Source organism: Bidens hawaiensis, unplaced genomic scaffold (genome assembly GCF_021521415.1).
Source record: "Bidens hawaiensis isolate Kalapana, Puna unplaced genomic scaffold, B.hawaiensis_p1.1 tig00032923_1, whole genome shotgun sequence".
Taxonomy (NCBI): domain Eukaryota; kingdom Viridiplantae; phylum Streptophyta; class Magnoliopsida; order Asterales; family Asteraceae; genus Bidens; species Bidens hawaiensis.
The window spans coordinates 13,589-152,450 of NW_027505270.1; the positions used below are offsets into that span (position 1 = coordinate 13,589).

General features: G+C 34.1%; 12 protein-coding genes, 1 long non-coding RNA gene and 2 pseudogenes across 15 annotated transcripts; 11 read left to right on the forward strand and 4 right to left on the reverse strand.

Moving 5' to 3' along the window:
- The first annotated feature begins 5,821 nt into the window (after nt 1-5,821).
- Nucleotides 5,822-7,318, forward strand: LOC143612007 (transcription factor WER-like). Its single transcript, XM_077086093.1, has 3 exons — nt 5,822-6,386; nt 6,474-6,603; nt 6,722-7,318. Exons 1-3 carry the CDS (start codon nt 6,266-6,268, stop codon nt 7,161-7,163), a joined length of 693 nt encoding a protein of 230 aa, XP_076942208.1. The 5' UTR covers nt 5,822-6,265; the 3' UTR covers nt 7,164-7,318.
- A 16,934-nt stretch (nt 7,319-24,252) lies between these two features.
- Nucleotides 24,253-29,525, forward strand: LOC143612019 (histone-lysine N-methyltransferase family member SUVH9-like). The gene is made up of 2 exons (XM_077086102.1): nt 24,253-26,400; nt 29,158-29,525. The coding sequence occupies exon 1, from the start codon at nt 24,367-24,369 to the stop codon at nt 26,314-26,316; it is 1,950 nt and encodes a 649-aa protein (XP_076942217.1). The 5' UTR covers nt 24,253-24,366; the 3' UTR covers nt 26,317-26,400; nt 29,158-29,525.
- Nucleotides 29,526-29,674: 149 nt separating this feature from the next.
- LOC143612020 (uncharacterized) lies at nt 29,675-30,674 on the reverse strand. Of its 2 annotated transcripts, none has more exons than XM_077086103.1 (5): nt 30,432-30,674; nt 30,260-30,340; nt 30,123-30,182; nt 29,952-30,032; nt 29,675-29,865 (listed from the first exon to the last, which is right to left on the reverse strand). In XM_077086103.1, coding segments are annotated over exons 1-5 (375 nt in total). In that variant the 5' UTR covers nt 30,433-30,674; the 3' UTR covers nt 29,675-29,713. The 2 variants fall into 2 exon arrangements, with proteins under 2 accessions (XP_076942218.1, XP_076942219.1); XM_077086104.1 differs by having other exon boundaries at nt 29,675-29,886.
- A 1,935-nt stretch (nt 30,675-32,609) lies between these two features.
- Nucleotides 32,610-36,423, reverse strand: LOC143612006 (plasmodesmata-located protein 2-like). The gene is made up of 4 exons (XM_077086091.1): nt 36,419-36,423; nt 32,888-33,645; nt 32,697-32,804; nt 32,610-32,617 (listed from the first exon to the last, which is right to left on the reverse strand). The coding sequence occupies exons 1-4, from the start codon at nt 36,421-36,423 to the stop codon at nt 32,610-32,612; spliced, it is 879 nt and encodes a 292-aa protein (XP_076942206.1).
- Nucleotides 36,424-56,598: 20,175 nt separating this feature from the next.
- LOC143612012 (uncharacterized) lies at nt 56,599-58,875 on the forward strand. Its single transcript, XR_013149882.1, has 4 exons — nt 56,599-56,708; nt 57,469-57,639; nt 57,722-57,778; nt 58,159-58,875. It is a non-coding gene; the product is annotated as an uncharacterized LOC143612012 (long non-coding RNA).
- A 2,670-nt stretch (nt 58,876-61,545) lies between these two features.
- Nucleotides 61,546-63,047, forward strand: LOC143612008 (uncharacterized). The gene is made up of 3 exons (XM_077086094.1): nt 61,546-62,167; nt 62,272-62,406; nt 62,551-63,047. The coding sequence occupies exons 1-3, from the start codon at nt 61,571-61,573 to the stop codon at nt 62,656-62,658; spliced, it is 840 nt and encodes a 279-aa protein (XP_076942209.1). The 5' UTR covers nt 61,546-61,570; the 3' UTR covers nt 62,659-63,047.
- Nucleotides 63,048-70,215: 7,168 nt separating this feature from the next.
- Nucleotides 70,216-72,550, forward strand: LOC143612011 (uncharacterized). The gene is made up of 2 exons (XM_077086097.1): nt 70,216-71,695; nt 71,791-72,550. Exons 1-2 carry the CDS (start codon nt 70,229-70,231, stop codon nt 71,944-71,946), a joined length of 1,623 nt encoding a protein of 540 aa, XP_076942212.1. The 5' UTR covers nt 70,216-70,228; the 3' UTR covers nt 71,947-72,550.
- Nucleotides 72,551-73,452: 902 nt separating this feature from the next.
- Nucleotides 73,453-74,833, forward strand: LOC143612013 (large ribosomal subunit protein uL14x/uL14z/uL14y-like; annotated as a pseudogene).
- Nucleotides 74,834-75,141: 308 nt separating this feature from the next.
- Nucleotides 75,142-76,345, forward strand: LOC143612010 (acid phosphatase 1-like). The gene is made up of 3 exons (XM_077086096.1): nt 75,142-75,745; nt 75,831-76,040; nt 76,151-76,345. Exons 1-3 carry the CDS (start codon nt 75,360-75,362, stop codon nt 76,326-76,328), a joined length of 774 nt encoding a protein of 257 aa, XP_076942211.1. The 5' UTR covers nt 75,142-75,359; the 3' UTR covers nt 76,329-76,345.
- A 713-nt stretch (nt 76,346-77,058) lies between these two features.
- On the forward strand, nt 77,059-79,772 carry LOC143612017 (eukaryotic translation initiation factor-like). The gene is made up of 6 exons (XM_077086100.1): nt 77,059-77,064; nt 78,667-78,797; nt 79,109-79,256; nt 79,341-79,466; nt 79,571-79,636; nt 79,728-79,772. Exons 1-6 carry the CDS (start codon nt 77,059-77,061, stop codon nt 79,770-79,772), a joined length of 522 nt encoding a protein of 173 aa, XP_076942215.1.
- Nucleotides 79,773-80,044: 272 nt separating this feature from the next.
- On the reverse strand, nt 80,045-80,911 carry LOC143612009 (protein PROTON GRADIENT REGULATION 5, chloroplastic-like). The gene is made up of 2 exons (XM_077086095.1): nt 80,262-80,911; nt 80,045-80,181 (listed from the first exon to the last, which is right to left on the reverse strand). The coding sequence occupies exons 1-2, from the start codon at nt 80,538-80,540 to the stop codon at nt 80,077-80,079; spliced, it is 384 nt and encodes a 127-aa protein (XP_076942210.1). The 5' UTR covers nt 80,541-80,911; the 3' UTR covers nt 80,045-80,076.
- A 1,969-nt stretch (nt 80,912-82,880) lies between these two features.
- LOC143612016 (heterogeneous nuclear ribonucleoprotein 1-like) lies at nt 82,881-85,410 on the forward strand. 2 transcript variants are annotated; one of them, XR_013149883.1, is made up of 3 exons: nt 82,881-83,196; nt 83,540-84,771; nt 85,189-85,410. XR_013149883.1 is itself a non-coding variant. In XM_077086099.1 (2 exons), the coding sequence occupies exons 1-2, from the start codon at nt 82,975-82,977 to the stop codon at nt 84,668-84,670; spliced, it is 1,353 nt and encodes a 450-aa protein (XP_076942214.1). In that variant the 5' UTR covers nt 82,881-82,974; the 3' UTR covers nt 84,671-84,959. The 2 variants fall into 2 exon arrangements, 1 of the variants encoding a protein (XP_076942214.1); XM_077086099.1 differs by lacking the exon at nt 85,189-85,410 and having other exon boundaries at nt 83,540-84,959.
- Nucleotides 85,411-86,388: 978 nt separating this feature from the next.
- On the reverse strand, nt 86,389-91,570 carry LOC143612004 (uncharacterized). The gene is made up of 24 exons (XM_077086090.1): nt 91,274-91,570; nt 91,008-91,182; nt 90,568-90,785; nt 90,387-90,492; nt 90,205-90,306; nt 90,052-90,111; nt 89,887-89,965; nt 89,649-89,796; nt 89,400-89,523; nt 89,135-89,318; nt 89,020-89,048; nt 88,788-88,936; nt 88,614-88,716; nt 88,430-88,525; nt 88,296-88,348; nt 88,074-88,200; nt 87,926-87,988; nt 87,795-87,854; nt 87,491-87,726; nt 87,302-87,395; nt 87,098-87,234; nt 86,945-87,025; nt 86,759-86,864; nt 86,389-86,672 (listed from the first exon to the last, which is right to left on the reverse strand). Exons 2-24 carry the CDS (start codon nt 91,179-91,181, stop codon nt 86,601-86,603), a joined length of 2,601 nt encoding a protein of 866 aa, XP_076942205.1. The 5' UTR covers nt 91,182; nt 91,274-91,570; the 3' UTR covers nt 86,389-86,600.
- A 10,947-nt stretch (nt 91,571-102,517) lies between these two features.
- LOC143612014 (beta-amylase 1, chloroplastic-like) lies at nt 102,518-105,670 on the forward strand. The gene is made up of 4 exons (XM_077086098.1): nt 102,518-103,086; nt 104,217-104,427; nt 104,510-104,620; nt 104,709-105,670. The coding sequence occupies exons 1-4, from the start codon at nt 102,518-102,520 to the stop codon at nt 105,495-105,497; spliced, it is 1,680 nt and encodes a 559-aa protein (XP_076942213.1). The 3' UTR covers nt 105,498-105,670.
- An 8,846-nt stretch (nt 105,671-114,516) lies between these two features.
- Nucleotides 114,517-116,240, forward strand: LOC143612018 (putative indole-3-pyruvate monooxygenase YUCCA3 pseudogene; annotated as a pseudogene).
- The last annotated feature ends 22,622 nt before the right edge of the window (nt 116,241-138,862 follow it).

The following is a 138,862-nucleotide window of genomic DNA, read 5'->3' on the forward strand; positions in this document are numbered from 1 at the left end:
CTCTAAACTTTATTAAGGGGAAAACCCCTATAACAAAAAGTAGATTCCAAGGGGGCAAGACCGCTTGGTCGGGGTCCAAGTTGCAAAGCCCCAATCACCGTGAAAAAGTTTATAGTGCCTCTATGAAAATGCATCAGATCTGTATGGTTGAATAAAAGTGATTATAGCAAGTTTGATCTTTGTGGTTAGTATGTAGATTGCTTGGATTTCTAACAATCCGGCGTCATGATTTTTGAGTTGAGTCTGGTCACATATTAAAAGGCAATATCATAATAAATGTATATTGTCATTAAAAAAACGCAATAAAAATATAGCGTAACTTAAAATACAAAAAAATGCATTTAATTGAACACCTTATGGAATGCTAAAAACGTCAGAGAATTTTAATACTCAATAGTAAAAGGAGTTTCGATCTTTATGATTGTACAACTTATCAAAGAAGAGTCATAATAGATCAAAAGGCAGAAACTTAGATTGGATAATATGGTATCACTTCTCACATGAGTTGTAATTTGTAAAGTTATAAACTTCTATGCTTCTTTTCTTTGTTTAATATTAAAATAATGTACATCCAAGTTATTTGTTTTATCACTATATATACACAAAATCAAAAAACATAACTGACCAGTGACAAGTGGGTCTAGTGGTGTCCTTCTCACAAATTATAAATATGAGACTGAGTTTAAATTCTTACATGTATAAAGTAAAAAATGGAATTTTACTATTAAAAAGAAATAAAAAAACATAACTATAATGATGATTTTCAAGACAAGGAGATGCTATTGTTATTAATGATAACAATCAGAGTTTTAATAAGAACTATATATTGTTGTCATAGAACTGAATTTTCAACCCATAACCTGGTACGTGTTTGACCTTTCAAAAGTGCAATGGTGAGTTCAAATCTTTATAAATGCTTAAAAAGATTTTAAATGGATAAATTTGCTCTTAACAAGAAATAAAACTGAATTTTCAAGGTAAATGAAAACTTGAGTGCAATTAGTTTACTCCTTTAAACCTTGTGTAGTAGAGAGGCTTTAATTTACAAAAAGTACTGTCATATCACTATCACGTAGGCGGAGTGACATTCACTAACTAAACCATCAAACGTGTGTGTATAGTAGTTTAACTAAGTTATTTAATTCCTTTTATATTAAAATATAAAAATACTAGTGTGATTGGTTGAAAAAAAATATGACCTCATCCACTTAGCCCCTTTGCCCGTTATTGCATTAGCGCCTAAAGGGGTGTTTTCACCTTTGGGCTACCTCATGAAATTTGGGTGAAACGGTTTAACGCCCAAAAAGGTGTTGAGGTGGCGGGGAGTGGCGCTTCCCAACTCTCCAGTCTTCAGTATGCATAGTCTTAGATATCGTTAATCATTTTAAAAATTCAAACAGTATCTTACTTTGTATCTTTGTATGTCAACTAAGATCTTTCTAACGCTTTCAAAATTCACTTTTTGGGGTAAATAAATAAATCCCAGACAGAAGTAATAAGTGATAAGATTAAGGTATGAATGAAATCATATAAAACCTTAATTAACAATGGTATTGTTAGTCTACGTCACAAATCACAACACTATTTTATATTATCCCTGGCCCCTTTGTGCTACATAAGTTTAAATCATTTGCACGTAACTTATGTCAATCAAAGTTAAAGCACCTATTTATGTAAATATCCGAACTAAATGTTCTTTGATGATATACATGGGTATTATATAAATTATTTGGTTCTTACATTTTCATAACCATCAAAATTCAAAAACTAAATAAGAAATATGGACATGTTACAGCATTTCAATTATTAAAAACTAGTGTGTAACGCGTCGGGTACATTGGTAAAATCCGGGTGTTTCCAAGAGTTGAGACGGTAAGTCGACACGAATTTTTTCGGTTTCGATTATGTGTTTTATATACGCGAACTAAAACAAAAAAAAAGTATAAAAAATTGAGGTTGACCAATGGGGTGACGATGGTTGGTAAAACTCGGGCATTGGTAAAACCTGAGCGTTGTCAATCTCGGGGGTTGAGGTGGTGAGTCTACGCAAATTTTGTTGGTCTTTGTCGCGATTTTTACGGTAATTGGAACTAAATAAGAAACAAACTTGGCAATTGGTCGTTTTCGTTACGTTCGTTACAGCCCTGGAACTAAAACAAATACGGTGAATCTACAAAAATTCGGTGAGCAACCGTCACGTTTGTTAAGATAGCGGAACTAAAACAAAAAAGAAAAATCAAATTGGCATTCGGTCTATTTACGTTATTTTACCGAAACTAAAAACACAAACAATAAAAAAGACTAAAATGATCACTAAGATGCTGTTAAATAACCCAATCAGGCACTTGTGATACCAAAGTTCTCTTCTATATATGTTAGTAATAGACTAATAGTAATATGAATTTCCATCTCTAAAAAGCTGATGCCTTGGCTGCTATCAACTCTTTATACCGCACCAAAGTTATCACTTTTCACTACAAATCCCTTTGAATGTGAAGGACTCCAGCTGGTAAAAAAATTAATTCAAACACGTTTTTCTATAAACAAAAATCTAAAACATTGTTTTAACACTTAGACCGTAAGCATCTATATTGAGGTGATGGGGTACAAATATCTAAGGGCCATGGGCCGCGTAGGCATAACGCCTGCCCATTCCATATGATTATGCATTTATACCCATAACGATCGGCTTTAAAATCTCGCCCTTTTGTATTTGTACTTGAAATTTGTTCTTGGTCTCCTATATTGTTTCTGCCGGCCTGCAGATGGCCTATGCGTTGGCCTTGTCTTATACAATATTAATAATTATTGTTTTCCTAAAACAACATTCTCAACAGAATTCACTAATATTACTTCTTACAAAATCTAAAATCAGATTGTTAAGATGATATAAAGAAAATCCTAAAGTATTACAAATGTATGATAAAAAGTCATTAAAGGTCGATATATTATGAAATGGATTAAATCTATAACTAACAGATTAAAAAAATAGTAACACGAAAGTGATTTAAAGATTTTACATAAAACAATCTTGATATAAAAAATTAAAATAATATATATGATAACCATTACTCAAAGTAACTGTACATATTTATAGCATTACATATTTGGGTTATACATACGACAAAAATGATGGCTCTATAAGGTGTATCTTTAGCCTGTAGCTGGTGTTTTTGTATTTGTTTTTGGTTGTTTAGTTTTGTTGCATAGCATTTTATAGTTTTTTTTTATTATATGAAATTCGGCCTCCAATTATTATTAAAAATAAAACTATAAAAGTAAAAGAGATTGGACTAGGTGACATGGAATATACACGGTCAACAGTCAACAAGCGTATAGCTTCCACTAAAACTTATGTCGACCATCATATACTAATAATATATGAATAAAGAGACATATTTCGTTATTAGGATAGTTATTACCATCTATCTGCATGTCATAAATAATTATAACATATTTTGTATTTTGATAAACAATATATATACGTTTGAACGTTTACGGTCCAATCAGCCATTGATGTTCAAACCTTTAATTTTAATAGATAGATTAATATCCAGTTAATAGGTTATTAACATTAGTTTCAAATTTTTGGTTTGATTACCTCAATTCTCAAAGCAAGGCTCAATAGCAAATAAAGCAAATGCGTTGTTGGTTGTAAAAACAAAGAGAAACCTTGAAATGTTTAAGAAGGTTGATTTATACCTAATAGCAGACAATATTGAAATGACTCGTCGCAAGAACTATAATATGTTTCTTAAAGCCACGTTCAACTCCAGTGCTTTAAGAGCTAGGGGCATTTTTTTAATCGTACGTGAATAACGAACCCAAAATAGAGAATACTCAAAAAAAAAACCCGAACCCGACCAACCCAGCCTTAGATAGGTCGGTTATCAAGTTATTTTTTCTCAACAAAAAACTCGAACAATCTGATCCAAAAAACCCAAAACCCCAAAACAACCCGAACATTTATTGTCTTTTCTTTATAGACGTGTTTTGGTTTAGGGTATTCGGTATAAGAAATATTGTGTTAGTTTGTTTTGAGACTTTTGAAAATTATCATATGATGTTTTAATTATTATGATATTTTATATAGTAGCATGATGATATATTGTGAATAAAACATTTATTTTTCATTTTACATTAAGCCCGAAACCAAACAACCCAACCTGAGAGTCACTTTTTCCTGGCCAAAAAGCTGAACAACCAGACATGAAAATTTTGAAACCCAAAAAATTAACCAGAAGAACACCCCTATTAAGAGCTCGCTTGAGAAAAAACATTTGTTGTTTAATTCTTTGTTTTGATAATGACTTAGATTAAACTTACTTATAATGTTACATGTTCATCATTGATGATTATATTACATATGCATGTTCCTAAACATTAATGAAATATCTTAAGTCATAACAAGATACATCTTCCAAGTTCCAATACATCTAAATAGTGAAGATATGTAGATGTGAGGATGCGTTACAGAAAGAGGAATAGCAAGAACATAACAAGATGGAAATACAACACCAGATAATGTTGTGATCTTAATAAAGTGATTAATAACTAAACTAAAACAAAAGTGCTTCAACATAACTACATAAGTATAAATAAGATTAATCAAAATACAAAATAATTATGAAATATCTTGCCCAAAAAGTTGAATGATAAGAAGACAATGTAAAAATAGAGATTTTAGAAGAATAAAAACATCTCTCTTAGAAAGAGAGACAGATTTTACAAAAAATGATATGAACACGCTTAACTATCCAACATAAAAAATTGTAGAGACTATACCCATCAAAATGAGTAAATATCTTTTGAAAGAGACATTGGTTGATGTAGTTACTTTGATGCTCAAGAACAAGTTTCAAGTTTACATTCATTCAAACTTGTATTATTGAATGGGCTTTACTAGCTTGATACTAGTGATATGTTTTTGAATGTTCATCATTTGTTTATGATTTGAAAGGGGAAACAATATCTTGATATAGTGTTGTTTCGTTAAGGGTTAACAACATTATCTTAGTATATAGTTGTCTTTGCCGTGAGAGTTTAACACTGCCTTAATATAGCGTTGTAATGTTTCACTATCTTGATATAGTGAATGTTTGAAGACTTATAAATATACACTATCTTGACAATTTGACTTAGTGTACTGAAGATTGTGATCACTAATTGTATCTAGTGAGACATTTACATTGATAATGTTTAAGGAAACGACTAATGAATAAAACACCCGAACAAAGGATTTGGGAGAGAACTAAAATATATTAGTTAAAATCATTTGAATCTCTATAACTCGTATCTCTAAATCTTAAACTTTACACTTGCTTACATACTTTATTACTTGAGTTATAGAAAGAGTTTTACATATAAGATTAGTAATCTTAAACAAAGTTAAAAAAAGCTAAAAGTACTTAAAAACCTATTGCATGCTGAATGAGTAAATCGTCGATTTATTTATTTATTTTGTTTGAAATCTGAAAAGCTAAAGGAGCAATGATGGGGGGCGATATTTCAATACTTATTAGGTTAATTTATTTATATTGTTAAAATGGGTGAGTTAAATGGTTGTTTAATGTTTAAAATTGTTATCGGGTATAAATGTTTAATGTTTCAATACTTATTAGGTTAATTTATGTATATAGGACTTCAACAGATAAACAGCTTACACGATCTATGGTACATAAAAATCGAAGTCGAAGTATATAGTTGTTGATTACAAGTCTTATTTTGGTTTTTATTTATCACATGTATTTTCATTAAATGAACAGATGGTGTTCATGTGGAAGACTATTTGTTGAGGTAGTGGCACTTGAACTACTAACCCAATTTAGCATTAATAAATTGTAGTTTATTAGATACGATTGTGATTTATGACCGTAACAAGTAAGTTTGTAAACACCTGCACTAATCTCATTAGCCACGACTAATTTAAAATTAGCCTAATTAATAAACAAATCTTGTGCTTTTTTAGTGACGCCTTTGGCTCCATGTTATACGTGGCCCAAATGTCGTAATCAACTATTATACTCTTGTGATATGCTCAAGATTGAAGATGTCACCTTAATCCATAACAACATGTAAATTCCCATAACACCCTTCAATAATTCTTAAAGCGAATGCACAAAGGGTAATTTGGTAAATTTAGTGGTTTGGGAATAGTGTTGGTGAGATCTAATATGAGAGATGGTTTGTGGTGGTATAAATACATGGCTAATCAAGATGATTAGAGTCACATATAGATAAGTTAATTAGTGATTTGGTAAGTACGATGTTTTGGGGAGCAGAAAAGTGGCGAAAGGGGCCATGGACTGCTGAAGAAGATCGTTTGCTTATTCATCATGTCAACTTGCATGGTGAAGGTAGATGGAATTCTGTCGCTACCATATCTGGTACGGAACATAATATTGATGTTTACTTTTTATATATATAGCGTGCTATAGATCATATGTCTATAATATATACCAGCTTAATTGCAGGTCTAAACCGAAATGGGAAAAGTTGTAGACTGAGATGGGTGAACTACTTGAGACCGGACCTTAAGAGAGGTAGGATTACTCCTCACGAAGAAACCATCATTCTTGATCTACATGCTCGATGGGGAAACAGGTACTCTTTATATACCATTTCAAAATAAATAAAAACGTAATACTAGCTAGATGTTATGGAGTATATTATATGGTTCTTTTAGTAACTCAATTTGTATATACATGGGTGGTCAATTTAGATGGTCGACAATTGCAAGAAGCCTGCCCGGAAGAACAGATAACGAGATCAAGAACTATTGGCGAACCCATTTCAAGAAAAAATGTGAAGTGATTGACGAACCAACAAAGCTTAGAACACGGCTATTAAAGAGGCAGAAGTTTCAACAAGAACAACGACAACTACAGTTACAACAACTTCATATGCAACAAAATGAAGCCGCAATAGAAAAGATAATATCTTTGCTGGAAGAAAGTGAGAACAAAGTGGGATACATGTCTCCAACAATGGTTGTGAGACAGCCAGACAAAACTTATGATCAACAACAAATTAGTTTGTTGTTCAACAGTGGTGGTTTTTATGTGCCTGAGACCCCCACGAACGAAGACTTTGGTCTATGGGATGGCTTGTGGAACTTGGATGATATTCATGCTCCTAGCTTTTTTGCTGCCAAAGCTAGCTAGCTACCAAGTCATCTTGTGACTTTTTCTTAATTAGTATGTTGTGGCTAAAGAGTCACGTGTGTGTGTCACTTCATAAATTGGATTCTAATAATCCAAAGTATCACCCTTTTTGACTATTGCACTTCTAGCTTTTATTTTCATTGCAAGGAACAATCCAAATACCACAGTTTGGTATATAATTTGGGCTTGTACGTTGATAGCTTTAGTTAGCCATGCACGCTAAATTTGATAACAACCCTACTGGGCTACTACAATGATAGTTTACAAGTTACCAGCAACTAATTGCAAGAGAAGTGAAAGTTAATGGTGTCACTAATATTCATATTGATACTATGAATCATATTGACCAAAGAAGTGAAGAACTATAATTTAGATTATTAATATCTATGTGTCTATAGTTAAAAATTACAAAATTATAACCATTTGGAAACGGAAACACCTATCATCCATCAAACAAAAAGGCAATGATATCACATATGTTTTTTTTTCCAAAAAAGTTGCTGATTAGTTTTGCAAGCATAATATATAAAAGAGAGAGACTATATATACACACACCACTCACGTTACTAATCAATTTGTATGGATTTGATGTTAAATGGTCATATAAGGAAGGGTGTACGTATGATTTATGGTATACTTCTACTAAAAGCGTGTTTTATTCATGCTATTTTTATATATGATGTTCTTTTCTTTATATTATTTGTAATTAAACATCTTATCATTTAAAATTTGGTATTCGATTAAGAAAAATATAATTGGAGCCTATAAAATAAGTAGATGTACCTTTGTCGTCTTTATGAAAAAATATATTGTGAGAATATACCACGTATTCATATGAATATTCCATTATAAAAATATAATTTGAACTTATAAAATCATTTAATTTGATAATGTGTGTGTATATATATTAATTTAATAATTTAATTTTTATTGTTTAATTGTATTTCTTTTAAGCATCTCGTGTATCACACTCTTTTTAATTCTATGATTCATTACTTAAATGAATATAATAATGAAAACTAAATATATATATATACATGCTTGTAAGTATTATATTATAGTTATTATACGTAGAATCAATCATTTATTACTAATACTTTTTTCAATTTTTTATCCTATACCAGCAAAGTCCTATATATACCCTTCACAGAAGTTTTGAAGGAAATACCAAAAATTGATTAAAGAAGACTAGAAAATGGCATGTTCTAGATTTATTACTCTTCTGCTTATACTAACAGTAGTATCACCAGTTTCAAATCATGCTACTGCTATTGGTACGTTACTATTTCAGATTTCATGTATTACATAAAATGCTGTTTGATTATAATAACTCATTGTTTTTTTTTCAGGCCCAAGGCTAAGTCATTGTGATATATGTTGCAAAGATGTGGATTGTCGTGAATATTGCAAACAGTATATGGGTCATGGACTTTGTATGATACCAGATCCATATCGTGTTTGTGGTGATGAAGGATTGGGTCATGGACTTTTGATACACTTGGCTCCTTGGCATCGGAAGCTATCCGTTTCCTAACCAGGGTCCAACAGGTTGTGCATAGCAATGTGTCGACTCCAAATGGGCAGGGGTATGTCTTTAGCAGGTTAGGGTTTGCAATTCAGAAAGGGGTGGCGGCGCAGCTTGTTGCCCGCCTACCTGCTATATTGATGTAATATCTATGTTTCTATATATTGTAGTAGGTTTCCCTATTAAATTATGAATAAATATTCAGCCTTAATTGTTAAGCAACATTACTGAACTTACTACCAAAAAAGTTGCCAATCGCGGCGACGCCACCACTATTAGCGGCGACATATCAGGATCCGTGCAAAGACATAACAGGGTCGTCGATCTAAAACAAATCCAACGGGGTAGGGTTTCATCGTACTCTCCACTTGTTTTTCCTTCTCCCCCATCTTCTTTCTTTTTCATTTACCCTACATTTTTTTCACACACCATTCACTCTACGAGCCACCACCTTTCCCTCCATCTCCATCTCACCGATCACCGTCGTCGGTTGTCAAACACCGTCGGAGCCCAATCAAACCCCGTCTTTGTCACCGGAATCTGGTTAGTATGTACGTATATGTATTTGTGTAGGTATATATATTCACTTGGTTGTGCTAGTTAGGTTAAATTATAGTTGAGTTATCTTTATCACGTGGTTGTGGAAAGGAAGAAAGAATTAGTGGGTTCGATTATCTTTATCATTTGGTGGAATATTTGGAGGCTGAGAAAACAACATCATCTTCAAATTAAAAGGAAGTAAGGAACGTCTTTTTGATGACATCGTTCAATTATCTTTTTTTTTGTATAGTGGTCGGTCAAGCAAGTATCACGCTTCTTGGACAAAGTGGTTGTTAAACCCTCTAATGTATGTATAACGCTTTCCTTGTTTCCCCCGTCTAGTTTTTTGCTAGTCGTGGTTTTGTTTTTTTTTATATATATTTCTGACGCCTTTAAAAAAAAACATAGTTGAGTTATGTTGCTGATATGTGTTTAAATGCTTGATCTTAAGCTGATTTGTGTGGATTCTTAACTATTAGGGATGAACTAGCTCTTTAAAATATACATTTTTTAAACCTACTACAATTCAATTAAATAAATTAAATATAATATAATAAACCCTTAACTTTATTTATATTCAAGATTAATCCCTCATATATCACCTTTAATAGTTTCGAAGTCACACTCCACCATTGTGACTGTTCCCATTTAAAAATGGTATGCACTCGCATGTAGTATCACTGATGAATTGATATTTGTAATGCCCACATTTTTTTAAAGTTTATTTGATGAAAATTTTCATAGAATAAAACTATGTTCACAAAAATGGTTCCAACCTTTTCCATTTAACAACACGTTTGACAAAAAGGGTGCTTAACAAAGACTATACTTTTTATTACATTAAAAAATATGTAAGAGTGGGTTTTTAATTAGATTGGTACACCATAACCGTAAGAATATCATAATTCATGATAACTAAAAGGGTTATTCCATACATTTACATATCTCCGACCCGGGACTCATTTCAAATACCATTCATGTGTATCCTTTTACTTGAAAACATATAACTTTAAAAGAATCAGCATATATAAAGCCAGGTGTGAGAACATACAATGCCAAATAACCTATTCATTAAAATAAAATTTAAAATGAAGTTTGCCATTTCTTTTGGGCATACTCGTACATACCAGGTACACCACTCACAAACGTTAGGTTTCAGCGTGTTAAGGTCGTACGGCAGGTAGTTCTTTTAGATGCCTGAAACACCTAACAATGCCAGCGTATTGGTATGCCCCCGAAATTCACCGTCCCTTTGATTAATATGTACATATACAATGATTTTATGTGCTTGTAAAAGATATGAACATGTCAAGTAGCAATTCTAACGCGTCAAAGCTTATATAGATCATGATCGTATCAATATAATGAGATTCATAAATCTCAACCTAACAAGACAAATTTCAAATCAATATACATGAAATTTTAATCACATTCAAGGGGCATTTCTTCCAGTGGCATTCAATGATATTAAGTTAATAGCTTAATTAATGATCACCATCACCTACGATAGTGACAATACAAGTGGGGTCAATTGACAACTTGAATTCAACCTATGTGAAACTAATAGTCTTAGTAATCTTCATACCCTCCAAGTTAAGTGCTATTCACTAATACAACTAGATTACGAAGTTTAATCACTATCACAATAACATAATTTATACAATATATATAAAGGGCCGAGATAATGTACAATAATGCCTTAACGTACGATACGTACGCGAGACGCTCAAATGCAAAAATACTAAAACGCTCAACCAAAAACCCAAAACGCTCAGCCAAAAAAAAAAACTAAAACGCTCAAAAATGGTTTTGGTGAAGAAAAGTAAAAAACTGATCGATTAACGATCCAAAACTGTTTATTTCGGTGAACCAATGATTAATTGGATATATATTGACGATTTCGAGATCTTGTGATGTGATTTCATGGATCGGTTTCATGAAATATAAGTATTTTTGTATTCTTGTGCGTTAAGCAATTATTGTATTGGATATTTTCTCTATATATAAATATATAATTCAAATGTTTTTTTCTCACAATAGTTGGTACTAGTATACTATAAGTCTTACCACATAACGTACAGTGCGATCCTTCTTTATTTCAAACCAAATGGACAAATTTACATTTGGTGAGACTCATAGTCTCAATGAGCCATCATATCCAATTATCCTCTCATCTTAGTGATGTTCAATTGTTCATTGATATCAAACAAAATAACCTGTCACATCGGTTCATCATTGTAAGTATTTACACAAAATTATTAGAGCTAGAAATTGCTTTATAGAAGTTTCCTCATTATTTAAATACTTAAATATGGCTTAATTCGGTGTCTTCTTTCCCCCTTTTATTGAGCTCGATACATGCAAACGACAACAAAGAAGTTTTTGGCTTTTTTTATTAATGGAAAAAATTTGTGACTAGCTAGCAATATATTGGAAAATCACCTTAGATTTTAATCAATTAAATAATAGATAGTCATTTGTTGACATGTCAAAAGGGATTCATACACCATTCACATTTTCAATAGCTCTTTAAATGGAGCATTAAATAAATGAAAAAAATAAAAATTCTAGACATGATGGATAATATATCGTGAAATCATCCTAATAACCTTTTCAGCACAAAAATGAGTTTAATTTTAATTTTTCACAATTTCAACCAATAAAAACTTGTCATGTGTTACACTTGCACGTCAAGTGACATAAAAAAATCCATATTTGTGTGTCATGTGACCCACAAAATTAATTAATATTCATCAAATGGAGTGACGAATCAGTTATTGTATGCCAAACATACTCTTTTCTTACGAAAATGAGCCCATATATTCGAGCATGTAACCACGTGTCTATAGTTTACTTAAGTTTGTTTGGTTTATTATTTTTATGTGTTAATTAATGATTAAAAAAGTTATACATGCATAACAAATGAACAAATATTTATAAACAAACATTTCTTTTTTGTTTTGTGAAAATATTTATCTTTTTTTTTAACTTTTATTGCTTTAAATAACTTCATCCAATGAAAATGTGTCTCACTTGTATGTCAAGTGACACACATAATCAATTATTATTCATCATGTGACGTGAAGAATCAGTTATATATTGTGTACCAACTGTCGGCCATTTCTTGAGGACATGGCCCCCACGTGTTCGAGTATGTAACCCCCTTTCTCTATCTTATATTTGTTTTATTTATTTATTTATTATTATTATTATTATTATTATTATTAAGCAATCTATGATATAGTTTACACTTTACAACTTACCAACAACTAAAGCAAGTCGTGATATAGTTGTTTACAACTACACCTAGTAACGTGGAATTGAATGGTAAACCACTAAATTACCTTTCATTGTTGCAACTGATACATCCAGTATGATATTCTCAAATTTACCTATATTCCACATCTTCAAGAAATTTTTCATGTATGTAAACAAAATTCAAAACACGCATGAAAAAATTTTGGAGTAATTATGTCATTTATCACAAAAGTGAAAGTTAATGATGTCATTAATCATGTTGATACTATGAATCATATTGACCAAAGAAGTGAAGAACTAAAATTTAGATTATTAAAATCTGTCTATAGTTAAAAAATTACAAAATTATAACTATTTTGGAAACGGAAACATTAATCACCTATCATCCATCAAATGAAAAGGCAATGACATCACATATGTTTTTTTTTTAAATGTTACTGATTAATTTTGCAAACATAATATTTAAACGAGATAGACTATACACACACCACTGATCACGTTACTAATCAATTTGTATGGATTTGATGTTAAATGGTCATATAAGGGTGTGTATGACTTTATGGTCGGTATACTCCTATTATAGAGCAGCTAATGGTATGCTACTCGCCTTGTAAGCTAGTCAATGTTGTGGTATATATAATACCCACATTTTAATACTTCATTATCAAAAATTAGACATCGAAATTATGTCCCAGATATTTCAAGAAAAATAATTTATGTTATACACCCAATACACATATAATGTAGTTTACCGTTACATGTTGATGCCATTTTAAACGTAATTAGTCTTCATATTTCATGCCCTATGACATGACACTATTAGCCCGCCAATAGTGTCTTACTTGAGAGTATATGTTCTAAACTTTTAGCGAAGCTAAGTGAGCACACATATAATCTAACAAAGAGTTACAACCAAATACCCAACATCACCGTCTTTTGAACGGCACCACACTACTTCACGCCGCTTACAACATCTTTCGGTCAAATTTTCCTCTTAATTATGATTTTGTTGTTATACAACATATATCACCTTTATCGTTTCCTAGTCACACTCCACCATTGTGACTGTTCCCATTTAAAAATGCAATTAATACACGCGCATGCAGTATGACTGATTAATTGATATTTGTAACGCCCACATTTTCTTAAAGTTTATTTAATGATAATTTTTATAGCATAAAACTATGTTCACAAAAATGGTTCCAACCTTTTCCAATTAACAACACGTTTAAATAAATTGGTTGTCGCTCAATAGTAGAGTACTCACTTTACTAGTGAGAGGTAGGGGTTCAAACTTCACTACCACCAATTTATATGGGAGATATGAGGGATGGCCCTGGCTTGCCAGGGTTCGAGTCCTGATCTCACCCGGTTTTACCGGCTCCTCGCTGTCGTGCCGTTTGGCGGGCGTGGGGGTCGGGTTTTATCAGGTGAATCCCTCAATAGGTGGACCGCTAGGGGTTCCGTCCGTCCGGACTAGTGGCCGGCTCGGACTAGTGGCCGGCTCGGGCTACCTTTAGCCAATGGGAGCCGCGTACGGAGTACCTGGCGTTACTTAGTTGGCCGTTCAAAAAAAAAACAACACGTTTGACAAAAAAACGTTGTTTAACAAAGACTATACCTTTTTATATATTACATTAAAACATATGTAAGTGTGTTTTTAAATGAGAAAATTCCCAAAATAGCCCTTTTCTGGAGAGAGAAACACCAAAATAGCTCGTGAGATTTAGAATTTTCAAAATAGCCCATTTAATCTCATGTATACGTCAGTTTAGGAGATTCCCAGTTAATTTTCGTGGTTGAATCAGATTTTGACAAGTGTCCACCAATCCCACCTACCACGATTTTTTTCAACCCGGATCTGTCTGATACGTTATATTTGAAATCAAATATAACCTCAAAAAAATCAACTGTGACGTGATGTTTCAAGCTGTTTTTATCGACAACGTGAGTTTTCTAATTTATGGTTTTGAAAGGTTTTTTGAAATTCATCTCCTTGGATGAATTTCAAATGAATTTCAACGTTGGAGACGATTTTCAATCAAATTTATGTAATACGTTAAAAGATGGTTCAAAAATATGTTCAACGTGAAAATGTATCCGGATTATATGTTTTACGTTAAAGTTTCCCAAAAATATGTTTCATGTCAATTATTGGTGGGCCCGATATAATAAGAACCAAAATTTATGTAATACGTTAAAAAATGGATGAAAAATATGTTAAACGTTATAATGTATCCTTAATATATGTTTTACGTTAAAGTTTCCCAAAAAGATGTTGCTAGTCAATTATTGGTGGGCCCGATAAAATAAGAACCAAATTTATGTACTACGTTAAAAGATGTTTCAAAAATATGTTCAACGTGAAAATGTATCCTTAATATATGTTTTACGTTAAAGTTTCCCAAAAATATGTTGCTAGTCAATAATTGGTGGGCTTGATAAAATAAGAACCAAATTTATGTACTACGTTAAAAGATGAAACAAAAATATGTTACACGTTAAAATGTATCCTTAATATATGTTTTACGTTAAGGTTTCCCAAAAATATGTTGCTAATCAATTATTGGTGGGCCCGATAAAATATGAACCAAATTTATGTAATACGGTAAAAGATGGTTCAAAAATATGTTCAACGTTTAATTATACCCGGTTTATATGTGCTACGTTAAAGTGTGTTCCAAAAATAATTAAACTTACCACATCTACCATCCACAACGGAGGAAATCGCAGATCCTCCGCCGTTAACAAGATCCTCGACATTAGTTCAACCTAAATCTAAGTGGCACTTTAACCCGGCCATTGGTTGGCGGCACTTTAACCCAGCCATTGGTTGGAAATCGCAAATCGCAGATCCTCGACATTGGTTGCCGACAATTTAACCCAGCCATCTAAAAACAAATATCAAGAAATAAACACATCATTGACAACTAATTGAAAATAATCAGAAACTAATTTTTAATTATCAAGGTTGAGAAATAAACACATCATATTCAGATTTACGCAAGGTTGAGAAGGCCACCGAATTCACGACCAACAAGTAGATGAACAACCCAATCGGAACAGCTTCATACGGGAGTGGGAGAAGAAGAAGATGGTTGTGATGATATGAAAAGTTTTGAAAGAGGTTTACAAAAGAAGATAATAAACTTTGATTGAAAATCGTCTCCGACGTTGAAATTCATTTGAAATTCATCCAAGGAGATGAATTTCAAAAAACCTTTCAAAACCATAAATTAGAAAACTCACGTTGCCGATAAAAACAGCTTGAAACATCACGTCACAGTTGGTTTTTTTGAGGTTATATTTGATTTCAAATATAACGTATCAGACAGATCCGGGTTGAAAAAAATCGTGGTAGGTGGGATTGGTGGACACTTGTCAAAATCTGATTCAACCACGAAAATTAACTGGGAATCTCCTAAACTGACGTATACATGAGATTAAATGAGCTATTTTGAAAATTCTAAATCTCACGAGCTATTTTGGTGTTTCTCTCTCCATAAAAGGACTATTTTGAGAATTTGCTCTTTTTAAATTGGTACACCATAACCTAAGAATATCATAATTCATTAATTCATTATAACTAAAGGTGTTTATTCCATAAATTTGCATCTCTCCGATCCGGGACTCATTTACCATTCATGTGAATCCTTTTACTTGAAAATAATCTTATTTATGTTCAATTATCCTCTCATCTTAGTGATGTTCAATTGTTCATTTATATCAAACAAAAGAATCTATCACATCCATTCGTCATTGTAAGTATTTACACAAAATTATTAGAGCTAGAAATTGCTTTCCAGAAGTTTCCTCATTATTCAGATACCTAAATATGGCTTAATTTGGTGTGTTATTTCCCCCTTTAAGTGAGCTCGATACATGCAAACGACTAGGCCCGGTTCAGAGAAAACAAAAATAACTTTGGGCCGAGGCGAAATTTTATGTGAGCCTTATTTAAAAAGGAGTATTTTGTTGGTTTAAACAATTAAATTTTTATATAAGTTTACTTGGTTATAATTTAGGTTGTATAAAATTTTTTTGTATAAAAATAGAATTAAACATGTCTCAAATGAAACTTGAACCCATAACCTTTTGGTTGAGAATAGTACCTATTTGTCACTAGACCAAGCTAGTGGTCATGTAATTAAGTTTAAACATTAAATATAAATATTGATTTTAATAAAAATAAATATTTTTTATAAAAAGATATTTCGACCCTAACGGGGTATCGAGCCTATGACCGTCAACCACCCCGCCACCCCTATGGGCCGGCCCTGCAAACGACAACAAAGAAGTTTTTGGCTTTTCTTAATGGAGAATATGTGACTAGCTAGCAATATATTGGAAACTCACCTAGAATTTAATAAATGAAATAATAGCTAGTCATTTGTTGACATGTCAAAAGGGATTCATACACCATTCAAATTTTCAGTAGCTCTTTAAATGAAACATTAAATAAATGAACAAAATAAAAATTCAAGACATGATGGGGTAATATATTATGAAAATCATCATAATAACTTTTTCAGCACAAAAATGAGTTTAATTTTAATTTTTCACAATTTCAACGGATAAAAACTTGTCACGTGTTTCACTTGCACGTCAAGTGACATAAAGAATACATATTTATGTGTCATGTGACGCACAAAATTAATTAATATTCATCAAATGGAGTGAGGAATTACTTATTGTGTGCCAATGATAGTCTTTTCTTGCGAAAATGACTACATATTTGTGCAGGTAATCACGTGTCTCGAGTTTACTTAAACTTAAGTTTTGTTTATTATTCTAATGTATTTAAGGATTAGAAAGGTTATACATGCATCACAAACGACTAACAAATATTTGTAAACAAACATTTCTTTTTTGGTTTGTGAAAATATAAAATTATTCTTTTTTATTTTTATCTTTTTCCAAAATATGAGTTTAATTTTTATTGTTTTGAACCTCGTTCTCAACCAATGAAAAATTGTCATGTGTCTCGTGACACATGGAATCCATGCTTGTGCGTCAACCGACACACATAATCAATTATTATTCACCACGTGACATGAAAAATCAATTATATATTGTGTACCAACTACCAACCATTTCTTGAGGACATGGCCCCCGCATGTTCGAGTTAGAGATGGTCAAAAAAACCGGTTGGGGAACCGGTTTGCCGGTTTAAACCGGAAACCGGTTTTACGAAAACCGGTTTTTTAAAAACCGGTTTGACCGGTTTACAAACCGCCGGTTCGTATTTCGGTTACAAGTTTTAGAGCCAAACCGGTTAATGAAAAAACCGGTTTTTTTTAATAACCGGTTATGGAAAAACCGGTTAACCGGTTTTTTTATAAACCGGTTTTTGACCGTTGTGGAAAAACCGGTTAACCGGTTTCTCCATAACCGGTTAACCGGTTAAAAACCGGTTTTTGACCGTTGTATAACGGCTATATGGCCGTTTTTTTTTTGACCGTTTTTTTTTTACCATTTTACCCCCACAAACATCTATATATAGTTTAGGTTGGGTATTGGTTAGATCACACTCGATTATACAACTCCAAACGCTCTAAACGTTTATTTCATACGCGATTATTTTGTTATCTCACGCTCAATTATACCATATTACCACTCCATACGCTCTTATTTCGTAGTCGATTATCATGGCCTCCCAAAGTGCTGCTTCATCCGTCAACATGGGTGCCTCGAACACGGGAGAAACGGTCGTTCGGGTCATCCCCACGAAACGAAACCAAGATGTTTGGCAACATTTCGACCTATGCGAAATGTCTAACGGTAGCCAAAAAGCTCGATGCAAACATTGTTTAAAGTTTTATGGCAAAGATGCAAACTCCACTTTAAAAGCGCATGTACAAAGGCTCTTTTGCAAGGCCTTGAAGGACGAATCGGGAAGTAGTTCGCAGCCGGAGATGACGAATCAAGGAGCGGTGTTTACGTACGACCTTGAAGCGGTACGTCAAAAGTTTTCAAACTTTGTGATTCAACAAACACTTCCTTTCAACCACTTCGACAACCCTCAATTCACGGAGATGATGCAAAAGTATGTTCAACCACGCTACCAACACGTAAGTCGTTCGACCCTTAGAAGAGATTGTCTTAAAGCATGGAAAAACGCTAAATCCGAACTAATTTCATACTTTTCAAACTTACAAACTGGTGTAACTTAACAACGGATGTGTGGTCGGTACCTCATGGTTCGCCCGACTCATACATTTGTGTGACGGCTCATTGGGTTGACCTCGAGTCGTGGCAAATGATGAAACGAACCGTTGCGTTTCAATTGTTTGATTACCCGCACACGGGTATAAATATTTTTAAACTCTTGGATAAAGTCATTCGACAATACAAGATTGAACATAAAATCTTTTCAATTTCGTTTGATAACGCGTCCAACAATACGGCCGCGGTTGGCCATTTAAAATTAAAGTATAAACCTATTTGTGATGGAGCGTTTTTTCATAGCCGATGCATTGCACATATTATCAACTTGGCCGTGCAAGATGGGTTAAACGTGATCGAAACGCAAAGAAACAATTTTAAAAGAATGTTACGTGATGTTTTTAGCAACAATAAAACATTTTCAAGATACAAAAAATTTTGTGTAGAAGCTAATTGTCAATGGTTGGGGCCAAATTGGGATTGTCCAACAAGATGGAACTCGACTTGTGATATGTTTGAGAAAGCCATCCAACAAAAAGAATCATTAATTGCGTTTCATCAAATTTTGCAAGTAGGGGTAAATGTGCACCGTACGATCCTAGAAACTGGTTATTGATTGAGATCGTTACGGAGGTCCTTCAAATTTTTAAATCTTGCACAACTAGTTTATCCGGGGTTTACTATCCAACAAGCCCCATTGCTTTACCAAAAATTGCTGTCATGTGCACAAAGTTGAGTGAACTTCATTGTAGGGGTGCACCTTATTTTGATATGGGTGTAAAAATGAAAGAAAAATTTAGAAAATATTTTCAAGAACTACCCGCTGTTTTGACATGTGCTGCTGCGTTAAACTCTTGCATCAATGTTGGTGGTGTTGAAGCTTTAATAGAAAAAATTTGTGATGAGCTAGAGTTAAACGACGATCAAAACCCCTATTATAGCCAAACTTTAAAGAATGCTTTCAACACCACCTTGTCAAACATGTATGATGTTTACCTTACAAAATACGGGTCGTCTTTCCAAATTCATGACTCGTTAAGAGCTGTTGCCCAATCCCAATCCCAAACCGACCTTGAAATGGGGATGTACTACATGATTTGGGAAGACGCCGGTAAACGTCAAAAGGTAAACACCCCAAGCAGTGAACTTGGAAGGTATGGTGGTACCAACTTTGTGAAACACATGACTCCGGATGAATTTAGAAGTCTTGATTTGCTGGCTTGGTGGAGAGGTAAGGAGGATGAGTTTCCGATCCTCGCCGCCATGGCCAAAGATTTACTAACGGTCCAAGCTTCCACGGTAGCTTCGGAGTCTGCTTTTTCTGTTTCTGGCAGGGTTATATCGATTAGGAGGACTCGACTCACTCCACCAGCTATAGAGATGTCGATTTGCTACAAGGATTACTTGGACTCTTTAGATAGGGCACAACATCAACGCTCACTCGAGGGGGAAATGGAGTATGAGGCGGGCTTGTATGAAGACGAGGTCAATAAAGGACACACTCAACCAATGACCGATGAAGAAGCCGCGTACGACGATTACCTAAGGAATAGCTCGGGATCGGGTAGCGAAGAAAATTAGTTAAAGAAACAGCAAACATGGAGGCAAATAATGAGTAAGAAACAGCAAGTTGTTCACGTAATCGTGTCTAAGCATTCTTTAATGTTTGTATTTTTGAGTTACGAATATGCGATAACGATTTAATGTTTGTATTTTTAATGTAAAAACTATAAATGAAAGTTATGTGTTTTTAATCTTCCAAGCAAAGAACCCTAACAACGAAAGCAAAGAATGGCTTCGGTCAGTCCGTTTTGCCTTGTAGTTACCGGTTTGCCTTGTAGTTACCGGTTTGTTTATACTGTGAAAAAATAATGGTTATTTAAAAAAAAAAAAAAAAAAACCGGTTAACCTAAAAACCGGTTATTAAAAAACCGGTTAATAAAAAAACCGGTTTATTAACCGGTCCTAACCGGTTAGACCGGTTAGGGTTTTGACATACAAAAACCGGTTATTAACCGGTCCGGTTATTAACCGAACCGGTTTTTTTCCGGGCCAAAAAAAACCGGTCCGGTTAATAACCGAACCGGTTTTTTAAAAAAAACCGATTTGTGCACCTCTAATTCGAGTATGTAACCCCTTTTTCTATTATATATTAATTGTATTTATTTATTTATTTATATATATTATTATTGTTATTATTATTATAAAGATATTAAAAGTTATACATGCATAACGAATGAATACATATTTGTAAAAAAATCATTTCTTTTTTATTTGTGAAGATAAAAAAATCACTTATTTTACTAAAATTTGAGCTTGATTTTTATTTTTACAAATATTTTCATCCAATGAAAAACAATCATGCATCTCATTTGCACGCCAAGAGACATAATCGTATAAAAAATCCTTGTGCGTCAAGTGATGCACAAAATCAATTATTATTCATCAAGTTGCGTGAAAATCAACTATTTTATGCCACCCATAGTCTTATCAGGTTGAAATGACCCCCATATGTTTAAGTATATAACACTTGTCTCTATTTTATATTAGTTTTATGTATTATAAGGATTTCAAAAGTTATAAACGTGTAAGGATTTCAAAAGTTATAAATGTGTAACGAATGGATACATATTTATAAAATAAAATCATATATTTTTGAAAAGATATAATCATTCTTTATTACAAAAGATAATCATTTTATATATATATAAAAGAAAAGTATCCCGTTTATCTTAAAAAAAAAAGTCATCAGTGTTTTTTTTACCTTGCATTCTTCGTTTACCATTTTAGTATTTATTATATATTTTACTTAACCTTTGTGTACTTTTATTAATCTTTTATTTTGTTTTATCATTTTCATTACATGTTCTGATTGCCAAATAATTTTTTTTAAATGTTCATAATACTAACATTATTAATTATGATATAAACTTAACTTTTCTAAGTATTTATTTTATCTAAAAAGTCATTAGTTTTTATATAAAATCACTCGTACTTATTTACCATTTTAATTGTCATATGTAATTTTGCTTAACTTTTATATCCCGTATGAGTATGTTTATTGTTTTTTATTTCTTTCACATTGTTTGTTTTAGTACCATTACAATACTTTTAAAGTATGATTTTATCTTTATTTTTATAACAACCAACAAAAGAAATTTATTAACACATGAAAACCAGGTTTAGCAAGATGCTAACCATACCCAAAGACAATGACATTACATAATCGACCGGACACTAATGCAAACAAAAATATACCCATAAGTCCATAACCACCCCCATACCACCTTTGTTACAAGTTAAACGACTTCCATCTATCCCATCTCAGAGCCAACTCTCTAGATCTATTTCGGACTATAAAACCCCTTATGTCTCTCATCACGCTATTTTACTTTATTGAGCCAATTTTCTATCGAATACCTTATCATTCATGGCCTTTCAAATACACCAAATCGTATAAAGAAGACGGCATGAAACACATTTGTTTCCGCTTTGATAACAAGGAATACTTATTTAGATCTAACAAATTACGGGTATGTACTAGATGTCTAAAAGCTAAAAAAAGTTCAATAGCTTACACCATTAGACGATAGTTTGCCAAACTGCTTGAGCAAGTATAGAAGATACGAAGATGTGATTCACGAAATCCAATTCGTCACAGCAAACGGGGCAAAGTATTAACAATACAAACACTAATAAAAAAAGTTAGATTTTATTAGTACTAATATTTAAGGTAGATGAGTCAAGGACACAAATTTTCATACCATAAGAATGCAAGGATAGCCGGATAGGTGCCATTTGGCGCAAGCGTATCTCATGTGACAACAATAAATTTTTTGTGTTAAAAATAATTTTTTAAATATGTGTAAAGAAATACTAAAATTTATTAGTGGTGGCCTTTAAGAATAAAAAGAGAAAAGTTTAGTGATTACTCTAGTATACTATATTTGAAAATTTGTAGGTGAAGTGAGGTCGTTGTGATAGTGTCTAAATCATTCACAATGCCTCTAAAACTTATTATTATAACTTTATTTGGCTTTCGAGCAACTCAATTGAACGGATCATTTACACAAATAAATTGATAGAATAACCAATAAAACCTTTTTTAAAATTGGTGTTTTCAACTATTGATTTTAGAGTAGTTGTAGAGCAGCATTTTGGACGTTTATGGGTGGGATGCGATACAAACGAGAAAGATTACTAGTATAATAGTATATGACAAAGTCGTGAAGAATAGGTTTGTTGGTACCTTTGAAAACTATTATTTTAAAAAAATCTTAATAATCTAGTTATAAAAATATGTAAAAAAAGTATAAAGGGAAAAGTAAAAGGGAGTTAAATATTGTTTAGATAACTTACAGAAATCTTGAGGTATTGCTATAGATACACCAGTGATACTATACATACATGATGCATCAAGTATTATCAACTTATCATCATACGAGCTGCAAGATAAAACAAAATTGTTATATGGCTCGTATAACTTTGTTAACGATAACTTTAGTCATTTTTGTGTTAAGTGTACCACATCATTAGGGTCATACAATTTGGACACACCAAAATATCGTTTTTAACTAATCTTATTAAATAATAAACTTTCAGGCTTTCATGTCATGTGAGAGACATGAATATAAAATGAACACAAAATGATGTCAAGAAGTATGATTCTGTTTAGTAAATATAAATTGATTTTTTTCAAATGTAAGTTAAAAAAAAGTTACTACTAGAACGACGTGTCAAAAGTATTTACTTACAAACAAATTCTATTATTAAAAAAGAATGAGTAAACCTTTCCATCAACATCCTCAGTTAAGGCTAAATTCTATTATTAAAGAAGAATGAGTGATAAAGAAGAAGAAACTTGGTGTTTTATATGACACATGTTTGATTCAGAGCCGGTCATGAACCTGACATTCTGTAGGTCCGAATTTTTTTTTTTATAAATTATATGTATTTTTATTAAAACAAAATGTATATTTATTGTTTAAATTAAATTAAATAACTATTAGCTTTGTCTAGTGGCAAAGGGGTACTACTCCCAAGTCCCAACCCAAAGGTTATGGGTTCTACTCTCATTTGAGCCATGTTTAATCCTAATTTTATACAAAAACTTTTTACACAACTCAATTATAAACAAGTAAACCAATATAAAAATTAAATTTTTTAAACCAAACAAAATACTCATTTTACTTAAGCCCAAAAAAATTTCCGCCTACGGCCTAATTTTTTTTTTTTGCTTTCTCGGAGTCGGCCCTTGTTTGATTATTACACTTTCGTTTAGTTTCAACGATATCAGGTGATTACGGGAGACTAGACGAGTATGTGACGTTCACTAGCTGGATCCTTGAATTGAACGAGTTTTACCTTATCGCACTGTCGTGCATTCAGGCGAGTGTTAACGGCGTTATCCTTATGTAAAGGTTTGTCTATATCAAAAGACGAGCATATCTCAAATTCCGATAGAATGAATTTAACCAATAATACATTTAAAAAGTTTGTTGCTAACTTAAAAAAGTACCCGGTTAAAAAGAAAAAGAAGAAAAGAAAGTAAAAAAAAGCAAAGTAAATCCAAGAAAAGAAATGTTAATGTTAATAATAATAATAATGTGGTGTGTCATCTGTATTGTACTACGTGCTCCCTCACACTACACACCACACTCCCATCTTCTTCATCATCAGTTTCTTCTCGAAATCAATTCAATTCAATTCAATTGAATGGGTTCTTTAATTGACCTCAACCTCTGTCCTGATCCTCCTACCACCACCTTAATCACCCCCAAAATCGAACCCAAATTAGAACCCCTTGACGTCATACCACCGCCTTCTTCAAACCCCCCAAACCCTAACCCTAATCAATTAATTACACACCCACAACCGAGCAACGACGAGACCAATGTCTACTCAGAATTCAACCGGATATCCGAGATGTTCCGTACAGCATTCGCCCAACAAATCGATACGGATACGGATAATAAATTCCAAGACTTTCCCACCGTTACGGATCCTGACGCACAGGCAATCGTACCCGTACCCGACCCGGATGAAACCCATATTTCCAGTTCCACCGCCGTTGCTTCCTCTCGCCGGAAAGACCCACCTCGCTCGTCTGAACTGGTTAGGGTTACGAACCTCGGTATCGAAGACGAGAGGTATTTTCGAGAGGTTATGCGTAAAACCCGAATGATTTACGATTCTCTTAGGGTGTTGGTTGTCGCCGAGGACGAAAAGCGAAGGACTTTCGAGATTGTGCGCAGTCCGCGGTCTCGGGGCGATTTGAAAGCCGCTTCGGTTATGAAAGAACGCGGGCTTTGGTTGAATCGGGATAAGCGGATTGTCGGGGCGATCCCCGGGGTTAATGTGGGTGATGTGTTCTTTTTTCGGATGGAGTTGTGTGTTGTGGGAATGCACGGGCAGGCGCAGGCGGGGATTGATTACTTGACGTCGACGCAGAGTTCGAATGGGGAGCCGATTGCCACTAGTGTGATTGTTTCGGGTGGGTATGAGGATGATGAAGACGCGGGTGATGTGATTGTGTACACTGGGCATGGTGGGCAAGATAAGCATTCGAGGCAAGTGGTTCATCAGAAGCTCGAAGGCGGGAATCTTGCTATGGAAAGAAGTATGCATTACGGGATTGAGGTACGCGTGATACGAGGGTTTAGGTATGAAGGGAGTGCGAGTGGGAAAGTGTATGTTTACGATGGGTTGTATAAAATAGTTGAAGCGTGGTTTGACGTTGGGAAATCGGGGTTTGGGGTGTTTAAGTTTAAGCTTGTTAGAATCGAGAATCAAGTGGAAATGGGTAGTTCGGTTCTTAAGTTCGCGGAGAATTTAAGAACCAAACCTTTAGAGGTTAGACCTACGGGATACGCCTCGTTTGATATTTCGATGAAGAAGGAGAACGTGCCCGTGTTTCTGTTTAATGATATTGATAGTAATCACGAGCCGATGTATTATGATTATTTAGTGACGTCTGTTTTCCCACCTTTCGTGTATCACGTAAAGGGTGGCGGGTGTAATTGTGTAGGTGGATGTTCACAAGATTGTTTTTGTGCTAAGAAAAACGGAGGCGGGTTTGCTTATGATTCGAATGGTCTTTTGGTGAGAGGAAAACCGGTGATATTTGAATGTGGACCTCACTGTCATTGTCCTCCCAGTTGTCAAAACCGTGTTAGCCAAAAGGGCGTGAGGAATAGGTTTGAAGTGTTTAGATCGAGGGAAACGGGTTGGGGAGTTAGATCGTTGGATTTGATACAAGCGGGTTCTTTTATTTGTGAATATACTGGAGTTGTGCTCACGAGGGAGCAAGCGCAACTGTTCGCAATGAATGGGGATACTTTAGTTTATCCGAATCGGTTTGGTGAGAGATGGGCCGAATGGGGTGATTTGACTCAGATATTCTCTGACTATGTACGTCCGTCATACCCGAGTGTACCGCCTTTGGATTTTGGTATGGATGTTTCTAGAATGAGGAATCTTGCATGCTATATGAGCCATGGTTCTTGTCCAAATGTTTTAGTTCAGTTGGTGCTTTATGATCACTCAAATGTTGCGTTTCCTCACCTTATGCTTTTTGCTATGGAGAATATTCCTCCCATGCGGGAACTTAGTCTTGATTATGGAGCTGCAGATGAGTGGATGGGGAAGCTATCCATTTGTAACTGAATCATTTCCTGAATGTGGTTTGTTTGTTTTGTTTTATGTCTGTCAAATTGTCAATGCAGATTCCGGGATACATGATGCACTGAGGTAACTACAGTTCCATATTTTCACAAATCATCTTAAAATTATATTGGCATTTGTGTTTTCTTTTCTTGTCTTACTATGTCTAATGAATTGCTTGAATACCATACAGTTTAATCATACTGGTTAGGCTATTTCCTGTTTCTAAAATTGAAATCTCGCATCTAAACTGAACCTAGTAATTAGGAAAAAATTGAATCAGTATTTGGATGCCTAAGTTCTATTAAGTGGCAGATATAAAGTTGTTACTTATTATATTTGTTAATCATTGATAGGCATTTCAACTATAAATCTTGTTATATATGTTAAGTGTATATAGTCTATTAGTTATATGCTTTATTAGTTTATGGCTCGCGGGCAAACCCAGGTTTTATTAGGATTATCTTCTTTATGTACTAGCATGTCACTCAATATGGTACAGACCACCCTAGCCGCCGCCCAAACTTGAATCGACATTGCCGCCACTTTCCTTGTTCAATAAGTGGTTCTCAACTGTATCCGTTTCAATGGGAGTTGAAAATACGCTGATCTAGAAACTAGATCGTCTCATTATAACTGACTTAGCTTCCACCAAACGCATCCTCGTGAAACTAGACTCTTGTAATTGGAGCTCGTAGAGTCTATTTGTTCATAAAGGCCTTGCAAGCTTGGATAAGGAACCTCCTGGTTTGATTACAGGGGAGTGGCGTGATGGCTTTGTGAAATGGTAGGGAGACACAAATGCTTAACATTGCCCTAGCCTTTCATATTGTGAAAGGATTGTGGGACGTCTTTCTTTATCCTTCTCGGTGAAGGAATCCTTGTCTCATGCTTATTCTGTGGTTCATGCCTACACGACAACCAAGCAAGGTGATTCTACATTCACCGATTACTTTACACGGTTCTTGAGACATGAGGAGGAATCACATGCCTTATTCCCACCGACTACTTATTTGAAGATCCAGGAGGAGCAATGCCAAAATGGACGTCATGTTCGACTTGTAATGGTTTTTTATACCTTGTTCATGACACTGGAACAGCAATACGAGTACATGACAAACCAAAACCTGTCTTTTGTTCCGTTAGTTTCAAAATTTCTTTATAGCCTTTGTCATGTTAGTCAAATTATGTTGTTTGCATTGCCTAAGCATGGCTTGGTTGATTTTGTTGTGTTATGGACTATGGGAGAGTTTGGGATGGTTCGTAGTGCATATTCTCACTTTTGTATTCTTCACACACGGCTGAAGGGTGGTTGTGGTTGTTTATGTTGAGATTAGGGAGCCCAAACAGTTCCATTACGCTGTGTTCCCGAGGTCCACTTAAGGGGAGAAAGGAAAGGAAATAGAAGGAAAGATAGATGTGAGTGTGTTCCCAAGTTTTTTTTATGAAAAGAAAGGAATGGAAAGTTAAAAACTTGTGTTCCCAAGTTTCATTTAAGGGGAGAAAGGAAAGGAAAAGTAGGGAAAATGTGAGGTTTTGAAGGGTTAAAGGTTTCTTTCCAAAATGGAAAGAATTGAATGGAAAGGAAAGGAAAAGAGATTGGATGTGTGAAAAGAAAGGAAAATAAAGTTTTCCTTTCATTTCCTTTCTTTTGTTAAGTTATCTCGGGAACACAGCGTTAGTCTCAGTTCCATATTAGTATGTTGCAAGCCAACTTCAATACTTTCTTGGCATACATTACTATGTTGCAAGCCAGTTGATAGCCCATATTTCTTACTTCGAACTATCGAAGCTCTTTCAAGTCCTAGGTGATGAGGGCTCAATGAAGGATCTATAATAAGACAAACGACTTACTGGGAAATATAGCTACTTGACAGCTACTCAACCATATACTTTTATTATAAGTGATCCGAGTCAGTTTTTGGTCACAACATACAGCGGAAACTAGGATGCTGCTCATCGTGTATTGCGGTATATGTTGAGGGGTTTCATGTTTGTATAATGCATTTATTGAGGAGGGAGATGGAAGGACTTCGAGATTCTAAGATAGGATGTATGTCTTGTTTTATTGATTGTATACGACTGTATATTGTGTTTGTTGGAGGAAATCTTAGTGTTCCGGAAGAGTAAGTAGAGTGTTGAGTCAGAGTATACAGCCATGGTTGGTGTCACATTAGAGATGATATGGGATTATGGGTTTGTCGCCTTCTTAGAGAACTCAGGGTTGCATTTTTAAGGACTTGTTGCGGTTGTATTTTGATAGCTGATATTCTATAATTAAGCCAAAAATAAAGTATTTTAAGAGGACGAAACATATAGGGTCGACAGTCATCTAATTAGGGACCAGGTAGTAGGCGCACTGAAACAGACCCTCTACCTAATCAGCCTATTCATGTCAAGACAAGATTTCAACTTGTCAATAATCTCACCAAATCTCTTCAAAACACATAGATTTATAGACATAATTAACATATATATCACGTTCAAGGTTCCCCTTAGTATGTATTTGGATAGTTCCATTAACTTTACGATATATCACATTGAATTTCTTATCATTTGGTTGGTTTGACACTTAATGAACAAGCATGCCCCTCATTTTTGAACATTTTTTTATGTCTATGTTTCTTGCATTGTTAATACCACAACATAAATAGCTAATTGGCATGTTATTTCATCTTAAGAGTAAACTTGTAAGTTTGAATCCAACAAGAATCATTTGTTTTTAATACAAGCAATCTCAGACTGGTTACTGAAAACTTTTTTCCCTAAAATAAGCGGTAACGGTAAACAATTGATTTTGGTTTCGTCTTCTAAGTTTTGCTTGAATTTTGTTGGATTTTGTAGACAGGTACTCAGTGATTGGTTGGCAACTCTTTGACAAGGTTTTCTGCTGGTTGTCAATCCGTGGCTTTTTCCCAACTTCTGGTGGGGAATGTTAAATTAAGGGATTTTAGAGCGAAAGTAGGTTGTTATTTAGCTACAGCGGATCATCGTTTTAGGATTATTAAAATGCTGGTGAATTTTGTTGTAGACTTTTATGTGTTAGGATCAGAAATGATACTTATTAACATGTATGTATATATAAAGTTCAAACTTCCTACAATGTTTGTTAGCAAACCAAATGTTTAAATAAGTTGATTCTGGTCTTAAGTCTTATGTTTCTTCATTTTTAGAGACTTGCCCATTTGATATTTGTATTGACATTATCAATCCATTTCTAGTGCTAGTTCCTTTTTTCATTTATTACTTATCAAAACATGACTAAAATGTTTGAAGTCTGTGTGGACTATCTAAGAAAAAGCTGAACTTATGAAATATCAAACCACCAAGTCCTAAAATATGTATATTTTCTGCTCTGTAATTGTACATATATCATCAATCAACCACAGTTGATAATAATTTACTTCCATGCGCGTTTTTTCTTCTCGATTTCATGAGACTTTATGCACTTGACATGCCTATTTTGACACGAATTATGATCCTTCAAACCTGCCTCTTGTATCTTTGTTTTGTTTTTGATTTTGGTTTTCATTCCAAGCATTGTATCATTCTCTGTTTACACAACACCCAAAACTTCATTTATACCTTCCCATTTAAGACATGCAACATGTGATTATATATAGTCTATACTTCAATACCTGGACTTGATAAAACAGCTCTTGGTGGCAACACAGAACTTGACTTGCTATTCGTCTCAGCAACTTTCCTGTTGACCTTGCCTGATTCAACATACAGATACATAAATAAATATGATCTTATCAAAGGCTAAGGTTGGATTACGAAATTCAAATCTTTATATCATATCATACCCATGAGGGAGCTTGAAATAGGAACCCTCACGTACGGTGGTGTGTAACCGTCTTTATGTTCTATAGAATCGACACGCTTAAATGGTTATTCAAGAAAAAAAAAACGATAAAGACGGACGAGGGGATATTACAAAAACCTGGAGAAGTAGAAGGATGATCATATAAAGATGGTGGATCATCATATTCTTCATCTTGTATTACCTTAACCTTTGGATACACTTTCATGTCACAAAAACCAAAATCAGTTCAATAATATTGCATAGCCTAAGATGAACAGAAGCAAGAAAATGAATATAAATATAATCATACTTTATTTTCTTCAAAGAAAGATAGTTGATATTCTATAATTCTAGGTGACTTAAGAGTAGTCCAAACTTGAAGGTCTACAACACCATAAAAAGATGTTTCAAGAACAAGAAGTTAGAAAATGATATCTATCAAACTGGGATTTCAATAATGAAATCGTGTTATAAAGGTCAACATAGGTGGCGGTCAACGCAAAGATTTTGTATATGTAAAATGTGCCTCTTAGCAAAAGTGGTCGGCCAATTGGATCCCACTCACTCAAATTCAAAGTCAAAAGGTTTCGTGAAGCTGAATTAATTAAAAAGAAATAAAAAAAACACTGAAATACATCTCCACCACATAATAATCGATTATTTAGCTTGTACAATACATAAAACACATCTTCAACAACATTTAAAAGGTCAGCATACAGATTTTATTTTTTTAATTGAGACACTTTTGACATAAGAATAATTAAATCAATTAACCAATACTTACTCTAAATCCCTATTTCAATTAAAGGGGCCGTTTGTTAATTAAATAAATTGGTTGTCTTGATGAGTGAAGAAGAAAAAATATGTGGTTCAGTTGATTATTTTCACTGTTTGGTGGCTTATTTGGAATACTTGAAACGAAACGATTTTTTATACGAAACTTGATAAGAAAGATTTTCTTTTCGATTATGTTGTTTCGGTTTCTTATTTATGGTTTTTTTCTCGTAATTGTAATTTTAATTTGAATTGGGTAGCGTGGTTAAGAAACCCGTTACTTAGTATGTGATCTTGGTTTTTTTTCTTTCGGTTAAGCTTTTTAAACGGGTAATGATGTTTTTTAATTCAAGTTGCTAGTCAAAACAAATTCAAGGGGCCGTTATTAGTATTACAGAGCCTTTAACCCAATCATTTTTTCTAAACTGAATAAAAATAAACTAAAAGAGTAAAGTAAAAATTCCCAATATTGATAGTCTAATACTCATTTTATTTAGCTCACAATATCATTTTTTAACCCATATGTGTTAAGTACTTGGTTCAATACAAATATCCATATTTTATAATCCGCATCAGTTTGAGAACGAATTGTGATATTCGAATGTCACGCTAGAGCTCTTCATCCTTTGTGTTGTTTATTATTATCACATTTATCGTCGATCTAATAAAAAAAAGCTATACACAAAGGCCTACTTTTTACTAGCCGATTGGGGCATCGAAATCTCATGGATGGACCTGTTTAAATTAGTGCATAGCAATTTTATAAATAATTAAATTTTTCTCCCTATTGGCCCCAAGAAGACCCAAACCCCAGCTCAATAATGATCATAATAGCTTTTATTTCTTTTTTTCTTTTTTCCTTTGAACGGCAAATAGCTTTTATTTCTAATCTAAAATATGTTAAAGCGCATAATAATATTAAAAAACTAACATCGTTTTTATTATGGGACTTTTTTTATTACCATACCAATGTTTCGGTGAATTGTTGTAAATTTAGTAAAGATATATTTGCATATTTTAATCAATATTGATTCCCACTTGAGTATATACATTTAGTTCATATGTAAAACAATATAAGTTCACATGTGACTGGTTTTAGCTGACGCCTGACGGTCGTCACTACCAAACAAAAGTTCCAAACTGAATTTTGAACGTTGTTTTGACCAGAGCACATACTTACAATAACCGCGGTAAGTTATTAAAAAAATCATTTAAATAGAATTCCGAATAACACAAATGCACCATCACTAGGTATTTTATGTCATCATAACAAAAAAGACGATACATTTCCAAAATAAAACGTCACCCACACATCTAAAGTTTTGACATGAAAAAGAAAAAATAAAGAAATAAAAGTATGTTTGAAAATCTTTTCCAGCTTTGAAATCGTACATAGACAAATTGATTGAAGAAATCAAAAGGGAGATATTCGAGGCCACTAAGAGACAATTCACCACATGCCTTTGAGCCTGTGTCTTAGAATCCAATAAATATAAAAAATAAAAAAGTAAAAAAATAACACTACTACTCTTACCAATTATCTTTTTCACCATAGACAAACATTCAATCATTCAATCATTCATTCTTACAATTACAGAATCATATTCCTAGATACTCATATTAATATTCATATCATCATTAACATCTAAATCTACCAAAAACAAATACCTTCACTTTCCACCTCCAAAATTGAAAGATTTTAGACCCCCTTTTACTAATAATCTGTTCATGTTCACAAAATCAGTTAAAAGTCAAAAAAACATTAACTTTGCCTTAATAATAATTTAACTAACTAACTTACCATCATCTTTCTTCATTGCCTTCCTAGCAATCAACAAAATCACAATTATAAACCCAACTCCTGCTGCCCCTCCCAGGATAATCGCAACCGTCCTACCCGGATTCGACCCTATTACACACAATGTAGTTAGTAAACGTTACAAAATAATATTATGCAAATATATGTTACCTATATAATACAGTAATACACACCTGATGTAGAGGATGAATACGAAGGCGACGAATACGAAGACGAGGACGAAGAGGGGTTATTTGTTTTCGGTGTCCCATTCGGATAATAATTATAACTAATGAAACACCTATGAAGATAAACTTGACCCGAAACCGAACCCCCACATTCGACTTGCGCTCTTTGGACCGCGGATTTAACACAATTCCCACAATCACTAGTCCCTAAATCCCCTTGACACTGTCCCAACACAAACACGGACTCATAACTAGTAGCATAAAACCCCCCATTCCCACTCCCTAAACCATTTACCAAAGCCGAAAAAGCCGAATCCCTCCTCGCCTCAAACCCGCTCCCACCCGCATTCGATTTCCCACAAGTTTTATACAACATTTCCATTCCGGATATTTGAGCAAACCCTGACACCTCATAAAGCATATAACAACCTAGAAGCTGGATTCTGGCGGCTACCGTTTTACCACATAGTTTGTCCATTAATATTGGGAGTCTGCTTACACATGTGTAACAATCGACATTGGTCAAATCTCCTCTGCATTGGAACAAACCAGACACTGTGCCACTAGTTGTCTTGTAGAATTTGGACTTTGAAGATTGTTGAATGAGTGTGCCAAAGATAGTAGACAAAGCAGATGCATAGACACCATTGGGATCTTGAAGTGGTTGGTTTGCACATCCTTTGTAAACTAAGTTAGTGTTATCCACTGCAGATGTAGTGATTACAAGGAGTGTGAAGATGAAACAAAAAGTCATGGAGAAAGGTCTGGTTTTTATTATTTTTCTTATATGTATCAAATCATGGGGTTTGATTTTTAGATAGATTTGATGAGGTTGGTAAAGTGGTGAAAAAGATTAGGGTTTTGGGTCTGTGAAAGAGTGTGGCCTACCTGAAGGTTACTGTGGAGGGAGGCTGTCTTATCCCATAAAAGATAAAAGAAAAAGAAAAGAGAAAGAGGTGTGTACTGTACAGTCTCATATTTATGAAAATTGGAGCAAGTCTGGTTGTACATAATTAATAATCTACTATTTGTGCCTCACATTTTGTTAGCAGGGTAGTTTTGGTAATAAATTGTATTAGTGGCATAGATAGTTTTAGGCTAAAAAGGTTCAATTTGATTAGTACAAAATTGTCATACTTTAGTGAGTTGTGATTCGTAAAAACGACATTGTTACATGTGAACTCATAGACTCTTTGGTAGATGAGAGGGGTGAGACAACGGACATGTACATGATGAGGTGAGATTAGGGGGTGTTCACGGTTCGGTTTTTGGGTCAAAACGTGAACCAAACCGTTAGTAATGGTTTTCGATTCTTGAAAAAGAAAACCAAACCGTTGAACATTTAAACCGAACCAAACCAAACCAAACAGCTAATTATGGTTTGGGACTGTTGAGCTTTGAATAATTTGCGAAAGTTTAACGTATTTAAATACAATTCGTCTAGTCACATCTAAACACAGGCTGTTCAAAAACATGAAAATACCTTAACATAAAATAAACTAGCTGTCAAAATAATTAGCAAACTTAACATCCAAACACATCAAAATAATGGTTTCACCGTTTCATAGTTCGTTTGTGCGTTTGGGATTTGGGCTCATCCTATTCTCAATTAGTATTCACTTAAAATGCATATCACCTATTACCACTTTGTATTTCTTACAAATATTGATACGTAAAATATATATAAAATTAAATATAATTAAATTATACGGTCTGGTACTATTCGGTTGGTTTTTGGTACAAACTGTAAATCAAAGTGTTAGCTACGGTTTGAAATTTTTGAAACAAACCGACCAAAACTTGAAAAAAAAAAACCGTGAAACCAAACCGATGATCGGTTTGGACGGTTTTACGGTTTTAAACCAAATCATGAACACCCGTAGGTGAGATCAAGAAAATCCATGACAAGAGACCGAGAAAATCATTGAATATTAGTGGAAAGAAGAGAGAGAACGTTAGAAAGATTATACAATTTTAGAACTAGGGACATGAGATATCGATCCATATAATTGTAAACCTTTAGTTTTTATTAATCCCGGTTCAAAAGTACTTTTCACACATAATTTTTAATTAGTTTCAAGTATTTATTAAAACGTTGAAAATTTTTACCTGCGAACTACGGGCCATAATGCCACGTCACTTTCTATCTATAAAAATAAATCAATTAATGGAAATGGGCCCTAAAAGCTTCAACTAGAGGTGCATAAAAAGCCCGAACCCGTAAAAAAAAAATCAGAAGCGGTTTTTCTTTATACTCGGATTTTTAATACCAGAACCCGATCCTACTCATAGGGTACGGATATGGTATGCATTCTAGTACCAAAACCCGTACCCAAACCGGACCCGATTCATACCCGGTAATACCCGACAACACGAACCGGTTCTATACCCGGAACCAGGTTTCCAAATACCCAATATATACCCGAAAAATAACTGAAAAATATCTTAAAATACCCCTAAAAAGTGCAACCTCTAAAAAATTCCATCTATAACCGGAAAAAACCGTAAAATATGGTTTTTGCAATACCCAAAAATAGGGTATTCAAATACCCGGTTTTAGAATACCCGGTTTTATACACAACCCGAACCCGATACATAGGATATGGTTTTTAGAGGTAATAACCGGATCCGAACCCGACCCGGATATAGCTAATACGCGATCATACCCGAACCCGGTTCTATACCCCAACCCGGGTTTTTCTAATACAAGATTTGTGCACCTCTAGCTCCAACTCAAACAAGAAACATAGATGCTTAGAATTGGGCCAGACTTTCAACTTGGGCTTCTCTCTTCGAGCTCGTTGATTGTAAAGTCAGTCATATATATTTAAGTTCTTTTATAACAGGGTATAAAATGGAATATTTTAACTATTTAACTATCTATGTTTTGAAGATATCTCCCAGTTTAAAATATATATGAGATCGATACGATACCGGTATAGATCCTGAAAATCTGATCTCACATTCTTCTTTGATATTGATACTGAAAATGACCGGATCTCAAAAACTTGGTACCGGTACCGTTGGCAAATATTCGGTAAATGCCAGTCACGATTTTTTAAAAAAAATTGGTACTGATACTAATTCGTTTTGATACCTGTTTGGTACCAGTACCCGGTACCATTTGCTTATCCCTAATCTAAAAACATTTTCCTTTAATACTACTTTAATGGAGGTAATATTAGTGATTTCAAAACCGGTTAACCGAACTGGTTGACCGATTTCTTTTATTATTATTTTATTAAAAATCAGTTTTTTCGGTTATTAACCGGTTAACCCGTCCGGTCGAAACCGTTTCTCTAACCAGTCAAAACCGGTTACTACCTGACCCGGAAATCCGATCTAACCGGTTAATTCTTGCAAAAAAAACCGGTTAACCGCTTTGTGCACCTCTAGTTATGATTACGCTTCACAAGTTGTGTTTCTCTCTTCTTACTCCACATAATCCATGTGACCATGCGTGACAATATTAGGGCAACCAACCCACCCTTTACTCAATGGATGGAGGTAGAGCCCTCCAACTCAACCCGGACTTACTGCATGTAGTAGTCTCATAGCTTTTTTCGGTTTAGGTTAGTTCCTTCCTTCGCTCACCTAGCAGGGTGCCGGGTGGAGTCTTAAGGTAAGTTCCACTCTCTAATCGTTAACTTGTGTTCCAATTGTGTACCAGGTTAGGTTTATGTGTTGTGGGAATGTGAAATGTGAGCAAAAGATGATGCCACATAGGTACCACATGAATAGCAATTGGTTTCACAATTTACACCGAAGAACATATCTTGTAGTGGGGTGAAATATGAAATGTGATGGTGGGTGAGATGGATATAAATGATTGGTTTATATTATTAACTAATATAATAAAAAAAATTAACAGAAAGTGTCCCTCCTAGCCCGGTGTATTCTCTACACATCCCCCCCCCCCCCTCTTTTTTCTCCATGGAGGGGTTCCACCCTCACATTGTCAACGTGGCGTGGTGCACGCCCGCACACCCCTTCCACAAGGCTTAGGGTTATAGTGGTTTTTAAAAATTTACATATTGTTGCATTTTATGTTTTGTGATTCTCATTCTATTCCATGACTCTTGTAAGTGCTTGTATTACAACCACGTGTGCATGGAGGTGGTTATTATGCTTTAAATGATGTATAAAAGTGATTACAACTAAGCATCTTTCTTCTAATCTATTTACTCTTAATTTCAACAAAATTCTTTAAGAACCTTATTTTGTTTCTAGGAACAATATAACTTTCAATTGAAGATTTCAACTATAATATGTAGGCGAGAGAGGTATTTCACGAACTCAAACAATCGAAACCCACTTAGCTGGTACGAAGATGAAGAAACCATGGTGCTTTTGTAACTTTTTTTTTTCAGTCACACGCTTGTACATGGACATATTAAGTTCAATGGTGTTGTGGTATTTTATATAGACCAATAAGCTATTTTTTTTTATTTTAGATGATGCGCTACACAATTTACTACTCATAAAAACTTGAATTTTTCAATTAAATTTACACTTACGTAAACCTGAACTCTAATAAGTGTTGGGGAATTTCGGATTTGTTAACTTGGATTATTTGAGAGTCGTCAGTCCTTTCAGATTGAATTGGTGGTACTTCAAACAAGGTCAAGAGCGTAGTATGTAACTGAGAGCAAAATTTAGAACCAACGTACCATACCTAATGATGGTTGAGTAGTTTTTGGAGATTAGGGCTTGGTACTGCCTTTGGAAGTTATCATTTCAAATTTTAGATATTCATTAAAATCCTGTAACATCCTAGGCAAATCCCACATCGGCTGTGGACAACGGTGATCATTGGTTCATAAGTAAATGTCATGCCTCTTCAATCACCAGTGCGTTTTGGGCTTAATGGTAGTGGACGAGATGAGAGCTACACGGTTAAGCGTGCTCAGCTGGAAGTAGTAGCATGATGGATGACCTCCTGGGAAATCTCCACCTGGGCAACCAAAAACAAATCCGTGCGCTCTTCGTGAGCAAAACGGACAATACTAGTGTTGCGAGGGACCGGATGTTACAAATCCCCTCATTTTTTGACTTAGGATATAAATGTGACAATATCCGAAAATCCGATAGGTCGACCCCAGCATGCTCACTTGTATAATGTATGTAATGATTTACATTGGTCGATAAAAGTCAATCCAATTACACTAAAATATATAACAATTAGATCAGGTGACACCCATTCCTTGTGGATTTAGAACAAAACAGGCCAATTATTTTTGGCGTGGACAAATAAATTACAACAAAAGGGCTTTTGGTTATTCAAGTATGTCTTTTTATTTATGTTGCAGATAAGCACTAAATGCACTTATATATGCATGGTTGCAATGTGATGTTCTTAGAGCTGAAAAGACAATTCCCTGGATCTTGAGTTGGTGATGCAAGTATGAGTCTACAATGATTTAAGACTTGCATGTAGAAAATAATAAAGATGACAAAATGAGTTCACCTGAAAATCAATGTCTTCTTGTTTGCACTTTGGGCTAAAATACAATCTTTGATTTGAGAGCCATGTGAAAGAGTATAGCAGAATCTTCAAAAGGTGGCGAATAATTTTTGAAGCATGGAGTTTTGTGTGTAGGGGTAAGAATTTTGCGAAAAAAGCTTAAATGGAAGTTGTACCATGGATTATTATTGTAGTGTTTGGGAAAACAAATGAAAGCACTTAGGCAACACAGCACAAACAGTGGCTCAAATCAACACATCTTTGAAAGGACAAGAACCTCATGGGTTGTTGATTTTTTTATGTTGTGGTAGTCGTATGATGCAGTTACTTAGACGACGAGAAGCTCGGTACGTTAACGTCAATACCTAGGTAGGTGGGAAGATAAAGAGGCACATAATGTCCTGTTTGGAATCATAGATTGAAGATTGATAAGCTTTAATTGTTCTTTTGTGCACTTTATACTAATTCATATTCTTTGATCAACCAATAAAGATGATCAAATACTAGAACCTTTTATGCCTTTCTATCAATAGACACTTTGTTACTTTACTCAAAGTACAATGTGACAAGGTGTTGGATTTGAAGGTGTGTTTACTACTTACCATGAGATCGAACAAATCCCGCTTTTGCGGAAATCCAATGAGAATAAATGAATAATTACAACTTTAAATTATACCTAGTGATTGCAATGCAAAGCATTATTTGAATATCAGGGTTTACATGGACCTAGAATCATAAGTACATGGCTTTACTGGATTTGGGGCCTGTTCAAAGATCTTTGTGTTGTTCTTTATAATGCTCATCAATGAGCTTTACTGTGACATTGGATATGATTGAGTTAAGCCTTTTTATACTTAAACACGAATTTGTAACAGACATATGACGGACGCGTCTTGTACGATTTGTTGGTGAAATTTTGGCTTTCATACTATACATTATATATACATTTTCAAGTTCAAAAAAACATGGACAAATTAAGTATAATATCTTTATATCTGATCACCATGGCCATATGAATCCTGTTAGAAGATTCCATGTTAAAACCTTTGCTACTTATAAAGTAATTTAAGTTGTTACAAGATAGCTAATATCATACTGTTCTAGAAGATAAAACGTAGATTAAAACTTAAAGCTATTTGTTCCGCATGGCCTAAAAAGCAAACAACATACAAATGATGAAAGAATGGCATAACAAAATACAAACACATATGATATCATATAAGTATATAACACATGTCGACATAAATATATGAAAACAATCACATACAAAGTCCATCTAAAATGTAAATGCATCTAAGCTCCATAGATAAAGCTAATACATAAAAAATGTCATTTCCTAAAAATCTTTAATCTTAATCTTATGTCTCCATGAACGTTTATTATGGATCATGTTTACAGAAATGTGCAACTCTAGCAAATCGTGCATAATACGCTCCTCCCAAGATATTTGGTTGGGTCTGCATCTATTCCTCCCCTCTACATTGAGGGTTTCCACGACTCTAGCCGACGTCATTAACTCCATCCTCTCTTCACATGCCCAAACAAATTTTTTTGCCCCTCCTTGTTATACTAATGATCACTATCGGTCTTTTCCTAAAACCTCATTTCTTACCGGATCCAACCTTATGTGCGTAGACACCCACCTCATCTAACATGCTTAAATAAAACATATTTTAATTTAATGGCCATAAATAAAAAATTAGTTATTACTTATGCCATCACAATTCTCATCTATACGTGATGTTAAAGGATTCTTTTCAAAAGATCAGGAATCCGCCATCGCGTCTTGCATGTTAATAATTTGATGAATGATCATAGAATATAAAATTTAAACTAGTTTTCTAAAATACTATTCCAAACATGTTTTGACTGAGGTAGACAACAATTGTACAACTACAAGGTCATATTATTCTTATTGGTAAAAGTCTTCATAGCTTCTCAGATAAATTATTACAAATATCAACATTACATAAAATTTGTATGTGTATGAAAAAAAAATCTTTTTATGATATGTATACTTTTAAATTCTTTTCAAGCGTGACTAAGCTTTTTCTGACACATATAAAATTTGTGACAATATGTTGACTGAATTATTGAAAAGATAAATATATTTTGTTTGTTCATAGAATAAAATGAAGCTAATAATCTGTATACAACAGTAAAGAGTACATAGACGGGTTTGATTCATATGATGAAGATCAATTATGCATATCAATAAATTTTCATACGCAACGTTGGTCCGAGGAGACCATGTAAAAGCTTGGAGGAGATTAGACCCTGCTATGGGAGATGACTACACAAGCAATCTACAATTATAAGGAATTTCAAGATAACGACATAACTTGTAAATTTACATGAGGATAATTAACAAAGGGCTTCTACTGATATTAATTAAGTTTAATATCATAATTAAGTTAATCTATTATTTAGTTTCCTTATTATTATAGGTAAATTAGGTTTTCTTATTGTTTATCTTTTTCTATTTTTATGTTTTTCTTTTCCTATAAATTGTAATTGTTTTAATAAGAAAAATAATAAAAACGATATATTAATTAAGTTTAATATTATAATTAAGTTAATCTATTATTTAGTTTCCTTATTATAGTTAAATTAGGTTTCCTTATTATCTTTTCCTATTTTTATGTTTTTCTTTTCCTATAAATTGTAATTGTTTTATTAAGAAAAATAATAAAGAAATTTGTCTCAAATTTGGTTTCTCTTCTTCTTTTTTGTTCTTGGAGCCTAACCTACTGTACTGGTTTATTGGGAGATTGACTATCTCGAATCGGTCTCTATCAATTTGGTGCTTTCATCAATCGTCCTCATGCCTCCTTCGTCGCGTGAAGACCTGTGTAACATCGTGAAAATTTCGAGTTCAAAGTATCAACTTTCCAAAGTCTAGGGACTAAAATTGCCAAAATTCCAAAGTTGAGGGTTAATTATGAAAAATTTGTTTTCCTGACCCATCGCGGTACGCGATGGATCAGAAGGGACACCCATCGCAGTACGCGATGGGATGTCTGACAGGTTGTGACACGTGTGCCACGTGGCACAAGGTGGCACTGTCTGCCGCCACGTGGCGCAACATCTGCCACGTGTCGCCACGTGGCATACCTACTGGGTGACTCACCTGGGCTACGTCGCGGTACGCGAAGAGTGCCCAGGGAGCGGGCGCAGTACGCGATGGGATCCCAGATTTTGCCTATAAATAGCAAGTCCGGGATCTCATTCAAAGCACACCAAATTCAGTGCTCTTTTCTCTCTCTAACACCTCACTAGAATTCCATGTTCGTATAATCGATTTGCCTCGATAAGCGTGCCCCGATCCCTCGTTTGTATACAACGTTTCCTCGAAGTTTGTGCCACCCTCCACCCACATTTGACCAAGATGGTGTTTGTTCTCGAAGTACGTGCCAACGTGTGTTGAAGATTGGCGATTGTCGATTTGCGTGTCGAGAAAAGTATTGATCGAGAAAAGAAGCGGCGTTGGAGTGCTGCTCGAGTCCCTAGAGTTTCTAAACGCCACTAAGGTTAGGCGTAACGACAATTCAATATAATATAATATTATATTAAAGGCTTAAGCCTTAAGTCGAGGTTATACTCGATACTTCGATGTAAAATCCCGAAATTTCAAAGGTAATATTAATTATATTACTTATTAATAGATGGCATCTGAAGAAAGAAGTAAAGATGTTTTAAATATAAAGTTTTGCGTTATGGTATCAAAGAAAAGATTTAATGTTTTGTAACAAATGATTGACGTTTTATATTCCGCGAAAAGTTTTAATAAACTCTGATTTGAAGAACGGTGTTTATGAGTAAATCCGACGCTAAGGTAGGGCTACCGGGTTCGGGGCCTTACAAGTTGGTATCAGAGCATAAGTTCGAGAGATTTAAGCATCCTACATGCTTAGACTCGAACAGAGAATGGGATTTAAGTAAGAAAAGAAAGAAGATGCCAGTTCAAGAATGCCATGTGTCGCTCAAGCAAAAATCAGTAAAGGTAAGGTGTATGATTAAATGATATATGTTAATGAGAAAGAAAAGATATGTGAACGATAAGGATAGAAGTAATTGATTGTTTGAATTGACTAACTGCTTAAGTAGAACCAGCACAAATAGACTCACAAAGGGAAGCGAATAGGACACGGAAAGCAACGTGATCAGCTAGTCACAGCTGGCCACTGTTATTACCTGTTAGCCTTGCTATCCTTGTACTAAATAGTTCCTTGAGTGATGATGTTTGTGTTGTCCCTTTAAGAATACTGATGGCTGGAGCTGGAGAAGTTGTGGGAACTGGGGGTCGCACTGGACGTCGTGGCAGGCCTCGTCTTGTCCGGCAACCCTCGGTAGAAGAAGCTTCCCACACCGAAGATGAAGGAAGCGCCGCCGGAGGAGACCAGAACAACAATGAAGAAGTTCAACTTAGCCCTGCAGTTCAAGCAGCCATTGTTCAAGCTGTAGTTGCTGCTGTGAAGAACCTGAACCCCGAAGGGTCTGCTGGAAGCCGTGAACGAACCGTTGGAGGGGCAGGTATTAATAATAGAAAGGATGACGAGAGGGAAAGGGGTGACTCGAGGGAGGCAAAGTCTATGAGTGATGATGATAGAAAGAGGGGCCGAGGCGGTTGCAACTATAAGTCCTTCAAAGGTTGTGACCCGCCTAAGCTGACTGGTTTAGGAGACGCAATCGCTACTCTTCAGTGGATAACCGCCATGGATAAGGTTATCCGCATTAGCGAGTGCCGTCCCGATCAAGCGGTAGGTTATGCTACCCAATCATTTGAAGATGAGGCTATGTATTGGTGGGAGAGTGTGGAGCAGAGGAAGACCCGTGAAGAGATCAAGGCAATGGGATGGAATGACCTAAAGGACATGGTGAGGAAGAAGTTCTGCGCTGATACAGAAGTTGAAAGAGTGGAAATGAAGTTTCTGAACTTGAAAGCGGGAGAGATGACACAACGGGAGTATACTACTGAATTCAACCGCATGTCTAGGTTGGTACCTGACATGGTGAACACCGAAGCTAAAAGGATCAAGTGTTACGTAAGGGGACTTCCACCGAATGTTCGCACTTTGGTTAAGTCTAGTAAGCCCGCAACATTCGACTCGGCCGTGGAATTGCCCGAGATGATTTATGAGGACTTTGCCACCCGTGAAGAGGAGAGTATGGAACCGAAGAAAAAGAACCCAGCCCCTGAACCAAGGGAAGCCAATGAGGTGGATCCACGCAAGAAGAAGGCAAGGCAGGAGGGGTTCACTGCTTGTGAAAAATGTGGGAAGAGACACCCCGGAGAGTGCAGAAAAGGATTAGGTGTTTGCTACAGGTGTGGAAGAACAGGACATTCCTCTTGGGAATGTAATGATTACCATAGGTGTCACAACATTGGGGGACGTGGGCACCTAGTAAGGGATTGCAAGAAGCCAAAGGGAGGACATGAAGGAGAGAAGAGTGCTTGAGGCTTAACAGATTCCTCCGTATGCTTAGAGAAGCCATTCAAGAAGGCTAGATGCTAGCCATAAGTATTAAATCTATGTGTAACTTATTAATGACTTGATGTGTGTTGTTTTATGTTGAAGTTTAGACTGGTGTTTATAAATTATGGTAAAAATTGTCTGAATGCATGATAGTCATGATAAATTGTTGTGTTGTGTTAGAGTGTCGACTTAGGCTTTAGTATGATATAAGACAAAGCCTCTTGAAGATTGAAATGAGGTTTGGTACATCGAGGGCTTCATGGACAAGCTACCTTAAATAGCTAAAACACATGACCACCATTCGATGACTGCAAAGTCGGAAGTAAGAAGAGTAACTCAGAAAACGAAGGCGATTCAATAAAACGTGTAAATATAAGAAGCTTTCCTTTTATAGGAAATAAGTTAGGTTTCGGGGACGAAACCTCTTTAAGGAGGGAAGACTTGTAACATCCCGAAATTTCAAAGGTAATATTAATTATATTACTTATTAATAGATGGAAAGTTTACTCGGGTTATCAGGAAATAAATAACTGAATAGGAGTTGGTATGAGTCGGGCTAGTGTTGGGTAATGGATGTGGGTTGTGGACTTGGGTTAATTGTGATAGGTTAAATGAGAATGGGATTTCAGGGATATAAATACCCCCAAAATCCCAAAATATCTCATTTTGTCACCAAACTCCACACACACTCCACACACTCCTCAAAACACATTCTAACCGATCAAGATTCGAAGCCGAGACCCGAGATTTTGTGATAGATCTGAGTTGGTAAGGTAAGAACAAATCCAACAAAGCTAATATTACTGAAAATGGTTAGGATTGGATGGGTTAACCGGACCCGAACCCAAACTGCCCAAATCGGACCCCTAAAACGTCGATTTTAGGCCGATTTGATGGTTAGGGTTTGTAGGCGCCGATCATACGATTCCGTGGGTACCAAAATCGAGTTATTTGGCTAAGAAACGAAGGAGTTATGGGCAAACAGATCTGTAGCGCGACAACTTCGCCTGCAAGATTAAGTTCGCCTGATGAACTTCGCCTTCAAGCGTAACTTCGCCTTCAAGCGTAAGTTCGCCTAAGGTTTAACTTCGCCTGAAGCCAAGTTCGCCTAAGGATAACTTCGCCTGAAGCCAAGTTCGCCTAAGGTTTAACTTCGCCTGAAGCCAAGTTCGCCTAAGGATAACTTCGCCTGAAGCCAAGTTCGCCTAAGGTTTAACTTCGCCTGAAGCCAAGTTCGCCTAAGGATAACTTCGCCTGAAGCCAAGTTCGCCTGAGGTTTAACTTCGCCTAAAGCTAAGTTCGCCCGAGGGTTAACTTCGCCTAAGCCAAGTTGATTAGAAGATAAATTGAAAGCGATAAGTTAAAGTAAGCTAATACTAGGCCGCCAGACTAGATCAGACGAGTATTGATACGTGTAACTTGTACAGTTAGCCGAGCTCAGTTAAAGAAGGAATTTACAGCTATCAGAAAAAGAAGCAGAATTCAGGTGAGTTTCTAGCCCCATTTATGTGTTATGTTTTCGGGGCTGTGTGCATACTCGATATGTTTGTTAATACACTTATCCTAAGAGATAAGTGTATGCCTTATGTGAATGATATGATATGTAGGAACGAATGCTTGATGGTACGTGAACGATCTTCGGATATTGCACGTACTGTCAGGTTGTAACGCTATGTGTAAGGTAAGTATGTTATATATGTGTATGTGCATGAACACGACAGAAATAATAGAAGAAAAAAATGATAACGTATGGCTGAATGGTTACGAAAAGGGTACCGAGCCCTAATAATACTCGAGGTATGATGTAAGGATGTATGGTTACGAAGAGGGTACCGAGCCCTAATAATACTCGAGGAATGTAGGGTGTAATGCTCTTTATAACTTAAGATATGAAAGTAAGTTAATACAAAAGAAAGTAAGAAAACGTGGAAGTAAGAAAGTATGAATGAAAGGATATAATTTTATGTGTATGTCGTGTATGGCATTTGTGTTAGATATGATTGATTGCATGACGGTACGTGAACGATCTTCGGATATTGCACGTACTGTCAGGATGTAAATAAAGATATTAATATTGTATGTAATGTGAGGATGATGTATAAACATTACGACTGAAAGCTTGTCGGTACGTGAACGATCTTCGGATATTGCACGTATCGTCAAGGGAAGTGATTAGCTCCTTGCATAGATATTAAATAATAACTTATAGATAGTGTTCCTTATATGGATATATATAGAGTTCCTTACATGGATAGTATAATGTTCCTTTTATGGAAAGTATAGGGTTCCTTTTATGGAAAGTATAGGGTTCCTTCTGTGGAAAGTATAGGGTTCCTTCTATGGACAGTAAAGTGTTCCTTCTATGGAAAGTATACAGAGTGTTCCTCCTATGGAAATCCTATATAGTATGGTAATGGTAAAGGTTCTTTTAATAGATATTACGTGATGATCCTCCTATGGATATTTATACGAGGTTAAGGTAGAAATATGTGTCTTCGGATACGTTAAGAAATATATGAGAATAAAATTGTATGTTGCCTGATTAACTAGAACTCACTCAGCGTAGCTGACTTTTAGTATGCACGCAGGTGAGCTGATTATAGAGTTAGCATGAGGATGACACACGGCATGGATTGAACGGCTGGCATCTGAAGAAAGAAGTAAAGATGTTTTAAATATAAAGTTTTGCGTTTTGGTATCAAAGAAAAGATTTAATGTTTGGTAACAAATGATTGATGATTCATATTCCGCGAAAAGTTTTAATAAACTCTGATTTGAAGAACTGTGTTTATGAGTAAATCCGACGCTAAAGTAGGGCCACCGGGTTCGGGGCCTTACATTCGATAAAAGAGAAATAAACATAACAAAGAAATGAATAAAAGATTGATTATTGAATATGGCGAATACGTATATATGTGTGCAAGTATGTATGTATATATTCTTTGTTATGAAAATATTATTTAATGAATAAAGAGTATATTTAAATAATAAAAGAAAATGGTTACGTTTCTTGGAGAAGAAGAAACGTCGGGTTTCTATATAAACTAAAGGTTTATAATTTACTTTTAAACTAAAGGTTTTCAAGTAATAAGAGTATTCTTAAAGATTACGTTTCTTAGAGAAGAAGAAACGTCGGGTTTCTATATAAACTAAAGGTTTATAATTTACTTTTAAACTAAAGGTTTTCAAGTAAAAGAGATATATGAACTAAAGGTTCATCGAGGATTGAGATAAGACTAAAGGTCTTAAGCCGGATCGTGTATCCGACTAACAAATATTTATACTCGTAATATAGGTGCGAGATAAAGAAGGGAAAGACCCTTGGACGGTGAGTGAAGCCGATCCTAAAGAGATAAGGTGAAAACGCCCCCAAACTTTTAAACTTGTTTTCAAACGAGTAAAATATGTTATATGAAATTGTTTACAAGGAACTATGTGTTCATAAAACCGTTATAGATAAGAGTATAAACCTAGCTCTCAGGCTATGGTATACGTATGCCTGGATCCTTACATAGGTGGTACTATGCGGTGAATGGGCACATCGCACCACCCTTGGTCGTAGGACGCTCTCTTACAGGTAGTACGACCTTATGTGTATATTTACGGGTACTTAACTAAGTCGAACGCTGCGGTGTTTGCTGAGGTGACCTAGAGTAGAGGCTCGAGTTATAATGTGTTATTTAACTTTGTTATTCCTAAGCCACGTTGGGCCGAGGCAGGCGTAGTCTCGAGGGGTAATAAAGTAAAAGAGATTATTTTGCGTCAGCGTGTTCACCAGCATTCGTTGCTGACGTATTTTCTTACATTTTGCATGTGAACAATGATAGCGCTTGGAATGACGAAGTGCTACTAATATCCGATGGCTCGGATTCATTTTGTATAAGTTTAAGATGATGGTTTGTAAACATAAACAAGTAATATTTTTGTAACAACTTAAACGGGTATTTTATTATCCCGTCTTTTGAATGTATATATCAATGTTACACTTTTGATCCTTAAAGTTTTATAAGTCTTCCGCAAATTAACGCAAACTCTGATTTATTTACAATTACGACACCAACTTATGGGTCACGCTCCTAGGCCTTAGATGGGGGTGTGACAACCTGATCATGGCTATGGTCGACAAAATCGATCGGCTATTGATCCAACAAGAATCAAGTGCCGCCCTAGCCAAGTTCCACTTTGACTCCCTCACCGCCACCATGAACCAAATCACCTCTAATCTTACCTCCGCCCTCGCCAAAATTTCAAACACCTCCTCAGCGATAACTGAACCAAAACCAGCCCTTACACCTCTAATCATGACACCACCATCACCTCCCGTAACCGCTCTCGAGTCCGCAGCAACCCCAAAACTCACACCAGTGCCCCAACCCTTTATTTCCATCCCAACCAGTGAACGAAAGTTGAGTCAAAAACCTCTACCAATGGTTGTTTCTTTTGATGCCATCAAGACGAAAAGCATAAGGCCACCATTTCCAGTTTGTATCTCACATGCAAAACAGCTGCTTCCTTACAAGGGATCTCATCAACGTTACTATAAGATTATCAATAAAGCCAATTTTTCCAAGGATTCTTACAAGCTATCGACAATAAGAGCTCCACTTCCTTGTTTCTCTATAAAGCCAAACAATTCTACTAAGATGACGATAACATATCCCACAAAGAGACAAGATTGGTGGCCACCGTGGCGGCTGGTTGAGACCGTGCTGTATGTGGTTGTCCAACTCGGGTGGCGGCCACCGTGGCGGATGGTTGAGACCGTCCTGTATGTGGTTGTCCAACTCGAGTGGTGACCATTGTGGAAAACTCGTTTCGTTCTTGAGGACATGAACGTTTTGAAGGGGCAGGGAATTTATACGAGCCGATATATTAATTAAGTTTAATTTCATAATTAAGTTAATCTATTATTTAGTTTCCTTATTATAGTTAAATTAGGTTTCCTTATTGTTTATCTTTTTCCTATTTTTATGTTTTTCTTTTCCTATAAATTGTAATTGTTTTAATAAGAAAAATAATAAAGAAATTTGTCTCAAGTTTGGTTTCTTTTCTTCATTTTTGTTCTTGGGGCCTAACCTACTCTACTGGTCTATTGGGAGATTGACAATCTCGAATTGGTCTCTATCATCTACCTATTGGTATTTGTTTGGTATCGATTAGAGCAATTTAGTATGTGGCAAAATATAATAATCACACACACAAACGGATAAGTAAAACAAAAACACGAGATTTATGTGGTTCTGTCAAGGTGACCGATGACCATGTTGCAACTAGAGCTATCTTTATTTAATAACTCGGACACATACAATATTACAGTTATATCATAGGGTATATGTATACTAGGATTAGAGTTTCAAACTTAGCCCCTAAGTAAACACTCATGGGCCTAAATAAAACAAGCCCAGAGGTTTCACAAACCCGAACAATCTTCAAATGTCACCCTAGCAAGAACTATGACAGTAACTCCCGTTGATATAATGCTAAATATATATGTTTTCCGTGTATATTTTAATTAATATTTTAATAGTTTTTGTTCGTTTTTAGTCGAGATTTGTATACTACTAACGTTTTTATGTTTCGTAGGTTCCGGGATTTGATCGTGATTAAAAAGGGCGAAAACGAGCCGAAACGGAGATCCGGAACGCATAAGGAAGGAACCAGATAGAGAACCGGTTAGACCGGGCCGGTCTGACCGGCCCCTATAGAAGAGCACGCCGCGCTGCGCCTAGGGGAAAGGCCAAAAGCCCTAGGCGCGGCGCCTAGGCACATCTGGGCTAGATTATTTTCGTTTTTGCATCTTGTCGGGCCTTGTTTTGGGTATTTAAACACCTTTAACTTAATCCTGACATAACCTTAAGCCACCATCCGAATTCTAGAGTCTTTGGAGCCATCTTACGAGTCTCGTGGTGATTTTGAAGGCAAGAGAACATCCGGTGAAGAGCTAGACGTTTAAGATCGAAGAATACGGGTTTTATCACCTTTAATCTTTCGTTCTTTATTATTTCACCATGTTTTCAGTATTATTTATTTTGTTTGATTTAGACTTTATGATGCTGGGCTAAATTCCATAAACTACCTAGGACGTGATGAACCTTAGTTCGGTTTGATTTTATTTGGATTTTTGTTTCGTTATGGATTTTGTGTTCTAAGTAAACAGTTGAGTTTGATTTAATTGATGCGTATGATTGCTTGGTTTTATTTACTTGGATTTATTGTTTCACATTGCCCTTGTTGATTGTTTCATAGGATAGGGTTTTGTTATGTCATTTACTGTGTGTTCTTGACTAGTTTGTGATTAATATGCATTAAAATCATAGAAACAATAAAATCAAGTAAATAGATAAAAGTGAACTACCAGCCTAGAAAGCTGTAAGGTGATAGGTTGTTGATAGATCTTTGCTTGTCGGGATTGCTAGATTTAGTTCTTCGTAAGGAGTCCGTCTAGATTTGATTGTCATCTTAGTCTATTAAATTAATTGGGTTTGCTTTGCTATCTTTTGAATTCCGCGCTGTAAGGTAGGTTTTCGTCATAAAAGATACTTAGACATAAGCGATTAAATAACCGTAAGGAAGTTTAATATAAAACTGGTGAGTCTTAAAACTTGTTAGAAATCCATAGGCGTCTTCTTGAAGTTCAAGGGTCCTGTTCGGGTTTTCTGTCAAGGGTCTATTTTATGATCCCAGTTCCATAACTTAAGTTTTCCGTTTAATTAATAATCGTAACTTTAGGGATTCTAGCCTAGGTGGTTTTTCATCATCATCTGAGTCAGTTAAATTTTATTCTCTTGTGTTTTATTAATTGTCTTTTCTTAATTAGTTAATTTATTAGTTTAATATTTAATTATTTTAAAACCCCCTTTAATAATATAAAATAAATAGTCGTGCCAGTTAGTTGAGTCTAATTAGTTAATTTACGTAATTTTAAGAGTCTCGTGGGTTCAATATCCGGACTTACTTAGTTGTACTAGAGTCGACCAGTTCACTTTCCGGTTAGTAGTTTAAGTTAAGTTAAGGGTCTAGAGTATTACTTAGTGTCTAGATTAGTATAATTTTAGTTATTTATTTTATAACTACTTTTAGCACATCACCCGTAATCTTCAATAAACAAGTTCTCAAGCCTCCATTTCTCATAACAGGCTAAGACTTCAGTCATATTTTCATAGTTGCAACAACCCCTCTCACCAAGTACCCAAGAGACCAATTGAAACTCCCTGAGCTGAAATCAGTCATGATCAAAATCGTCAACAACACGTCATTTTTCTAAACTAGTTTCGATAATCCACTAAATTCAGAAATATACCAAGAACCATTACACTCTCTAAATTTTACAAACTATTCCCATAATTTTAAAATAAGAATGTTGGTTTTCAACACCCAACGACCTTTAGGAACTGTGCTTAGAATACGTCTTATTCTCTAACTATTACCAAATCCCCAGATTGATTTAAACCTTCGAACACATTCATCTGACATCCACATTCAACCATCTGGATTTAAACCTTCACATTTGAAAAATGAACCCTCTTAGCACCAGATTCAACCATCTGGATTTTGTCTTGCTTAACCTCGAAGGTCACACCCTTAGCAGGTGCCTCAACCACGTGTAGCGATTCAATCTTTATACCACAATTGATCTGTAGATTTTCATTGATTACCCTTCATTTGCCAACACCAAACTTTACTTCCAATCATTTTCTATCTTGGTGACCCATGTACATTAACATTCTTATCATACCCATAATCACCCTAACATTCTTCAAGTTCTCTGTAGTTCCCAATGAAGTAACCAAACCAATATCCCCATATTCTTTACCTCAAGAATCTCCATTTGCAAGTTGTACCTTAAAAATCTCCTTGTTTTAGACTCACCATCATTTCCTTTATGTTCATGGCGTGGAACGAAACGCTATAATTCATGGCCTAAGAGTCTACACTACGTTCCACACTACAAATTAGAGAATCATCCTCAGTGGCTACCTTAATAATGTTTAAATCATTTTTAACAACCTCTTCTTTTGAGCGTGCACTGACTCTTAGGATGTCCCACCTTGTTGTACGCAATGTCAAATATCCACAAATTTTAGGATAGTAAAGCTCTATTATAAAGATACTTACGGTGCATGCTTAGGCATCTTCAACTCTAACATGTAGTTTCTCGTCTAGTAACCAATTTCACCGTAACGACAACATTGGGTGTTCTTTTGAGGATGGGCGAGTGCTTAAGATGGAATGAAAAGATTGAGGGACGGTTAGGGATGCAAAAGATGGACACTTCTATGGTTTTGAGATAGTTATGGATAGAATAAAAAAAATGATTTGAAGTTGAAGTGGATAGGGGAGTCTGTAAGGGATGGGCGGGAGGAGAAAAATGACCTCCCACCCTTAGCAACACTACAACAAAAATGGCTTTTTAGGACCTTCTATGTGGGACACTTGTAAAATAGGGTCTTAAAATCTATTTAATAGGACAAATGAACATTTGGGGTCCTTTTACAATGTACGCCACATAACTGGTGTCCTAAAAAGTTATTTAATAGGATGGATGATTTTTTGGGGTCGTATTATCATATAACTCAATATGACACTTAAAATCTAAATCCTAATAAAGTAACATATAAGACATGTAGTTGTTGGTGTCTCATTATGTAGTAATGTAATGGGACACTTGATAACTGGAGGTCTTATTATAACATAAGTTAATAGGACATTTGTAGTTAAGTCATAAATGTTCGGTGTTATAGGACCCTTTCTAGTCGATGTCATATAAGAACATAACTTAATAAGACATTTTACACCATGGTCTTATCACTTTCACCTTTATAAGACGCTTAATCATTGTTGTGTTATTATAATACACCTCAATATGACATTTGATATTTGAGTCATAAAACATCTATTTTATAGGACGCTTATTCGCTAGAGTTTTATTATAACATAACTTGACATGACACTTGGCACTTGAGTCTTATAATTTTAACCTTTCACTACAAATAATATGTCATTTAGTGACACACGTTTTTATTGGCATTTAGATTTTGCGCCACTATTTTAGGTTTAAATGGCTCTTTGAGCATGCTACATTTGCACGAGAAACACTTTTACTTGCTATAAAATAGAGACATTAAATTTGATCAAAGATAGTTGAAAAAAAGACGTTTCAAACCTTTTATTTTTATATTATGTCAATTTATTACCTAGGACGCTACTTTGAAATGAAGTTAAAAAAGTTTTGCAACCTGCCATGGATCGAACACGGGCTGCATATTATTTAAAAAAATAATTTGGCATGGCTCAAACATTATATAACATTATATGATATGCTTATCTTTTTAGGAGAAATTTGAACTAGCCACCAAGACACAACCACATTTTATTAACCAATTCACTTATCTAGTTGTTTAATATATATAACAAAAATTTCACTATATGCATATTAATTATAGCTACGAAAATTGATAGCTAGATTAGTTGCTATTATCCAGCTTAATCATTCATGACGTTATTTAATAAGTCAAAACAAAACCATCGATCAATTCATCTAAGTTAGAATTTTCTTCGACTTCATGTATACGACTTTATAATCATGTCATTTTCATGTTTTGGTATTACTTGATCATGTATATTTTTATAATAACGATGGCTTCTAACATGAATTTCATTAACTAGTTTATGTAAATTGTGATAATCAGTTATAGAATAATATAACTTATATATTGTTAAAGAAAGTTTTCAAAAAGAAAAATATCGCTACCTCATTTTACGTTTTAATGACGGTGTATGTTGTATCCTTATAAATTGTAATAATCTTTTAGGTATGATTATGATTTATGAGAATTAACCCGAACCCCAAGGAATCCTACTCGTTCTAGCTCGATACCATAATCCAAAACCCGATATACTCATATAATATTGGGGCGGTTTACGTGTAGCTTTTCACCAATATTTGTACAACACAGTTTGAAAGTGTAGTTACTACGATATAATGGCCCAATATTGCATATTAAGACATTAATACCTAATTAGTTTCATTAATCTAATATAATTAGACTATAAAAGAAGATAATGAGGATGATGTGACAGTCTCACATTCATATTTAGTCTAATCTATCATCTCATTTATCCTTCATATTCATGAGTTTTGAGGCAAATCAAATTTGGCAAAATAGGTTATAATTTCCTTTATAATTCTCTAATTTCTCATTTTATTTATCCTACCTATTCATGGGTCATGGGCCAAAACAATTTTGACAAATGGGATATAGGGCGGCTCCGAGAAAGAAAAAAAGTTTTGGGCCGAAGACGAATTTTTTTTTAGCCTTAAATAAAAGAAGTATTTTATTGGGTTTAAATAATTTATTTTTTATATGGGTTTACCTGGTTATAATTTGGGTTGTGTAAAAAACGTTTGTATAAAAGTAGGATTAAGCATATCTCAAATGAGACTCGAACCCATAACCTTTTGGTTGTAAGTAATATCCTTTTGCCACTAGACCAACCTAGTGGTTATGTAATTGAGTTTAAACATTAAATATACATATTGTATTTAATAAAAATACATATAATTAAAAAAATCGGCAAATGTTGTAATTTCCCTTCTAATTTTCTAATCTCTCATATCATTTATCATAGCTATCAATGGGTGATAGGTCAAAACAATTTTGGTAAATGTTGTATATAAAGAGATTTTATCGAATTTGTAGATATGATATTTCAGACTTCTTATTTTTGTACTATATTATTTTATTTATGTTTTACCTTTAATTTTGTTCATTTCATTTAAATAACAAACCTTATATATTTTTATTATTTTGACAAATCTCGTGTAATACACGGTTTCAAAATCTGGTAGTTAATATTCGAAATAGGTTATGTTTACGTTAATGATATTTTTAACACCATTTGAATATACCCCTATACCTGAGTGAGCATTTCTGACACGGGATGTTAACTGCCCATATTGATTCTGACACTCCAGGTTTGACTCAGTGACTCACCCATAAACGCATTCAAGGAGAAAACCCACCACTGTGTAAAAACTCTCATTAACTCAGGTTTAAAATCTAATACTATAGATCTTAAGCCTTAACCATCACCCCAAGATATGAGTTAGGAAGTATAAGAACAATTGGATTAGGACTGTCAATTTTAACCGACACTGAACCCGACCCAAGAAAACCCATACCCGAATCCGAACTAACCCGACCTGAAAAACCTTGACTAAGACTAATCTGGACCGAAGTAGTTCAGGTTAGTTCTTGGGTGTGAATTCTGGGTTTTGCGTCAACTAGAAAATTCTAAATAAACTTTTAGTTCTAAAACCAAATATAATTTTATGTATAATAGGTTAACCGTTAGACGAGCCGGATCGATTGTTCTCAATCCACCCATTATGGATAGACTTTTTTTGTTTAATAATGTTTACGATTTATGACTAGAAGCAATAATAATTGAACACTCTAATCACGATAGATTGAATGCCATTATGTTTTTGTTTATGATCGAGTAAAGTTTGTTACTTTTTTTTTATTATTTTCTGGATTGTTTAATCGAGTTATGTTAGTCTGTTATTTGTTTAATTATATTACGAGTGAAGAATAATATGTTGCTTTAATTTTAGCATCGTAATTTTAATTTTTTAGGATATCCAAAACCCGATTAACTCAATTCAAACAAACCAGAACACGAAAAATCTATGAGAGATTTGGGCTGAGTTTCGGGTCTATATTTAAATCTTTAAAACCTGAAAACCCTGGCTCTAAACCCGGCAAACAAACCCGATCTCCTTGAAAAATACCCATTGAATAGTTTAAATTATAAAATAACCACAATGGGCACTTCTAAATTAAAATACAAAGGGATTAGCGGGCGTTAGCTTAAAAATTTTTGTTTTCCCTCTAACCTACTTATCAGGTTCACACCATCCGAGCTTGCACTGCCTTTACGCTATTTACTAGATTTCGTACGTTTCGGATATAGCACGTCCCCTTTCTTTTTTACTATATGAAATCCACACTTTGACACCTGAGATTCCGTAACGAGTAGATACTTCCGCAGGAGCATAATCTATTTTCTGGTTAAATACATTACTAGATGTTTTTCCATAATTTTCGCATTCAGTTCTAGCTATTTCTGCACCTTCTAATCGACCTGAACAACATATACGGATCCCCTCCGCCCCTTTTTTCATTACTAATCGAATATCCTTCACTATTTGACTAAAAATGGAGCGAAATGATCTTGTTTTGTTCCTCGGTTGAAAAGAGATATCTTAAAACTAAGAGGGGATGCCGCCTACTACTGAAAGACCCGTTTTTGCAACAGTTGCGTTCTTCTATGCAAGACGAAGACTTAGAAAGAACAAATAAGTTTGGATCCGAAAAAGTATGCTTAGGCAGTTCTTTCGCTGAACACAAGAGAATCAAGAAGAATTTTTATCATTTCAAATCGATATTATTATCGAAGAGAAGGAACGAAAAAACCCTAAATCTTACTAGTAGAAAAAGAAGTCCTGTAGTTTACAACTCTTCTTACTATAGTAATTTGACAGTCTTAATCACTCTAAAAATTTACAGTAAGTGGTTCAATCGCCAGAAGGGCTATGATTGGTTTAATCGCAACTTCAACCCACCTTCAATCCTAGGTCAGTAAAAGGAAATGATTAGGCTCAACTGATCAATATTGCGTGATTGTATGTTTATGACTTTATGTGCAACGATTGGACGATGTGTTTCTGTTTTTTTAATTGGTTAAATTTGATATTCATTGTTTCGTGCTTTAGTTTAATTCATACAGTCTGATTTATATGAGTTCTAGAGAAGTGTTTTGGTTACCAACAACATGCCCACCAACTGTTCGACGAATTGCTTACCACTAGGAACTCGGGAAGGTTTGTCCTGATTTAATTGTTTGATGGTAATATGTTATTTCTAATTTGCAAATTGCTTTAGTGAAATCTGTAAATTAAATAACTGATCAAAACCTTTTGGACTCAACAAAAAAACTTATACTCATAGTTTTCCTGCGTGATGAAGTTTTTGGAACTGAAAAAGATAACTGTGCACACTTTCAAGAACTTATTTTATAGCAAGGTATATATTTTTTTCATTTACGAATTTAGTATGTGAAACCAAAAAATAAGAAATTGGATTGATGATCAAAACACCAATTTTTCTTAAAAGAGAGGGAGAAAAAAGTTAATATTTTTGTTGCAAATTACATGGTATAAATGGCTCTTTAATTTGTTTTAATCATTTTTATTTGTTATTATTATTATTATTAATATTATATTTGTTTGAAATTTATAGAAGAAAAGTTTGAAGTGTAAAATGCAGGACGATTTTGCTGAAGCAATCACTAGAAAGGATATTGTTTCTATGATCAAGGATAAAGCAATTGAGATGCTTGTTAGTAAAAAAATGGTTTTCGTAGGGGAGTTCTTTTTTAAGTGATCCAATAATTAAAAAATGGATTCTTTGATCCAACAGTAATGCTAGTTTAGGTGGGTTGATGATCCATTTATTTATCAAAAAATATTTTTTTATACATTAAAATAAAAAAATGCAAACTTTCATCTCATCCTCATTCAGACTCAAATCCCAAAGTATAATATATGTTGATTAAATAGTTTAATATCTATGATTTTGTAGACAAATTGATAAAGAGAGTCAACAATACGTGAGCAGTAACGTGTTACACAGCGGTTTCATTAAAAAATGCAATAAGTCAGAAACTATTATGTTCATTAGGATGTGCATTCAATCATATCAACGAACAAATTAAGAGAGATATTGGATGCTGCACTAAATGAAATGTCAGAGGTTAAAATATACATTCTGTGTCTTTCTCAATGTTCTTGTATGTTTATATGATGATGGTACTGATATGAATGTGATGATGCAGCATGCAGTGTCATTTTGGTCTTTTTCAAGCAGTAAGTAGGTCTTGAGATCCCGAATGGTGAGTCTTCTTTTGTTACAAATATATATTCTGGTTCGTGTTGTTTGGATGTAAATTGATTTAGAGTGTAAACAAGTCAAGCGAAACCTAAGCTTGACTAAGTTTCTAGTTTATTTGGGTATTTTTGTATGCTTCATCACATAGTTTCTTTGTGCATTTTTCATGTTCTTTTTAGGTAAGAAAGTGGAGAAAGTATACTAGATGTGTTGCATTTCTGTCAACAAAATTGCCATTTTTGTTGATAATAAAAGTCTTGTTCCCAAAATAATAGAGAATAGTGAGTAAAAACCAATTGCCACTTTATGTCATGATACCGTCTTGTGTTAGGAACTAACCGAATTGTCATTTTGTTACTTATGCATGCTTATGGTATTTTGTAGGGAAAAAGAATGGTCGGATTATGAATTGCAATAGTCGCGTATTGAGCTGTGTTTCAATTTGGGGACGCTTAAAGCTGCATTTGCCTCAGTACACTAATTTTGGGTTATGTTTTAACATAGATCAACCAACATTTCAAAAAAGGTATTGATTGTAGTTGTATATTACTATTTTCTCTTAAGTCTTGCCTCGGTGGTATATAATTATCATTTTCCTATAAGATATATGTGAGTTAAATGCTCAAGTACCAATAAAAATAGATGAAAAGTTGGTGAGACGATATGGGTTATTTTCCACAATTCAAGATTGTATTGGTGTATCCATCGCATGGCCTTGTCCATTCATCTTGATATGTATTTGTTAAACTTGTGATACGAATAATTTTAATAACATGGAACTTAATGCTTATACATGGATGGTTTATTTGTAGGAAGTTCGTGGGGATTGAGGACGTACGCATGATGACTCGGGATTTTATGGTGCTGGTTTCTTTTATTGCTTTTAATTTTTTTTTTGTTGAATGTTACAAGAGTTTATGTTGGATAATGCTATAACTTATTTATGTTTAGTTTTTTTGTTATAATGAAGTTTTATTTATTTCAATATTTAGATGTCCATAATTGTATAGTAAACTTGTGTGGACGCTTAAAAAATGGTTGTATAATATGATTTGTTAGGACTTCTAGTTTTTGTCCTAAACGTTAAAACATTGTAAAAGTGTCATAATATGTTTTTTAGGACGTTTAAGATGTTCATAGATATATTATGCGACCATAAAATTTAGTTTCATAATCTTGTTGGGGATATTAGGACCATTTTCTTGGTACTATAATGTTCCATCATCAGGGTCCTATAAATTAATTTTTAAAGACGCTTGTATGTGTATCAAAAGTTTACAATTAGGTAAGCACATGTCAAAACATAGTAAACGTTTCATAATATGTTTTTATTGGGACTCTTTTTGGGTTGTTAATAAATATATTATGCGACCATAAAATTGGGTTCATAATCTTATTTGGCATATCATGACGCTTTTTGAGTTCCGAGACTTATTACAACCCCTTTATATGAAACGCTTTTCTCGTTGGTCCTATCAAATGAAAGGTCCTATAAAATAACATTTTAGAACGCTTTTGTGCGTACTAAAAAGCCCTTTTTATTGTAGTGGCAACTAGAACTAGTAATTACCAAAAAACCTAGATAACATTTCAACCTTCATTCTACTTTAAAAAAATAACTAAGACGAATCGGCTTTGATGAGGGACAAGGTTCAAGGCCCTAGAGTAGGGGCAATGTTCAAAGTTCAAGGGACTAGAGTCAGTGGGGTTCAAATCAGCGGGAAAATTCTAGAGTTATCAGAATATCTAATTAAAACTGAGTTTTCGTTACAATCTTTTGAAAATAAGAGAACTAAGCTCTTAAATTATGACAAAACTTATATTGAACCTAATATATATATATATATATATATATATATATATATATATATATATTGTAATCTTATAAATTCTACAACATTACAAGATTAGAACTAAAGATCTATAATAAGAAGATATAAATTTCAATTGAAAAAACTTTTTTTTTTCTTAAAAACAATCATTTATGTGATTTTCCTTAGTTATAATTAGCATCCAGGTTCAGGATTAAAAGACAATGGTTCCTATCTCATATATAGCTAGCTAGCTAGGTGGCACGACAGCAAGAAGATGCCAAGCAAGGGAAAGACCAATACGTGTTGTCCAACGTAACACATGCATGGTCAATGGGTGAGCAAGTTAATCGGACATCTATGGTACGGTCACCCTACATTTGTACCTTATATAATAAACGTTAATTTCCTTATTCACCATGATCAAATATTATTGCACCCTTACTTGTCTCTTTCTCCTCCCAACACTCTACTTTCTCTCTCTACAATCAAATTGTTATTTTCATTGTTACGTACGCATATTATATATATATTAGATGGGCATTCATCTTCCTCTAATGGTTTCCGACGACAATCGACAATCGTTTCTCAAGCTACAGGTTCCCATCCGTTCCCTAATTACTTTCTTACAGAGATTTAAAACCAGATCATTGTTTTTGTTTTCAAGAAGATAAAGAACGTTGGGAGACACGGTTCATCCACCAGAAAAACCTTCCATGGTACAATATTATTAATCTTCTTGTCCATTTCATGCATATATATATCGTTAACCGATCATCAGAGGCGGACCTACCCTTATGGTACGGGCAACTGTTATAGTTTAAAAATATTCCTGACTGAACTTTATGAGTATATATCGATGGTCAAGAGAAAATTTCATGGGTCCACCACTGCTGATCAGTAACGTTTTCATATTTCAAGAAATTTATGAAGAAATGGAATATTCCTTTGGAGATGAAATTCGATCTCAATGAATTCTATCTCCTTGGTTCTTAAAATCAAACTAGATTGCTTGCATTCCAAAGTTTGTGTACTTTTATAATATAAGAACATGTGAGATGGTGATGGTGGTGAGGTTGATGTTTATCTAGCTAGCTAGCAAGTTGTGTAATGGAGGTACGTTTGTAGATTGGGGTCGAATAAAATTCCATTTTTGCTCTCTTTATCCTAGCTTATCATCTCTTTTCATTTGATTCTCGACGTCTAAAACAAAAACATCTCCGTGTCCTTGCGTTTGATGGTCTTTTTACCAAACTCCATCGGTTCGGTTTGTTGTTTTCGACTAGTACCTAATCAAGAACACCGTGTCCTTTTCTCCAATGATTTGGAAAGAGAATATTAATATGTCACTTTCCTGACCGCGTTATGTTTAAGTAGTCTTCCTTCCATTTTTTGATTCTTTGATTCATTTTAGATGTAGACTCAAGGAAGCCTATGTGTATATATAAATGTTGCTATATCTAGTGGTTTTTATGGCTATTTTGAGTGCTTCCAATTTTTTGTTTAAAACTGATTTTTCTATCAAGGTTTATTTATACATTACATATTTTATAAATATGATATTATGTTGTGCTTCCTATTGATATATGTTTGTTTTTGGAATATAACAGGATCAGGTTTCTAGCCCATTGAGTGCTCAACTATTAGAGTTTTGTGAATCTGAGTTATTTCCAGAAACAATACAAAACTCAGAAGTTGCTTCAAGCTCAAATTGTTGCTATGATGACCACTCTTCCTACACCACTAACCTCTCCTTCCCTCCTGATATAATCAAATACCCCACACCCGCTCCGGCCACGGATGACAACAACTTCTCCATAATCTTTGACGAAGAGATAACCGAAAACGACATTAATTAGGTCAATCTAGATTTCACAACCTCTCCCAATCTCAACCTCCCTCCATACCAATTCACCAACCAAGACCACTTTGATCTTAGCTTAATCCAAAACCAAATCACACTAAATGAAAACAACAACCCAATCATGACATATCCTAGTGACCATGGTGTCCCTATAATCGGACCGACATTGCCCACTGTCTGTGAAGATGATAGTTTATCTTCCATGCCACCTTCAAAGTTCATGCGCTTCAATAATAACCACCCGTCTTCCTTTAATTGTTCGTTCATGGATCCGTCCATAACCTCGTACCTTTCTGGAAACACCAACCCTCCTCTACCATTAGAAACTTCCGGTATTTTCAATGGGGATTTGTTCTTGGGTGAGCTAGACTTCAAGGGAGACAACAATGGCATATTCTGTCCGTTACCGCGACCTTATAATTCTAATGAACTTCAGGTAATTAAGTTCATCCAAGATAATTACTGTTTCATTAGTTATATACTTAATTACTTATACATGGTGTTTTGTTTTGAGATGTGTTTTCAGGCCCTTAGTAATGAAAGCCAGCATCTTGTAACCGGAGGTGGGAGTTCTGCTACTCCATTGGCATCAGAAATCATGAGCTTGGAAGCCGAAACCTTTAGAGTTACGAACAAACTCACCACCGAAAAACGGAAAGAAAAGATCCATAGATACTTGAAGAAAAGGAATGAAAGGAATTTCAGCAAGAAAATCAAGGTGTGTTTTAACTTTTAAATCCAATTCATTTGTTTGATGAATAGTTTGTATATTATATATAACTCCAACGAAAAAACTAAATGTGTTGGTGGTTACCGTTACAGTATGCATGTCGAAAAACTCTAGCAGACAGCAGGCCTCGAGTGAGAGGAAGGTTTGCAAAGAACGATGAATTTGGAGAGATCAATAGAGGCCACGGTCATGAAGAGGACACCGCTGAAGATGTGAAATCTTTCCATGTAATTAATCTTTTACCATATAAACCATGATTAATATTGTATATTGATTGCGTGTCTAACGGGGTTTAGACAGGGTTACATAGAGGCTCTAGCCTCTATGTACGATAATTATGTACCGTTCTAATATGTGTCGTTTTTTAGCAGGTGGTTGTAAAGGAAGAGGATGAGAATTTTGAATCATCAGACATATTTGCACATATCAGTGGGGTGAATTCATTCAAGTGCAACTACCCCATTCAGTCTTGGATTTGAAACAGGCCTTTGGTGCATGAATCAAAGTTAAATCTACAACTTTTGCACAATATATTAATGGATTCGATCGGTCATCGTCTATGTATGATCTATGTACTGAGAGTTATGTAATTATGTATATGGTGCCTAATAAACAGTGCCATTTTGTATATATATGAACTAGAATATTAAGCCTTCATGTCATCAAGTTTATATAGGGAGAGGTTGTTACTTTTTATATCTTTTTAACTCTAAGATTTGGAGATTAAAAGAAAGATTCTTGTCGATTTCGATTCTTGGCATCTGTCTTTTTCTTTTCATTTTTTAAATCTTTTTGGGCATGACCTTTATGTACTTGAACTCATGCCTTTTATACGAATCGATTCATTAAATTAATATGGCACCTTTTCTTGGAAAATTTGCCTGACTAGGATGTGATAATATTGTGTGTCAAAGAATTATTGTAGTTATTCACTTGAACTTGCTGAATCCAATTGTGTAGGCCCAAACATAAACACATTGGGCCTTGGGGCGGCCGAGTCCATTTGCTTGTCTAATATTTTATAAGCAAATGATTAAATGATGCATGCTTAATGCCAACTAGGTGTTTTAAACCCACGTGTTGTGGTAGGAACGTAAAGAGAACTCAGTCGGATAAGTCTGGTTCATTACGGTATCTGTTCGTTCCATATTAAAGACCTATGGGGTTGCTTGTTTACTGAAATATGAGGGTACCATACTAAAAGGTTGTGTTGTTAATTGTACAATTAATAGAACTTGAGCATTACAATGCTAAAAAGTTATGGGGTTAGTTATATAACTAAATGAAAGTTGTGGGTATCATAACGTACCGATGACCTGCAAAGTTGGTTGGCTTGTAAATAGATGTGTGAGGTTAATTGTATGACTAATGAATATTGAAGAGTACAATATCTAAATAACTGTGTATGACTTTAAAAACTAGAATATGATATATTGTATAATTTGATGCATAAACATTTTCTTTTCTTGAATGGTGGGTGTATCAAAAACCAAACGCAACGAGCGAGATGTCAAAAAGCTAGAGCCAGATTACAAGGGTATTATGAAATGAACAACTATGTAGAAAAGTTCACAAAATTAAAACTGCACTAGTTTTAAGTATGATAGTTGCTTTTGGTCTCCGTACTTCTAAATAGGGCTAAAGTCTCTTATTATTATTATTATTTTTTTTTTTTGGTTTTTATGCTTGATTATTTATTCCCCCAACTCCTTTACATTTGTCAATTACTCCTTACATGAAATGAAATCTCTAGATTAATAAACTTTGGGTTGGTGTAATTTTGAAATTCTTGCATATTGTTTAAATTTAGGATAGGATCATAAGACTCATAGGAGTTTGAAATAAAAGGTATGAATAAGGACTTAAAAGAAGCCTAACAAATATGACGGCCTTTTAAAATCTCATTGACTGCTCTCAATTTTCTTTTAAACTTATTTTAATAATAAATAAATTTAAATTCATATCAACGTTTTAAATTAAACAGTAGAAAATTGAATCAACAAAAGACACCAAAAATGTCTTCATTGATTGCATCGTTTTCTCGAGGGTTGTTGTATGGGCCCTATATTACATTTGAATTCAAGCCTTTCTATCTTCTTCTATTTTCTTTATAGAATATTTTGCTACACACCAATATTGAAATTTTAATAAACAAAATCATTTCAACTATTGAAGAGTCAAGGCCCTACGTTTTTTATTCATTTATCTTTCTTTTTTTTAATAACGTTGAACCACTCCTTAATAGCTAGGTGAGGTCAACGGGATGTCAATCATCCATATTGTTTTTGATGTTCTAAACATGATTCACCCAAGAACATCATTAAAAAGGAAACTCATCACTGTGTCAAAACCCCTTAAAACCCATCACTCACATCTATTGGCCTATTCGGCCAAAAGGGCTAGACGTGAGTTGCATTTTAATGGTTATGTTGCAAATGTTTTTAAAATCATAGTAATTTTTGCACTTATGGAAGAAAATGCCCACACTCTTAACCCTATAGAGCTAAATTTATTAACTAGAGTAAATTTCTACGTATCAACTTTTGTATGAGACGGTTACTAAGATGTAACAAGTTAATATCTAAATGTGTGAGTATAAATAAGTTAAAAGGGTTGTAGAACACATATTTGGTGCAATTACTATTATCTATTTTAAGTTAAAAAACAACCATTCATGGGCCTTTAGATATGTATAGAGGTTGACCAAATTTGTCATTTTTACAATGGAACAAACTTTAGGCGTGGGGCAATATGAATGTGTATAAAAAGACTCTCTGGTTCATTTATTTTAGAGTTTTTGTATTTTTGTCCATAAAATTTTTTTAACATGTTCATCTTTATGGTTTCATTTTCTTGTCATTTGATTAAATTCACTAGCTCTGGTAGTTTACCTCCGTTAAGTGAGAGGTATTTTTTATTATTATTCTTTTAACTTATTATAGAAGTTATTAATCATCACGTACAAGCTTGAAAATCTTCTTTGAAATGAAATAAGGTTTCATTTTCAAACCCACAACGTCGCTGACACCCACCGGCTTTCACCACATCGTTGGCAATCTCCGCTCGCACCGGAGCGTAGAAAGCCACTGTTCCCTGTGACCACTGTCACCACGATTGTTTTCCAAGAAACTTTTTCCCAGTTTTTTTTTTATCTCGCGCAATTAAAGGTTAATGAACCAATTCAGTTAATTATCTTGAATCGGAAGGTGATTTTATTACTGAAAATAAACGGTGGGGATTGGTTTGATACTGGAAATAGAATAGGACTAAATCAACCGACTGCAGTAATTTAGATTTTAAAAGTGGGAAAAAGCTTTATAAGTAAACAATTGTGGCAATGGTAGTCACGAGGAGTTGTGGTTGTTGGCCAAGTAGTGGGAGACTTAGTCGGATATTAGGGGTAACTCTTATTGCTTTTGAAACCGTAACTTTTATAAACGAAAGAACCTAACACCACAAACAGCCACCTACACAAACGGTATAAAGCCACCAAAAAAAAAACTAACAAGAATTTACAGCACCTCGACCAATCTATTTGGCTATTTTTTGACCTAAACTTGAACCAAAAATACCCGGTCGACTTTATGTCCCCAATCAGCTCGTCTATCTTAACCTCTTTACCCTCAAAGACTTTTTCATTTCTCGCCTTCCAAATTCTCCAGCAAGCGACAATAACGATCCCGTGAAAAACCTCCTTTACTTCGCCAAATTCAATAGACTTATAGAGGTGTAATAAATCTCTAACCGTAAAATCAAATATAAGAACAACTTTGCACCAACAACTAAGGGTAATTCTGAATCTTGTTTAAAAACATTAAAGAAATAAATATATTGGAAAGTACTAAAAGCTGACAAGCAGCACCTTTAATTAAAGAAGCTGTCAAAGACCAATAACAAACCATACTACAAGCTTTCCCTATCCCTAACCGAACATACATTCAATGAAGTGATACCTGCTTCATAATATGATCGCATTTACTCCCACCATCCAACCTCAGCCAAAGTTTTTATAAAATATATATTTAAGTAGTTTTGGTAAATATTAAACGAAACTTCACATCATATATTGATACATCATACACGAAAGCAAAAGTAGGTTATCACATTTTAGTAATTCTCATGAGAATGAGAGCGACTATGAGAATAAAATGGTTGTTTATAAAGCATTTTTATAATCTCTAGTTATCTTTTTAACAAAAGCAAGAATTGAAAGTGGTAAGTGTCATATATCAACTCCTTTATGACTCATTGCTCAACCATTATCTATCTTTCATTGCTATTAGAAAGTGGTCCATGTGGTGTTCTTGTAACAGATTTGGTCCACTACCAAACACGTTAATGGAAGCATCACATAACCTTTTTCACACAAGGAAAACTCGTCAACATGATCGGTATATCCACTTCTACCAAAAACCATAGATGATAGACCTGTTGCGGATCTTAATACCCACCTGGTTCGTGATTTGGCAATCGATGAGTGGATGAAGTAGCCCCCATATATGAATTTAGTCAAGGAGTCGTGACATATTGTAATTATGTTCATAACTGTTGATAAATATAGTGGTGAATTAAGTTTCTTAGGAAATTCATTTTTTTCTTGAGATTACAAAACCTTTGTAGCTAAAGCAATTTAGGGGAGTGACGAATTCTATGATTAGGATGAGTTTAAGAGACGAATAAGACGATCAATAGTGGAGGCGATGATATGAATCCAACAATGATGAGGTGATGTTCTCGTTCTGTCTCTATATTCACCCTCTCCTCTCAATCTGATGCTAATTAATACAACATCGTATTTTGTTGAATGATTTATAATGGCCAACTTATAAAATAAAACGCTATGTCCTCAAAGGGACATCTTGATCGTACAACAAAAAAACGTGGGGTTATAATCCAGTAAAATGTATTATGGGCCACTTGGTGTATTTATCCATTAAAATCTAGGAATAAATGTTAGTTAATAGATTATGCGTAAAAGACAGCTTTCAAAAAGTCAACAATTCTCATCCTATTTGATGATTTACCTCCTATGCCCCATCATTTTCTTCATTCAACACTTTCCCCACAATATTAAGAGAATTTTTGAAGGCCAAAATGTCTCTCGGGAGTGGGGGTAGGGGTGGGGGTGGGGGTGGGGGTGTGGCGGGGGGGGAGATGTTCCCGGCGTTTTGAACCAAAATGTTGGCAACGACTATCCACTACGCAATACGCACAATAATATCAAGAAATATTATCAAGAATGGATACTTTAAATAATTGTTGTATGAATAGTTTGACCTGTTGCCATTTCAAGTTTTCAAATTTCAACCTGTAGCAAGGGTCTGCATTGTCAACGGCAATCCATTTTTCAAATTTTAATATTTAAATTTTGAACAAGCTTTATTAATTCAGTTTACATCCTAAATATGTATTTCAATACTTTATTTCAAAATGAATTAGTTGCCGGAAAGATGGAGCTTTTTCCGTTCGAAAATGCAATATTTGACTTACAGAAAAGGAGGTCATGAATCAAATATTATACAATATACAATGTTGGATACACGTAATGACGTAAAAAAAACATTTATGTGGACCTGGAAACTTATAATATCAATTTAATCACCAATACTAAAAAATATCAAGCTTATAAATTTCTTAGCATGTTGAATATTGAAAAGCTTCATTTGTGTAACGACAACGGTTTTAGACTCGTCACATTGTAGCATATAAAAGGCTTGTAACAAGAACTTTTATAGCATCTTAAAATATTTATAAAAGTCCCAACTGCTCCCATTTCTTTTTCCCAATTTGAAGATTTGTTTAGTTGATATGTCCCTTGCGCACATGTGAAATTATCAATCAACCATAAAACCAACATGATATAATAATATAATTTTATAATAACAACAAAATAGTATTTTTGAACGGTTTAATCACACATTTTTCTTTGTTACCCACGAGTAGTGCTGTAACAAACTGTTTAACAACTTACTAACCATTTTTGGTTAGCTAAATCAAAAAACAATGTTTATGTTTATTTTCGGTTAGGTTTCGTGACCTGTTCATGTATTGTTCGGTATGTTTGTAACATGACTCACGAGACTTGAACCTCACCACACGAAAAGAAAAAAACCTTAACGACAAGTTATCTATAAGTCTTAATACTGCAAAAAAAAACTTAAAATAATATATGGTAAGAAAGTGAAGATAAAAATAAAGAGTACTTATTTTATTTTTATTATTTTTGAACAGCGATTTTTAGTGCGTTATGTTATCGCACTCTCTAGTTTTGGAGAGTTATGTTGTTTCACTTCTACCAGAATATTGTCTTAATCGGACCCACGTTAGCTTCAGAGTCTTCTTTAAACTAAACATTTTTCGGAAAATAATACCGCCGGCTGACACTTGTTTAATGAATTTATAAAGTCCATAAGACTCTTCGCTATGGGGCGCCCATGGCAGAGGTGGCGGGCGCCGAACACCGCCGTGGGGCTCCGTCAAACCAAGGGCGCCGAAGGTTGGGTGGTTCCAACGGCCGGCGCGGTTGATGGTGAATGTGGGTCCCCCTCTCACACACACATACATACATATGCATATATATATATAGGGGCGCCTTTGGTGGCCTCAAACAATAGCGGGGCGGGCTTCGATGCCCCCCATTGCTTACGTGGCGGTGACTTGTCACGATGGAGAGGCTTCGAAGCCCCTCACCATAGCATATATTCTAATGAAAGATACGAGAAGTTATTATATTGTTGTGGTAGTGGTATTTAAGAAAGATGAATTTAATTTTAATTTAATATATACATGTGAGATGGTAAAAATAGCTTTTGACTCAGCAAATTTGACCAGTTTCTCCAGAACAGTAATGGGATACAGAAGTCACATGTCTGAAGAAGTGTTGGGCATACCCTAGGACTCCTCTCTCTCACACTGCAACACAACAACAAAGAAATAAAAAAAAAGACTACACATGTCTTAGCTGGTTGCCATTGTTAACAATACCAACAACACTTTCTCTTCCTCTTTCCTCCACAAATCCAATTAGGTTTTCCATCTCTTATCATTATTATTATTTTTAGTAACAGCAACAAGAACAACACCATCAACATACATACATACATACATAGGGACCCACCACCATTTCCTCAAATAATACGTGGCTTACGCCATACAAGCAATCTCTTTCTGGATTCTGTTTGTTTATCCACCGGTGCTTATTAATTTCAACCTCATCCTATTCTAGTTGCAATTTGCATGCTTCCAACTGATTTTGTGAGGTGTTCTGTTCTTTTCAATATTATTATTTTATTATTTTTTTTCTTGTTTATATACATACATACTAATATTAATTATTCGGTATCTTGTCTTCTTTGTTTTGTGTGTAGAGGGTTCCATTAATTATTTATCCGTTGGAGCTTTGATCTGTGTGTTGCTGCTGCTTTAAACAAATTGGTATGTATGTAAATATGTAATAAAAAAATATTTTTATTTTGTGTGTGTGTGTGTGTGTGTGGTTTCAAGTTTCAATTTGTTTTGCATCAACTCATCTGACCAGCCATTGGTTTAAGGAATTAGAGTTTTGATGATCAAGTCATAAGCAGTTACCACTTTTGGGTATTTGCTTGGATTTGCAGCATAATCTTTTATTGGCATATAGAGATATTGTATTATTGTTACCTTTTAAATATTTGCACTCTTAGAAATTTGGTATGCACATACTCTAAATCATTATTAGTTGGTTTTTAGGATACGCATTTAGTTATATTGCTTCTTAAATTGGATATTCTTTTAATTATTAAGACTAGTATGTAACGTTTTGTGTGTATCTTAAATTCTTAAGCAATTCATGGTTTTCTTTTTCATGTTGATAACAAGTTGTATTATTGTGTATTTTGGTATTTCGTTTTGTTGTTTGCGATTCTCGTGTTAATAGTCTAATACTTAAATGCCTATGATATTTTTGTCAGCTTACTATATAAAATTCAAGACGTGCCGATTAATGTCAATTGAACAAATGTAACCTGTAACCGCCTTGGATTGTCTCGTCGTATATCTTATTCAAAGATAATGGATGGTGCAATTGTTTGCAAAAGCAACGATTTTGAATCATCGAAAGAGGATTGCTTGTCTACGGTATTAGCAGGGGAGCCTTCAAGTATTAGAAGGTTACATATTAATGATGTTTCCACACAGAAGTTGTTTCTTCAACAACTATCCGTCTTACAGAAGACGATTCCGAAGCAAATCATGACTCTTGAAGAAAAATACATTCGCCATTGCCTTGAATTAATACACATGAGCTCCATGAGAGAAAATGTCAACTTTTTTAATGATAGAGTTGGTTCAAGAGTAGTTGGCGGTGATGCTATGTTATTATTTTCGTCTGGAGATGAGAATGTAGTCGTAAGCGGTTCTGTAAACCCGATTGTCGGTTCGATTACGGGAAGCGCAAGCATGTTAAATCTTATGAACAGTACGTTGCTACGCCGGTTAGGTTCTGTTGAAAATAGTAATATTAGTTTTGAAAATCCGAGTCTGACGGAGTTTACTGACGTACAAACGAAAACGATAGTACCCGGAGATCAAGTTTTTCGACATGATCCCGTTCATCAACGGATTGTTTCATTCTCAAGCACAAACTCGACGTCATCGCCATCGACATCTTCTTCTTCGTCTTCAAGCGTTTACAATCATGGAATGCTCCATTGCTCATGGAACAACGGATCTCCGCGTTACGTTTTCTACGTAGAGGACCAGAGAGAAGTGTACACGACAAATCTTTTGAAAACCGAGTCTGGTTACGTTTACATGTTTTATTCTAGAAATAACGATGACGAGTCGGATCTCGTCGGTAAAATGAGAGTTTCTACTTCTTTCACATTGTGTCCACTTGGGACGGAAGTTATGGATACCGAGTTTATTTTATCCGCTACAGCGACGGGGCATCATAATGAACATCATAATGAAACGGGTATGAATACTCCAAATCATGTGGTTAAAAAGAGCACGGGTCTGACGAAAAAAGTGGCGAGTATTTTAAGAGGAAATCACACTTACAGGCAGAGGACCGCTTCTAAGTTTGACGGGTCGAGTGTACAACAAGACATGTTACCGTCACATGAAGAATCGAATCAGTTTCCTGCAAATCTCGAGTTAGCCGCTATTGTCGTGAAAGATCATATTCCGTGTAAAAAGGTGGAAGTTGGAGGGTGGGGTTTAAAATTTCTCAAAGAACAAAAGGCTGCAGCTTTAGTGAAACAGTCGGTAGCTTGTGAAGCGTGTAGACACAATAGTGATAATCATACTGTTAGTATGGATGTTGTCGTCCCAGCAGGGTTTCATGGTGGGCCCAGAACGAAACATGGAGGCCCGTCTGGCCTTGTTGAGAGATGGAGAAGTGGCGGTGCGTGTGACTGTGGTGGCTGGGATGTCGGTTGTCTGCTAACTGTTCTAAAATCCGGCCCGAATAATAAAGATGCGTTATACCAAGATGGTGTTTTTGGGAAGAGTAATAGATTTGAATTATATACACAGGTATGAATATGATTTCGTGTGCTGTTGCGTTAATCTTCTTGCATTGTTTGTTTATCGTATAATTTTGATAAAAAAATAAATAAATTTGTTTTCAGGGAAGTGTGCCGGTTATAGAAGTGACAAATGTTCATGATGGTTTATATTATATCCATTACCAGTCGACACTGTCTGCATTGCAGTCTCTTTCGGTTGCTGTGGCGATAATACATAGTCACAGTCCGACCCTGAAGCCTATATTATATAGAAAGTGAGTAGGATTAAGAGAAGCGAGAGTTAGTTATACTTGGATTGATTTGAGGTATATTATGTTGTTGAAAAGCAAAGCAGATTTGTAAATTGGGATCTCTTGTTTGTAGCATCAAAAGTTATCGTGTGAGTATAATCGAAACGTTTATTATTGCATGTTTTTGACTATTAATATTTTTGTTGGTCATGATTTTTACTATGAAACATGTACCTGTCTTATGTTCGAGGGTAGTAAATTGTGCGAATACAAATACCGAATATCTCATGAATTTGAAGCATACGTTTCGGCTAAGGTGATGTGGAGATGGTCCATGATGTTCTCTACTACAACTGCTCTTAAGGGGACCAAAGCTAACATTCTATTTAATGTTATGCCCAACCAACAAATGAAGCCATGTTACATGACTAGTTCTAAATTTGGTTTTAAAAGGACATGTGTGGTAAGGGAAATGCCTCACAGAAGTTGATGGCCAACGACCTAAACGTCAGCTTCATTCAAGATATCATCAAATCTTACATAATTGTTTTTTCAATAAAGTAGAATATGATATAAAACATTATCAAGTAATTAAATGTACATTATTAAGAACATATTGTAGCAATTAGTAAGTTGTACACAAATTATCTCTATTTCTTTTATTGGATTGTTGTTTTTCAAAGCATGTTCAAAGGGCTTCTAGTCTAGTGATATTGTGATATAAATGTGTCCCTCATCATAAATTGAAGTGTTCAAGTCATGTGATGAACAAAAGGTATAGATCAGTGAGCGTGTGAGCTATTTCTTAAAAAAAGATGTTTTAGTGATGTATATATTAAAGTTATAATTACATTCTGATCATGACAGTTTCATGTAGGTAACTAGTGTGTATTTAACCATAGTTGTTAAATAGGAGCGCTAATTCAAAGTTCAAACTAAAATTATGTTGAAAACCATAAGAATTAAACAAACACGTGTAGCAAGTGCTTCAATTAAAAAAAGTAAATTGAAAAAAAAAAGGTTCATCTATTGTCACATATTTAATTTTATTTTGTCTCTAAATTAGTTTTGTATGTATAGTGTATATGCACATATACATTTTGACAAAAGACTATACATACAGTATTTTAAAAAAATCTTAAGCATATTAATATACATGATTCTATTGAATTTATATAATAAAGTGTATTGACGGTTACAATGGTTGACATAGTCAACATATTATTAATTATGAAATGACACCCATGTTTTCATGTTTTGTTGAAATGACACATTAGATGTCAAGTAGGTGTCTAGTGTGGCCCCAACAACTAGAGGTGAATAAAAAACGGATTGATAACCGAAACGGGTTTCATCCTAAATCAAAACATTTTCTTAATTGAGCTTGGACCCGACTCGAATTGTAGAGTTGTAATCGGTTTGAAAACTCTCATTGAAACCGATAAAACCCGAACTAACCTTGGCTTTCCCTTATAAACCGGTTTCAAGCATGACTAGGTTGAGACTACCCAAACCCAATGTATGTACCTCTTAACTTTCCAAGACTCCTAAGTCCTAACGACCACAACAATCAAATAGAGATGTAAATTGGGCCAGTCCACTGGGCCACATTGAGCCCATAATCCCCATCTTCAATGTTTGATTTGCCTTTCATAGTTCTGCGGGCAACATATATCCGAATGTCACTGGGTCTGCCAGTGGCAGCCACGGTCAACTGTGCGGATAACACAGGAGCCAAGAACCTTTACATAATATCCGTCAAGACAACTTAGGCGCCGAAAGGATGGCGTTTTCATGTACTTCTAAGGTTATATAGCTTATGTAATCTTATTCAAGTGTTCTGTCTTGTTAGTCAAAATGAGTGTGTTAGTTAAAATGTGACCAGTTAACTAATTTTAATATGCCAAACATAATTTATTTACACTATTTATCAGTATTGTTGCTTGATTATATGTTTTACCAAGTATAATGCTACATGTATAATTGTATATCATGATCACATTTTGACAGTATATTAGACTGAAATAAACCATATTCAGGAAAACTTTTGGTCAATGACTAGTCGTGACCTGGTTTGATACTCTTAATCTGGTGGGCTTGCTTTAGTTAGGTATTTTTTTTGTTATATCTACCCCTTCTTTCTTTTTGTAACCAGACTAGTCAAGTATCTCTTAATCTTCATTGTCTGATACTGTTACACGTTTGGGAAATTAATTTAGGCCTATCGTTACGGATGTGTTTATGCTTCCCAAGCTCACATCTGCTCCATTTAGGCTTTACATAAACCAAAATGTATATTCTGTTTATTTATTTTTCATTCACGGCAAGAACAGAACTTTACATATGATCCCATTATTTTGTTGCTGATGCCCTTTTGCCCTTTAGGTTTCTGTCTCTATATTCATTAGTGCCTCACTCGCAATCTCACAAAATCTATATGCATGCATCTTTAAATGTATTTTGTCATCATATGTTGTAGTTTTTTTGTTCGAGTATTTCTATCTTCATTAAATTTGGTTTTTCGGTGAAAAATGTATCCAGACTAGCCAAGTTTTTTTTTTCCATATTTGTTGGTTTACAGTTCCGGGAATTTTAACTGCTTTATCTGATTGTTAAATATGCTTTATGCTGGATGTTTTTTGGCCTCTACAACTTAATTTTAATCACCTAACAAATTACATTTTGTTCTATAACAGATAATACTGGTGTTATTGTCAACCCAAAAGGAGAAATGAAAGGTACATGATGTTTTTGTACATCCTATAACACTAGTAAAATGCTTGTTTGTATCATTCATATCTACAAATTATACGGTTTGATGATTTAGAGTCTGCTATCAGTGGACCGATTGGGAAGGAATGCTGATCTGTGTCCATTGGCCAAGAATTGCTAGTGCAGCTAATGTCATTGTTTAAGTTGTTTCCCTTCGTAAAACACCAGTTTTTTTTTTCATTAAGTACAACGAATTTTGAACCTTTAGTTAACCCTCTCGGCCCTATTCGCTTCATCGCTTGGACATTTTCTTTATTGTTTGTCATCTATTGTCCAGTTTACATGGAGAAGACTATATTTAAAGAAAGGTCTTTGTTGCATTTATATGCCATTTGATGGATAATGAATTTGTTGAGCTGGAAAACATTACATTATTTGGTCAAATGTTTAATTGATGGCACGATGTTTGAGTTGACAATGTTAATAAGTAATATTTAGTAACGTGCCTCCAGCTTGTCAAAATAAATACAAATAGACATTCTTTATTATCCATCTCTTGTACAACCAATCAATTATCTGGTTATCTTTATCTGGTATATATTATGATATTAATTATCTAATCATCAACACCCGTGTGACCCCACCTTTCTAATTAAATAAAAATAATTTAAGCCTATTTAAACTAAACTCATTCTCCATGTCATTTAGAGAGATCTTTGTTACTAAAAAATGGCCAGATGCATTATGTTGTTAGCCACATTGTTCCTTGCCGGCGTGTTAACATCGGCTGCAGACTGGAACATCATGAACCAGAGGACGAGAACAAAGTCTGGTCTCCAAATAACCTTAAAGAACTTTTGTGAAGCTTGGAGAATGAATGTTGAGTTGAACAACATTCGTGATTTCTCTGTCGTTCCATCCGAATGTACTAGTTACATTGGTAAGTACATGACCGGGACCCAATACAAGGCTGACTCAGAAGCCACCATAGATGAATGTTCTCTATACCTCAACACCCTTTGTGATCTAAAGAATGATGGCAAAGATGCCTGGATCTTTGACATTGATGACACCTTGTTATCAACCGTCCCTTACTACAAGAAACATGATTACGGGTAAGTTAGTATCTTAATCTCATCATCATTTTCATTATCATAAAAGTTTACTAAGTACTAACAAGCAACAAGTTTTATTTTTTAGTGGGGAGACATTGAATGTGACTGGTCTTGAAGAATGGATGAGCAAAGGGAAAGCGACCGCTATCGAGTGTAGTTTGAACTTGTACCATGATATTAAGAAAAAAGGAATACAAATCTTTTTGGTTTCTTCTAGAAGAGAACATTTAAGATCTGCCACTATTGACAATCTTGTTGATGTTGGATTCTATGGTTGGAAGAGTCTTTATCTAAGGTATGCAAACTCTAAATCTTTTACATACACACAAACGCATGTGCGTGTTTTGATGATTTGATTTGATTTGATTACCTACTTAAGAGTTTGTGTTTGGTGTGTTGAATCAGGAGCGAGGAAGACGAATGTAAAACGGTTCAAGAATACAAGGCGGGTGTGAGGAACGAGTTGATGAAGAATGGTTACCGTATTTGGGGAATATTGGGAGACCAATGGAGTAGTATTAGAGGATTCCCAACTGCTAGAAGGACATTTAAGCTCCCAAATTCTCTTTACTATGTTGCTTGAACATCTTCATTCACTTTTTTTTTTGCATGCAAACCAAAGCAGGTGGTTTTTTGGTTTGTTTCCAAATATGTATTTTGTATTTCTGTGATGTGATCTTATGTTTGGATGGGTTGAATAAAATGAGAATGGACATTTGATTTTCTTTTTTAATTAGACATCTTATTAGCATCGGTATTAGTTTTGAGTGAAAATATCTGTAGTTGATGTTGAAATATATTAACTAAATTTACATGAAAAGTAGTGTTTCCATCAATACAGCAAGCGACCGAGTAACAAGTTGCGTGCGCCACTAAAATTGAAAATAAAAGTATTGGGCGGCATGTATAATGTATTGTGTTGTATTTGGCTTTAATGAATTCAAATTTAGAATTGAAAACCAAGATTTCACTAACCTATAAAGTTATGTGGTTTTTGTAAACAATAATTCTTACAAATTTTGTTGATGAGAACTACAATTTTCACGTTGTATGATGTGTGTACAACCGTACATTGATTAGCTAAGTACTAGGCTAAAAAGCACACAATTTGGTTTACACTTTAAGACGAGAAAGATTGGATTTTGGTGACACACAACTAAATAACCCTGATCTAGCTAGTGTTAAAAGTAAAAAACACAATAGACATAGTTCAATAACCAAAATGTAAGACTCAAGTCTCAACTAAAAAAGAATCACATGTCTATGTTTGTGAGAAGCACCAGGGATCGGCCCAACTATATTGACGGCCTAAAATGAAGGTTAAATTTAAGACCCTTAACGAGTCATAAAGAGATGATATTATATAATTTTTATTTTAAGAATTTACCAAGCTATTTTCATGTTTATATATAACATACACTTAATCTTAATCTGTAGATGAATATAAAATTAAAAGTTTTTAATTTAAGATTTTAAGAAATAAATGTGATTTGTATATAGTGCAAATTCAAGGTATACATATTCTTGAGAAAGAAAAACTTAAAACAAGGTAATATTAAAAACTAATACTACTAGATAAATGTTACCAAGGAGGATCGAACATTGGTGGGGGAGAGTTTAGAATGAAAGCATGGGCTGCCAACAAGGACAAGAAACTACACTGTTAAACATACCATATATTTGTATTTTACATGTGCTTTTTTATGTATATATTAACACTTAAAAAATTAAGCCTGACTTAGCTGGCCCATGGACCGGGCCTGAGAAGCACATAGTTTTGTTCCTCCTAATATATAACAATCATACTCGTAAATTTTCACGCATAATAAAATTATTGATTGGGTTTAAAAATGGTAAGATTTAAATAAACCATACATTTATCCAAAAAGATAGAAATATGCTTCCAGTGATCAGACCCTCGAATTCAAAAACAATATATGAACATGAAAAATGTATTAGAAAATAGAAACCATGTATCATACATGGATCGAAACAACAAAAAATTATATGCATGAAAAGTAAAAAAGAAATATAGCATTAGTGAGCTACCAATAACTAAAACATCGTAAAGTTAATAATTTAATAAATCAAACATAAGGCAACCAACGGTGTAAAAGTCTTGATAAAGGCCCTTAACCCTCCATCCAAAAGATCCTAAACCCTAATCCTCCATCTTCACTAATTTCTGTCCTTAATCATTCCCAAGAAAGATGATAATTTAGTAAATCTTGTCTAACCCGTTCATCTCAATTCATCGCCTTAAATGTGACTTTAGAAGACTAAAACTTTATGTATAAAAGGATGAGAGCCAAATGAGAAGAATGTTTTCTTAAATGAAGGAAAAATCACTTTAATACCAATATTTTAAGAAGTTCTAATTGCTTCTTTAAAATGTTTTTTGTTTTTTAAAGAGACAAAATGTCTAAAATGCCCATTCAAAAACACCAAATTGATGCTTTTAGCTGCTTTTGAAGGAGCATTTTGGACATTTTGACTCTTCAAAAAGCAAAAAACATTTTAAAGAAGCAATCCCTAACACCCCCTAAAAGCCTAAATTGGTTAAATTTAAATTAGGAATTAAAAAATATTCATCGTAAGTGATCTTAACATCACATGGCAATCAAATGTATTGATTGTCGCGAGTTGTTGTTATTCGTCTGATGAGTTAAAAACAAGACGGAATCGGTGGACGCTGATCATAACCCAGAAGGATTGTCTGACACCAAGCTTAACTTAATCACTCTTTTATTTAATCCCTGTAAGCTAATATGTCTTTAACTTCCAATAATGTTTAGAAATTAAAATTCAACTTCTTTGCTTTGTTATATCGGGCCACCTAATTGGGCCGACAATATAATTTTGTCAAACGACGGAGCGGCGGTGGATGCTACCGGAGCTACGGCGGAGACGGTTGATAGCAGCAGCCGCATAAGTTAGAGAGAGAGTGGACGTTTTGGTTCGAGAATAAATCAAAACCTAATAAACAAGGCGCTGCTTGGGGCAATAACCTTCGCAAGGTCTACACATTCCAAACCGTCGAAGAGTTTTGGTGGTAAACCCTAATTACCATTCTTTTGATCTATCATTAGTTTAAATTTTAAGATACTTGGCTTACCTGTTAATGAATCATAATTTAGGGCGAAATCGAAAAGAGTAAAACCATATACCGAATACCGTACCATTGAAAATATCGAAACCGGATCGTACCCAGTGTTGTAAAAAATGCTTGTCGGTAGTCGAGCGGTTGGGCGGAGACTAGTGATTAATCGGTATTAAATGAGATTAATCGGGATAATTGGATCGGACTTTAAGCTGAGCATGTATTTGCTTTGTTGAAGTGGAACATGTCGTACACTTTTGAAGCATTCCGTCCCTCGTCTCTCTCATCCAGCTGGCCATCTTCAATGGAAACACCCTTCTATGGGTTTGGTTTGGAATTCAGACCGGTGCCACATCTCCACCATTGGAGATGCTTAGAAAGCCTGAACTTGAAACCATGTGCCTTGAAACTGTCAGTATAATAGTGTATATTTTTCTTTTAAGACTTATATATGTTTGTGTATTCGTTGACCTAAATAACATATTCTGTTGGTAGTTAATGGCCTTGATTGGGGAGCAATTTGACGAGGCTGATGAGATATGCGGCGTGGTTGCTGCTGTGCGACAATGGCAGGATAAACTTTCATTGTGGACTAAAAATGCAGCTAATGAAGCTGCTCAGGTTTTAACTCTACTAGTCTACTCTATAATATTCATTTAACTGTATATTATTTACATATACAGTGACCCTGTTTTTAACATTGTATTTTAACTTGTGATATGTAGATGAGCATTGGAAGAAAGTGGAAAGAAATTACAGATGTATCAGACAAGATTACTTACAACTTTCATGTACTTGTCTCTTATCATCTTTCTCCATTTTCATTCCAATTTTTTTTTGTAGAACTTTATATTTATATATTTGTTTGGTTTTTTCATTCAGGATGATTCTACGACAAGAACAGCAATTGGTCGACATAATGTGTAGTAGCGAGTGGCCTGTTACATGTTCAATTCAAGGCTATAATATCATATCTTTATGTTCAGTTATAACTTTACAAGATTCACTTGTTACAAGTAAAATTTTGAATTTTGACATCTCCTTTATGCTTTGTACTTGTGGACTAACTATATTTTTTCACCTTGTATTACTATTTAATCACTTTTTTTTGTTTAATTCATATTTCATTGGTCTATGCTATAGCAAAAAAACTATTGAATGACATGTTGAGAAGATATTACAATTAAGATGGGAAATCTTGATACAAACTACATGTGTGTGGTGTATGAACTTAAGCCAAAAACCCGAGTTTTTCTCCATTTTTTTTGGCCAGACGAATGAGGCCTTGCTTTTGCTTTGTATCCGCACCTATGGTTTTACAAAACTCGTTGATTACCTGAAACAAAATTACATTAAATTAAAGTTTGTGTTTGAAATCAATCGTACATGTATTGTCGTTCAGACAAGTGTGTGTACCTGTGAGTGTAACGCAATTGCTTTTCCTCTAAGCTGGTTGAAACGTTTTTTGCCAACAATATTACGTGTGACAACCACCAATGGAGCAAAAACCCCTTTGCCTTCATTTACATTTCCCATCATCGGTCCATAACATAACGGTGTCCCAACTTTGACCCATGTTGGTGCAACGGAGCTCTTAGCCAACATGGCGGAATAATCTTCACCGGCTATGGAGGTTCCCCAACTTCCATGGAAGGAAGAAGAAAGCACATTCGCAGAGATTGATGAAGTTGCCATTGAAGTGTGAGGTAAGATATGTGTGTTGATAGGTTTATGTATATACGAGGTTTTAGAATTCTTGAGAGCCACATGTACTTTGGTGGCTTATAATTTAGGTTGATTTTGTTGTGTACTAGTTTTAAATTCAATGGTATATTCTCTTCCCTCTTGGTGGTACTAGTACCACTTGTTTTTTATTTCATGAAAATATTTATAGTTTCTCCTATGTTTATTTTGTTGTAATTGCCACTGGCCATTCAAGAAAATAGAAACAATACATGGCCTATAAAAATAGCATATATATTTTTTTTCTTGTCATTTTTAAAATGTGATTGAATTTATCTACAAATAACCTTCACACTACTTGCAACATGCAAGCAAAACAAATTTATTTAGTGACACATTTTGGTCTTCCTTAAACCTCATACATGTTCTAGTAGTTTCAATGTAATGAATGATGTGTGCTGTAAATGATTTGACACTAGGATTTACTTCCACTATATCCCTTATATTCCTTCATTTAATGACACATTTTGTTGATTTAATTCATACCAATCACATATTCTTCTTGTTTTGTCCTGCTTGAAGTGAAGCTGATGATGAGGCTCGCATATGTAGCATATTGTTGATCTTCAGGAGACGAGCATACCTTTTAAACTAAACCAAACCAACACAAATTGTTGTTTCATACATACAAGAGAACTGATGACACCTACAATTGCTTGGATTTCTTTAACATGACGTCTGAATTTTATATTCGGGTCAGTTCAGTCGCATAAATAAAATACAATACAAAAATAGATGCCTAATAAATAAATAATAATATGATGATATCATTCGATAAAGAAAATGAACATTAAAAATTCGTCACTGAGAGTGAACATTAAAAATGAACATTACAATCTATACTTGTTATGTATGAGCTTTTACTTTTTAAAAATTCATCACTGAGAAATCTCTCCGTGTTACATAACAAGTTTTAATATAGATTTTATGGTTATTGGATTATAATAACCCTAACTATCGCATGAATTGCCGAAGATGATGACCATAAACGGTGGAGTAGTCGGGTATGATGACCGCAAGTCCGCAAATGTTGGGATACATGTTAAATAACATTTTCATTTTACCCATTCAACTTGGTAGAATGACAATTTTCACCCCAAAACTAACCAGGTTAGCGTTTGGTTAATTGTTTGAGTTGGTCACATCACTCTGTATTTTGAACTTGTTTTTCTGTATCACTTTTTAGAAAAACAAGTTTAAAATACAAAGTGATCTGACCAACTCAAACATGTGATATCAACTAAACTTTTGAACAACTTCCAATATCCTAAAATTGAAGTTAAAACTTTCAACAATTAAATTTCAGTTAAGAACAACTCAGCCAAAGTGAGATGAACAATTAATCATGAAAGCATCTAATCATTCCACTTTCATATTCCAATTTTTAACTTCAAAAACCAAAAAACACACCTAAACCAAAAGTAGCTAAACAGGGTAAAAGCAGAACCCCAACCATCTTATCTATCATTTCTCTTTGTATCGGTTGTTAATTTGATCAAGCCATGTCGATATCATTTGCACCAAACAATCTTTAATAACTAAAAAGTGACATTCTTAAATAGAAAAAAAAAAACAAAATCAAAACAAAAAAAAAAGAAAGAAAGAAAAGGCCAAAAATATAAAAGTTTTAACTTTACTTACCTGGATAAAGTGTAATCAGTTTTATAGAAATCGCTAGACATTATTCAGCGGTGGATCATGGACTAACGATTAATCGAGATTAACGAAGATTACTCATGATTTTTTTACGTCCAATGAATCCTCCAAATACGCTACTGACTAAATTCACCACATCAGGGTGAACTCGCCTTTTGATACGGGAAAAACCGTCATCACACTTGTCCAAAGTCACGACAGTACGATAAGAGAAAAACACGTTTAGTTCAAGGATCCAACTAATGAACCCCACTTACTTGTCTAGTTTCTCATTATCACCTGGTGCCCAAAAACTAAATGATGTGCTAGTACCGAATCTAAGTCACACGGAACACCAAGTTTCTCCTTACCACTTCACAACCAGCTCATTGACAACTAATTAGGATTAATTGGGTTCAAATTTATATGTAGCTTTTCAAATGCATATACATAATTATTCAGTTTCAACCGATTTAACTAGCGATTAATCGAAAATTAGTCCAGGTATAAACGGGTTTTTTTACAACCGTGTGAGGTGCGGGAGTATATTCGAAGGTGAAAATATCTTGTGAGATTAGATCTGGTCCGTCGATTAAGAATACCGTCCACCCCCCAAATCACTTGTTAATATTATTATTATTATTATTATTATTATTCTCTCTCTCATCACTTTGACCCATCATCATCCATCATCGCCTCCATCCGCCATACTTCCCAAACCCAAACCCTAACAACACATTAATCCATCCCCATGGATTCAGATCAAGGCAAGCTATTCATCGGCGGTATATCATGGGAGACATCAGAGGATAAGCTCAAGGACTATTTCTCCAACTACGGCGACATTCTACAGGCTGTTATTATGCGTGACAAGATCACCGGCCGTCCACGTGGCTTCGGTTTCGTCGTCTTCGCAGATCCTTCTGTTCTCGACTCTGTTCTTCAAGAACGACACACCATTGATGGCCGTACGGTATGCGTTAATTAATTTCACAAACCCTAGATCTTGTAAATTAGGGCTAATTGATTATTCATGTATTAACTATTAGTGGTTATGGGGGAAGTTAATCGTACAAATGAAATTAACGTGCTAATTGTGAGAATCAAATAGAGTAATTATATATACACTAAGACTAATTATGTAATTACATCATAGAGTAATTATAGAGTAATTATGTAATTACTTTAATGTGATTATGTAGTTAGTCGACTTGTATATATAATTACTCTACTTGATTCTCACAATTAACACATTAATTTCATTTGTATTTGATTCAAACTCTAGTGGTTATATACTTATATATGTATGTGTTTAGGTTGAGGCTAAGAGAGCGTTGTCAAGAGAGGAACAACAGGTATCAAAAGCTGCAAACCCTAGTGGTGGTAGGGGTGGTGAAGGTGGTGGGAATATGAGGACGAAGAAGATATTTGTTGGCGGTTTGCCGGCGACGTTAAGCGAAGAGACGTTTCGTGATTATTTTGCGGGGTATGGACAGGTGACTGATGTAGTGGTAATGTATGATCAGCAGACGAACAGACCGCGTGGGTTTGGGTTTATTTCGTTTGATTCGGAGGAAGCGGTGGATAGGGTTTTGCACAAGACGTTTCATGATTTGAATGGGAAGCAAGTGGAGGTGAAACGGGCGCTTCCGAAGGATGCGAATCTTGGTGGTGGCGGTGGGCGGTTGATGGGTGGTGGCGGTGGTGGTGGGTATCAAGGGTATGGTGGGGCTGGGGGGAATTCGGGCTCTTATGAGGGTAGAATGGATTCTGGTAGGTATATGCAGAATAAAAGTTATGGTGGTGGGTTTCCGGCTTATGGGTCTGGTGGATATGGTACGCCTGGATATGGGTATGGTCCTGGAAGTAATGGAATGGGGTACAACGGTTATGGTGGATATGGTGGTGGGAATCCTGGTTATGGTGGTCCAACCGGTGCACCGTATGGTAATCCAAATGTTCCGAATGCTGGTTATGGAAGCGGCCCATCTGGTCCAGCACAAAGTTCGTGGAATGCTCAGCCTAATTCTGGATATGGTGGTGCTGGAGCTTATGGTAATGCTCCATGGGGTGGTTCTGTTGCTGGCGGTGGTGGTGCTGGTGGTCAACAAGCAGCGGCACCTACAGGTCAGTCTCCTAGTGGAGCTGCTGGATATGGAAACCAAGCGTACGGCTATGGTGGTGGGTATGGTAGCGGTGATGGGTCATATGGTAATCCTGCTGGTTACGGTGCTGTTGGCGGCCGTATTGGGAGTGGTCCAAATAGCAATGCCGGTGTTGGCGCTGATTTTCAGTCTGGTGGCGGCGGTAACTATGGGGTAAGTGGTTATGGCGGTGATGCAAATGGAAATTCAGGTTATGGGAATTCACGGTGGAGAGGTGATCAGGGAAATGGTGGGCAAGGCGGCTATGGCGGTTATGGTAGTGCTCCAGCTCGACAGGGTTAGAAACAGTGGTTTTGATCATGGAGGATGCAAAACAGTTATTCTGTTGCGGGTGCAAAAATGATGGCTCTTGAGGATGGATAATCATGCCCACAACAAGACTGGTTGGCTTGCTTGATTCTCAGTAGTTTGCAGTTTATTTACTTTGCTGGTTTTATTTTAAAATAAGCAGTGTTTTTTGAGTAGTATGTTTTGATTAATGATTTGCTTCTGTGTTGGCTTGCTTAATTTTATTATAGTGTGTACTAGATTTTGTTATCTATAATGGTGTTTTAAGATAATTTTGTTAACATTTTGAATGCTGTGCTGGATGGATATCTGATGTGTTTAGCAGGTGAAAGGTCGTATACAAGTAGGAGTAAGAAGAAGTTGCTTGTAGGAGTAAAGCTAGCATAAGGATTTGATTGATTAGTTGTAGTGGATAGCGGTAGTTATAATGGTAGTTGTAGCGGTAATGGTAGTGGTAGTTGAACTTTGACAATGGCATAATCATTTGTCCCCTGTGCCCTTGTGTTGTACAGGAGGAGAGAAAGCGGTGAATTGGAGCTTGAAAGTGATTATGCTGATGTGGATGAAGACACGTAACACGTTGCATTCATCATTCGGGTGGAGTTTCTATTTCTGGATGGTATGTCAATTTAGGAAGGGGTCCATTTTATTATATTTACTTGACTACTATGTAGGGTAATTGATACCCTACAAGTCACGGTTCTCTGTAGTTATAGCTTGGGTTATCTTCTAGGAATTTTAACATATTTCATTAGTCCATTAGACTGGATATGAAATGATGGACGACATGTTTGTCGTTTGATTTATATATGATTTAGGAAAAGACAAGCCAAAACGGTAAGAATTGCGCATTGTTTTGATGACATTTGGTTTTTGTTGCATACTTGTTTTGATGCATGAAAGTTGGCTGATCAAGCAACTGCAACTACTTCTGAACCGTCTGATATGTGTTTTTTAACAAGACCATGCCTGTTGGTTGTCTCACATATGGTTTGAAGTTTGAAGCAGTGCCTTTAGTAATTTTGTTGTATGGCATGAAGTTTATTGTCAATTTTAATATTTGCTGAAATGGATTACAGTGATTTGCTATGTCAACTTTTTGAATCAGAACACAATTTATGTAAGGTTAATTCTGTTTTAAAACTCTACAAATTTCATTAAGAAAACTACCAAAGTCATTATTTCAAGAGTTGTATTCAAAATAGATGGATTCATGAAACACAAAATATAATGTAAGAAAATAATCAATATTTAAAATTCATAATTTTGATCTAGGTTGACAGTGACTTAACATTTGAATCCTAGTTTCCCCTGATATGTCGTGAAGATGATGAAATAGCTCGAAATACATCAAATCTCCTTATCAATACCATCACCTTCTTACTGACTGTCATTCTCATGCTAACTCGCCAACTCCCTATTTGGAAACTTTTTCCCAACACATTTGAATGGTACTCTTTAACAGAGTGACAAGCTCAACATTTGACGGCGACTTGCTTATAGGCGATCATATGGTTGACTGGAGTTGGACGTATCACTAACACATGAGTGACCAGTGATGAAGGTGGGGGTCGAAAAAGATGGTATGTGTATGTAGGGGACGAGGTTGAGTGATGAAGATGAAAAAGAAAGTTGGTTTATTAGTAAGGCTAAACTGATCATTTTAAATTGATTTAACATTAACATAATTTTACTGCAGTTAGTGCTAAGGACCAAACATATATGTTTCTACTGAGGCATCAGTGGATGGTGAAGACTGTAACTGTTATTTTTGAAAAGCAGTGACCACCCGTGTATATAAATTTCTATAAACTAAAAACAACCATTTGTGTGTTTTATTTTGTGTTTAAATATTCAAGACATACAAAAAGGAAAGAGAAAAAACAGAGTTGAATGATGAATGAAAATGTATTACATTCTGAATTCAAGGAAAAGAATAAGCGGAGGGAATGCCGCTGTGTAGTGCAGAGATGTTTCCTGGCCTTGAGAACACAATCTTCAATCAACAAACAACAATATAATCAACATATGTTTATCAGGTTATCAAGTAAAGATTTTGGTGTAATCTGAAGTAAAATTTACCTGATATACTCCAAGTGTATGCGTCTTAAAACCAGCAGCACAGTAATCAAAATAGTACTCCCACGTTCGAATAAATTTTTGGTCAAACCCCAAACCTAGTATTTTGCTATAACCAGAAAATAAGTCATGTCAAGTATGTACATTAAAACAACTCGTAAGTCGCAACTAATTATCATAAATCTTTACCTTTGCTTTTCCATGAAGTTTGTTCTCCAATATCTTAGTGTCTGGTAATAATGTATCCCTATGTTTTCCACATGCTCCACACTGCCATTATCTCTTCATATGAGCATTAAAGTCAAAGTCAAAGAAATAAACAACATTAAGTAAAGGTAGTACCAGAGTCTGGATGAAGCAGCCATAGCTGATGTCACTCTGCTAAATGAAGGCAAACACCCTCCCGGAAATATGTATTCTTTTATAAAATCCGAGCTTCTCCTATACTCGTCATATCTCATGTCCGCGATCGATATATACTAAACATTCCCAAGTTATCATTAGTCATTATGATAACATGATTATACTTTTTAATCCACAACTTACCTGCAACACAAATATCCCATTTTCCGCCAATGCCACCTCACAACACCCAAAGAACTCTTCCATGTACTCATGTCCTACAGCTTCTAGCATTTCACTGCAAGCACAAACGCATGTTATACAATATATATCGATACATTATGCAACTGTCATGAAGCAAATTTATATAATTTTTAGGCCATTCGTGCTCACCAGGATATTATTCTATCGAACTTATAGTTTTGTGGTAATTGTCTATAATTACATAACATAAATCTGATGTGGTCCTGTAGGCCAGCCTCTTTCACCTTGCTTTCTGCGTATCTTAGTTGCTCTTCGGATAAGGTGATTCCTGTGTATTTACACCCTGTTCGTTTCACTAACTCTATCGCTAAAGTCCCCCAACCACATCCTATCTCAAGAACCTCATGATTCTTTTCAACTTTTGCCTATTATATAGAGAATTCATTAATATTAAGATTAAGTACAAAAACTAAAATGGCACAAAAGAACTCACTTTTTCAATCAATGAAGTGATTTTTCTCATCTGTGCTGTTTTCAAGTCTTCATTTTCACTCTATTACATCAACAAAGAGTTGTATTTCAACAAGAATTTTGAAACATAGAGTTGAAAGTTGAAATTCTCACCTTGAATATTGCACATGAATAAGTCATGGTCTCGTCCAAGAAGAGGGCGAAGAGTTCGTTACTCTAAACACCACAAATGAAATATGTTAAACTGCTTGCTAAGTTTGCTTACTAAAGTCCTAAAACGAAGAAATTTAATTTGAAGTACCAGATCGTAGTGGCGAGATATGTTTCTTCGGGCTTGAGTAAGAGAGTTTTGCCTCGAAATATGATGATAAAAATACTTAGCAGATGCAACCCCAGCTGTTAAAAACATAGGTGTCCACCACCCTCCTCTAACAAAATTAAACATAATCCATAAATGAAGTGTATAACTCAGTTGAAGGTTATGTTACTTATGTATAACTAACTAACTAACTAACTAAACTACCTCTTAGTACACGCGGAGGCAGAACTTTGTAAATCTCTGTTAAAAATGAATATCTATGAAACATGACAAGTTCAGTAAGGAAGCATAAAGTGTGACTACTTTATTATATATCATCCAAAAACCGTTAATCGTACCACAAACATATTCAAAAGACCTTCCTTTTCATCAACAAATGAAAAGTCTCCGTTTATGTAGGCATCTGCAAGGCCTAAATCAGCTTCTGTAACAATCTGAAAAACAACAGATAAATAGTATAACTTATTGGACTGTTTCTATAACAAAAGATACGGTTTCTTGACAACTGCTGCGTTAACTGACCTTCCAATAAAACTGTGGATTATGAACTCTCAAATATACTTTCAAAGGACACTTCTTTCTAGTTCCCTCAAAGGCAAACATCGTACCGCCTTCTTCCAATAATCTGTACAAATTAAACAATATATTAAGTTGGCTTATGTATGGAGTTTTAAAGTTAAAATATATATTACTCACATCAAACTGCCCATAGCAATGTAATCTTGAAGGAACCTAGCAACGAAAAACCGGGCACCGGTTTCCAATAACGAAGGTACCATATGTTTCGGGTTGTTTAGAACTTCACAACTCTTATTAAGCAAGCTGTTTGCAGCAACCATACCAGCCTGAAACAATGTAAAACGATTGAGATACATGCGATACAAACATTAAACGCTCACATGTCAAATGTACTAAAGTAGTTATTTACCTTTAGTCCATCCTCATGGAACCCGTAACCTATGAACAACAAATAATAATCCATAAATATAAAAAACATTTGCTATTTTGCTTCACTAACATAAAATATTTTTTTAAGTTTTAACCTTGGTATGCGCCACAGAACCATATTCCTCTCTTCCCTTGAATATTATTAAGCAAAAGTGAAGCTTTGTATGCAGCAACTGATGGGACCGGATGTCCGGTTGTCCATGTCAGAAACGTATTTTTTGGTTTTCGGGGTGGATTTAGCGTAACCAGAAAAGGTAGCCCGTTCACTTCGTCAATGTTCTGCATTTTATTGTAGATTATTGAAAACATAAAGCATAGTTCAGTTTAACTCTTGGATAAAAGTGAATGAATGATATAAACCTGAAGCACATTTAACCAATATGTTAAGCAAGCTCTATTGTCCACTGTTCCAAGAAAGTTCCATGAACTCCATGCTGACGGGTTCCGGGGCATTAAACTTTTGTCACGGTGAAGGAAAATATCACTGCAAAAAAAAAAACTTGAATTTTTTCATATGTGAATTATGTCACGTTTATTTCTTTACATGCGAGTGTACTCGATCTTGGTCCTACTCGAGGGCTAAAATGTGTTCTTTTGTTATCAGCATACCTATAAACATAATTAAAAGCGCCAAGTATTCTTTTTTCTTCGTATGTCGCTTCTTCTCCTAATATCCTGAGAGTATCGGGTGCGTGTGTGGCTATTATGCATCCAGAAAATCTTTCTTCAGATCCATCTTCACACACTATTAAACAACCTGCTCAATAAATCCTTAACATCAATAACAGTAACAGTAGAAGAGTCCTAAACATTATATATATATATATATATATGCAAATATAATTACCATCATCATGTTTTGAGACAGACTTAACCGCACAACTTGTTCTTATTTGGCAGCTTCTGTTCTCTAGTTCTTCTCTCACCTTTGAGCATATAACTAACAGTCTAAGATAATATAGTTCTTATTTGTGAAAAATTTTATTTTATAACCTTGAAGATAAAGAATTACCTTTTTAACATACGTCTGTGAACGCCATTTGACGGTAAACCACTGAGGGCGACCAAAGAGCTGGTAAAAAAATCGACAATTATGAAATATTATTTTCAAATGCATGCTGTGAAATATTTAGATATTTTTTTTAAATTGTTAATAAATAAATACCTGGAGTAAATGATGATTGCGACAAAATGAAAGAATCGAAAATGCGGAGAAGCTTAAAACTCCTTCTGCAGGGCAAGACCAGACAGAGGAGCATACCGGAACCTGTTATATAAATTTTAACTTAAAAGTGACATTAAGTATATTATTCATAAAGAAAAAATAGTTATATATGAAAGGCTTACAAGATAAGCCTTTTGAAACAATTCAGAGTAACCATGTGACTTGATGAAGTCTCCCAATGTTTGGTTATCGATAATATCCTGGTTCTGTTCAACCTCTTCAAGATACCTATACATATGCATATAGATAAATCGGTCAACGCATTTGGGATAAAACATTTGAAATGTAATCTAAATCTACTACCTTAAAACGTCGTCTTTAAAGTTAGTGATTTCTCGAATCATCTTCCAGAAGTAAGGATTTAGCGAATTCTTTTTTTGTGCAAATAAACCGGATAAAGCGTTTCGACTGCCCCATTCGCAGCCTTTTCCGTCATCTAAGCTCACCGAGAATGACATATCGGAAAGCTCAATATCAACTCCGAGTGTCTCAAACAATTCCATCATGTTGGGATATGTCACCTACATTGTATATTAACAAACTTATATAAACAACAGTTTATTTTATATTGCTGACTTAATCAGTGGTGGATTATATGCATTCTATAACATTCTACCAATTTAAAATCACACACATCTAATCATTTTACCAATTTCAAATTACATATTAAATAAATAATTAGCTAGTTAACAACTTGTTTCAAAATTCCAGTTTATAAATTTTTGTAATTAAGTAATGCATACTCTGTTGAAGACCATGAAGCCCAGGTCCAAGTCAACACCATCCATGGTGACAGTTTTGGCATGGCCACCAAGGTAGTCTTCCTTTTCATATAACACCACCTCGGTACCGGCTTTCGTAAGCTCGTACGCAGCCGCCAATCCGCTAATGCCCGCACCAACCACCGCCACTCTCATCCTGTCACCACAAATATATATGAACTCCAAGTGTAAGTTAATAAAGATAACAAGTTATATATACATTGATACTGAATACATAAAACACAGACCTTAAGTCTTAAGCAGGCAGTTTGATTGACAGAAGACAGTTAAAACTGTTTTATAAAAGAGTAATTAGTTAGTGGCAGAAATGAATGTGGAGACCTGACAAAACTAACTAGATAGATAGATAGTACATCAAGTAGTTGAGAATGGATATAACATATGTTTAATGTAAAGCATAATCAAGTTTAAATATATATATATATATATAGCTCAATATATATATCATGCTTGGTGATACCGACAAACATTTGCCATCGCCAAACTACTAGTAAAACTATTTAGCATGGAACTATTGACTATTCAAATAATGTTTGAAATTATTAATATACTTATTACCTATTTTATATTTATATATTCAATCAGCCATTTATAATAAAGCACTGGCCCTGTGGTGGTGGTTACATGATTTTTTGCGGATAACGTTTTCTTCTTTGTTTTATACGGAGTACCTTGGAAGATTTTCATTTTTCAAAACAGAAAGAAATATATAGAAAGAGAATACATGAGTCATATGCAAATATAAATTTTGTTAAGATAATTTAGTTATCTTTTTTATTTTTTTTTGGTGGCTTTAGTGTTTACTAGATAGATCATATATTATATATATCTTAAAAGGGGAGGATTATACTAAAAAGAATTAGTTTTCTAGGAAGACTAGGAATAAATCATAGCCATTGGATCATGCTAATCAATGGTTGAGATTTAAAATTACCAAAAACCGACATAGTTTCTTATAATTACTCTTTCACCACTATAACCGACATAGTTTCTTAAAATTGTTCTTTCACCATTGGTTGTAATGCCACTTGTCAAAAATCTATTGGTTCTTACCATTCTTAAGAAACTCTTTCTTTTTATTTGAACATTTTTCTATCTTAAAAACCAAATATTAGTTATCTCACAATAAATACTATTCATGAAATAAACTTATTAGTTCATTACACATGTACAAGCTTTTTCAATGGTAGTTACTAATTTTCAATTTTCAAATTAGACACCTTTATATAGCAACATTCATTTTTCAAAATCAATTACATTCATTTTCGAGTTTGATTTTAATATCTTTTTTATTTTCATAATTAATTTTTAGCATATATTATTTTCCCTTACAAATTTTAAAATACTATGTTTTCTTAAATTTCGAATATATAGTTAGGACATGCTTATTTTAACTTACATTTAAGTATGATCATCTATCGTAGTTGGATTCCACCCTGGTGGTGTTGGAGTCGCAGTGGCTTTACCAATTATCGTATATTGTTGACTATTTAAATTGACCAACCGGCAACACAGAGGTCAAAAAACTTGTTATTGTTTATTGTGATTCATCTTTACCATAATTAATATATAATTTAATCAGGGTTTTTTATATTATTATTTTAACGTATTTATATAATTTTATAGTACTACTAATAATAAAGTTAATTAGTTTTCATAATCTTTAGAGGCTATATATGTTTTATAGTACATTTATGTGATATATTGCATCTTAAACTAAGTTATTTAATAGAAGAGATTGACAAACCATGTGTCATAATCTACCACACTAAATGTTTTGTGAAGGAAAAAGGTTTAAAAGTATATTTTTTGGACTAATTCATAATTACTAAGAAAAGAAAGAAGGCCCCCAACCAATAGGAATTCACATGCAATGCTAAAGACAAAGTAAGACAACGAAGATGGAATTGATAACAGATTCGATATATATAGAATATAGATAGATATTTAACACAATTTTTGTTCTTTTTCTTTAAGTTGCGTGTTTTATTTAATTTTGGTGTTACGTATTTTATTTAATTTTGGTAATATAGAAAGTTTATACATAATATGTCAGCATCTTGTGAAAGGTGACACGAGTGATCGTAAGATTCCAGTTTAACTTTATACAAGTTAGATTAACTATAATATACTTAATTTGTGAATTTTAAGAGACAATAATATTTAAGTTACTGCATGTAGGGTTGTCCAAACCACTTGTCATTCATCGTTTGCTCGCCGCTTACTTGGAAAATGCTTGTTATATTTCGGCCCGGTTTGTAAATGAGCCGATTGGTTCAATTTAATTTGAAAACAAGCCAAGCAAAAGCAAACATACACTGCGTTCGGTTTGATTCAAGTTACTCGAATTATATGTTTGTTGATTTTTTAAATCATTTTAAATTTTCTCACTTTGTTAGTTTCATAATTTCAGTTGCTCACTTCAAATTTTAGGGCATTAAGAATTTGTTTCATGTACATTTTTTATTTCCTTTCCCTTTTAGCTCCTTTATTTTCTTTTTTTTTTCTTTACGAAAGAAAGAAAACCCACATTTTTTTCTTTCCTTCTCTTCTTTTCCTAACGTGGAACTCTCGAACATGGGAGTTAGCAGTGGTGAAGCTTGAATGAAGATGTCGAGGGAGGCGGACGAAAATACATATTAAAAAATCCGTAAACGAAGGGGGTTGGGATCAAATTTTCGGTTGGAAACGGATAAATTTACACAATATAGAAAAAATGTTAAACGAAAACGAGTAAAATTACCATGCTGCGCAAAAAAAACGGAGGGGCCGGGACCACCCCTGACCCTAACTATCATTCACCATTGGAAGCTAGTAATTTATTTTCCTTTCAGATTTAACTTAAAAACTTATTTCTTGTAGAAAATTTTAAAGGGATTGAAACACAAATTAGTTATGTTCGAAATCCTCTCAAGGCAGATTGAAAAATGTTTGCTTGATTTTGGCTCGGTTCGTTTTGTAAACAAGCCAAGCACAAACAAGACCTCGTCAAATCGGTTCGTCACGTAAATAGTCCTATTAGTATTAACGTAAGACTCGACACAAAGTAGTATATTAATTGAAATTTCATGATATTTCCACTAAACGTTAAGGTTATTTCATTTAAGTTAATACTACTAATATTGTTTGTTAGTGAAATTGTAGCCTACGATACGACGTGGTCCATTGCAAATGTGTGTGGTTGTGTATGGAGGTGCGTATTTCATCCAGGCCCATACTTTCGTTGTCACGGACCTATTCCAGGTTCCACTCTGACAGGCCACCCATACCCACTCAACACTCTTCTATTCCTTTACACAACTATTATATATTTTTTTTCTCAACACATGTATGCTTTTTATTGTAAAACTGTTTTCAAATATATTTCTTTGTTAATTATTATTTATTATTATATAATTGAAAGATGTTATTCACAAATTTTTTACTTGCTTATCAAAAGTTTTATATCAAAATTGTTGTTGTTAACAGATCTAGAGATGAAAAATTGAAAATAATATTGGAAAAAGAAAAGGGACCTGTTGTAGGACCCTCCGACTGCTTCTACTATAATATTTAATTACTAGTTTGAGGCTCGTGTATTATACGTGTAGTTCTTGAAAATACAATATTTAATAAATAATTAGTATACAATAAACAATAAACCCGTTAAACACTATTAATACAGTCATTGTACAATAGTATTTAAACCAATTTCAAAGTAAAAGATAATTATAAATATCAAATGTTAGAAAAAAAAAATAGAAGGTAAATATTAAACTAACAAAATTTGAAGCACAAATTTAAGAATGATAACTATTATAAATTAAAGAGGATGAAGTTTAATATATGAATAACAAGTGGCAAAACTTGTAGCCTCTAATTAGAGAGTGTAGATTGATAATGGTAAAATAAAAAAGTTATGAAACCAGATAAATACTTTTAAAAGCGTTATGTTAAGAAAACTTAACTTAATATTACCTCTTTTTAGCATATATGATACTTTGCTAATCTCTTGTTTATTTAATTTTTATGGATAACATATACTCATTAAACCTACTTTTAAATCAAGATCATTGTTCACTACATAAACTTCAGGCTTATGAGAAAAGAAATCACGTTACACACGTTAATACCGTAGGCTAAAGATACTGTGTTTTGCATGTCTTTTAGTTTAATTTTTAATGGCTAACATACACATTCTAATCCTACTTTCTAATCTATCTCGTTGTCCACCACAATACTCAAACAACATACACATTCTAATCCTACTTTCTAATCTATCTCGTTGTCCACCACAATACTCAAACCCTCAATCTTATATGTAGAAAAATCATATATACTCGTTAGATACATAAGACCAAAGCCCTTTGATAAATATCCATCTTGTTATCTTAGTGTATCCTTGAAAATATCTATACTATATAATAAATAAAGTTTTCTAATGCCACATGTCATCACCAAAATGTTTCTTACTAAAATTTCCCTCATCTCTCACATATTAAATACATTTCTCTTTCTTATTAATTGTTTTGTATTTCATTTTTTCTTTTTAATATTTCATTTTCTCTTTTTAATAACTTTTTTTAATTTAAAAATTAAATACCAACATAAATATGTTATTTTGTTTTATATAAATACATTGTATTGGTCATTAATATTATGTATTTATAAGTAATCAATTTTCACGTTGATATTGAATAATGATTATAAAAATTAAGGTTTTAAATCTATTATATATTAGTTAATTAATTATCAAGGTTTTATTAGAAATGATATTATTAGATGAATAGGCAAGATTAACTTAAATTTAAAATTTCAATAAAATTTAGCTTATTAAATATATATATATATATATATATATATGATTGTTTACTAAATTACAAGTTTTTTTTTCGAACCCTTAAAAGAAAATTCACTATTGATGTATTCTCAGTGTTTATGTTAATATAAACGAGCTGGTTTCTTTAACTGGTTAAAGTATTAAACATGGTTCAGGTAAAAACAATTTATGAATAGAATGAGTTTCGGTCACGGGTTGGTTTAAAAATAACTATTTACAACTTCTTTTTCTAATTGATTATTTAATAAACTCATCATTTATGTTAAGTTTATCATCTTAAAAATTAACAAAATATAAATACCATACTACATGTTTTGGTTTTCAGGTGGATAAGAAAACTTCTTATCTTTGGAATAAAATGTTAGACGTTAGCAAATTGTTAATCAGACGACAAATTGTGAACGAATTGCACCAAAAAATGAGGTCGTTCAAATAATTAGCAAACGTTGTTATCCATGTTTTCGGGAGATGAAAATATTACCATTTTTCAAATGGTATCTATCAGCCATAAAATAATATGTTACAAGAAAGTATTAGTTTCATGATGTTTTAAATAGCCTCAATATATTAGGTTGTCAAGTCATAGGTTAGCCCTAAAAGTCGATGTTATGTTGCTTAAAATATTAACTAGAAATTTGGTATATGCAATGAAACTAGACTACATATGAAAATACAATATGATAATCGTGCTACAGAAGCTGAAATCATATCCAGAAGTAATATTGGAACTCATACTTTTATTCTTAAAAGAAATCCTACACCTTAATAAAATAATTAATTTCAAAGAATGAAATTTTCACTTTATTATTGTTTGCAATGAAAATTAATATAAGCTAAGATCAATCATTATAGATAGTTTATTGTTTCTTAGACAATTAATTTTAACTTATGGTCAGTTATATGCTTCATTATCTAGAGATAAAAACAGAAACAATGTGAAACTAATAAGTTTTGATATTGAAAGTAAAGTTACAAATAAAACTACAAATATTGTGTACAAAGAAATATTTTGAAATTTATGAATTTTCTAATAACTTTTTATTTCCAAATTGTGTAATTTATTCTACAATATAATATATCTTTATATTTGTTGAAGAAAGTTTTTGTATTTCACATTGTGTTATTATTTGAATAAATTTATTTATTTAACCCGTATGCTACACGGGTAGCTAACCTAGTATTTCAATATATCAGATTTAATTATTTGAAGCACGGCTCTTTATCATTATGTGTAAAATACTAAAATGTAATTGGGCTATTCTATTTGTATAGCATGGGGACCACCTTGATGAACTGATTAAACTAATCATAAAATTTCATTAATTATTTATTTATAAAACTTACCTGGTAGATTTCAATAGGTAAATTTTGTTTTTTGTTAGCTAATTTTTTTCTCAAGAGCAAAATGTAACAACGTGAAAATTTCGAGTTCAAAGTATTAACTTTTCAAAGTCTAGGGATCAAAATTGCCAAAATCCAAACTTGAAGATTAAAAATGAAAAATCTGTTTTCCTGGCCCATCGCGCTACGCGACGAGTCAGAAGAGACTCCCATCGCGTACCGCGATGGGGTGTCTGACAATGTTTGACACGTGTGCCACGTGGCACACGGTGGCACTATGTGCTGCCACGTGTCACCACGTGGCAACACTGCCGCCACGTGTCGCCACGTGGCAGGTCTACGCTGTGACTCAGCTGACCTATATCGCGGTACGCGATAGGTCAGCCCAGGGATCCATCGCGTACCGCGATGGGAACCAAATTGAGCTCTATAAATAGCGGACAAGGGCAGATCATTTCCACATCCCAAAAGCTGCTCTCACATCTCTCTACTATCTCTCTAGAATACCTCGAAATTCGTGCCTCGTTTCCTCGATAAGCGTGCCTTGAATCTCTCGTTTGTGTAACCGACGTTTCCTTAGAGTTTGTGCTACCCTCCACCCACATACCAAATCGGTGTTGTTAAAATGGCAATGAATCTCGATAAGCGTGTTGTCGAGAGTTGAAGTTTGGCGTTATCGTTTGACGACCAAAAGAGATCAAGCAGCGTTGTAGTGCTGCTCAAAGTCCCTAGAGTTTCTATACGCCACTAAGGTTAGGCGTAATAATGAATTCAATATAATTCAATATTATATTAAGGCTTAAGCCCTAAAATCGAGGTTATACTCGATACCTCGATAAAAGAAAAGAAAAGAAAACATAACAAAGAAACGAATGAAAATATTATTATTGAATATTATGATTACATATATATGTGTGTAAGTATATATGTATATATTCTTTGTTATAAAAATATTATTTAATAAATAAAGAGTATTCTTAAATAATAAAAGAAAAAGATTACGTTTCTTAGAGAAGAAAAAACGTCGGGTTTTGAATATAAACTAAAGGTTTATAATTTACTTTTAAACTAAAAGTTTTCAAGTAAAAGAGAATTGAACTAAAGGTTCAATCGAGGATTGAGATATAAAATAAGACTAAAGGTCTTAAGCCGGATCGTGTATCCAACTAACAAATATTTATTCTCGTACTATAGGTGCGAGATAAAGAAGGGAAAGACCCTTGGACGGTGGGTGAAGTCGATCCTAAAGAGACAAGGTGAATACGTCCCCAAACTTTTAAACTTGTTTTCAAATGAGTCAAACTTGTTATGTGAAATTGTTTACAAGGAACTATGTGTTCCTAAAACCGTTATAACTATGGGTATAAACCTAGCCCTCAGGCTGTGGTATACGTATGTCTGGATCCTTACATAGGTGGTACTATGTGATGTATGAGCATGATCGCACCACCCTTGGTCGTAGGACGCTCTCCTACAGGGAGTACGACCTTATGTGTATATTTACAGGTACTTAACTAAGTTTTATAATATACCATCATCCAAGATATATTATGATTAACTAAATCCGCATTTCTCGTTGAATAACTACTTTAGATTAGAATTATGTGTGATAATTGATAAGTTCAACGTAAAATCAAAGTTGAATATGTTAAAGAGCATGGATGAGTCAAGTCCCGGATCGATAATCAATCACCAAATAAACGAATGACTCTCGTTTATTATCCCGGATCGATCCGGGACTTGAATTGGTATGAGAGCGGTTAAGCTCTTGGTGTTGATCGATCAAAGTCGTGATCGGTGAGGAGGTGATCGAAGACTCAGTACATCGATCAAACTCGTGATCGGTAAGGATGGTTCGGTCAAGTCGGTTGAGTTGTGATCGGAATTACAACCAAGTTTAAAAGGGTTGTGATCGGAACGGTGGAAGGCGGCTAGTGGGAAACAAGCAGGTTTGCTTTTTGGTGTAGTTGTTTTACCATTAATTAATCAATAGGTGTTGAATTAATTTGAAGTTAAATTACTGGACGCTTCAACAGGTTACGAAAATAAATTTTTCACACCATCTATTATTTGATTTTGTGTGCTACGATAACCCGAAGAAAAAAATTTCGGTATTTGTTTCCTTTTGGTGACCGACGAGGAATAACAAAAGATTAAAACAACTTGGTATATCTTTGTTTTCTTGGTTTTACAAGCTTGAGTTATTTTTATCGGTTAAACAAGTTGGTTAGACCGGGTTTTTATTTGGACTGGACGAGCCAGTTCAATCGGTGTGTGTTTTTATACGGGTTGAACGAGCTATGTTTTGACCAAGGATTTCAAATATGTGCTCGTGTTTTGATTCGGGAACAAAAGATGATCAAGAAAGATTGATGTTCACTCGATTAGATTATCGGGATTGCAGCCAAATGAGTGGTTATGCAAGTTCATACGACCGAGTGAATGGTCGGGGACAGGGTCACAGAAGTAGTCGAGTTCGGGAGAACCAAAAGAACACAGTCATGGATCAAGAGGAGTTCCGGGAGATCAAGACCAATATGGTTGTGAAAGCCGAGAAGGTCAAAATCATGGGTCAAAACATCATGTCAAAGAAAACAAGTTTAAAGTCAAAGACCATCTATTTCAAGTCGGAAATTAGGGGGTGATTGTTGGACTTAATTTCCGTCATCGAGTCAATAAGGCGGGTTTGGCCGACTCATCGAGCCTATGATGAGTTCGTGTCTTGTTTATCAAGTTGAGCACGTGACTTGGTTTACATGGAATAAATTACTTGGTGAACAAGTCGAGCCAATGACTTGGACAACAAGGAATTTATTTATTAATTATTATTTAGATTTGTTTTTACCAATTAATATTTGAATATGATTATAGTATTTGTATTCTAGTCTAGTTTGGTTTTAAAATCTAAATTAGTATATATACCCGAGCTTGTGGGTTATATCGATAAGAGAGTTAAGTGAGTTTATGCATTGTAATTTTTCGAGCTAATGAAAGTTACAAGGATCGAGCTTATGATCTAAATTCGTTTTGTGTTTTCGATTCTGGTCACCAAACTTCAATATTGTTGGACTTTTAACTTCGAGCATCTCTCTTTTGTCTCGATTCTCCCATTCTTTTACTCCGGATGTCTCGACATAACTCGTCGGTTCACCATATTAAGTTAAAAGTATTTTCGGGTCATCAATATCGTTGTCTCTTCCTTGCTCGAAACGAACCTTTCTTTCCAACATAAAATCATTAATATTCTTTGGAAAAATGGTGGTTCGAGTCAATCGTCTCACGGTGGATGGACCCGGATCAGTTTGCATACCAGACAAAGAAATAACCGAACCTTTAGCTTGGACTGCAACATTCTTTGCAACCTTACTCGGGCTACTCTGAATCAAATTTACTCGGTTTTTAGGATTCTTATCAACCCGGTCCCACCTTATTTTCTCATAAAAAATTGAAGTTTGGTTCTTAACCGGGTTGTGCTTCCGGTATGCCTTTTTACCGGGTTCGGTACCGAGATTAACCATAGGAGTACTTCGGTCATCAAACTTTTTAACCGAAGTAATTGATAGCAAACACATCGATGTTTCAACTCGGATCGGTATTTCAACCCGGATCGGTGTTTCAACCCGAAGCCTAACCTTGTATAACCGATTTCTAGATCTAACCGACTTCATAATCACCTTTCTCGATTTATCAAGAAGTAAAAGTTGATCATCCTCCATAATCACTTTGCTCCCATGTTCGGTTGCTTGTCCCAAACTTAAAATATTGCTCATTAAGTTCGGGATAAAATAAACGTTTGAAATAATTCTCTCAATACCATCATCACAAATAATTGTAATGGAACCTTTTCCCTTGATGTCGATACACGAACTATCACCAAAACGAACTTGCCCAACAACAGTTTAATCTAATTCAGAAAAGTAAGATTTCATACCCGTCATATGATTGCTCGCCCCGTTATCGAGGTACCAAAAACCATCCTCCATCGGTTCTGACTCGTACCGCTTAGGATGCACGTTTTCTTCACTCAACATGACTTGATCATTAATACTAATCTTCATCAAAACTTCCTTAGTTGTTGTTAGCTCGTTTGCTTCGGTTAGGTTAGCTTCGGCACGTTTTCCTCTTCTCGCCGGGCATACCGAGGCGAAGTGACCCATCTCGTCACAACGAAAACATTGAACCCCTGAATAATCCCTTTTCTTCCACGAATTACCTTCTTTGTTTCGGTCACCTTTTGACTTTTGTGACATGCCCTTTAATTGTCAAGAAAACAAACCTTAAAGTTAACCCCCTTACGTAATCACAAATCCACACAATTATGAAAACTGATATACGAATCGTACGCAACCGGAATTCCCCGATCAGGCAGAGCCTACTGCCACCACAAACGGATTGTTCACTGTAGCCAATAACCAGCTACGCCTCGACGGGAACCGACTTGTTTCCTAATTGTCGTCGCACAAATATCCTACTCACTGCACCGCTGTAACTATACCACGCCGATACTCCGACGTATCAGTACGAACCCAACTCGGTTCCGCGATTGATAGCTCCTCTCAAGCCACCGATCGCCGCTGACCAATTATCGATTTCTTGAACTTGGCTCTGATACCAATTGAAGTTTGGTTACCAGAAGCGAAAACACAAAACGAATTTAGATCATAAGCTCGATCCTTGTAACTTTCATTAACTCGAAAAATTACAATGCATAAACTCACTTAACTCTCTTATGTGCTATAATAATAATAATCTTTTTCATATAATAATGTTTAGCAGAAAAAACATATTCACCACAAAAAAATAATATCTAATTTAAGTATTCCTTTTCAATCCTCTTTCTGAAATCATCCGGATCCATTTTGTATCATCTCGACTACGACACATTGGGCGAGTTGGTATCACTCGGTTAACGCCACGTGGTCGTGGACCATACTTTTCGTGAAACCGATAAAGCGCGTCGTCACCGCCCATTTCACATGACTCCGGAGATGATCACATCCGTCCCATCCGCTTCGCCGTATACTTTTCCACTCTTACACGTGGCACTTACTTCACGGTTCATTCAAGATAACAATAATAATAATATTTATATATTTAATTTTATTTTATTTTATTTATTTAGACTTTTTCTTGCTAAATGCTAATTTAAAATCATATTCACGTAATCCTTGTTGAATCTCCAAGTCTCCTTCTTATATTTAAAATCATATATACACACCCATTGATTCTCATTCCAGAATTTATAAGCATTCAATCGGTGTTATATTTTGTTTGTTAAGGAATATTATATGGTATATTCATCATTGTATTCATGGCTATGAGTTTAAACCAGATCGGAGGTGCTTTCACCGGTACTCCAATCGCAACCGACTCCGGCCACACGGAGCCAACGACAGCAGTAGTGAGCGCCTCCGCCGTGTGGCGGACACCACCGGCGAACATCCGCGTGTCCGTACAGAAGCAACCGGCGGAAATGGAGAGGCTATCACCGTCTCCGCCGATGAGTCCGATGAGAGCGGATCTGTCGGTGGCGTGTCAGGCGTTGATGACGGAGGAACCGGTGGTGAGAGAACATGGAGATATAACTGGTACGGGTACGGGTGTGCCGGTGTACGTGATGATGCCGTTGGACAGTGTGACGATGGCGAACGGAGTGAACAGACGGAAGGCGATGAATGGGAGTTTGCAGGCGTTGAAGAGTGCGGGTGTGGAGGGGATAATGATGGACGTGTGGTGGGGGTTGGTGGAGAGAGAGAAGCCTGGGGAGTATAACTGGGGTGGGTATGCGGAGCTGTTGGAGATGGCTAAGAAGCATGGGTTGAAGGTGCAGGCTGTCATGTCGTTTCATCAGTGTGGCGGCAACGTCGGTGACTCTTGCACGTGCGTAGCTATTAACCCGTTTTGATTGATTCTTTCCATGCTTCCTTTATCTTTGATTTCCTCCTTATTTAAACGAGCCAAGCTCGAGCTCAAACTCGGCAGCTCGGCTGGATTTTTAGTTATTCATTAGTTTTATGCATTTTTAATTAAATCTTTTTTTTTTTTTCGATCATCAAACTTAATTAAATCTTGGCTCAAGCTTGTGTGCATTTTTGTCAGCGAGCCAAACGCTAGGCTCAAACTTGGCTTTGTTGTGTGATTAAATGAGCCAAAAGCTTGGGTTGTGTTTGGTTTTGTAGTGTGAAATTAATACATGGTAGTCTTTTAAGAGTTAAAACTTTAAAATACACTAGGCTTGTGGAGGTTTGACAGACCTAAACGGTATTGTGGCCCGGGTGACTCCAGTCACCCCTGTTTTTTTAGCTAAACAGTAAACAGTGTGACTTTATACGTTTTCGTCAGAAAACTTTCATATGTAGTCCAAATTTACTCGTTTTCGTCCGAAAATTTTGATCCCGCTCACGTTGGTTTACGAAAATTTTTATATGTATTGAGTCCGGCTACCACGGTGTATTCGTCCAAGCGTCACCGGTAAACAGTCTTTCCAATCAAGGCATGAGCCTGGATTCGATAACTAAACGAGCGTTATTTGAGGCTCGGGCTCGTTTAGTGTTATTTATTAATTTATATACGTTTTCAGTTATTTCTATATATTTTGTGAAAAACATTAGCGAGCCTAAACTTGGCTCAAGCTTGTGTGTCGTGCCTTAAATGAGCCAAAAGCTCGGCTTGTGCTTGGTTTTGTAGTTTGAAATTAATATATAGAGGTCTTAAAAAAGTTATTTCTTAAAAATACACTAGGATCGTTAAGGCTTGACGAACCTAAACATTCTTTACAAATTACAATCAAGGTTCGAGCTCGAGATCGATAACTAAATGAGAATTATTTGAGACCCGGGCTCGAGTAGCTCGCAAGCGGCTCATCTCGTTTGCACACGTACACATCATCAACGTCGATAAAATATTTCTAAACTTATTGGTACTCTAAGAATTGATAGGAGGAAAGTTGCTGCAAGTTTGACTGTTCTTTATGTTGGAAACAAAACCTTACCTTTACTGTAAATTTGCAGGATACCACTTCCAAAATGGGTGTTGGAGGAGATTAATAAAGACCCTGACCTTGCATACACAGATCAATGGGGAAGAAGGAACAATGAATATCTTTCCCTTGGTTGTGACACTATCCCCTGCCTTCAAGGCAGGACTCCCATTCAATGCTACTCTGATTACATGCGTTCTTTCAGAGACCAATTCAGTCATCTTCTTGGTGACACCATTGTGGTACTATATCTTTACTTTTAGCAATAATTATTATATTCATTCTATGAAATGTTTAGTTTAATTTGGCATGTTATGTATGCAGGAAATTCAAGTTGGAATGGGTCCAGCCGGAGAGCTTCGATACCCGTCTTACCCCGAGAAAGACGGGATATGGAGATTCCCTGGAATCGGTGCCTTCCAGTGTTATGATAAGGTTGGTTGATTAATCACACCTCTGTTTGTTGTGCTTTGTTATATTTTGTGGAATAAATGTTTAAACCATAGATGATATTGTATTGCAGTATATGCTTAGCAGCTTGAAAGCTGCAGCTGAGAACTATGGTAAGCCCGAATGGGGCAGCACGGGGCCAACAGATGCAGGTGAGTACAACAACTGGCCCGAAGACACCGACTTCTTCAAGAGAGAAGGCGGCTGGAACAGCGAGTATGGCGAGTTCTTCCTCTCATGGTACTCACAAATGTTATTAGATCACGGAGACCGCATACTCACATCCGCCACTTCAATTTTCGAAAACCGATGGGTCAAAATCTCAGTCAAAGTAGCGGGAATCCACTGGCACTACGGAACCCGGTCCCACGCACCTGAACTCACTGCAGGCTATTACAACACACGGTATCGAGACGGGTACCTCCCGATAGCCCGAATGCTGGCACGTCACGGTGCGGTTTTCAACTTCACGTGTATTGAAATGCGAGATCACGAGCAGCCTCAGGACGCGTTGTGTGCGCCTGAGAAGCTTGTGCAGCAGGTGACGTCAGCGACCCGGGAAGCACAAGTGGCGCTGGCGGGAGAAAACGCGTTACCTAGATACGATGAATATGCGCACGAGCAGATATTGAAGGCGGCTTCGTTATCTGAAAGCGATGAAATGTGTGCGTTTACGTATCTGAGGATGAACCCGGAGCTGTTTCAGGCGGATAATTGGAGGAGATTTGTGGCATTTGTGAAGAAGATGAAAGAAGGGAAAGATGTGCACAAGTGTTGGGAGCAAGTGGAAAGAGAGGCTGAGCATTTTGTGCATGTGACTGAGCCTTTGGTGCAGGAAGCTGCTGTTGCACTTATGCATTGATTAGAAAGTGTTTATTATTTGGTGTGTTGTATCTGTATCTACTCTGGGAATTAGATGAGTAATAGGGTGGGCTATATTTTGAATAGCAGGGTAATAATAAAGGGTGGGCTATATATCATATACACTTTGTTGTGAAATTTATACAACTTTAATTAAGTGCCTTTGATGTTCAAGTTTTGGGTGTTTTGGGCAACTCTTATGTTCAAATTATATATATCTGGGTTTTGTACAGAGTACCTTATTTTGGGTTTGGTCTAGGAGGTTCATCACAGCCCACTAGAATTAACCATGCTAGTTATGGTAAAGATTATTACAATAACACTTGACTAGTGAAATTTAATATAATTTATTACAATCAGAGCATTAGGAAATTGGACACTCAAATTGTAGCGAAAGACAATGGATATGTCGGTATAGGTAAAACATATAATCTTGAAAAAAACAAAAATATAACTCATCAAATGTAAACAGTAAGACCATCTTCAATGCAAAGATTTTCTTTCTTCATTTTCTTTCTCCTTCACCATTAAAACATCACAAATGAGTCCACTTAGTTGTGATTTTCCAACACTCTCTTGTCTCTCTCCTCCAACTCATCATCCATGACACAAATAGAACCTAAATGCATTGCACTGGGTTTGATCTAAGAATTACGTGGCGGCATACACAATGACGGATCTAAGGCCACATCGTTGGCAACAAGAGGAATGATAGTAGAACTATGGGGATATAAGTTACAATTGTGGTAGCACGTATCCAATTGTGTGGATCTTTATATCGACATTTGGTGGCATCCATGGGGCGGACCAAGGTTACTAGTGTCAAGTAATGCCCCATGAATTTTTCTTATATACTGTATAATTTATACTGGAACTCAAGTGTTTGGTTTAATTAATTTTTAATAGTGATACCCATGAAAAATTATGTGTTCACTGCAACCCTATCCCAAAAATAAATTAATTTGATTTTTTACTTACTAATAAACAAATGAACAAGTCGTTAAATCCAACTAAATCAAACTTTAAACTTGTAAACTAAGTAAATCCAGCTAAATTAAAATTAAACTTAATCCTAGTTCCAGCCAACCCATTAATCCAAAGCCCACATACTTCAAACCTTAAATCATTCACCTTCATGTAATTTAGAGCATTCAAGTCTCATCTTCATTCTTAAAATTTATGTAAATCACATTAAAACATATATAACTTTGTCTTGTTCCTTATCCCCACAATTTAAGGGAAACATGTTTATCCCTTAAATTTAAGGGTTCACTATTCATCTCTCAAATTCGTCTTGTCGAGTTAAATGTTGACACATATACATGTTATTCAACTATATGAAAACACAATAATTAAAAGAAAAATAATATAGGGATGAGGATAGGGAATGAGACATGAGAAGTTTTTAGAAAATTAAAAATAAATTTAAGAAATGATAATTTTTAATTAAATTACAAGGATTAAGATAGGATATTAGAATATGAGATGTGAATGCCCTAAAAACCTTGCCCTTTCCCGGCACATCTAACTGTTCATATGAAATAGCCATTGTCTTAGCGTAATGCTGCCACTATCAGCTGTAGGCGGGCGAACTTCTACTCAACCACGTCCCTAATAGACCTCCAAACAACCTTACTTATAAAATTATGTTAGTAGAGCAAATCACATTAGTATTCTAATGCCTTTGTGCACCCTTAAAAGGGTAAATTTTATAGTATTATTTATCTTAAAATATATTAAATTATAAAGAATAGAAAAATTGGTTTTTATTGGTCCCAAGTATTTCATTTTTGCCGGCGTTAGTCCCAACTATCATTTTGGCTGGCAACGGTCCCAACTTTCACATACGTTGATTTCACCGGTCCACGACTAACGGAGTACTAACTCCGTTAGGTAAATGCTGATGTGTCCGTCCTAGTTGCCAAAATCATGTGACATGGCTGCCTACTTGGATTTTAGCTTATACTTAACATGTTTACATGGAATCCACGTAGGCAACCATGGGAAATATTCACGTCTCCTTCATCGCCGGTTGTAGATGCCGGAGGTTGTACCTGTTCGTCGGAAATAGGTTAGAGTCGAATCGCCCACAACCTTAGTAGCCACCATCGATCACTTGGCTCCCCTGCATCTCAATCATCAACGCCATCGTTATCGTGGCGGAAACCTAAATCACGTCGGCTGCTACCGCCTTCTGATATCTCCGTGTACCGCTACCACCGTCCTCTGATTCTGCCCAACCATCTCTGTGTACCGCTACCACCGTCTTTTGATTCTACCCAACCATCTTCGTGTGCTGCTACCACCGTCAAAACCCACCGTTGCCGCTGCTTCTGGCATATGGAAGCAACTATCGGCTCCTTTCCCCCAAAAAATTGTCCACCATTGTAGAAGAATATAGGGTTCTTTAGATGATGATGATGAACTCTTATGAGGAGAGTGTTATTAAGGTTTGAGAGTGAAATCCATTCACTAATTCAATTAGGGCTTGAGAGAATTTGAGGGTTTTGAAGAGTAATTGAACATTGGTATAGATTAGGGTTTAAGTATAAGTATAATACACATACAGGTCCACGTAGGCAGCCATGTCACATGATTTTGACAGCTAGGATGGACACATCAGCATTTACCTAACGGAGTTAGTACTTCGTTAATCGCGAACTGGTGGAATCAACGTATATGAAATTTGGGATCGTTGCCAGGCAAAATGATAGTTGGGACCAGCGCCGACAAAAATAAAATACTTGGGACCAATAAAAACAATTTTCCTAAAGAATAAAACATTATTATAATCACAAGGGGTATAGATAGCTAATCAATATGCCATTTTGTTTAATGCTCTACTAAAGTATAACAGATTAATAAAATTTCAACACTTTTAATTATATTTTGCTTTAACACATGCATGCCCTAGTATTTCAAATTAAAAAAGGAAAATTAATTAATTGCCAAGTTTTTAGAAATGGTCTGACCTTTTTCATGCAAATCCAAGATCATGTGATCACATGCAAGTCTCTCGTTCTTCGTTTATACAAATAAAATTTCGCAATTTATATTTATCAATTTTATAATGGAAATGAAATTAAATGAAAAACATTATTCATTCATTAATTGGAGTAACTAATTATTTTTTAAAGTTTCGGTTTCATCCTTATACCATAAGCAATACACATGCATGTCCTAGTATTTTTAAATTAAAAAGGAAAAATGTGGTTTATGATTATTTTATATGTTACTTTAGAGGAAATTCACTAAAGATGAGAAAATCATTGTTCAACTTGAAACTTCTATTTTTTATTATAAGTGAGAACTTGAACCCAAAACCTTTTTATTTATAAAAGTTTTTGGATGTCTCGTCTCAACAAACTAATTCTAAATGCAGAATTGTTATATTTTAAAAATGGATCTATATGCCCAATGCCCATATACCAATAATATAACTTGTATTTTAAATATTCAGTTTCAGTTGTTACAGTTTAGTTAGTTTATATGCAAAGAATATAAAAACAATTCGCATTAAAGTGCAATATGCTTTTAAATTTCTCATTTTGTTTTGCCTGCAGGTGTAGATTTTTAATTTATATTTGAAACAAGTAGTGGCTATATACACTGAATACATGCACCCAAAAGCTTTTGAAATAATATATATTTACAACACAAAATATTGAAGTTCAATGTACAGTTTTGGTAGAGTTTACATACGCACAATATGTTGTAACTTAACGGTCAAGCAATATGTCAAACCATACTATATTTTTTGTTATTCGGGATATGATCATTGGGTTTTTTAAAGATGTTGATATTAGCAAGTGAAATTAATGATAAGATCTAACTAGCTACAGATTGAGATATTATTTATGTAGTGAATCTGAGACATTAGAACTGCAAAAGTTGAGCACAACGAGGAAGATTTGGTAATCAGCCATTGAATTTGGTTTCATTTACAGATAGAATCAGTCCTCATTCGTAACCAAATCTATCCTTTCGTTAATTAATCATTGAACCAAGTCTACCTTATGTTTTTTTTTCTCTCTTAATTGAAAACAGCAATAATGCATATGTATGCAACTATGCATACATTAGTACATTATATGCATTCACAAGTGCATATTTTTACACTTTTCAAACACAATCAAACTGTGCGAAAAACGATACGTAAAAATGTTAAAATTATGTAAAGCAAATGAATAAGTTTTTTTAAATGTAGACTTATGAAAACATAAGTAAAACTTTTAATGCGTTCATTAATTCAAATTAAGTTATATGTTTATTTATTTGTTTGTATTTTTTTATCGTTCAAAAATATTCAAATTGGCATATTGATGGAGTGAATATTTGGTTTGATTTCCCTAATATAATAATTAAACCCATAATTGCAACAAGAAAAAAAAAACAAAAACAAATGATTAGAGTTCCACTTAGGGATATATTAGATTAGAATACACCGGCCACCTTCTTCTAATCCTATCATCTTAAGGTCACATGCAAGTAAGAAAATTTGATTTAAATCGTGCCTTCATGTTAATATATACTACATCCCGTACACTACAAAATATATTCTAATTAGCTATCTAAATTCTTTAATTCATTTCAGTTTTGTCAATCATTTGTTTTTCGTATATACGTGGAAAGAAGATATTTCAAAGTAGTTTCATGAGAAAAGATTAACAAAGTTATGGATCTTTAAATCCTCTTTTCTATCATGCAAAATGTTATCAATAAATATAGACTAATTAATATTCAAACATTGATTATTATTATAATTAACCGGTAAATAATAATTTGTATTTGAAGAAACATGAAATCCCACCTCGCCTGGTCAGATGGATGTTCTCTTCGGTTTTGAACACGTACGAACCCGCACCTTGCTCTTCTTCCAGTTGCTCGAGACCTACCATGGAAAGACCAGGGGGAAGTGAAGGTGACTGTTAAGAGTAAACTTTTTTTTACAGACACAAAAATATTGGTGGATGTCAAGAGAGTCCAAGAGAGGATCGCTTCAAATGAGACATGAAGGTCCTTTATATAGGGGACTCCATGTCAACCATCATGAACCCTAATCTTAGTGGGTCAAGCCCGGTTAGGGGTTACCTTCATAACCCTCCAGTCCATTGGACATTGGTTAGTAAACAAATAATAACATAACAAATATAACATCTTTTGTAATAAGTAAAGGGTCATACCGGGACCCTACCCCTACAATATTAGATATGCGTTTGATTATATTTTTGTGCTTAATTATTTATATATGCCTAATGTTATCAACATAATGATGGTTCAGAACACTAATGAAAATTAATTGTAGAAGATGAAATAACTGAAATTAAAAACTTGCTATTTCATGTGATAATGAACTACACGTACAGAGATTTCTTAAATAGGAAAACAAATGAACTGACTACCTAGAAAGTAGCTAATAACTACCCACTAACATAAGTGACTTATTCAAACAAGGAAAAGTAAACTTAAATGACCATAGAAGACGGTAACCAACTAAGCAAATAACTGACATCTCTTGTACGTGTGCATCTAGTTCCTTGCATGACACTTAGCCACTTTGCATAGGGTTTGAAGCATAATAATAATAATAATAATAATAATAATAATAATAATTAATGTGGACATTATCCAAGTTCTACAAATATGAAACTTGGAGGGGAAAACTCCGTTTAAAAAAAAACTTTTAATGAAATATATAACAATAATATAAAAACATGTTATGCGGTCGCTAAAGTAGAAAGTCGAGAGAGAGAGAGTCTAGTGACGGAAAGTGAAATAATGAGTGGAGTAATTAAACGAATAATTTATTATCCATTTCTAAAGTACTTATAGTTAATGCATATTATTAAAAGTTCAAATAAATGTATAGTTATTTTATCTCTATAGAATAAAATATGATCAAAATAAAAGTGATATCACCACCTATATAGGACCACTCGTTAGATCATTTCCGATAGTTACTCTATATTATGTGAAAATGATCTCTATATTTTAGAGTGTAGTTAAGTGGATATGATTTATTGATTTGTGAGTGGATAAGAGAGATAAAATATTACTGTTTATGATCTGTATATTTGGATAAATACTGTTCATGTTCTATAATTGTTTAATACCCGTTGAAAGTGATTATGAGTTGATGAGTGATATATTCTAATGATAAAGATATAACAAATATTAATTAATTAAAAAAATATAATGATTTTTAATGCAATTATGACATGTAGATAGATGAGTTGTTGGGAATGCTCTTACCTTCAAACTACCATGAAACCAGATAATTGCTTACCGTTGCAACATGCCAACATTTATAGTATCAACGGATATAGTCTTCGTCGCAATGATCAACGATTTATTTCCATAATAAATAGAGGGACCGACTAATTTTAACTGAAAACAAAATTCCAAAACAACACTTAAGCTTTTTAAATTACTTATATATTTATGTTCTAAAATTTTAAATTATTTGATAATTAAGTTATTCATTTTCTTTTTAAAACCGGTCAAACTAGTAAACCCGTTATAAGGCAACTGGTTCATGAAAACATTGTTGCTATGCCAAAAATTTCCTTCTAGGATAGCCCTCTAATATTTTAGTTGTTTTCGAGTAATTAACACACAGCGCGCGCGCGTATATATATATATATATATATATATATATATATATATATATATATATATATATATATATATATATATATATATATATTAACATGTATATTATGGGTTTTTATCAAATACAAATTAAATTAATGTGTTAATTGTGTAATTACAATATCATAGTGTAATTAAATTATACTATGATGTAATTACATAACTAATCTACTTGTATATATAAGAACTCAACCTAATTCTCACAATTAGCATATTAATTTAATTTGTATGTTAACTTTCCCAAGCCATATGTAAAAATATGAATTGATATTATTAATTTAACAAGTAACAAGATGAGATTTATAAAATTAGTTACCAAGAAGGCTATATCATACGGGTTTTGAAATTATATCAATACTAATGATAACTTTAACTTTAAATGATACACAATATTCTTACGTATATTATATATGTCTACCCCTGGTTCATTATATATATTAATACGGAGTATAATATATACAAACCATGCGCATATGTGTAGCTAGGCATTGAGCTAATTTAGATCAGGCGTGAAATGAACAACATTAATATTAATGATGGATCATCGCTGTTGTTTTGACTTTGGAGTTTATGGTTATATTTAATTTATCTGTGTATGTGCTCCATGCATTTGCAAGCGAAAAGATCAACATGCAGGCTGCGCTATTTTATTTCAATGACAATAATAATAAAAGAAAACATCAATTATATATCTTTGTTTCAGAAACATATATAGGTAGCTGTAAGCCTGCAATCTATGTAAAATCTCGGTTTTAAACTTTTAAATAACAAAGACTATAGCATTAACCGGGAAAATTGGATTTTAATAGTTAATAATGTGATAAGCTCGATAAGTCGTCATGCTAAACTTGACCGATAACACTAATAAAATTTCATTTTCGTTGTTAGGGAAATCTCCATCTAATTAGAGGTAACTCTGTCTACCCGTAACTTTCCTTTATGTCGTAATAAAATAATTTACAAAATTCTGATTGAGATATACCGTAAATCAATTGATTATTTATTAGAGGCGCATGAAGTTACTTCTCCCTTAGATATGTATAAAGAATAAAAGAAACTCTACACATTTAGTTGGGGGAAACATGATCGACTTACATGTAAAGAAATTAAGTATCAAATTTCGTTTTAGTTTGATTTCGATCAATACCAACGCGAGCGACAAGGAATCAAGGCTGAAGGCTACCGTGTACTAAGTTGATGGAACTTGTGGCTTAGAAGAGGTTCGGGTGAGGAAGAAAGGCAGCCACCGGTTTTTTGGGCAATGGATTACCCGAAACATTTTAGGGGCAAAATAAAGAAATGACTAATGAGTTTATGGAATATTTCCAACTTTTGAGGGCCAAACTATATGATCCAACCTTTGTTGCTTTAACTATTTTAATGTATAAAACTAATCATGAATCTTTTGGTGGTGTGTTATATTTATGTAAATAAATAGTTTTTAGGTAGTTCCCATATGCCAGGATGTTAGCCATGAAATGGGGAATATATCTACTTGAGATACATGGTCCTCTTAAAGATACACTTTCAATAATGACAGAATTTCTTATTTAGATTTTTATTTTCATTTTTGATGTAACTAATACGTTCATACGCACGTATAAGTTAAACAAATCATCTTGTCTGGTAAACTCGTTTTATTCTTTGTCCACGACTCCTCCCATGTGACACCTAGCATTATTAAGGTTGTTGAACATGAGTTGTGTCACCAATATACATGAACATGCATATATGCTGAATCATTTTCAGTTTACCGTATGTGAGCGACCGTACATTCTATATAACCAACAAGTACACATTTGCCAAACTTTGGTACAAGATATTCATGATAAGGACCTAGATGCATATTCTTTCGGGTTTTGGTACAAATAAAGAAAAAAACTTCACTCCAATGCTCTAGTTCCCCATCATTAATCATATGCCTCCCAACATGATTGCCTAAACTTAGCAAAGCAACACAGATTAACTAATCATGTTAGCCATAACATACAACCCGAGCTAAATTATGGTCACATATTTTGGATATCCTTTGTCCAATAATCATTTCGTTCCATCCTCTCCGTCATTTAGCCTCTTTTGAACGTACGGACATATGTTGCAACTTCTATAAGGATATAAGAATTAAAAACTTGTGGCACTCACACTTAGACAAAAAAAAACAAGAAACTTGACTAATTATGATTACTTTGGTTCATTTAGAAAATGATCAACTTAAGTTCTTAGCATTTTCTAATATCTGTCCCAATCACATGCATCTCTGGTGGCCAACTCCACTCTATTTATACCTCTGCATTACTCTCTCACCCCTTCCACACATTTCCCATTCCTCTTAAGTCTTTCTCTTGATCATTGTCCTATTCATTTATTGGAAAACATACATAGACTATTTGCTTTCACTCACTAACTTTGCTCTCCATTGAGGCTTTGATGCTTTGTGCTTGTGGTATCAATCTTGATCAATTTCCAACAATGGTTCAACGAGCTCTTGATCACAGAGACCTGTTCTCCAGGAGATGCATAGTGGTCAACGGGCCAGTCATAATTGGAGCTGGCCCGTCTGGCCTTGCAGTCGGCGCAGGGCTCAGGAAACAAGGAGTCCCTTTTGTAATCCTAGAGCGCGCCGACTGCATTGCATCTCTCTGGCAAAACAAAACTTACGACCGCCTCACACTCCATCTTCCTAAGCAATTTTGTCAACTACCCTTTTTCCCTTTCCCACCTAACTTCCCCGAGTACCCTTCGAAATACCAATTCGTTAACTACCTTGAATCATACACAAAAAAATTTGAGATAAACCCACGATTCAATGAATCCGTTAAGTCAGCCAAGTTCGATGAGGTTTGTGGATTATGGAGGGTACGAACGGTGGTAGGTGATTGTGAGGTTGAGTACATATGTAGGTGGCTTGTGGTGGCCACCGGTGAAAATGCAGAGAAAGTGGTGCCAAAGTTTGAAGGGTTGGATGAGTTTAATGGCCATGTTATGCATGCTTGTGACTACCGGTCCGGTGAGCCTTATGAAGGCAAAAAGGTTCTGGTTGTCGGATGTGGGAATTCCGGCATTGAAGTCTCTCTTGATCTTTGTCACCACAATGCCCTCCCGTTCATGGTGGTTAGAAACTCGGTTCGTTTCATATAGAACTCCATAATGATAATTCACTTAACATAGTCTTGAAACTTTATAACCAAAACTGAAATTAACTTTGTTCTACAATTCACAGGTTCATGTGTTACCAAGGGATATTGCGAGGAAATCAATATTCGAATTGGCAACTTTATTAATGAAATGGTTGCCGGTAAAGATGGTTGACAAGATACTATTAATTATTGCTTGGCTTAAACTTGGGAGCTTAGAGAAATATGGTATAAAGAGACCATTAATGGGTCCAATTGAGCTCAAGAACACTAAAGGGAAAACCCCTGTTTTGGATATTGGTGCACTACAAAAGATTAAATCTGGGAAGATTCAAATTGTTCCTGGAATCAAGAAGTTTTCAAGGGGTGGTGTAGAGCTCGTAAATGGTTGCAATCTTGATGTCGATTCGGTTATTTTGGCGACAGGGTATTGTAGCAACGTTCCCTCGTGGCTGAAGGTAACAACTTTAAGAACTAGTTTTATACATGTCTCAAATAAAAGGGGTGACAACACAACTTGTTGTCTGCTTACCTGCCTCTAGATCAATTTGGTTTGAAATATAATATCAAACTTTTATTATATAAAAAAAAATAAAAGTAAAACTTAATAAAAAATGTGCATTAAAATTATAACTTTGACCAGTTTACTAAAACTATAATATTGACTCGTTCACTAAAAATGGTATTTTAGACTCATTTACTAGCCGTTATGGAATGTTCAAAAGAATTAACCGTAATAGTTGAATGTTTGGTGACAGCAGGAAAGTGATATGTTTTCAAAAGAAGGGATACCAACAACGCCGTTTCCAGAGGGGTGGAAGGGGAAATGTGGGTTGTATGCGGTCGGGTTCACAAGGAGAGGTTTATCGGGTGCCGCGTTTGATGCCATTAGAGTGTCGCAGGACATTGCTAGAATTTGGAATGAAGAAACCCGGCCATTGTGTCACAGTTTCATGTGATTGAAGATGTAACAAGTAGAATATTAACACAATGTCTAACTATGATCATTTGAGTTTAAAATATGTTGGTAAGAAGCCCTCTCGTGTTAGTGTAAAGGAAGAGGTGGCTTTTGTTTTTTTTTACTTTTAATCTTTTGTATCTCTTTATTGTTGAGAAAGAAATTGTTATAATTAACATCTATTGTATAGATTGTGTTGATACTAAGATAATAAATAGAGCAAGTAAAAAAATAAGTGTGATAGGTTAAAATTTTACTTTCCACTATAGAACATTTTCTGGTGGTCCTTAAACTATGTAATCATTCACTTGGTTTATATGATGGACGGAACCACCACTAGAAAACACGAGACTGAAATAAATAAAATAAAAACTGAGGATCGAAACTTTCGTGTTGGACAATGTGGCGTTGATCAAGTCAAACACAATGAACTAGCGGGTAGTTACGATCTTCATTCGCTTCTATCCGATCCTTACAAAGAGTAAGAAGTTTAAGATATATAAGAACAATTTTTAAGAAGTAGTAAGGGGTCAAGTTGTACTCTAGAAAAATAAACGCTTAAAATCGAGATACGCCTATCCAAAAGACCAAAAGTGTAACTATTAAGATAATAGACATAGAAAGTGAAACTTCACCTTACCAATAGTGCAATTTACTATTAGATTTAGAATTTAGAAATGTATCCAATTATATATTTTGTACAATGGTCCATTATTGTAATAAATGAAAAAGGAAGGACTAAAAATAATTCGTCTAGGGTCCAAACTAACATGGTGGGTTCACTTTTCATTATAACTCTAACATTGCTATTTCCCTTTAATGAGACTAATAACTCAAGCACCTACGGCTCATATTCACATGGCTATAACGGGTAGTCGGGTAGTTCTTAAAAAAATTGTTTTTATAAAATATAAACATAAACAATTTAAAAATGACATTTAGTTGCTTGAATAAAGATGGCACATGCCCTTATTTGATTAAATTCTTTTTAAAAATATTGTTTTACTGTTTTTAACCACTATGGAATTAGTGCAAGGTGGTTTATTATGTCTGCTTTTTTAAGTTACAAGAAAGAAAAATTTGACAATTAAAGGTGAAAAATGCAATTTTGACAGCCAAAGAATACAAAACATAATTATAACCCTTTGACTTGTGTATCTTGAGTTGCGGCTCTTTGACTTTTGTATTTTAAGTTTTGACATGATATGAGCATGTAATAAAAGGTATGAGCATGTAACAAAAGGTATGATCCCTTTTGACTTCAAAAATGTCTTTGCTTAAACTAAGATTATATCATTTTTTAGTTGGTTGACTTTTTGAATATTATATGTGTTATGCTTTCACTCAAAAGATACAATTGAAGATAAAAACTTTCGTCTAAATGGATGCTTAATCGTTAATCACTTGCAACTCATTTGTGGGTCGGCAACGGAACTTAAAAGATCTTTATTATATTGTGGTCACCGGTTTGACTAACATGGCATCATTATAATTAAACAAACTTAAATGATTGAGAAACCGATGGTTCTGTTATTTTTCTTTTAAATCCAATATGTATTGTCCGATTATGTTCACATGTATAAATAACTGAATTAATCAAACTGAATTGACATGTAAACCAACTTTGATATATTTTATTTTCCTTTTTTTAAATAATATCTTAATAACTTATATGTCGAGTGGTGGACAATGTTTGTTATTCCTTTTTTATAAATAACATATTAATTTCCGTTTCCCTTTATAAATAAAAAGAATTACTAATATTCTATTTTGCGCATATATAATTAGATGTAATGATCCATCAAGAATCATTCAAAATCACAGGACCTCTCAAAACATGTTTTATTTAAAGACCTCTCAAAACATGTTTTATTTAAAGACTTATGTTATTCAATAATCATAATAATTATATAAACAATATAAGAAAGAGAACAATTGCTACCTGATCAGAAAAAAATATTTTGCTAAAATAGTGGTGGCTTATAGTGTTGCAACTTGCAGGTTGATTGTTGAAATAAAAATTAAGAGATAACAAGGAAGAAACTTTAGAATAGGAGAATAGCGTACAATGTATGAAAAACAATTTAAAGTTGCAGGTTGAGTTGTTGCAACTTGCCATCTCCACTTTGGTGGGATGGTAAAGGCTTTGGCCTTTGGGTGAGAGGTCCAGGGTTCGATTCCTGACAATGGTGGTATAATGTAAATAGTAGGAGTTAGGCATTAACATTCAAAAAAAAAATAAATAAATAAATAGGTGCTAGATTTGTCAAACATGAAGTCATTCTATTAAAAAGTACTACTATAGTACTATAGAATTTATTTATATTTTTCTAGTTATTACGAATATGTACTTCATCTACCATTTTAATTATTAAGATAAAATATCATATTAGTTTAAACATATATTGTAAAATTTAAAGTTTTTTTGCTTTTCACTTTACTCATTTGTTAATTGAATATCTAGTTTTTTTTTATTGAATTTTATTACCGGATGTTATCTTACCCTTTTCTTTTTTTCATATTATTTGATTTGAAAATCGACTATTTCTATTATTATTTTAATCATAATAACAAAAACTTAAGGTACTATATTTTTCTTTGATTTTATCTTTTCTTTATTTATTTGTACTTATCTAGCTATATAATTTAATTTTAACAATTTAGTATCTATCTATTATGTATTGCTAAAGACATATTATCATACTATGACCGGCCGGTTAAAATTTTTTTTTTAACACTATTGGTTATATATTTGTAATAATTTTTGACGTATTCAATATCGAAATTTAGTTTAGTTATCTATTTTTTAATATGACTAGACTTGAACCAAACCAAACTAGACCGAAAAAAGTTATTAATATATGATAGCGAAATGACCGCTAAAAATTTCCCCTCCCCGAAAAATATTTCTAAGTCCGCCACTGAATAAAATAAAAGAAAAAAATGCTTATAGGTCAATACAGTTTGACTACCTCACTTCATATCGAATTAACAACTACAAGTGACTCGTTTCAGTATGTTACTTAGTGTTGCTCACGACTCAAACTAAGTGGTTCATAGTCAACTCAAACTCGGCTCATTTACAAACCCAGCCGACCATGCAACTAATCAATATCGAACGAGTTATTTCAAGCGAGTTTCAAGCTATTTAAACAATTCTAAGATTTACCAATGATGAAGGCACAAGTCTTTTCAATGATCAAGATTTGGGGTTAAATATTATCATTTGGTTTCACCAATGGTGAAGGGACAGTCTTTTCAAGAAGCAAAGTCAACGCCACACTTTGTAACCAAGTTTAAAACGCCAAGACTCGTCCACTCCACACAATTGGTTGGAAAGTTGCAAGTCACTTATCCAAATGAGACGGCCCACTAAACCAATTTGAACTTGTATGAACCGCTTTCGGCTTTCCTATAGGCTATAACTTATTTATTTACATCTTAATGTAAACAAACCATTTGTAATTAACAATCTCAAACTCAAAAGTAACTTATTTTATGCAGATAAATAAAGATGCTTTTATTAATCAAAATACCTACAAAATAATTTAAATTAACCCCATTTTCCCATACGCATGCCTTTAGCTAAACATACACAAACATATAACTATATAAGTGGCCATCATGATCCATTTTTTAACGTGAATGGGTTGATTAAAGCAAAAAATAGTAATAATAATAATAATAATAATAATAATAATAATAACAAAAATGAATATAGGTTAATTTGAGTCGTCTTAAATTAGGCAACAATTCAATTTGGGTATGCTCAAATTAGACAACACGCCAAAATTAGCCACCATTATATATAACTTTGTTAACTTAAAGCAAATCAAAATGAGTTGGCGCCACTCATGACCATTGTTTGTCCTTACCGCCTATACGCGGACATCACCTTCACGGCTCCACCCATGACCGCCATCACCAACAACAGTGTCGCTACTGCCGCCACCTTCATCGTTGTCACTAGCCACCAAAAACAAATAAAATAAATATAGTGGATAATCTTGTTTTGATTTCTTTTATCCCTAAACCTGTTCATTCAATCTGAGCCCATTTTAACTCAAACCAAATTGTTTTAGGGATGTGATCTTCATACATCGCCCCCATGCTTATTGTATATGCCTATACAGCTCGTATAGGCCTATACGTGCCTCACAAGCTACGCATGACTGACAAGTGTACGAATGGGACAAAAAAAAACAACTTTGCAGCCTATATGACCGTATAGGCTCGTATAGCACTTGGTACACCATAAAACCTATACGGGTCGTGTAGGCTATACGATCATATAGAAAACTTTTGCAGAAAAACGTCATAATATAATCTTAAACGAATGTTCTTGATGTACAACTACAAATTACTTAACCAAGTATGTTATGCTAATATAAATTCAATTTAACCTATTATATTATTAAACCTTTAAATATTTTACTCATCTTCAAATTTTTATGTAAACACCTCGTAAGCAGTGCATTTACATTCTCTCTAACTTTTAGAATAAAGATAACATAACACATTATAAAAGTGTCTAATTTTTTTTAAATTGTCTATACGGCCCGTTTAGGCCTATACGACTCGTATTGGGATAAACAGCCCGTATAGGGCTATACAAGACACTAGAAACAATGACCGACAACATCTGACACAAACTAACACAACTTGGGTGCTATACGGCTTGTATAGCTCTATACGAGCCGTATGAGAAAAAGTGATGTGTGAGGATCCATATTGGTGTATGAGGAGGATCCTAAGCCTTGTTTTGTCAAAACAACCTGTTTTGTTTAACCACATTTAGACTTTTGCTAGGCTTAACATACACCATCACAATCATATTCACAAACCAAACACCCCTTGCATAAAGTGGGGTAATGCTAATATTCAAGAAAAGAATGAAAGCAAGATACCAAAATCAAACAGGTTCTTTTTACCCAACTCACAGAAGTCCCCTTAACATATGATAAAATCATTCTTTGGGCATCAAAAATGTCAACTACAATGACTAGTAATCTTTTGCTAAATATGTGCAATCTAAAACCTAGAATGGTTTTGATAAATAAAATTCCGATGCTATTAAACTCCGGTAACTGGAAAATCATGAACATAATCGTTCCATATGTCAGCAGCGATAGTGTCACGCAACTGCGAACTCTGTTCAATTTGTTGGGCATCAAAGAGTACATATACATCCATCATTTGATTACCACCAGCATGCATAAGCATCTCGGGGTTTTCAAAATCAGTTGGCTGTAAAACCGATTCCTCCAACCGCAAAACACAATTCTCATTTTCAAACCGTTTAAAGATGACATCATTAGGCGTTTCATCGCGAATGTAATTATGTAAAGCACAGGCTGCCACCACCAATTTCACCTGTCCCCCAACATATTTTCAGTACATGTTATTAAAAACAAAAAAGGAAACGAAAATGAAAACGAAAAAAACCACCTGTGTCGGTAAAGGGTAAGAAGGTGCTGACATCAGTATTGGAAACCGTTCTTTAAGTGACCCGAATGTTCTGTCAGTGACGCTTCGTAATAACGAGTGACGGTGATTGAATAACTCTTTAGCATCTTGCGGTTGAAACCCGTTTTCATGCTCAATTAACACGTATGGAGCGCCTACATATGGCGCAATAAACCCTGGAATGTTTGCATATTTGAAATCCACAAGAAAATATTTACCTGCAACATGTCCAACCAATGATATTATTAAAATCAAATTAATGTCACTAAATATTGAAAAAATTATTACAACCTTCAGGGACTTGAAGCTTGTTTTTCCTTGTAAGAACCGAATTTAAAATTTTAATATCGGGTGCCGACCCCTCCCAACCCGCTAGAACATATTGAAACTTCATATTAAACGAACACGCAGCAAGAACACTTTGTGACAGAACACCGTTTTTATTACGAAAAGGCCCTTGTTCATCAACACCAACAATTACAGGAAAATGTATGCCATTAACAGCTCCCACACAATCCTATATCATCAAAAACTTGTTAATAACTTTCTAACGGTAACTAACTTATAAATGCTAATTTAGTAAAATAGTAAAATACCATGAAATAAGGGAAAAATCTCGGATCATCTTGAATTTCTTCAGGAATCTGAGAGCCTGGCGGTTGAAAGAAGTCTAAAGATACAGAAATAATCGCACTCAAAACGTTATTAAAATGACGACTAATGGTTTCCCCCGAGTATTTAAACAGCTTTTGTACTGCACGCGTACGCAGGTTATGCCCAATAATAAACAAAAATATGGCCAACTGTTCCTCAACTTTTATTCGGGTGGTGTGGCGAAGCAGCCCTTTCGCTTTTAACTTGTCACACGATTTATAAAACACCTGTTTGTCCATACGGAAATTCTCTAGAAAACGCTCGTTAGAACCGTTCAAAACCTCATCTACAAACTTTGTACCAGGTGTCGGTTCGTTGGCGGTGGATTTAGCGTTAACGCCATCCGTTTCATCGTCAGAGGTGTCCATAGCAGCACTAATCCTTTTCATCATCAGAGCTCTCCAAAATTAGCTATTTGTGAGGTTAATTGTGATTAGGTTTAAACAAAGTTAATAAATTTAGACCTAATTAGATTCAATTACATACAATTAGATGGAATCAGTTGTTAATAATAATAAAAATGAACATTTCATATATCTAATTAATAACAAACTATGGCAGTAATCATTTGCTATTAACGAATATAAACTACAACCGGAGCAATTAAAATGAAACGATTAAGATTGAACGTACCGGATACGATCAAAGCAATACACGCTAGGGTTTCAGCTACCGCCGGAACGAGCCAAGGAGACGGTAACATAAAAGTATGTTTAAAAAGTTAGCATGTTAGGGGCATTTTGGTCATTTGATGTCATTCTAATACTTTTTTAACCGCGTTTGGAATTAATCCCAATACCTGGGTGAACTTTTTCGAGACAAGATGTCATACATTCATACGGATTTGTCGCTCCAGGGCCTCACTGGTAGAGGGTCCGCCACCCTTGAGTCAGGTGTTAAACCTGAACCATCACTCTCGTACCATTGAACCTAGGCATGTAAAAGAACTGAACGTTCGGTGAATTGTTTGACGGTAAGTTCGTTTATTTAATAAACGAGCGAACTTGAACAAAATAATTGTGTTCGTTTTCGTTTAACTAAACGAACATGAACACATGTTTCGTTTGTTCATTTATGTTTATGAACGTTCGTTTATGTTCATTTATTTGTGTTTATTTATGTTCGTTTACATATTAATAACAATTAATTACTCTCCCCGTCTCATTAAAAGTGTCCACATTTTCTTTTTTATTTGTCCAATTACAAATGTCAACTTTCAAAATTTATTTGCCAATTTTCAAGTTTACCCTTAAACACACAACTATAATTAATAAACAATATTGATGAATCCAATTTCAAATGACACTATCGTCATTTGGTAAACAAAGAAAACAATGATTTAATCTACATTAAAATTTATGTTTTCAAACTAAGACATTTTGACCGAGACAGATGGAGTATTAAACATTAAATTGAAGAGTTGTCTATTTAATGATTTTATATTTGTTCAATCATGTTCATTTAAGTGTGTTCGTATATGTTCGTTCATGTTTGTTTGTGTTCATTTAGGCTCGCAAACTGTTCGTATATAATTTAAACAAACGAACTAGTAAATTTTCATGTTTTAAATAAACAAACACGAATACAAAATATGTGTTCCATTAAGTGTTTGTGTTTATTCAATTTGTTTACATGCCTAAATGAACCAGAAGCCCAATTGCGATGTCATTCTAATACTAACTAATAAAAGACGATCTTGTTGATACTCACAAACCACCATCTTAGCTGGTCCAATTAAGCACTCAAAGGCACCAACCAGTTAAACTGAAAAACTAGACAGGTGATTAACAACTTTACTTAACGTATAAAGTGAAATGCCGTATATAAGTATGACTTTAAGTTTATGAATTTAGGAGTGTATATTTATTTATTTTTTAAAATTAAAATCTACATATGTATATTAGGTTACATGTCTTTAACGGTTTAACATGTTAGGACATGAATTTTAACATGTCTTAAACATGTCGACTTATTTAAGACACGAAACACGTTAAGCTCAAAACCAAACCTATTAGAATCTGTATTCAGGGGCGAAGCTATGTGGGGACCGGGGGTGGCCCCGGTTTTTGCCGTTTTCTCCGTTAGTAGGGTAAATTTCGCGATTTTTCTTGAAAATTTTTATAGGTGTTAAGCGCGGTCACCCCTGATGTATTTTCCCAAAATGCTATCGGTCACTACTGTATTTTTTTTATAAATATAATACCCCATCGTTTGTTTTTTTTTAAAAAACCTCGTAATATTTATAAACAAAAGTTACAAAATAGTAGTCGAATAGTAAAAGATTTGTTTTTATAAATATTTTAGGTCTTTGCAATTCTTCTTTTAGGTATTCACCTTTAGGGATGAGATCGGTACCGTACTGGTGCCGGTATTGATACAAAAATATTCAGTTCGATATCGGTATTGAAGGTAAAATTTAAGATATACCGGTACCAAAACTCAAAACTTTGGTATCTATTCGGTAACGACGGTACCAAATTTGTACCGATTTCGGTACCAGTACCGGTATCAATCACGAATATGGTTATCCCTACTCACCCTTCCTCTCGCATCATCATGAATACTTTAGTTATTGTCGGCTAAAAAGTTATTTTGTTTTTTTTTTTAATTATAAGAACAATTGTTTGAATAAATGAAGAAAAATTAGATATATAGATGTCATATTGTTTGATCTGACCCGACCTGACACGAACCGAATCATCGACCCGAAAATTTTTGAGTCCGTGACTTCGGTCACCCCGTGACTTAGTCCAAGCTTCGCCACTGCCTGTATTGTGTCGTGTTAACATGTCTGTGTCATAAATTGACAGCCCTATCAACCGTGTTGGTTTCCCCATGACCTTGAGAACCATCTTGGTCAACCAAACCATGTTCAACCATTCGCCCTGGTTCCCCGATGAACGGAGGAACCATCCTGGTCAACCAAACCAAGCTCAACATTGACCATGTCAATCGTGTGGATTCTACCAAGACCAAAATAAGTGAAAATTTCAAAAATAGGTATTTTAAAAAACAAGTTTCAAGTTTTAAGTATCATTTGCAAAGAATTCTATAAATATATATTTTAAACTAGTTGTGACGACTGGATTCTTGGTGTCAACTGGTTGGGATGACTAGTAGTTTACAAAACTGATCGGGACAACTATTTTAAGCTATGAAAATATCATGGACCAGTATTTTGAAGCACTAAACTTGTCGGGACGACTATTTTAGGTAACAAATAGTCTGGGCAAATTTTAATGAAATTTTTTGTACTTTTGTTAATAGTATATTATTATATTTAATTTTACTCATAATTAGGTTTTCTTTTATAACATTTAAAATATAAAGTTTTAATAAATTCCAAATACATCGCTAAAACGTGTTTTTTTATCTACTCGCGGATATAAGATTTATTCAAGTTATTATGTTCTTATAAATAGATTAATTGCAAATCGTTTATGAGAGACGAATTAAATAATCTAATTAAAATAATTTAATTTTACAAAATTTAGTTAAAGTTCACTTAATCAAAACTCATTCAGTTATAATAATGTTCAGTTACATTTTATGGAGTTATGGACATTAAGATTATTCAAACATCTTAGATGTCCTGGCTCCTAACACATTCAATTCTTTTTATTTCTTTTTTTTATTGAACTTCACACGTTAAATTCCTTAAGGTCATGGGGTATACTCTAACCTATACATAGGTTAAAGTGACATGACACTTTAAAGATGTATTAAACCACTCCCCACTTGTGTTAAGTGTGTTAAAACGGCCCATGGGCTATGCTTTTAAAGGGTTAAAAAGAACAATATGCATTAATTATGTATTAATTACTAATTGATTTGTTATATTAATTATGTGTTAAATGGGGGTTAAACCATTTCCTTTAGAGGACATAGAGTGAAAGAGAAAAAAATGAGTGATGTTGAATTATGTGGAGTTAAAATGGGTTAGAGTATACCCCATGGCCTAAGAGTGTTAAATTCAATTTACGAATATGAGTTCTTAAATGCTGGAACAAATAATGTAATTAATACAGTTATAAAATTCAGTGTTATAATTAATAACTTTTGTTATTAATCTACATGTACTTAATATTTTTTTAACAACTAAATGTTACAAGCCACATGGATTAAACCATTGACCTTACATTCTAGACCTAACTGCGTTACTACCCTGTTAAAGTGAGAATGACTACTTGTTCTCGACATTACATGCTTGATTTTACTTTTTCCGAACAGGCTTTTTCTTTGTTAATACTAATGATTTATTTGTCGAATTCAACATTTGAATACAGCTATCAAATTCTGTCCATTGGTATTAATTATACATGAGAAATTAAAAAAAAGATCATTCAAATTGTATTACGTGAATAGTAGATCACAATAATAACATTACATACTTAATGATCATATATACACATTCACACATATATACATAAATGTGTATTATGTATGTGTATGTATATATATATATATATGTAATATCTATTCATGGTTCTTAAGAGTTGCATTTCACAATGAGAAATCTGTGTTTCTTGATTTTAGTATTTGTGTTGCTGAATCTTGTTAATTATTCTACAGTTGATGGTTGTTTTGTGGTTAAGGGTTATAATGTACACATGTTAACCGGCATCCAATGGGACAATGTGATGGTTCATTGTAGATCGAGAGAAGATGATCTCGGAGTTCATGTACTTAATTTTTCAAACCTGGAATATACTTTTTCATTCTGTGAGAATGTTTTAGAAAGCACCATGTTTAACTGTAACTTTTGGCGCAAAGAATCCATTGATCCAATCATTTCAGGTGTTCAACCGCACCATGTTTAGGGCATGCTATCAAGGTTATCATGATCAAGGTTAATGGCTTTTATTTCTTAGATAATCATGCTCATGTTTGGATTAAACAATATGATTGGATACATTCAAAATCGCCTAAAATACCTTTAGATGAGTTTGCACTCGGTTTTCCTTGATGTGCTTCAAATTTAATTTTGAAGTGAATAAATTTAAAAGTATTTATGAATGTCTATCTATTTTAAATTATTCTGCATTTTATGTTTATTATTGGTTCATGTACGGAGCCTTCGATTTTGCACCAATTGAAGTTGATAAATTTGACGTAAGGAGTCTAAGGTTTTAGAGTTTGAAAGAAAATTTTATTACAATTCCAAATTTGAATAGACACAATTACTCTCACTTGAATGTCATATGATATCATTTTTATGTTAAAAACTTATTGAATTAATTGATAGGACTAAATGTATAACCGTCTCATAAATGTTTGGACTAAATTTGTAATTTTTAAGTGTTAATTTGTTTGGCAACCCAATTATCAAAATCGTGATGTCATTCCATTAATTCTTATAATTAACTTCAAAGGACGTAAAACAATTTAATTACTTTATTATTATAACACACTACACGTATTTTTTTCTCTTTTTGACTAACTTATGCGGTATACAGAGAAAATATACAAAGAAAAAATGCAATACAATAATTGATTAACGTACAAGAATACAAGTATACTTATTTTTCATGAAATTGATCCGTGAAATCACATCACAAGATCTCGAAATCGTCAATATATATTCAATTAATCATTTGTTCACCGAAATAAACAGTTTTGGATAGTTAATCGATATCAATTTTTTACTTTTCTTCACGAAAACCGTTTTTGAGCGTTTTAGTTTTTGGCTGAGCGTTTTAGGTTTTTGGTTGAGCGTTTTAGTATTTTTGCCTTTGAGCGTCTCGCGTACCTACTGTACGTTAAGAAATTATTGTACAGTATCTCGACCCTATATAATCATTATACATATTGTCTATTTATTTTAATTATTTTCAATAATGTATTAACGGTCATATCTTCTGCTAAACATTCAAGTTAATAGTATTTTGAATATAAACTTAAACATTGCATTAATCGTATTTTTATACACATTTTGTTTTGGTTATTATATTTTGGTCCTTTAACTTTACTAGTTGACATTTTTGGTATGGCATTTTTTGCGGGTGTTAGAGATAAAATAAGTGAAATGTTTATTAAATACAATTAATAATCATATAAATAATGTTAGTTTGGATTTTTGAGTGTTATTGGTCACATGGTATCAGTCAATGCATTATTTTTTTTGAACGACCAACTAAGTAACGTCGGGTCTCGTACGCGGCCTCCATTGGTTAAAGGTAGCCTGAGCCGGCCGCTAGTCCGGACGGACAGAGCCCCTAGCGGTCCACCTGTTGAGGGATTCCCCGGATAAAACCCGACCCCCACGCCCGCCTAACGGCACGACAGCGAGGAGCCGATAAAACCGGGTGAGATCAGGACTCGAACCCTGGCAAGCCAGGGTCATCCCTCATATCTCCCATTATACTTTGGATTGTTGAAATATATTTTGCCTATAATTTAATTATTTAACTGGATTTTCTAGAGGTTTTAAACTCAAGGTGGTTTTTAAAATAGCTTTGCTTTATATATAGATCCATGCATCATTATGGTATAAAAATGGAATATTGGTTTTAAATAAATTTAATTATGTTTAATTGGCAAATAATATTTTTAAATTCACTCTTGGCTAGTGGTGGTCTCAACTGAAGGTGCATTGTTTACAACGGTCCACGAGATCGCTGAAAAAAAAAACATTTTTTGTGGAACATTCACACTTTTTGACGAAAAACTCAACTTGAACAACACCACCACCATCAACTGACTCACCACCAACCAACCACCACTACTTAAGCTTCACCAACTGATTTCGACAGCGGTTCTAAAGTTTCAACGACTTCAATAATTGAGGCTTTTACTAAAAGAAAAAGATTCTTAAAGGTTCGATCTAAGGTTACAAAGATGTTTGTGATGAAAAAGTTGAGTTTTCCAACGGAAATTGAGTGTTCGAGTAAAAACGTTTTTCCGACGTCCTGCAACTAACGAGTTAGTCCTCCGTTAGTCGCGAACCATTAGCAATGCACCTTTAGTTAGGACTTCCACCAGCCAAAAATAAAATTGAGATTGTTATTTGTCAATAGAACATAGTTAAGATAATTTAAAACCAATAATTCTTTCTTTGAAAATGTATCATATCAAAACATTTATTTATATTAATTGTTACATCTTGATGGCAACAATGCATGTTACAATATGACCTGTTACAATATTACGTAAATAGCATGATATCATGACCTTCACATTACATGGTTGATAGTTAGATGTTATATAAGAGAGCACTCATTTTAAAGAGAAAATTAAAGAATCAATAAAGATTAAAAAAAAAATTTTCAAAAATATTTTATATACTTTTTTAAAAAATACTTTTTTTTTTGTTTTTAAAATTTTTTTGTTGTGTGGTGAATATATGCAATAGTGTGTGTATTACATATATACAATAGTGTTTTATTACATATAATACAACACAACTGTATTTATACAATACACATAATTAAATTTAAATATATACAAATACAACACTATTGATGTATGCAATACACATAATTGTATGTATGTAATCCACACTATTGCATATATATAATACAAGGGTAAGGTTAATGTAAAAAACAATAGTTTTGTGAGAAGAATAAGAATAGATTTAGGCCTTTAGATCTAAGATCTAGTGGTTGAGATTAGTAGTTTCTAAAAACCATATAGTTTCCTATTTACATGGCATAGTGTCCTATTTAAGTGGTTTGGTTTATTTTAAAGGCTTCTCACACTTTTCACAAAACAATTGTTTTTTATTTGAACTCTCTTCTATAATACAATATTATACTATTGCACATATATATACACCCCATCAATTTTTTTTTGCATATAATATAATAGTATTGCATATATACAATACAAACAATTGTATATATGTTATTCAACATTATTACACATATGAAATGCACACTGTTGCACAAATCATATGTAATAACCTCTGTGCACTATATCAAGTTTTTTTTAGGTGAAGACAACAATATATAATAAGGCTAAAAGAAGAAAAATGTTGAAAATATTTTTTAAAAAAATATATATATTTATTAATTAATTCTCTAGTTCTGTATCTAAAAATGAGTTCTCTATTCATCATTTTCATATATATATATATATATATATAGAGAGAGAGAGAGAGAGAGAGAGGAATGTTATAATAAGAAGTATATTTTTTTCTAAAAAGTATAGGAAGTATGTTTTCACCATTAGATTTAATAAAACACACCGCAACTAAAATAAAAGACACAACACAATAAACACACCGCAATTAAAATAAAAGACACCGCACAATAAACACATTTTCCATATACACCGTCTATCAACATATCTAACGCACCAGATTACTTCTTACAGTACTTCTTTGACACACTCCGCTTCTTATTATAACCCCACCTTATATATATATATATATATATATATATATATATATATATATATATATATAGGATTAGGTTCTTTTCATAAGTGATTTTATAGAGAGAAGTGTAAGAAGTGATCTCAACCATTAGATTATTAATCAATGGTTGAAACATTATTGTATTTATTGTAATTAATACAATTTGAAAGACATTAAAATAAACAAGAAAATGTTAGTTTAGGTAAAATAAAATAATTCATCATTTAATTTATCTCATCCATCCCTAAATAAAAGCTCAAAGCATAAATATTTAAAATTTATGATTTGTAAGTTACAATTTATTTATTTCTTTTTATGTTTAGTGTAAGATTTAATTTTGTTTTTATTTCACCAATAAAATGTTTATAGTTTATAACATTTAAGCAAAATATTATCTTCATCATCGATTGCTCTTTTGAAAAATAAATAAATAATTTGAAGATGTGTAAGACGGAAAAAAATGTGTACGGGGAAATTGAGAATGTGTACAAAAAGATGTGTATGTGAAAATTAAAGATGTGTAGGTGAAAAATTTAGATGTGTATGAAAAAGTTAAAGATGTGTATGAGATATTTGAAGATGTGTCGGAAGAAATTAAATATGCGTATGAAAAAATGAAGGTGAGTAGGACGGAAAAAAAAGTGTACGGCGAAATTGTAGATGTGTAGGAAAAAAATATGTTGTGTATAAGAAAACTAAAAGATGTGTATGAAAATAAATTAAGATGTGCATGAAAAAACTAAAGATGTGTAACAAGAAATTGAATATGCGTAAGAAAGATTTGAATATGTGTAGGACGAAAAACATGCATACGAAGAAATTGAAAATGTATTTTTAAAGAGGTGTAGGAAAAAACAAATTAAGACATGTATGTAAAAATTAAATATATGTAGAAATTTTTGAAGAGGTGTAGGAAAAATTATAGTTGTGTAGGGTGAACTCAAGAGATAGAATAAAAAATTATAAAGATTTACTATTTTATAGATTTATTGATTTTTTAAATATTTTAGTATTTGTAATTAGATTAATTATATTAGTTGAAAATGTAACCTGTATGGTTTAATTATGTAATAATTGGAGAGAGAATATAATTATATTATTTTAATATTCTTTTTATTTACTTTTAATGATGTAAGATTAAAAATGAAAATAGTGGTCCAGATTAACTTCTCGCACTTCTCGCTGTAACTTGACTTCTCGCATGAACCATCCCCTATATATATATATAATAGGGTTCAAATAAAAAACAATTGTTTTGTGAGAAGTGTGAAAAAACTTTAAAATAAACCACACCAACTAAATAGGACACTATACCATGTTAATAGGAAACTATATGGTTTTTAAAAACTACTGATATCAACCACTAGATCCTAGATCTAAGGGCCTAGATATATTCTTATTCTTCTCACAAAACTATTATTTTTTACATTAACATTACCCTCTATATATATATATATATATATATATGGCTTGGGTTGATCTTTTGAGTTGAGATACACAATGAAGAATCTATTTATCTTTGTATTGATATTTATAGGGTTAAATGTTGTCAACAGCTGCTCCATATTTCTAGATGGGTATATTGTACACATCAAGTCAGATATCGTTAACGATGCTGTGACCCTTCGTTGTCAATCGAAAGATGATGATTTGGGAACACACGTTCTTCGATCGCCAAACCTTGAATACCAGTTTTCATTTTGCGACAATTTTGGCAGAATATCCACTCTCTTTTTCTGTCATTTTTGGTGGAAAAATCTTGAACAAGTGTTTGACGTGTTCAACCCTGATTTGAAACCATTTTGTTATGAAAATAAAAAGGAAGGAAATACATGTAATTGGGAGGTCAGAGAAGATGGATTTTACTTGTATGTCAATCACCAAACCTGGCAAAAAGAGTTTTCTTGGAAACAAGTTTCTGGAAAACTCATTTGATATGCAGGTTGATCGATCTTGTTTCCAATTGAGTTTAATTATAAACAATTCTGAATGAATAAATGCATCTTAGTTCAATTTCTAGTCTCTTTTTAGTTATTTCAAATCATTCAGGGGGTGTTTGGTAGAGGGATTTGATTGGGGAGAAATGGAATTAGAAATATTTCTTTTGTTTGTTTTCCACTTTTCATTTCTATTTCTCTTTTTATTTCTCTAAAACTAGAGAATTCCATTTCTCTTTAAAACAAAGAGAAATCCATTTCTCAGCAGCCTCCTCATAGCATGTCACCACCTCGTCTCCGGCCACCACCCCGTCTCCGGCCGCCACCTCGTCTCCAAGTCTGCAACCGCCACCTCGTCTCCAAGTCTGCAACCACCACCCCCGTCTCCGCCGTTCGCAGTGGTGAACACAGAGATGGTAACCGGTTGTAGGTTGCAGGTGGTACGGGTGAACGGAGATTAGGGTTTCAAGTGGTGGTTCGTGGTAGGTTAGGGTTTTCAGATGGTCGGGTGATTGTGGTCGCAGGTGGGTGACAGTGGTGGTGGAAATCGGCGGTGGTTGCAGGTGGCTTCTGATTATCATCATCATCATCATCGCCACCACAACCACCACCACAAAATCTCCAAAGAGGCAGTGATGACAGATTTGAGCCTCCTTTTTCTATATCTTATGTTCCAAAAATTTGAATCTTTTTAATTTCTTATGTACTGTGGTTGAAGAAGGGAATTTTGTGACGGCAGCCGGTGGTGGTGGGCTGTGGTTGAAGAAAGGGCTGTGGTTGTGGTGCTGGTGGTGTGGGGCTGTGGTGGGTCAGAGGTAGAATTTATGAGCGGTTTAGTAGCATTTTATTGATTTCAGTTTTAAGGGTTGAATCGGTCAAAGGTAGAATGTATTTGGTTTATCAAAAAAACATCTTTTAATGATTAAAATTCAGAGATATGTTGAATGATTGAGAGACCATCTCTTAAGTCACATCTCTTAATCATTCTATACAAGATCGCGAACAACCCCTTAGATTGTTTAACGTATTAAAACGGATAGTACCTAAAGAAAAGAAAATTTTAGCAAAACTAAGTTTTTACATGTAAAACAACGTCATCATCATCATCATCATCATCATCATCATCATACTCAATAAATCCCACAAATAGCAAGGTTATGGTAGGGTCTGAGGAGGGTAAGATGTAGACAGCCTTACATCTACCCCGTAGGAATAGAGAGGCTGATTCCAGTGAGACTCTCGGCTCGATAGTAGTTTTGCATCAAGCCTTCAACATAAGGCACATAACACTCAACCATTGGGACACCCACCGATTGGTGCATGTACCTTTGTCTTTCGGCCATCAATGCCACCCGATGATGTCTGATTAACCTTCCGCCACTTTTAACGTTATTTTCACAAAATTAGTAAAATGACGTTAAAGTTAGTGCAATTTCACTTCTGCCCACTCGAGGACCCACATATATACATTATATGTGTGCACCTCAACCAGGGCGAATGTAAAACAACATTACAAAAGAAGAAATTAAATTTTGTAAAACAAGTTTTACATATAAATTTATGTGAATATTAACATATAAAGTAATCAAAAGAAAACTCTAATTGTTATAACGACTTAACTATTTTTACAAGTAAAAAAGAAAACTCATTTAAAAAAAAATAACATGTAAAAAACTTAATATCTAGCTGTTAGAAAAATAAAAAAAATAAGGCATGTTGGGTTAAAGGTCGAGTTAAATTGTACTCTTACAAACCCGACGTAAAACGTACATTCACGTGTCATTATAGTATAAAAATAAATAACGTATCATATTAAAGGCATTTATTTGTAAGTCGTTACATCTTGATGCCAACATGGCATGCTATATATATGATCCGTTATTATTACGGTATAACGTGAATATATAATATTATATCATGATGATCACATTACATGGTATATATGTAGATGATATATAATTATACAAATATGCATATACATGTATGTATATATATATATATACACACACACAAGCTCGGGTATTTTGAGTAAAGATACACAATGAAAACTCTGTTTGTCTTTGTATTAATATCTGTAGGGTTGAATGTTGTCAATGGTTGCTCCATATTTGTAGATGGGTATACTGTACACATTAAGTCAGATATTGTCAACGAAGATGTGACCGTTCATTGTAAATCGGGAAATGATGATTTGGGAAGCCACGTGCTTCGGTCGCCGAACCTTGAATATGAATGGTCGTTTTGCAACAATATTGGCGGATCCACTCTATATTTTTGTCATTTTCATTGGAGAAATCTAGAAATCTTGAACAAGTATTTGATATGTTTAACAACAAATTGTCTCTATGATGCTAGGAAAATAAAAGAAAAGGAAATACATGTAATTGGGAGGTGAGAGATGATGGATTTTACTTTTATTACAATCACACAGCTTGGCACAAGGAGTTTTCTTGGAACCAAGTTTCTGGAAAACTCATTTGATATGAAGATTGGTCTTGTTATTTAATTTGCATAAATAAAATAAATAAATACATCTTTTTTTTCCATTTTCCTTTTATTTTTGTCTGTTTTTATATATAGTCATGTTGTTACGTTGCTTGTATTTTCTCAGCTTAGTATATGTTGTGTTTCTCTAAAAGGAAAAAAGAAAATTTTATTTTACTTTAATTATATATAACATAAGAATAATACATAGATAAACAAATATATATTATTTAAGTTTCAGCAATAAGTTTATAAATCTAACAACCTTTTATTATTTAAGGGATACCTTTAATATCATTAAGCGTTGTAAATGAAACTCATTAAATTAATTTTTTTATTGAAGTTTAGGAGTTTATTTAACTTCTAAATGTTTCAATTAATTAAAATTTTAGAATACCAAGTTATATAAATTACAATAAGTTATATAAAAGTTGTAAACTTATTGACCTTAAATATGTTTTATTATTTATTTTATGAAGTTACATATATAATATTGAGACGTTATTAGATTTAATTATACAATATTAGGAACTAAATAGTTTATCATAACAAACAAATTAACTATGAGAAATATATATAAAAGATGTTGATAATTCGAAAGTCCGGAGGCTGACGATCAGATGACAGGGACAAAAATCTCTCAATCACATAAAAGTGTTCGGTTCAAATCTTGGGAAGTAAAAATTTATCGTAGAAAAAAAAATGATCAAGTTTATTATCCTCCATATCTTTGAATGTAATAAAGTTTATTATCATTTGATGCTAGTTGTGTTGCGTTGCTGGTCAACAAATTTACTAAAATTAAAACAATCAAAAAGCAATAAACAATTAAAAACAGAAAACAACAAAATACGGAGTAATAAAATAAAAGCAGTAAACACATATGTGAGTCATGTGACATGTGTTTTTAAAGTATCAAGGATCTAATCTAAACTAAAAACAATTCTAGATATTTATAGTAACGTTTTATAATTGTTTCAATTGTATCACTAAGTTCTATAACTAAAAAAAATAGCATGTTACATGATTACTAAAGTTTGTATTTCTCGTAGCATTGCACGAGCACCACTATAACAGAGTTTTGTTTGCTTAAAATTTAGAACGAAGTTTATGCAATTAAAACATAAAAGATTTTATTAATAGTTTTCTTACCTTATTATTCGGCTTAAGAGTTCCCAAAAATAAGTTTCTATTTATGTCTAGAATTATTTGATTTAATTAGAAATGATTACTTATAACTGTCTTAAACCCTTTTAAAACTCTTCTGGAGTCTAATGTTTTCCTCTCATAAATCATTTTCAATCATGTATCGTTTCGCACTGAATGTTGCTTCTAAATCCAGGTTTCATTATCTCTAACAATTGTTTAATTTACGTTTTTGTTCATCTAAATAGTTTTTGAATTCTTCTCAGGATCGCAAACAGAACTCAACAGGTAATGTACTGATCTGTTTGTATGTGTGCATGATGTTTTTTACACATCTACATATGTTCTGCCGAAACTAAATTGGAAGTAGGTTGAATTTGAGAAGAAACTATGCGGATAAAGACGTAAGATTTGGAGTTGAGGCCAGGCTTTATTGCTTAGAGGTGTTGAAGAGGTTTATGATGCTGTTAAGGTTACTATGGGCCCAAAGGTACTTTAAACGTTCGATTTTGTATGTGATTATACATTGATTACTAGTGCGGTTGTTAAACGTGTCCAACACCAAACCAGATTGAAGGCTCATAAAATCTCGGAGAATATTTAATATAATAATTAGTTTATTATTATAAGATAAATTAGTCTTATTTTATTTAATCCTATTTGTTTTAGATTCAAATTATGTATTTGAGTTAGTATAGGATTAGACGGGCTCTATTAAAAATCTTCTTCAGGAAGCTTTGGGTTTGAAGAACCCCCTCCAAAGAATTGATACGTCGCTTTCTCTTTCTCTTTCTCTTTCTCGATCTCTTGTGCAAATTCAAAATTCAAAATTTGATGCACAAATCTATACTTCTCTCTCTCTCCAATTCAAACGATTTCACCATGTACGTTTATGATATTCCACAAATTAGAGATCATATTATCTTTCAATTGATCTTCATTTCTTCAACAACATCGGTATATAATAATAGGCTTTTCCATTCATTATGTTATCGGTATATTACGAAACAAAGGTTTGTCCTTCTTCACACGGGTTAGTTTGTTGATTTGTTAACCTAATTTTCTGATTATGGTATTTCTTTTTTCAAAATCTATGTTCTTCAAATTAATATCATTTGTTTCGTTAGTTTTGTTTAGTAAGATTGGTGCTTATAATATAGGTCGGATATGTCTTGAATGTAATAAGGTTAATGGCTCTGTGTTTTCTTATCAGTTTGTTTAGATTCCCTGGTGATACTTCAGCTATTAGAGATCAATTGCTTAAAATAGGATCATCAAGGTTCGAATTTTGGGTTTATAAGTTTTGGGTATTTATTTATATTGCTATGACATCTAAGAATCAGGAAATCAATTTGTTAAAATTAGATTCAAACATTATGTTTTAACTATCTTATCCATGGTTTTATTGTTTATAGTCAAAAAGCTTCTAGACTTTCAAACAGTGTATTGTTCTTCATTTATATGCTCACATTTAAGGCTTTATGTCGGTGATTGTATGCAATGCAAGACAAAGGATGCATGGGAGCCAGATTGTTCAATTTGTTGTCCACCTTTCTTTGACCAAAGGCAAGCAGGTAAGGTTTTAATCTGGTTATTTTCTTAGATAAAGATTGTTAATGGCACTATTGCTCATATCAAGGTTTTGATCATCATTTTGTTCATTCTACAAGTACATTAGGAATGGATGATTTTATGAGATCAAGAATTAAATTTAAATTTGTAAAAGTGCTGTTAGTGTGATTTGTTGTTGATTATGGACTTACTTGGTTGATTGTGGATGAGAATAAAAAGCAGTTTATTTCTCTCTCGGGATCTATAAAGCTTGTATTTTTTTTACTTACTTTGGAGATATTTAATAAACTTTTTTCTAACTTTTTAGATATATTAAACTTGTAAGCAAACATGGATTAGAAATATCTTTTTGCGGTTTGGATCCTATCAGTCTGGGCTTAACGTGGCAAATGACTAGAAGACGTGGAGATATGAAGTTCATAAGTAAGTCCATGAATCATTCTTTTTTGTTATGTCTTGTGTATGTTTAGAGATGATTAAATAGTCAAAATGTGTATCTTTATTTTGATCTTCATTTTAGTGGTTATGTCTAATTCTTTCAATTATAAATTGAGAAAGATTTGGTTCACGAGTGGGGTCTAGATTATGCTCTCCAGAAATTTGTTGAGGTAACTAACCACCTCTTTCATTTATTTTCGTCAATTGTTTACGCCATGAAGTTGATCATGTACTCTCTTTTTTATTATTGTTATTTATTTTTGGTGACATAGACTGCACATGAAAAGATTCAATTTATCTTATCAAAATAAAAATAATGGGTTTGGGCCACAACAGGTCTTTTAAGAAATTGGTAACTTTGGTTCGGCCTAGAAAGGGACTTATTTTTCTATAAAAATGTTCATTTTGGTCCGGGACATATTTGTTTCGGCTTGTATATGGTTCAGGCTTCAGGCCATAGCGGGTCTTTTCAACGAAATGATTATTTTGATTCGGAGCAGAAAGGGTCTTTTTAGAATGTGATCATTATAACAAATCTTTTTAACGAATAGGTGATTTTGAGTTAGACCA

What these genes read in the sequence shown, in the direction of transcription:
- LOC143612007 (XM_077086093.1), top strand. Translation starts at nt 6,266, where the DNA reads ATGTTTTGGGGAGCAGAAAAGTGGCGAAAGGGGCCATGGACTGCTGAA. An exon ending in TTCTGTCGCTACCATATCTG is followed by an intron (nt 6,387 to 6,473) that starts GTACGGAACATA and finishes GCTTAATTGCAG; the next exon opens with GTCTAAACCGAAATGGGAAA. An exon ending in CATGCTCGATGGGGAAACAG is followed by an intron (nt 6,604 to 6,721) that starts GTACTCTTTATA and finishes TGGTCAATTTAG; the next exon opens with ATGGTCGACAATTGCAAGAA.
- LOC143612019 (XM_077086102.1), top strand. Translation starts at nt 24,367, where the DNA reads ATGGGTTCTTTAATTGACCTCAACCTCTGTCCTGATCCTCCTACCACC.
- LOC143612020 (XM_077086103.1), bottom strand. An exon ending in TCATCCTTCTACTTCTCCAG is followed by an intron (nt 30,183 to 30,259) that starts GTTTTTGTAATA and finishes TCGATTCTATAG; the next exon opens with AACATAAAGACGGTTACACA. An exon ending in AGCTGTTTTATCAAGTCCAG is followed by an intron (nt 29,866 to 29,951) that starts GTATTGAAGTAT and finishes TTGTGTAAACAG; the next exon opens with AGAATGATACAATGCTTGGA.
- LOC143612006 (XM_077086091.1), bottom strand. An exon ending in GTATTCATCCTCTACATCAG is followed by an intron (nt 32,805 to 32,887) that starts GTGTGTATTACT and finishes TGTGTGTAATAG; the next exon opens with GGTCGAATCCGGGTAGGACG.
- LOC143612008 (XM_077086094.1), top strand. Translation starts at nt 61,571, where the DNA reads ATGACATATCCTAGTGACCATGGTGTCCCTATAATCGGACCGACATTG. An exon ending in ATTTCAGCAAGAAAATCAAG is followed by an intron (nt 62,168 to 62,271) that starts GTGTGTTTTAAC and finishes TTACCGTTACAG; the next exon opens with TATGCATGTCGAAAAACTCT. An exon ending in AAGATGTGAAATCTTTCCAT is followed by an intron (nt 62,407 to 62,550) that starts GTAATTAATCTT and finishes GTTTTTTAGCAG; the next exon opens with GTGGTTGTAAAGGAAGAGGA.
- LOC143612011 (XM_077086097.1), top strand. Translation starts at nt 70,229, where the DNA reads ATGGATGGTGCAATTGTTTGCAAAAGCAACGATTTTGAATCATCGAAA. An exon ending in GATTTGAATTATATACACAG is followed by an intron (nt 71,696 to 71,790) that starts GTATGAATATGA and finishes ATTTGTTTTCAG; the next exon opens with GGAAGTGTGCCGGTTATAGA.
- LOC143612010 (XM_077086096.1), top strand. Translation starts at nt 75,360, where the DNA reads ATGGCCAGATGCATTATGTTGTTAGCCACATTGTTCCTTGCCGGCGTG. An exon ending in TACAAGAAACATGATTACGG is followed by an intron (nt 75,746 to 75,830) that starts GTAAGTTAGTAT and finishes TTTATTTTTTAG; the next exon opens with TGGGGAGACATTGAATGTGA. An exon ending in TGGAAGAGTCTTTATCTAAG is followed by an intron (nt 76,041 to 76,150) that starts GTATGCAAACTC and finishes GTGTTGAATCAG; the next exon opens with GAGCGAGGAAGACGAATGTA.
- LOC143612017 (XM_077086100.1), top strand. An exon ending in CAGCTAATGAAGCTGCTCAG is followed by an intron (nt 79,467 to 79,570) that starts GTTTTAACTCTA and finishes TGTGATATGTAG; the next exon opens with ATGAGCATTGGAAGAAAGTG. An exon ending in AGATTACTTACAACTTTCAT is followed by an intron (nt 79,637 to 79,727) that starts GTACTTGTCTCT and finishes TTTTTCATTCAG; the next exon opens with GATGATTCTACGACAAGAAC.
- LOC143612009 (XM_077086095.1), bottom strand. Translation starts at nt 80,540, where the DNA reads ATGGCAACTTCATCAATCTCTGCGAATGTGCTTTCTTCTTCCTTCCAT. An exon ending in CAATTGCGTTACACTCACAG is followed by an intron (nt 80,182 to 80,261) that starts GTACACACACTT and finishes ATTTTGTTTCAG; the next exon opens with GTAATCAACGAGTTTTGTAA.
- LOC143612016 (XM_077086099.1), top strand. Translation starts at nt 82,975, where the DNA reads ATGGATTCAGATCAAGGCAAGCTATTCATCGGCGGTATATCATGGGAG. An exon ending in ACACCATTGATGGCCGTACG is followed by an intron (nt 83,197 to 83,539) that starts GTATGCGTTAAT and finishes GTATGTGTTTAG; the next exon opens with GTTGAGGCTAAGAGAGCGTT.
- LOC143612004 (XM_077086090.1), bottom strand. Translation starts at nt 91,181, where the DNA reads ATGAGAGTGGCGGTGGTTGGTGCGGGCATTAGCGGATTGGCGGCTGCG. An exon ending in GCAATCATCATTTACTCCAG is followed by an intron (nt 90,112 to 90,204) that starts GTATTTATTTAT and finishes TTTTTTTACCAG; the next exon opens with CTCTTTGGTCGCCCTCAGTG. An exon ending in ATGGGATATTTGTGTTGCAG is followed by an intron (nt 87,235 to 87,301) that starts GTAAGTTGTGGA and finishes GGGAATGTTTAG; the next exon opens with TATATATCGATCGCGGACAT.
- LOC143612014 (XM_077086098.1), top strand. Translation starts at nt 102,518, where the DNA reads ATGGCTATGAGTTTAAACCAGATCGGAGGTGCTTTCACCGGTACTCCA. An exon ending in TTCTTGGTGACACCATTGTG is followed by an intron (nt 104,428 to 104,509) that starts GTACTATATCTT and finishes TTATGTATGCAG; the next exon opens with GAAATTCAAGTTGGAATGGG. An exon ending in CCTTCCAGTGTTATGATAAG is followed by an intron (nt 104,621 to 104,708) that starts GTTGGTTGATTA and finishes ATTGTATTGCAG; the next exon opens with TATATGCTTAGCAGCTTGAA.